The sequence below is a fragment of the Phalacrocorax carbo genome, chromosome 2 (assembly GCF_963921805.1).
Source record: "Phalacrocorax carbo chromosome 2, bPhaCar2.1, whole genome shotgun sequence".
Lineage (NCBI taxonomy): Eukaryota > Metazoa > Chordata > Aves > Suliformes > Phalacrocoracidae > Phalacrocorax > Phalacrocorax carbo.
Genome location: NC_087514.1, coordinates 26,506,494 through 26,648,495, shown reverse-complemented (window position 1 = coordinate 26,648,495; position 142,002 = coordinate 26,506,494). Strand labels below are relative to the sequence as shown.

General features: G+C 42.1%; 6 protein-coding genes and 1 long non-coding RNA gene across 17 annotated transcripts in view; 3 read left to right on the top strand and 4 right to left on the bottom strand.

The window, feature by feature from the left end:
• FSBP (fibrinogen silencer binding protein) overlaps positions 1 to 2,546 on the bottom strand; it is a 6,027-nt gene extending 3,481 nt beyond the window's left edge. The window contains exon 1 of the mRNA XM_064442407.1: positions 1,223 to 2,546. Within this exon, the coding sequence (XP_064298477.1) occupies positions 1,223 to 1,593 (371 nt within the window). The 5' untranslated portion in view covers positions 1,594 to 2,546. The remainder of the gene's footprint in view (positions 1 to 1,222) is intronic.
• The window catches only part of RAD54B (RAD54 homolog B), a 63,936-nt gene extending 45,130 nt beyond the window's left edge, over positions 1 to 18,806 (bottom strand). For both annotated transcript variants that reach the window (XM_064442401.1, XM_064442402.1), the window contains exons 1-2: positions 18,632 to 18,806; positions 17,771 to 17,945 (exon numbers count right to left, since the gene is read on the bottom strand). In XM_064442401.1, the coding sequence (XP_064298471.1) occupies positions 17,771 to 17,945; positions 18,632 to 18,769 (313 nt within the window). In that variant the 5' untranslated portion in view covers positions 18,770 to 18,806. The remainder of the gene's footprint in view (positions 1 to 17,770; positions 17,946 to 18,631) is intronic.
• Positions 18,807 to 21,918: 3,112 nt separating this feature from the next.
• LOC104040503 (RING finger protein 151) lies at positions 21,919 to 38,295 on the top strand. 9 transcript variants are annotated; one of them, XM_064442396.1, is made up of 11 exons: positions 22,039 to 22,299; positions 23,216 to 23,299; positions 24,000 to 24,101; positions 25,272 to 25,337; positions 26,532 to 26,647; positions 27,569 to 27,794; positions 29,004 to 29,143; positions 30,966 to 31,128; positions 32,462 to 32,582; positions 33,507 to 33,749; positions 34,636 to 38,295. In XM_064442396.1, the coding sequence occupies exons 6-10, from the start codon at positions 27,589 to 27,591 to the stop codon at positions 33,741 to 33,743; spliced, it is 867 nt and encodes a 288-aa protein (XP_064298466.1). In that variant the 5' UTR covers positions 22,039 to 22,299; positions 23,216 to 23,299; positions 24,000 to 24,101; positions 25,272 to 25,337; positions 26,532 to 26,647; positions 27,569 to 27,588; the 3' UTR covers positions 33,744 to 33,749; positions 34,636 to 38,295. The 9 variants fall into 9 exon arrangements, with proteins under 9 accessions (XP_064298462.1, XP_064298467.1, XP_064298470.1 ...); XM_064442392.1 differs by lacking the exons at positions 22,039 to 22,299; positions 25,272 to 25,337 and adding an exon at positions 21,919 to 22,019; XM_064442398.1 differs by lacking the exon at positions 23,216 to 23,299.
• Positions 38,296 to 39,267: 972 nt separating this feature from the next.
• On the bottom strand, positions 39,268 to 65,582 carry VIRMA (vir like m6A methyltransferase associated). The gene is made up of 24 exons (XM_064442390.1): positions 65,475 to 65,582; positions 62,779 to 62,894; positions 62,450 to 62,536; positions 62,011 to 62,059; positions 61,227 to 61,395; positions 60,366 to 60,488; positions 59,535 to 59,822; positions 57,731 to 58,883; positions 56,329 to 56,820; positions 55,384 to 55,538; positions 53,857 to 53,939; positions 53,304 to 53,397; positions 52,623 to 53,167; positions 51,801 to 52,036; positions 50,806 to 51,058; positions 49,403 to 49,620; positions 48,029 to 48,161; positions 47,281 to 47,433; positions 45,227 to 45,387; positions 44,876 to 44,972; positions 43,665 to 43,831; positions 43,169 to 43,500; positions 42,145 to 42,288; positions 39,268 to 41,681 (listed from the first exon to the last, which is right to left on the bottom strand). Exons 1-24 carry the CDS (start codon positions 65,535 to 65,537, stop codon positions 41,524 to 41,526), a joined length of 5,469 nt encoding a protein of 1,822 aa, XP_064298460.1. The 5' UTR covers positions 65,538 to 65,582; the 3' UTR covers positions 39,268 to 41,523.
• Positions 65,583 to 70,918: 5,336 nt separating this feature from the next.
• ESRP1 (epithelial splicing regulatory protein 1) lies at positions 70,919 to 103,657 on the top strand. 2 transcript variants are annotated; one of them, XM_064442389.1, is made up of 14 exons: positions 70,919 to 71,526; positions 71,721 to 71,849; positions 72,691 to 72,804; positions 75,345 to 75,459; positions 82,954 to 83,052; positions 83,156 to 83,210; positions 85,086 to 85,196; positions 85,287 to 85,419; positions 85,503 to 85,545; positions 87,026 to 87,327; positions 88,872 to 89,090; positions 91,089 to 91,275; positions 93,007 to 93,175; positions 103,357 to 103,657. In XM_064442389.1, the coding sequence occupies exons 1-14, from the start codon at positions 71,395 to 71,397 to the stop codon at positions 103,445 to 103,447; spliced, it is 1,899 nt and encodes a 632-aa protein (XP_064298459.1). In that variant the 5' UTR covers positions 70,919 to 71,394; the 3' UTR covers positions 103,448 to 103,657. The 2 variants fall into 2 exon arrangements, with proteins under 2 accessions (XP_064298459.1, XP_064298458.1); XM_064442388.1 differs by having other exon boundaries at positions 91,089 to 91,287.
• A 22,982-nt stretch (positions 103,658 to 126,639) lies between these two features.
• On the bottom strand, positions 126,640 to 128,724 carry LOC135311874 (GSK-3-binding protein-like). Its single transcript, XM_064442387.1, has one exon. The coding sequence runs from the start codon at positions 128,198 to 128,200 to the stop codon at positions 127,580 to 127,582; it is 621 nt and encodes a 206-aa protein (XP_064298457.1). The 5' UTR covers positions 128,201 to 128,724; the 3' UTR covers positions 126,640 to 127,579.
• A 55-nt stretch (positions 128,725 to 128,779) lies between these two features.
• Positions 128,780 to 132,149, top strand: LOC135311875 (uncharacterized). Its single transcript, XR_010371407.1, has 2 exons — positions 128,780 to 129,237; positions 129,972 to 132,149. It is a non-coding gene; the product is annotated as an uncharacterized LOC135311875 (long non-coding RNA).
• The last annotated feature ends 9,853 nt before the right edge of the window (positions 132,150 to 142,002 follow it).

The window sequence follows — 142,002 nt, the reverse complement described above, 5'->3', positions numbered from 1 at the left end:
CAAAGGACCCACAACAGCATATTTTTAGAGCATCTGGCATGTTGGGATTTAGACAATTGTTACCATTCAGTTCAACCAGTGGCACTGTGAATCCAATCCAGCGTGTGCGCGCATGCCAGCATTTCTTAGAGTGTTACGCTGCTGCAGTGACTATCAGTATATCTGATTAAAATACGGAAAGTTAGATTCCCATTAATCTGCTTGGGAAAATAAGAAAAATCAGAGCTTTCTCAAGGTTGCTGGGGAGTTATTTGACCTTTTTTCCCCTCCTCCCTGGCTTAGTTTTTGTATCTGGAGGAACCAAAACCTGACCCAGGCATTTTTTGATCCCTCAAGGACCAATACAGAACCAGCAGAGTGTTGCAAGTCAGATATGAGGGGCATTAGCCAGCTGTGGGAGAAAGCCTGCATGCTGCCTGCCTGTATTATGTCTGGCTCAAATCTAGACAGTGTGTCTCACTTTACTGAGCAGTTAAAAAAAAAATCCTACAAAAAAAAGAAAACTCCTAGTGCTGTACCTCTCAGTTTTCCTCTGTATTTAAACTACCGAACGTATGATATAGAACTGCTTGGAGTTTAGACTGCAGTTAGCTTTGCTGCAGTTTCAGGGAACCACCATCAATACAAGAAAAGTATAATTTAAAAAAACGTTTGCACTCACAAAGGCACTGTGGTCTGGGAAGTCAATTTTTTTTTAAAAGGATTAGGATTGGTTAAAACATAGCATGCAAACATCAGAGTAAATTACAGAAAAAAGGTGTATGGGTAAGGTTTCTTAGCTCTGTGAACTAACTTTATTTAAAATCTTTTATAAACTGGTAATAGTGCCATATGTTGCAAAATGACTGCAGTATTACCTTAAATGGAGGAGAATAGCCATCACTTTGCCAGTGCTTGAATAATCTGCCTATTAAAAGGTAGGGGAGGGGTAGAGGTTGGAGCTACTATTTCTCTTTGATTCTCTCTTAACCCTCACTTTCCAGAGTATGACAAAGACTCTGAAACAGGCTTTGAACAAGACCTGAAAAAATGAATGCAGTGCTAAGTCACCATAAAGCTTCCCATAAAACAAAAGCAGTATTATTTTGTCATTGTTCCCCAGTTGGGGCTTTTCTCTGATTAACACTTCCTTTCGGAGCCTGAACACAAGCAAAGCGTTACAGAGTAGATAGGAGGCGCCATAATTTTCATTCAGTAACAAAAATAAAAAGAATCGTCTCACCTTTGAACACCGCTCCTGTCCCTTAAACACACATTGGAAATCTGTGGAATCATCTCCACAACTTTCTTGGTTGGCTCGGAAATGCTGCTTTTACAATCTGAGTGAGTCTCCTTTTGCTGCAACAGCTCCTGTTTGGCATATTCTTTGAGCCTCTTGTACAGCGTGCGCAGGCCCTGTGCAGTACGAGGAGGGCGATCTACTCCGATGGCATTGTAGTTATCAGCTATGATATCCCAGCATTTGTTTTTTTCCACTATTACAGAATGCTTATTGGTATGTTCCTCGAGAATTTTAACGTACGGCTTCACGAGTTTTAGCAAATCAAGCTTTTCAGATAAGGTAAAATTAGAAGATCTGGCCTTCCCAACCATTGTTATCTTTGAATTAAGGAAGCCGTTTCTGAAGCCACCATGCAGTCCCTAGCTCTGCTCAGCTCTTTTTCACAAACAGAAAAAGATCAGGCTTAACTAGGCTAGTCTCATTTAGGCCCACGCCTACAAGGGAGGGTTTATTAAAATTCCTTCAGCTTAAGCTGACGCAGGTTCAGGAAATCTGCTTAAGCCAAGCCTGACCTACATAAGGCTTCAGACTGAAGAAGACGAGAAGAAACAAGCAAAATACACTTTTGTATGAAGAGACCAAACACACGCAGGATTTAAGAACACAAAGGTTTAAAGATTAGCACATTACCCAGCTAAAAATTACCTAATTTAGCTTGAGTAACAAGCTCTGACACATCTCCCTAGCTCTCTCACACGTATCTCAAACTGAAACCGCGCTCGAGATGATTCTACGTGTAACGACGTCCCCCAAAAAAGCAACAATTGCTTTGTGCAACGCGCTGAGCGTTAGAGGGAGCGGGAGGCGCGGGCGGCGGGCGCGGAGCGCTCCCCTCACGGAGCCGGAGCCGGCTCCCTCACAGAGCCCCCGGCAGCCGCCGCCGCGCTCGCCTGCGCCATTTGCATAATGCTGGTCCTGCTGTCAATCAGGGGCGGCGGAGCCTCCAGCCGGTTAGGTTACACTCAGGCGCGGGCTTCGCAGTAAAGCTGAGCTTCTCCTACACTTGGCAGCTCGCTCCCGCTACCTACACGGGGGCTTCTTAAAGAGGCCGCTTCCCGCGGCGGCCCAGCCGCCGGGAACACGCCGGCGAGCCCGGGAGGAATCGGCTTTTTATTGTTAGAACTTGGGCCCGCAGCTGTGCCCTGCGACAGCACGCCTGCCTTCGGCGCCTGGGCCGTCGCCCTTGGGCCGCCGGGAGGGGGTAACGGCAGGAGCCAGGGCCCGGGCTGCCCGCAGTGAGGGCTACGGTCAGTCGTGACAGATTTACGGAGCACATTATAGCGTGTGGATGCTGGGGGTTTTCATAATATCCACCAGGAAACAACCTACTTTTACAATAATACTTCCAGGCGTCCTTTCAGGATAAAAATCTGATTTTTATTAACAAGATGTACAGCCTATGTGCGTGCGTTTCTAATGTTTGCTCAAAAACATAGCGCCTTAAACTGAGTCTTCACATAAAAACGCACGCAAGGCTCTAAATTTCTGCGGTCTACGCTAATTCAATGAATTGGAGAAAGGAAAGCCTGCAGATGTAAGGAAAGGTACTCTCAAATACAGAAAGCAAAACCTAAGTTTGAAAAATGAGGCGCGTGACTGAAAGAGTCCGGAGGGTGGAAACAAACACCATTTGAGATAGTGGCAACAGCTTCAAGCTTAACATGTTCAGCCTTGAAAAGAAGGGAGCCTGGAAGGGGGGTGAAAGAAGTCTAATTATAGTTTGAAATATCTTAAGGCTATAAAGATCTAGGTATAAACTTGTTTGCTCTGGGGGGAAAACACCCAAAGCAGACACAACCTGTATTCAAAACAAATTCCAACTAAACAAAGGGAGACTTTTAACTGCTAAAAATCAATTAGCATCTAGAATAACAAGTACATTTGGAACCATTTCTGAGACTCGGCTCGTCCGCACCACCTAACAATCGCGGCCAGTCCACTTTGCCGGAATTGCTTTCAAGGCAAAATTAAATGAAGCATTTTATAATCTGAAGGCCATTACACTAGAAGTGCAGAAACAAAATACTTGTGCGGTTAGAAGCACTGTATGAAAACCTTCACTTTTAAACACCTAATCCTTCTCTACTTCCCCACGCCTTGCTCTTCACTAACACTGAGTAGAAAGCTGGTGGCTATCTTTTTTTTTTTTTTTTTTAATGTAATTGAAGCACTTGGTTGTTCTTTAGTAACTGTCAAAAAATAAATATAAAAAAAGAACGTGCCTCAGATAGTTTAGGCTGCTGGCAGTATCAGAGTCAAGTCACAGGCAGCCCTACGTTGTACCCTCTGATGTTGAAGCAGTTGTGCAGAGCCCAGTCTCTTGACTTTTCAGTGACAAAAAGAAAGAAGTCAGTGTTAGGTTGTGTGACTGAAGGCTTCTCCCCACCAAGAACACAGACGAACAGTGTCAGGCAGGGGAACCTCAATAACCCAAATGAAAGAAACTGAGCCCTCAGCCCGGCTGCTCCCAGGGCTGTCAGAAACACGAGCAGCCCAGTGGGACGGGGTGAGGCAGCCACGAGAGAGGCTCACTCTAGATCACCTTGCAGACTGCGGGAGGGGGGTTACTGCCCACTGGGGTATGGGACTCATAGGGTATGAGATGCCAGCAAGAGTATTTTGGGATTGCAGAAGGCATAGTACAGAATATTTAGAGGAAGAACCAAAGGCAGGAAAAGGGAGAGATTGCTCTGTCTCTGTTTGGGACAGAACAAGCATAGGAGAATACCGGGGGGAAAAGGGATAAAAGGTGCCACATGCATGTGAACAGGTGGCTGCTCAGTACAGTTGTCCAGCCATGTCCTGCACCTGATCACTGCAGCTTGTCCTATCTTGTTAGACTACACTTGTAACTACTTTCCTGGGTGAGGGGAATCTCTACTCAGCGCGGATGACTGCATGGATGCGTGCATGACTGCACAGATGCGTGCATGCTAGCACCTGGAGTTGTACCACGGGTCCCAGAGACCCAGGTGCTTGGGAGCCCACACATACTGCCTGCATACCTACGGCAGCATGTGACTGCTGGCAAACACCAAGCCAGACTAGTCAGCAAGTTGGATAAAAGGCCTGGGAGCCAAGAACTGGAGCGACCATGAGCCTGGGCCAGATGCTGGAGAGGCCAAAAGGTCTGAGATTTGGCTACTGGAGGGACCAGGGCACCTGGGGACTGGCTACTGGTAAGATCATAAACCTGGACCAGCTGCCAGAGAGACCCAGTGCAGGTTTGTGAGGTAACTGGGAGACCAGGGGATCCAGGGACCAGCTACTGGGCAGTATAAGAGTCTCAGGACACTTGCTGAAGGGATCCGTATTGTATACATATGTATTTTCCACAAACAGGCTTTCATCCCAGCCAGCGAAGGGAAAGGATGAGGCCATCGATGCTGCTTGTGTTTGTGTAAGTGCTGTGTTTTCCATATGGCTGGCCATATATCTATATACATGTATTAGTGTGTTCACATGCGTGTTTTCCTCTTGGGAATACATCCTCAGCCTCACTGCAGGCCAGGCCTGCCACAAGGAGCTGCAAGCGGTGTCCTCCATACTGGGCTACCAGATGCAGCAACTCCTAAGGTACACCTATTTAAACTTGTATTACTTCATCACCTTACTGCTGGGTGTTGCTAGAGAGACCAGGTTTCCACACTAAGGCAATTATAGCAAAATACCGCTACAAAGATTTCTTTTGAGCAAGTGCCTGAAGGAATCAGTCTGAATTACATATTGTTCTGCAGGAGTGTAAAATAACCCTTGTAAAAATGAAGCTGGCTGCCAACCAAGATTTTCCCTTTATTTAAAATTTTTTCTTCCCTTTTTAAAATAGCTCTGCTCATCAGCCTAAGGTCATATCAGTACTTGGATGAGAAATCACAGAAGGTGAGAAGCCTGGCTATTAATGCTACATATAGACTTCTTTGAGCTAAAACAACAGGTGTAGTTCCAATACAATTACAAGGAAAAACATTGCCGCAGTCCACACTTCATCCTACACCTTCCACCAACACTAGCACTTATGCAACTCAGTGCACAGCCAGTTCAGGGAGATGATCCAGCTACAGACTAATCAATATTTTTTTTTGTTGGGTTGTTTTGTTGGTTGGTAGGGTTTGTTGTTTTTTTTTTTTTGGGGGGGGGGTTGGTTTTTTTTGCCAAGCACGAAGTTTAATAATTCGTTTAAATCAACATACATATAGAACATTGCCAAAACAGGAATTTCTGCCTCCCCCCCAACCCTGTCATGTTCCTGCCCCTTCACTGAGCTGATATGAGTACTCACAAATCTTTTCAGCAAGTCAGATCAGAGAACTGATTGGCCTGCAAATTAATAATTTTTTTTCTGAGCTGAGTTAGTTTTAACCGCCCTGATGCAGTTCCCTGATGCAGTATGCCACAGGACAAATAACTCACACAAAAGAAATACTGAAAAAGATCACTTCGGGAATATGGTTTGCAATGCACCTTACAAAACCTTGTATTAGCATAATTGAGGGGACAACAAACCATAGGTAGGGGGGAGGAAATCTGGTCGCTGCTGAAGAAAATAGTCATACATGCACCCACCACATCACTGCCTTCTATACCTCCTGTTTTAATCCTATGCACAAGGTACAGCTCATTTTACCTTCATATTTTCTAGGTGGAATTCACTAATCTACTCAGAATTCTGAAAAGAAAAAGGTCTTGGATTCAGCATTTATTTTAATTTGTTCAATTCTTTGCTTTAAAAAAACACAAATGCTTCCCAATTTAAATGTTAATATTTAAAAACCCACTTTTCAGGTGCATGAAATCTTCATATTTAAAAGTTGAAAAATGGGAGCTGTGAGAGCAGATGAGAGTATTTTTCTAGGGAAAGAAAAATTAGCATGATTATTCAAAAAAACAAGCAACAGCCCCTTGCTAAGGTTGCAGAACTTCAGCAGTTGGGAAATAAGACTCAAAGCTACGGGTAAGAGGGAAGTTCAGGTTTTTGCCATTGAATAGTCTAGAATTAACACCAAAAAAATTATACAAATAGTGCATCCTGGAGAGCTATCAAGAGATGAATGAATCACAGCTATAATGCAGTCAGGGATTAAAGTAGCCAAATGACTATGAATTGCTGAAAAAGCTCAGTGGGCCCAAATTTTACAACTGACAAATTTGTATCATGGCCAATAGCTGCATCAAGTGGCCTATGTAAATTTGGGCACATTATGAGACAGAACACCCTGTAAAGGAGAGTGTCTTAAATCAGGGGAGCATCCTGGATAGAGAAAGGAAGGATCCTTTGTCATGCAGAACTTCAAAAGAATCTGTCCATGACAGACTTTAAAAAAAAATCACTATATAGTACATAATTCAGAGATAAAAAACATCTGAGATAATTAAGGATGCCTTAAGGAAGAACAAGGATGCCTTAAGAAAGAACATATCTTAAAAGATGTAGTTTAGATCAGACAGCAAACTTGAATGTTGAAGGGAATGACACTGGCTTAAGTGATTCAGACTGGCACCTTCTAGTGCAAAAAATACCAAATCAACAGAGCACCTAGGAAGGTGCTCTGCCCACAAACTGGTAGCCCCAGAATGAGTCTGAAGGACATCTGTTCTTGTTAATAATGTGCAAGCAAACTCGCTCTGCAGAGACCTGGGTTTAGCATTTGCAATCACCTAGGAGCCTGAAAATCATAAGAACAAGAGGACGATTGCAAGATTTGAATCAAAGCTGAAGTGAAACCCTGATACCCCTGTGCTTATGAGAAACTATAAAAATTCAGCAGCTAGAATGGGCTATGTTACACATCACTGAATACACTGGGGTACACTGGCAGCAGAAACATTTGGCAAGTATTGAGGCAGTTGCTCAGTTTTGCAAACGAATTTGGCAGCTGCCTAAGATGACTTGAGAGTGTCTATAGGTAGTAAGGGCTGCAAAAGTTCCATTAGATCATGATATAGTCCTCTTTACTGACACGACAGCGAGATGGTGCCAAGTCATTCGATCTGCCTGTCTTAAGAGCCTGCTGCAGCAAAGGGTGGGTGAGAAAAGTTTTCAACTCCAAAGGTCTCTCATAGGGACAGTTGTTTCATGGGTGATCTCCAAAACTAAGGGTTGCAGACATTATTCATTATGGAGAGGGCTGAAGATGACACAGTTTTCTGAGCCAAAAGTTGCAAGACTACTTCACCTGGAAGTTCCAGTGCTTAAATACATTCTCTCCAGACTTTTTAGAAATACTTTTAGCTCATTTGTGTTTCAAATAGTTTTCTCATTTCACTTGATTTTTTTCTCACCTTTGTCAACACTTTCACCATCAGTTTTGCACTTTCTTGTTCTTAGCCCTGCTGTACCTGAAGCTCTCAGACCACTCCTTTCCTCTCTCCTGTACAATTGTTTCTAAACATTTCCAAGCCTCTGTCCTGCACCGGGGGCAGGGAGAACAAGGGGAAGCTTCACCTCTTTTTTCTGCATCTATTTCTGCAATTACCATCTGGCATGTACTAACTTCTAACATCTAACAGTTCTTGCAACTGCTGCAAGAACAAGGGTCATGTATCTTACAACAAGCACAGAAAACACAGAAGTTAATGATATAATTATTACCTTTACACCACTCGTCGACACTAGCCTGAATTACACATGGTCTACTCCATAGCGCGTATAAGCTAAAATTCCAAGCATAAAAGCTAACTACACTTCTGTCCCCTCTGCTGATGTAAGGCATTCTCTCAATATTTAGCCCAACGAAATTGGAAATATTCAAATTAGACAATTAAAATGCACCCCATGCCAAATTTTAAAGAATTTATCTTCATCTCAGTCTGACATTCCAGGGCCCACGCATTCAGATCTGTAACCATCCTTCAAACTAAGTTTGGCTTAAGGCTACAAGAGTCTAAATTATAATACTAAGTGGCCATACAGCACCATGAATTAGCTCTTCACTTGGTAAGTCATGTCCTTAAAAAAGAAAAGCTAAGAGCACCATTCTTTACAAATTCAGAACCGTGTCCAGTTCGTAATACATGCTTGTATCTTCTCTGATCCTCTCTCCCAATAAGCTTTTTGATGACTTATCAGAAGCCCCTGAGAATCATAGAATCATTAAGGTTGGAAAACACCTCTAGGATCATCAAGTCCAACCGTCAACCCAACACCACCATGCCTCCTAAACCATGCCCTGAAGAGCCACATCTACACATCTTTTAAATACCTCCAGGAGTGGTGACTCTACCACCTGTTGCAATGCCTGACCACTCTTTCAGTGAAGAACTTTCTCCTAATATCCAGTCTAAACCTCCCCTGATGCAGCATGAAGCTGTTTCCTCTTGTTCTATCTCTAGTGTCCAGTAAGAAGAGACCAACACCCACCTCACTACAGCCTCCTTTCAGGTAGTTGTAGAGAGCCATAAGGTCTCCCCTCAGCCTCCTCCAGACTAAACAACCCCAGTTCCCTCAACCTCTCCTCATAAGACTTGCTCTCCAGACCCTTCACGAGATTTGTTGCCCTTCTCTGGACACGCTCCAGCAACTCCATGTCCTTCTTGTACTGAGGGGCCCAAAACTGAACACAGTATTCAAGCTGTGGCCTCACCAGTGCCCAGTACAGGGGCACGATCACTTCCCTGCTCCTGCTGGCCACACTATTCCTGATACAAGCCAGGATGCTGTTGGCCTACTTGGGCACCTGGGCACACTGCTGGCTCATGTTCAGCCAGCTGTCAAGCAACACCCCTAGGTCCTTCTCCGCCAGGCAACTTTAATACAAAGAAATACAGAGAAATACAGAAAGAGTTAAAAATATTATTTTCTCAGGACATTTTGCTTAATTCTTAAATCCCCATTAGCAAGAGAGCCTCTATAAAAAGAAACGGTATAAGAGAAGCCAAGTTTCTGCAATTCTCCCATCTTTTTGTAGAGTGGTGAAAAATTTTGAGATAACGCTTTTAAATATTAACCTCAAAATACTTCCCCATTCGCTATTCCCTGCATTTGACATAGGAGCAGCTTTCTCCATTCTTCTAACTTTGCTCAGCATATATTTTGAGGACAGTGAGATAACCATCTTACCACTATCTTGCTGAGTTTAGGAAAGTCATATTGTGACAAAGCTTCTGTTTAAGGGGAAGACTTAAGTCCAAAGCCAAAAGCTGGGACCGCACTCTAGTTACGCTGGCGTGGCAACAAAGGGGATCCAAACAATGAGCATAGCAACAGAAAGATTTGACGACTCTCCTTGAAGGGATCCAGGCCAAGCCTGTAATAATACTCATGATATCTCAAAAAACCCTAGTTCCCTTCAATAAGGCATTTCTTGGCCCACCACCTGATAAGATACATTCTCTCCATCTTCCCTTAAGTCCACCTTTGTATCTGTCGGAGAAAGGAGGGTTGGGGAAGTAAAAAACCATCCCTCACATCCAGACCTTCCATAAGGTGGGAGAATCGAAAAGACAAACAGCCAAGAAATGCAGAATAGCCATATATCTCTCTTTTGCCAGTCTTCAGTCCTTAGACACACACACCTGGATAATAAATTCTGATAATCAATAAGAAAAGAAGAAGAAACAATGTGTACAACTTCCCGCAGAACAGTTGAGGAAACTGAAAGAATTGTTACAGCTAAACCTGAATCCCTGAAAATAGTCTCTGTACAGAGCATTTCCTGAGTTTCTGATTTTTAAAGTTACAGTATTAGATAATTTCATTTTCTATATATTGCAGACTATATGCCACGTGTTTGCACATCCTGGGAGCTAAATTATAATAAATATATTGGGATAGTAAGTTCATTTCCCAATACATCCCCTGCTGCCCCCTTGGAAAGGAGAGTTTTCTTTATATCCGCAGTTTCAACATTAGGTCTCTGCCTCTGCACAAGAAAGACTACGTCTTTTTTTCTCTTGTTTACAAATTTTAATTTTCAATAACGTAACAGGTTAAAGAAGAATGCATAAAAGATTATCATCTTTCCATGCTGCACAGCTCTCTTCAATAGTGGATATACCACTACTCAGAAGTAAAGAACCTAACAATTCATATTTTTTTCATTTTAAAGAAGCAACGACAGTTCCATTCAATAGGCAAGTCACTACTGCAAAACTTTCACTTTAATCCCTCCAACTTTTTGGAAAATCTTGGACGTCTTTCATCTAACATAACTCTTTTTTATTTATTTTCTGATCATGTAATAACCTTCTGATTTCTGGTTTCCTTCCCTTCTCCTTATCTCCATTAGTTCAAATACACATATCAGAGCACACTTAACTAGGACAAATGAGAAGTATATTTCACTGTCAATTCACCGCCCTTTTCTCAAATGTGTGAATATCCTGGTTATATCATCTGTCATTACATAAAGGCTAGTTATTCACATGATAGCAAGGTATGATCATACATACAGCCTTCATTATTACGGCAGTATTATACTGCATTGCAGATGGCTATCCTGTCCAGGAAAGCACCTTTGCAGTCGCTGAACATTATACGATATGTTGCCTTTGGTGGTGAAGCTGATGTACGTTCCTTCTTCCTGTCTCACTCTTGGTTGCTAATTCTACTACCACAGCGTATCTAACTGCTCAGCTGGTGGGCAGCCCAAATTCAATATGACTAACACCGGTTAGGGATGTGAACTTCTTCATCAGGCTCATGTATCACCTACACATACACTATTCTTTTGCTAGCTTTCCGTCTATGGCAACTGACTCCAAGTTATCTGACTATTGCTACAATCCAGTAATGGTTTCTCCCCTGACAGACCTTAAAACTAAATTAGGGAAGTCATAGCTGCTGCATTTGGTGCTTCTGGGCACAGAAGTGGAAGCCCTTGAGGACAGTGTTGTGTTCAGTACATAGTTCTGGGCACTACCGCACAGAAGGTGACAAATCTATAGGACGAGGAAATGAGAAAAAAAAAAACAACCAACAGCAACAAAAAAAAAAACCCCAAAGAGTCATGAGAGCAAGCTATGGCAGACTAAAGAACCTCTCTTTTTCTTCTTTTTTAAGTCCTGAGAGTTTTGAACACTTTAAGATGACAGTACTAAAGTTATTTTGCTAAAATGCTCTTCCCTGCATTGCTGTCATAACACCTCACTGCATAACTGAAAACAATGCATGACCACAGCCAAGGGGAAACCTGAGTGTGCATAATCAGGTGGGGAGATGCTAGGGAAGGTCTTACACCAGCAGCAAAGTAGAAGACATCATCGCACATCCCAAGGAGGAGCACCAAGCAAAAGGTGTTGTGTTGAGGAGATGCCAGAGAGTCCCAGAGCTGCAGACCAGAAAACGCAAGCCATCTAGGACTAAATAATCACAGAAGTGTCAGTGAGAAGCCTACCTGCAACATGTCAACTGCTGTGCAGTGGGGTACTGGGCCAATAGGTGACAATTCGCATGTATACCTATCGTGGATGATGTATAAATGTAGAATTCTGCGACCAGCATCAGATCAGAGATACAGACAATTTCTCCTCCGATACATTTACATCAATCTAGTTTTCTTAACCAATCCCCATCTCCTGAGATTAACTGATCAAACAGGTACAGATAACATGTAAACAGTAAAGAAATTATTCTGAATTTAGAAACAGACTGTCTATTCATTTGTCTGTCCACTGTTACAGACTATTCTGTCTATAGCACTGCAGGGAGCAGGGCATCATTTTAAGTCATAAAGAGCTAGCAAAGTAATTTGATACTATTTTGATAAGAAATTATAACAAAATTTACAAACTTGAAAATCTAACTTGCAAACAAAGCTGTAATAGATTATTTGCACTTGGGCATCCAGTACCACCTTAGTACAACTAAGGTGTTGCACAACCAAGTACTTCTTATTAAGAGCTAGAGATGTTTATGCAGTATCTTTTACCCAAAAACTTAACTGCTTAACCAACTGTTTATAAAAAACATTTGAGGGGCCTACTGAACTGCAGCTCTACACACAGCTCCACCACTAAAATAGACAGATGGTAAAAATACTCCTGACTGGAATATCTTTTCCAGCTCAATCTGTGAAGTGCAATAACAGAAATAAATGCAATAACAGAAATTACAATTAATACTTCTACTTTTGCAGATATCCAAGTAATTCTAGCAATAATATGGTTCATTATGAGATGTCAGGCCTGAATGTTTTTAGTTGTATTATGTAGAAACCGAAAGTAGGCAGTAAGACTGAAATCAAGTAATATGACAAACCATGAAAATAACATTTTTAAATCCTCTGATTAAAAGTGATAGGCAATTGATTGCTACTGTTGTAACTAAATGAAAAATGAATTTTCTCTTATAATATTCAAGTTAATTGGTTAAGAGGGTTTTTATTCATACCAAGTGACAGGAGGTATCAGACTAATCTGTAACAACATTCTAGAAAGCTGCAGGAGCCAACAAACATTCCTATTATGAAAATAAAAGTGACTTAAATGAGCAAAGAGTCTAAACCTTATAGACCAATGTACTCAGTAAACATTAACATCCCAGAGATGATAGAGAAAATCTATTCAAAACTATATGCAAATAATAAACATGGTTAATATCATAGGCATGAAAAACATTGAGATACATCTGTTGAGAGACATAGGGTGAACACATTAACCCTGTTATGAAACACAGTTACAATCCGTGTGCGTTGTTAGCTCAAAGTTAGTATTTCAGTATGACTTGGACACAGTTCCTCTTGGAAGACGCGTTAATAGATGTTAGTGATGGATGAAAGACAAAGCACTCCTGAACCAAAAACCAAACAAGAAGTGAGCTGTAACAGAATGAGACTCTATGTCCTGCTTTTCTGTTCATCTACACCAGGTTCAAACAATGAAATCTCAGTCCAACTAGAATCTTGTGCCTATGTGTGTAGGTGAAAGAGCTATTCATTTCCACGGATGTTATAGTAAGCCCAAAGGAGGAAAAGAGCAACATTCTCCTAGATTAAAAATACCAACAGAAAGCAAGCTGTAAATTCAGATAACAAGCAGAAATTAAACTATGGGTTTTAATATAAATAAAAATATAGATATTTAAAAGGCTAAGGTGAAGAATGCAATGTAGGTAAAAACCTCAGCTGTGGCCAATCCCGCTTTCCAACAACACCGAGGAGATGCTAAGTATAGTTCAGAGATTTGCCTGCCCATCATTTCTTCAAATGCAATTTATTTGTATTTTTTAGTTATTGCTTATAGGTCCTCAGAACGTAATGAAAACAAGCAGAAACCAACCACTTTTAAGAGCTGCCATAATATGCTTCCAAGCACACTTATGATTTTCATTTTCAATTACTGTTAAATATTTTAGAAATGTTAAAGTAACTTCCATTTTTAAAAAGTGTGCAGCAGACTTATCTGAGAGAATTCTCTGGAGGCATGTGAGAAAAAAGCATTAATGACAATGTCAAATAAATCACCTCCCCTCCACACATCCATTGTCAGTGTCAAGAAGTACTGTATTCCGAATACAAAACAAACGTACCAAAGAGATGGCTGTGCTCTTTGCCTCTTAAAAACAAGCAAACACTGATTCATAAAGCAGTAATAAAGTTTATTTTCCAACAAAGATATGTATTTATGGAAATACCTAATTTTCCAGTATTCACAACTCATAATCATGATTAGCAAGCTGCCTGTTGAACAACATGTTCAATACCTTATGCTTCAAATCCTGGTATCACCAAATCTGTCTTAACATTAGAACACATAGGTAGGTTTCACTCAACAACAGTTACTACAATCTTATTAAAACATATTTAGAAATAACTCATCTCATAGAATTTCAGGCTCCCTTACACTTTATTAGTGAAATTTTAGGAAAAGGTTTATTTTGAAAAGAAGCCCAGAAAAGTAAGTATTTTTTTAAGCCAGATATGCTATAATGTTTAGATTGATGCTATCTAATCAAAATCTTATTTGTCAGCTCCAGGAAATGGACACCATGTGTCAGATAAGTTTTTTTGAAAGAATGCACAGCCTTTTCAGGGCTGGGTTTCAGAAAGATTAGCTCTATCAACAGCGCAGTTGTCCAATGGCCCACAGGTGTTTCAGAAGAATTTCAATGGAAACTGGGGTATTTATTTACACATTCCACTGCTGCACTGGAAACCCAAACACAGCAGCTTTAAGCATGATATAAAGCTAACAAACAGTTTATTATCTGCATTAAATGATACGGAGACAATAAACCAAAATAATGCATACACACAGACTTTTTCAATCTTTAAATTATTTTAATGCCCCTTTAACAGGGAAGTCAGGGAAGTCAGAGAAGTCATCTTTGGCTAAAGAGAATGGCAGTCAGATAATTCCATTACAATATTAATAACAACAAAAAACCCAAACTGACTCTGGCTTTCACAACTGGTTTCCATTACTTCTGAACTTCATACCAAAAACAGCTTTTACAAAACAATTTCATTTCACACTACAAAGGAGGTTATGGTTTACACAATCTACGTAATTGCTACATTAGCTGTAATGAATAGCAGACAAAAGTGACGTAAAGGGCAAAAGCTGTCTTGGAAAAATCTAAGTTATTAAGAAATTACTTAAGATTTAACGGAGCCTCAGTGCAAGATTGTTTTCACAGGACAGTGCTTGCATCACCAGTGAACCTGATGACCATAATTAACACTGACATTAGACATCCTTATTTTATACCACATTTCATCGTAGCTTTACAAAGCCTTGCACGGTTAGCCCCATTCTACAAGCTTTGGCACAAAATGACTCAGAAGGGTAGCAGCACATGAACAGAAATAGATCACCCAGTCTCACTCCACAACTTTTTGGTTATTCTTCTAAAGTCATCACAGCGAACACATACCAGCTACACCCAGAATTCATTACATTGAAAAAGCATTTAGTATCTTTTCTACTTCACAATATTTTTTGCCCTCCAGGCCACAGGCAGATTATTTTGGAAATAAATCCACTAGCTATCTTGCAAGTGCACTGCTAGACAGAACCAGCAGACACAAATTTTTGCAGATGTACCTGTAGGGTATAGGACCTATAGGTAAGCAGGACCACTTAAACAACTTGTCTCATACACACGGAAAATTTTCTGCAAGTATGAGCATCATCAGAACGGCTGGAAATTACAGCATGCAGCAGATAAAGCCATAAGACCAGAGGGACTTCAGACATACAAGGAGGCTGAATTTTTCCCCATTAGATCTGCCAAACAGAGTGCATATACTCTGGATCACATAACATGATAATGGCAGCATCCTCTCAGGGCTATCACAGGGGACTGACCAACCCCCATTTTTGGGGAGCGAAACCCAACAAGAAGAGTCAGTGGGAAGGGCTTTTCCAGAGCACCTTACAGAATGAAAGGAATTGCTCCCTTCTGGGCCCTGGAACTAATAAGCTGCTAGAGGAGCATCTGGAAATACAGCATGGCTGTATATACAGGCAAAAGGGGCAGATGAAGGTAGTTCAGGACGGAACAAGCATGGGAAAATACAGGGGAAAAAAGGGGCCAGCTTTAAACAGGTGACTGGTGAGTACGGTTGTCCAGAATGCTCTGCACCCTATTGCCACAGTCTGTCCCATCTTATTAAACTACATTTCTAAATATATTTTCCTGGGGTCGAGACTTATTCTGCCTACATAAGTGTGTATGAATTGTACCTGCCAGCAGCTGGAGCTGGACCACACACAGGTCAGGGCCCAGGTCCCTGAAGTGCCAGCAAGCAGGAGGTCAGAGCCCATGCATATTGCCCGGGTATATGTGTGTGACCACTGGCAAACACCAAGCTGCACTAGCTAGCAAACAGGATAAGAGGCTTGGAAGAGACCAGAGGGTCTGAGATTTGGCTACTGGAGCAACCAGGAAACTCACGTGAGTTACTGGAGAGACCGGGAAATCTCAGGCTTGGCTACTGCTATGTCTAGCTACCAGAGAGACACGTTCATATGAATGCTTCTCCTGTGCACAAGGCAACTGGGAGACCAATGGATCCAGGAGCCAGCTACTAAGTAGACCGAGTGTCTTAAGACCAGTTACTGGAGGGATCAATAGTGTGTTTGCCTGTGGGAGCACAGGTTTGAATACCAGCAACTGGACTGGGAGCTGTGGGCCTTTGTGGTCCACATGCCCACGTGCCAGCGGCTGGGGAGTTCAACAAATGAAGGAGCCACCTACTGAACAGACTGCGTAAGATCAGTTATTGGGGGGATCCATATTCTGTGCATATATATATATGTATATGCATTCTCCACAAACAGACTTTCACCCTCATCAGCTAGAGGGGCAACAGGAATTGTCCACTGGCATTACTTGCACTTGCATGAGTGCTGCGTTCTCTATACCACCAGCCACACGTATATGTATATATACACTGTACACACCTATTGAGAATACGTGCTCAGCCTCACTATTGGCTGGACATTGGGCCACAGAGCTATGGCAACTTTGCTTCTATCAGGCTTCCAGATTTAGCAACTCTTATCAGAAACAAAATTAAATACAACTTTGTTAAAGCCTTCTGAATTATAATTCCAGCCATTATGGAATCAAGGTGATAAGGAGTCATGAAGTGCTCTGTGTAATGAGTCTGGAGTTTTAAAAAAAAAAATATTATCAATTAAATTAACCCAAAACCAAAAAGAAAGATCATTATCAATGTAATTAATTATGAGGAAACAACAGTGAATTAACTGTAAGGCAAATGTTGAAATGCCTGAGCTGGTCTAAGAGTGATTTTCATCCAGCTATGTTAGTAACCCAGTTCAAGTTCACCGCTTTCAAGATGCACTTGGCTCCTGAGGTCACACACCTGCATTCACACCAGGCAGAACATCCCTGTGCCCTATCTGTGGTCAGGGCACATGAAGAGTGGTAAACGAAGACACTCAACCCCAGGGTCATTCAGGTCCATCACAGTGCATTTGCTACAGTTCAGACACTTCAGTATCTTTGCAGTGCTCACTACCTAGCTTTTCAGAGTAACATGAGCAAGTGCACAAATGAGTAAGTGCACATGCATGAATTAAAAAAAGACAGTTCTGCTCTGATGCTACACTAGAGTTAGCAGCACACGCTTGAACCTTGAGTGCCCACTGGAGGCACTGAAGAAAAAAACCCTCATGAAATCTGAAAAATGTGAATCCGCTCAGAGTGGTTAGCATTCTCTGCACGAGGGCAACAAGGTCTCCAAATTGCAACACTTTTCCTCTAGGGTATCTCAACCCTCATCTTGATACTACTGTGGATTAGAGCGAGTTGACTATAGCAATCTTCTGGAAGACACTCACCTGAATAGCAGCACTACCAACTGGCTTCTAAAATTACAACCTTTTTTTTTTCCTTTTCTACTTAAAAACAACCATTTAAAGTTAGTTTCTTTCACTCTCTACCCAGTAGAACACCAAATAATGCCACCATTGCATGACTCTTGTATTATTATTTCCTGAAAGTTTAGTAAGTAGCATTTCACTCATAAGCTTTAAAATTCTTCTATGACGCACAGCAGTAAATAAGAAAGAGCATCTTACCTGCTTTGGGCATATTTAGTGTTTTTATTTCCACCTTGCCACACTTACTAATGCTGAAACATGCTTTTGTAGTCTTCATTTTTCCACTTAACTCCACAGACGGTATAAAATTTGCATCTTGATTCTGGCTGTACATTTTAGAAAGCAATGAAGCACTTCCCTCTTTCTCATCTACCTGCAAAAGAAAAACAAGTTCACAACAGCATTTCCTTCATGCAGCTGAAGAGAAATTGAGAAAAGAGTAACAACAAGGGATCTTAATAGATGCTAATCTTCCTTATCAAACTATCTACATAAATATATACATCCCTACACAAATATATGCATCCCAGTGTTCACAACAAAAATCATACGCACACTATACTAAACACCACTTGCGCAAGTAGTTTATGAATTGAATTCAATAGAATTTTGTAGCTAAAAATAAAAAATTGTGACACTTTTTTTGGTTGATATTAAAGGTTTCAGAGAAAGTTCTTTACAGCAGAACCACAACTTGATGTACTGGCATTTAATTACTAAGTATCTGTGTTTTTAACTGCTTTTGCCAAAGCATTCCAAACATTTGAATCCAACAAAGCCCATGCCAAGACACAATCCATACCTCAGCTACACTGAGAATTGTATTTGGGCTCAATACTGATTACTTCTATTTATCTGAAAAACATTTTTCTGTATCCACTTCACAAGAGAGAAACCCACCTGCGAAGCAAGATCAAATGTAGTATGAGCAAAGGTATCAAAATCTATTCTTAACAGACCGATTATTTAAGCAGAGATTGTTGTGGTGAGCTCGAGTGCTATCTTTTAGTAACAATAGTATACAAACAAATACACTTTTTAGTGCACTGTTCAGTTTACCTCCTTTAATTTCATTTCTTGGTCTATCTCCTTAGTTTCATTCTTGAGACAAGCTGTGATACTTTTTCCTGGTGGTATAAACCTTGGCCTTTTGGCTACATTTCCTAGCACTTGACTTGGAGCTGCAGACCGCCTCATATTTGGTTGTACTGCTCTGGAGGGTGGAGAGGAAGGAAGGAAGCAGATAAAGACAACTGTAGTCAGAATAGTCTTTAAATATAAAAATATATCCATAGATAACAATATACGCTCTATTTTAAAACAAAAGATAGCATAAAAGATTTTCAAATAACTCTTAATTCACGAGCATAATACAACTTAGAAAAAAGTAGTATCCTTGCAATGCATTGTTTAAGTACTAAGAAGGATCCACTATAGCAAATTCTGCAGTTGAACACGTCCTTTTTCATTTGAAAAGCCAATACTTCAGTTCTCAATGGCAAGAAACACTCTGGAGATGTACAACGTAGGGCTGCTTAACAAACTTTTACCAGGTCATTAAAAGAAAGACAATTTGAAACAGGACTAACTATTCTAAACACTTAAAACAATTCTGAAAAGCCCGTTATTAGTGCACAATGAACAACAAATGCTGAATATGTTTCATATCTGGGAGGAGTATTTTGCATTAAACAGTCAAATGTATTGGTCATTCAGATTCACTATAACAAAAACAGAATTCAGCAGAAAATTATCTCAGAATTACAGTGGAGATTATCACTCCATGTTACATCCACTTGAACAGTGGAAAGAATGTTCTATAGGTTTTTCCTCAAAATATAAAAGGCCATTAATCCCCTAAACAACCTCAGGACAAAACCAAACATATAGTCCATGTTAATATGACAGAGCATACTAGAATAACAAGCTATAATCTCAGTAATTCAAAGTAGTAGAAACAAAACAAGAAAAAAGCATTCCCATAGAATAACCCAGCAGCTGGAACAATGGAGACAAGCACGGTACAGCAATTTATGGAACATACTTTGGTTTAATTCTCCATTCATACATGGACTGTTTATTCTAATTGATCCTCTCAGCTATTGGGTAAAAATAAACCATGATAGGGATTGCAGACACAAACTTCCCTAACGTCTTGAAAGCATGTTTGCATCCTGTTGCAGCCGCCAGTGCATCTCTGCACTTCTTTGATGCTACTCTGCACTCCAGTGGCTTACTAGGGGACGACAACCTTTCTTTCCAAGGTTTGCACAGAAGTAGTAATGGAGTACTATTAAAATACTTTGCAAACATGCAGACACTAACATGAGTACTGCTATCTCCTTCATATCTGAATGATTAGCATATATAGGATGCTGTTAGTAGATGTAAACCTTAACGGCAAACTGGCCAGAACTGTTGTCACTTCCATGGTGGCTGTGATTAAAAATACAGGGAAAGAGGTTTCTTAACTGTCTGTTAAGACACAGTTCACATAAGTTAGGCCTACTCAGCAACAGTGTCAGCGTATGAACTTCAGTAACCCTGTGCAATACAGGAGTAGGTTAGTTATTATAACCGGAGACCTGCAGTGTAAACAACCGATGGTCACTGTGAAAGCTGCAGAGGTGTCAAGAACCCTCCAGAGGAGCAGACTGTGAGTGCCAGCGCTGACCACAGCCAGCTTCAGGTGCCATGTGAATTTGAACAGGTTCTCTACCCAATGCTGTAATGCCTGGTAACGCTTGGGAAGACAACCCAGGACATCCAGCAACTCTACATGAGGACTATGCATTACATGGCTGAACTGCTACAACTGACTCTGCCCACTTCACTTCTAGAGCTTGTCACGTCTCACGTGGAACAGCCGAGTTGTGCAATTCATAAATTGCATGTATCTGTGATTAAAGTGTTTTGGTTTCCAAATCCATGTGGACTTCATGCTGTCATTTGATCTTAAACCACAAAAACAGACTCATTAAGAGATTTGCAGATTATTAAGAATTTTAAAGACATGACCTTTGATGACTCAGTAACTTGACTGCCGTTAAGTTTAAGAACATGTAAGAACATTACCAGTATTACTTACTTGCAAGTAAAACACATTAGAGGTTTGTGGTTTTTTAAATGTAGTATTGCTTCCAGCAATACCTCTCTCTCTGTCATCAAAATATAAGATTTTATAAAATATAATAAATATAAAATTTTTAAAAAGCTTTATATTTTGTCTCTTTACAGTACTATACAGAAAAAAGACCATTATGGATGTGCAACAACTGATTGATGCTAGAGCTTTTAAATAGGATCAGAGTAGGTGTAGCTAGGGCAAGGAATAGCTCCACATTACAACTAAACCAACTGACAAGCAAATATGCCCTTTCCTCTGAGACAACCAACAACACATTGAATCACCCTGTACTCGCGATGCCGTTAGGTATGGTTGCAGGGAAACAGCTGGAGGCAATGAGAAAAACACCGCTCCTGCCTTTTATTAGCAACCTAGCTTGGCCAAATTAAACGTACCATGAAACCACATCCTAAAACGTCTCATGAACGCATTTGTTTTTGCAAGCATTGAATTTCTCTCCTTAAAGGTATCTTAACAGCTGCATTAAACCAAAACACATATACAAAGATTAGGTAAAAATTTTACACGTGCAACTCAACACAGTATGCGTGGAGTCCTGTTAAAGATAGCTACATTAGCCATTTCAGCATATATTTAACAGGCTAGGCTGCTCTCCTGAACACTTGAAGAGATATTACCGGCATAGATGACCAGACGAGATGGTTTCTGTAGGCAATTACAAAGGTGCGAGGCAGGATTAACTTTTACTCGGTTAAACCACAGGCAGCAACTGCATCGCCTTGGATATTAGTATTAGTGAAAAACCACCTCAGATAAGTAATAAACGTAAGGATTTGGAGCAGGTCCGAAAAGCAATGCCCTTCAAATCGCTACTAGCCGGACCCCCGGCCCACCCCGCGTCAGCCGCCCGGTAACGGCCGCGGGGAGGTGGGGGGCCTCCCTACAGGCGAGTAAAGGGGCTGGAAGCACCCAACCGGTTCCTCACCCGCCGTCCCCGTAAGGGGAAGCCAGCGACCCCACCGCCCACCCGGGCCGTACCTCAGCCGCACCGCCGCACTCAATTGTCCCGCCGCCGGCTCCCGTCAGCCCGCTGGCCGCACCGCGCATGCACCCTGCGCAGCCGCCCCCTCCCGCCCGGCGGGGTAACCCCAACTGCACATGCCCGAGCCCTCCCGCCCGGGAAGCTCTGCGCGCGTGCGCAGGGCGGAGCTGTGGAGGTAATGCTCTGCGTCTTGGGGAGAGGCGCATGCGCAAGGCTTTTGTGCCACACACAGCATGGCAGCAGGGCCGCGTTCTCCGAGGCGTGCCGCGCGGCCGTCGGGCAAGAGTGGCCGTAAAAGTAACCTCTATTTTGCGACAGTGAGTGGCGGCGGCGGGCGGGGTGAGCGGGTGGCTGCGCCCGCCGTGAGGGCCGCCGGCGGCGTGGCGGGCCGGGCCGGGCATCGGCGGGCTGCGTGCGGCTGTGCTGCGGCGGGACCGAAGCGGACGGCTGCGCGGAGCCGGGCCGTGGGGCGGGAGGCGTTGCGCGGGGGCTTCGGCGTTCGCCCGGGGTCACTCGCCGCCGGCGGGCCCGGCGCTCGCGCCCTCATCCGGTGCGCCGGGCTGGCGGCGGCTTTGCCGTCCTCCTGAGGAGATAACGGTAAGCGTGTGTTCGCTGTGCGAGTCCGCCTAGGCGTGCTTAACACCGCGGTTCGGTGTTACCCTGCTTAGTTAACGCTGGCTGGTGTTACCCGGCTGTGCTCCGGGTGTTGCCAGGCCAGTTCTGTTCCTTGTGACCAAAATCCTGAAGGTCCTGCCCAGGCATGATCCGGGGTCCCTCCTTTTCCCTGTGCAAAGGCCAGAGCCTCTGAGGAGAGCTCTTGTGCCCCGGCCTTGCCTCTGTGCAGCAGAGCCCAGCCCTGCAGCCCCTCAAGGTGGTCCGTGAGAGCTGTCCCTCCGTTCCGAGGTGGTTCTGCAGCAGGACCGCAAGAGGGGCGTGTGTAAAAATGTTCTTTGTCCAAGTATTCGAGTTTCTTAGGTAGTTCCTGGTAGAAACGTAGGCCTCAAATTAATTGTATACCTTGTACTAGTTATTATAGAAGCTTTTGCTGATTTAGTCATTCTTTTACATCGGTGTAAGCTGGTATTGCTCTCCATCCATTCCTGTCCTCTTATGCTCCCTTCTCTTACACAAACGTTGATGAGACTCCACAGCGTAGCAGTCCAGGGAGCTGAGCTGGGGGTATAACTCTACAGCAGCCTTGGACACAGACACTGCTGCTGTCTTGCTTTCCTTTCTGCCCTGGCTATAGTTTCCCATCCGCTGTCTTGCCCCACTTCCACAGTCATTGGAGCTTTTGCTGAGCCACCTAACAAGGAAGTCTAGCCTAGCAAATCAGTGAGTAGTTTTCTGTATGGTTAGTTGTCTGAGCCAGTTTAGGAAAGGGCCAAAATAAACATTCTAACAGATTGAAGGGAGAAAGTAGAAGGCAGCTAGGAGGGCATTAATTAGCAGATAGGTTGGCTTGGGCTACTGCAGGACAACTGTCTAAGTTAAAACTATATTTTTTTTCCAGTTCAGTCTTAAATCAGGTCAGTTACCCAGAGTGATACATCAAGGGGCTGTAGAATCAGCTTGTGCTGTCACATTCTTACAGAGGGTGAGTCTGCCTCTTTGGGCATTGACGCTGACTTAAACTGGCTTACAGTGACTGCAGCAGAATGGCATAAAACACCCTAAAACTTTGTTTCTGTGTAGCAGTATTTAAAGCGCAGTGTATCTTTGTGAAAATAGAAGCTGAAGCAATGGCATGTTTTAAAGTCACTTCACCCCTGGGCCCTGCATAGATTGGTTGTTCTTCCAGCCATGTGGCCCTTTGGGAGATGCTTAGTGATGGACATCTCTAATTCTGTTGTGATTCACTCCAGCGCTGCCTCATTTAGTCACATGGAAAAGAAACAAGTTTTAAAAATCAGAAAGTGAAGTGCAGAAATGAAACTGCAAGTCACTAATCTGATCTCACTGTCCTGATTTTGACAATGGAATAGTTTTGATTGGTGCCAGACACTTAGCAAGATGTGCCATTATGTTGTTGAGAACTACGTCCCATATGTATCCTCTCTGCTATTAATAGCCACAAAAAATCTGTTTGAAGGCAGTGCAGGCCATAGCTCAAGGCTGGTTTTAGGTGTGCCTCTGCCTGGCAAACAGCACGGGATGACAGTTACTAAAATGGACTTCATATCTGTGAAATCTGTGGGAAAATTTTGCATGTCAAAAACCATGGGGAGAAATAAAGTATATGTGAAATGATGGAAGTAGAATAGCAGTTAATAGTTTGGGTTTTTTCTGCGTTCCAGATTTGGCACCGGCAAATTCCTGATATCTTTGTGGACAGTGTCACTGGTAATGGACAGGTGATGGGCAAAATTCTGGACCAGAGACACCGAAGACAAGGAAAGGTTTGGAAATGTTAGTGGATTGTGGGAAGGCAGTTATAAATAATGTAGTTTCTAGGTGCAAACAAAAAAGGAATGTGACAACGGTGAATTGTAATAGAAATAGAAGAAGAGTTTTTGAGGCCAAGTCAAGAAGAGAGAAGTTTCTGAGGAAGGGCATAGGTTGAAAATTATGTCATTCTGTGGTGGAAGTACTGAGTAAAGTGATCTGTACTTCTAGAGTGCATGGCATTTTTCTGATGCTCTCGCTCTGCTTATCTGTTGACTAAAGAGCATCTCTTGAAGTTGGCAGAAGATAAAACACCTCTGGTTCTTCAGATCAGGAAACCTCTACTGGAAGAGGTCTGTCCCAGTGTTCAGTGGCAACTGTTGTTGTAGGTCTCAGACTCCAAGCCACAAGAATTCTGTCACTGCATGGGATAGTGCTTCTCCAACATCAGCCTTGAAAACATACTGAAGTTCTCATCAGAAACCCCCTTGATTGTATTTTTTTTTGCCTCAAAGTTCCCAACCACTCTCCATTTGAACTCTGGTTTTGGTTGGGGCTTTGTAGAGATAGATATATATGTAAATATCTATATATGTGTAATTATATATACAAAAGTGTATATATTTGTTGTAATTCATTTTTCTGTCGAGCACCAATAAAGTTTGTTTCCCACTTTATAAAAATACTTTCCTGCATTCTGATAGACTTCAAACTTGCTAAAATATGCCAAAGAGGGTCTTGAAGCCTTAGTGCTCAGGGATCAGCAACGTGTGTGCAAAATGTAGCTTATAGCATCCACAGTTCCACTGGAGCAGAAACCGTAGGCCAGTAAAAATACAGTTCTGTCAACATATCTTATATCTCTTTGAAAGTTTTCTAAAAGCTGAATCCTCTGGGATCCACCAAGCCACATCAAAATCTTAGGCTCACAATTCAAATTATAGAATGTATATATGCTGTGTAACAGTCCTCCAGCATAAGCATACTATATGTTTCAATGCTTTCATCAGAATCAGGAACTAGTACTTGACTTCCCATTCTGCTACTGATAATTGGCATTGTTCTCCACTTTTTAAACTTTCCATAGTGGTCCTTGCTGTCCTTACAATCACAGCTTTGTGCAAACATAATGCTCGTTTGGCTCACGCTGAGCTAGCAAAGTCCTGAATTCCCTGTCTTTGCAGGAGACCTGTGAAAACATGCAAGGAAACAACAGTGTGAAAAGAACACTCTATCATCTTCATAACATGGTATCTTCTTGAGCAGGCTCTTCTAAGATATAAAATGTCTGTGCTGTGGCTGAAGGAATAGCATATCCCAGATACTTGTGTATTTAATTTCCCTGTAGCCACGGAAGCACAGAGCTAAATGTAGCCTGTGAAATCTGCCTGGGACCTTGTCAGGAGTCTCGGTGGATTGCACTCCCTGCTGCCGTGCCAATGCTGTCACTAGAGCACCTGGCTGGTAGGTGTCCCAGCTAACCTAAAGCTAGCTCAAGCATCTCCGCAAGCCATGGTGTTGGCTGCGCAATAAACCTGCCAGTGGAATGACAGCACAATGTGGAAACCGTGTAGCAGATGATGCAGTTTGTATTTGGGTAATACACACGCTTGCTTGTGTTATGTATGCTTTTATTACATGTTTTATTAACTTTAATCTTAGCAAATACCCTTTTAACACAAGCACCTTTAATAATCAGTGAAGATACACTTGATACTCAGATATGTAAGATCATCTAAATTCCAGATTTATACTGTATTCATGAAGAGGAATTGCAAAGTTCTTTTTTCCCTTTAGAGCAAAATTTTACATTAGTCCTTAGAGATCCTTATTGTTCTTAAACAGTTCTAATTCAGGTTGAGGTTCTCTTTGAATGTCATAATGCAATTGCTAGATTATCAATTTAAGGGATTTAAGTGATGACATCCTTTTTAATTTTTTGTTTTAAGTGAGCAACCTTAGTCATGCTACACATCAGAGCATCAGAGCAATGTTACTTGTCAATACAATGAACTCGACTGTAATACTTTTGTTTTAAAAATGAACGTATCATGCCCGTATAATATCAGGTTAGGTAAGAAACTTCCATCTTTTTAAGGAGTATTGTTTTACCAGATTTCAGTTGCTACTTTTCAATAATATTGAATACTGTTGTCTTCAATCTTACAAACAAATCTGTAAGACTTCAAAATTAAATGACAGCAGGGTGTTCAGTTTTGTAATAAGTATCTGCATCAGTAATAACTGAGAGACTGATTATTCCTGCCCCCCCAGACTAGTCAGATCTCTTGTGCTGAACTTTAAGTTTTACAGTGTCTTGCTTCAGAAGCTTTGTTTTAATGGACTGGTAGGACAGCATTTATTCAGCAGCTGGCTGGTTAGACACAGGACTCAGTAACTTAGGAAACACTACTGAGCCTTTTCCTTTCTCATTTTTCTCATAGGCATAATAAAGCAGTGAAGAGAAACTGAAGGAAGGAAGCATTACATGTCTTACTGATCAGAAAACTTTCTGAATTGTTTGGGAAAGCTACATGTATATGTAGTAAAATCTAAAAAGGTAGGATATCTTCCTTTTTGGTTTTATTTAGAAAAACCTTGTAACTAATGGAAAACTCTTTCATGAGTCTCAGTGGGGTTACGAAAGTAATTTTGTATGTTAGGGAGGAATGCGAAGTCTAAAACATTTTTGTTTAAGTGAGTTCTGTGGAGTCTTACCAAAGTCTACTAGGCTTTTTACAATGGGATTTTAATAAAGGCAGATTGCCTGTTAATTCGAAAAAAAATGTACAAATCCATTTAAAGGTTACTCCCGCTTTATAAAATAGACCCTGTAGGAGAAGACAGTAGCTCCTCATGATTTCAGGGTTAGCTGCCGTTTTGGCTCCTGAATATAAAGTATTTCTTTAGGCGTGTGGAGATTTCATGCTGTTCCCTCTGGAATGGAAGTCTACAACGAGTAGAGAATCTTAGCCTTTTTTTTTTCCAATATGAAAGCAACATATTAAGTGATGTGCAGTTCACAAATATAAGATCTGCTGGCTGGGAGTACCACAGCTATTGTCTGCAAGGACACTGTTTTGTAAGTTTGTTAGGCATTATAGAAAAGGCATTAAAATGGAAAGCAAACATTTGCATGTTTCTGCTTCAGCTAGAATTCAAGTAAATAGAAACTATATGTTTCACAGTGGCTGCTAGAACAATAGCAGAGTTCAGAACAAAAGTGGCTCACATACTCCTAAAGTCTTTGCTTTCAGAATTCAGAGAATCTTGATATAAAATTGGGCGTCTGGCATCCAGCAGTACAATCCTCAAATTCTGAAAGACCCCAAAGTATGTAAGAATTTGAATTCTCACCTGTAAAGCTCTGTATTCGTGTTAAGTTCTCCATATTTCTAGGATTGCTTCCAGGCCCTTTTGTGGATCTAGCCATACAGATTCAGCACAGAGACTGCTTCATTTCTCTGTGTTGTTTTAATAGGTTGAAACTGTGTGGAGAGCATGGGTTATGATATTGAGCGTTTTGTTGGCTACGTGAATGAAGGGCTATTATGCTCCATCTGCCGCGATGTGTTAGAAGATCCATTACAGGCTCCTTGTGAACACGCTTTCTGTACTGCTTGTATTCATGGGTGGCTCATTCATCACAGTAACTGCCCTGAAGACAGACAAACCATTGATGTATCTTTGCTGCGACCTCTCTACAGGTATACAATAGTCTTTCTCTTTGTTGAAATACATGAATTTAGGATTTCTCATCTTTGCTTGCACAGCTTCCTCTCTTGTCATTTTGTCACTCAAATTGTCTTTACTTATTATGCCTATGGCAGAAACTGACCACTTGCATGAAAGCATTAGCATTTTCTATTTATTATAGCTAACTTTCAAGGTATTAACATTTCAAAATGGAACTAACACTCTAGTTTGTTCTCCATGTGATGATTCTAGATATCTGTCTGTATATTATTTTGAATGTCTCCTGCAGCACCAAAACTTTCCCATGCTTTTTTAGAGAAAGCAGGCAAAGCAACTCTTGACAGCAACAGTCAGTAAACACTGTATATTTTGGTTTTCTTTTCACTCTTGCCTAGATACTGTAGTCAGGTTTGTAATGAATAATTCCTGTAGACATGAACCAAACTTTTCACCTTCAAATCTTTTTTTAAAAAGGTTTTTAGCCATGAGAGTATCTGTATCTGTCTTGAGCCACCTTGTCATGTAAAGCAGGCTGTTTTCACAAGTGTCTTCCATAATCGGTCAGGCAGTTGGACTAGCTGATCATTGTAGGTCCTTTCCAACTGTACTGTTCTGTTCTATTAATTCCTGCTATTGGCAGCACACAGAGTTTCATCAGTAGACACTCCTTGCTATTTAACCCCTATGTTGTCTAATCTTGTTCAGATTAACAGTTATGTTGTGTTTAAAACCTTCAGCCACAGTATATTAAATTAACTCCATTAGTACTGCTGGTATTTTTGTTACTAAGGAGGTTTTACTGTATGGAAAATTGAAGTATAGTGTACAGAGCTCCAGAGTTTAATTTATAGATTGTTTTGTCTGTACTCACTGTAGTCAGTTTGATTTGGCATGGTTAGAAACATAAAGCTTAAATGGTGAATGAGTGGCCTAACTGTTTGTTATGGGTAGTATCTGCTGAGCTACTGAAAGAACACTGTTAAAAAATCATTCAAAAATAAAGATTGCATTTGCATGTTTAACTTTGGAGACTGAGTTTTCCTTCAACGTTTTTATTTTGAAGCCTGTTCTTTTCCAGTATGGTCACTTGAATTCTAAGAAAAGAAGATTAAACTGATTATTCATAAGTCTTCCGAATGGAAATTAGAATCTTACTTTTTTTCTCCAAAAGTTGAAAATACCATTTTTTCAATAATGTTTTTAATTTTTTTTTCACTTAGATATATGAAAAATGATTTAAACCGTCTTCAGCTACATTGCAAAAACAGAGAGTATGGCTGTGAAATGGTTTGTTCTCTGGAGTCTATAGACAGGCATGAAAGGGAATGTGAATACAGTCAGATACCTTGCTCCAATGCCGGTGAGTAGAAGTTGAAGTTGTTCAAATTCAAAGAAGTTGAATCCTTTATCTTCAGAAAACATGTGTTTTGTCATCTTCTGTCAACAGAATGACAATAATGGCTGTTATTTCCAAACAGAAATTCAAAGCTGTCGCATGATCGCTCTTTACAGCCGTCTTTTTGAACAAAATTTGTTGCCAATTTATGGCAGTCATGATCATTAGCAATGATTTATTACCCAAGAACTAACCAAAATGAATGAGAATGATGGACTTCAAATCTGTGAAGATAGAGTGGTGCGTTTGCTTTGCTTTCTGTCCAGTTATGAATTTGTGTTTCAAGTTTGACTGTTCGTTTTGATATCTCTAATAGCACCTACAGAATGCTTATGGGTCACAATTTATTTATAAAGCAGCTGGTTACCTGGTGCATGTGTAGCTGCTCGCTCTGTCTCATAGTTTTAACAAAAGCATATCTTGGAAATGAGAATTGTTTTAACTTAAATTCTGGTTAGAATTGTTGTGTTCATGTTAAGAACTTTATTTATTCCTAAGGAAGCTACACCTCCTTAGGAAGAAACATAACTGCTAAATAGAAGCATACTGTTAAAACTTCCCAGTCGATTTTATTCAAAATGTCATATGTTCCTAGACAAATTTAATTTCTAATTAATGATGCTAAGGGCATAGTCAAGTCTGCCATTGTAATCAATAATAAGATTAAGGTGCTAGAATTGTTCCACTGGAAGTTATAATTCCTCTCAGCACTAAGTGACTCCTGCAGATCCTTCAGATTCACCTGTTTTACTTTCTACAGAAACAGTAGCATTTATGGTTACCACACCTTATCTCTGATGTCTGGCATTCAGGGCGTGAGGGCTTTTACATCTCTTGAAGTCTTTCTCAAGAATACATTGGAGTGTATTTTGAGTGCCTCAACTAAATATAATTATTAGTAAAGCTCTTCTAGAGGGCTGTCTGTTTTAATTTTCTGGTATGGTTTGTTGACAAGTTTTGTTGCTCCATTGTTTCACTTTTCTTACATCGATTTTATCTTCAAATGAAACGCAAGGAGCTATGGTATGTATTACAGCAAACAGCGCCTCAAAGATTAAACATTAAGACTACAAACGTCAAGTTTAGAGTGTTAAATATAGCAATAATTGATATAGCGTTCATTTTTCTATTCTCTACATTTTACTTTTAATCACTACAGATTTGTAAATCTTGTATCCTAGAATTTATGTGGACTTGCTTCTATTTTTGCATCAGTTACTGAATGTTGATAAATAAACGTTCTTGTTTATTTATGCAGTCTAGTATGTTGCACAAGACCAACCAAGGGTCAGGAAAACAAGGTTACGTTCCGTCTCACCCACATCTTTCTCATCTGTCTTTGGACCTTTTTTCCTAAATTTGATAACCTAATTTTTTTACAGATGTGCATTCTTCTTCAGTTCCAGTCACTGCAGTCAGTGGTGGAAGTGCAGGCAAGCTGCTAGAGTCTTAGCTTGGCATCAGTATTGTCATTACTGAGGTTGCTTTAATGCCGGACCAGTGGTAGAAGACTACAGAAAATACCTACTTTCAGTTTTTCAGTGTTTTCTGTTGATTGAAAAATATTTTAATAAAACTTTTTAAAAGTGTTTTATTACCAGTTAAGCATGTTACGACTATCGCATTTCACATTCTAAAGAAATAACTTTTTTCATTACTTTAACAGACTGACAGTTGCGTAGCTCCCGATATCGCAGCTTGCTTGCTTGAGTGATTTCATTTGGAATTAATTAAAATGCTTTTGTGAGTTGTAAATGACTGGCTTACCTTACTATTCCCTGTTCAGGTTGTACAGTTCAGATTGAACGACGTAACTTAGACGGTCACCTGGCAGTGTGTGAGTACCGGAGCCGTGAGTGCCCCAATGGTTGTGGTTACACCATCCTCAGTGCAGAAGACACACAGCATAATTGTGTAGCAGAGCTAAGAACCGAGCTGGAGTTACTTCGGTACAAATCTTCTGTTTCTTTGATGTTTGTGTTAGTCTGGGCCTAAAATCACTGCATAAAGCACTTCAAATACTAGCACTGGATTCGGTCTGTGTTTAATAGTCTGTTAATTACTTGATCCTAACAGGCCAGAGTATTAGTACGTGTCAGCATAGACTTTAAATTCTGACTGTTTTGATTTTGTTTGCTGTTATTTTTTGTCCAAGTTACCATCGTTCGAGAAGCACTTGGACAACGCCCTCAGACACATGGTGTGAATTTTGGGGTTGTCCTATGCAGGGACAGGAGTTGGACTCAATAATTCTTGTGGGTCCCTTTGAACTCAGGGCATTCTCTGAATCTCTGATAAATCCTAAAATACCTTTGCTTGCAGTTGAACTGCAAACTGACTATATAAAATGACAAACTACCTAACAAAAACTGGAATTAAGCTGTTAATTTCAGTTTTCCATTGGCCTGACATAGACCCAAAGTCACATTATTTAATAATTATGTTTAGTTTATTTTTCTACAGATCCTGAAGATAAAAATCTCTAATTATTTTGGCAGGTACAAACTGGTAGATTTAACCTCTGAGGATCTAATTTTCAAGTTTGATTAAAATCCTGGCACATTAATAACAGTTGGTGAATATAACTCTTCTTACCGGCATCCTTTTCCCTTTTATATATGTTTCTGTAGCTTTCCCTTTCCATGATGTTCCAGTTTGATGGGGTTTTTTCATGCTCCTTCCCATTTCTGTCTTTCAACTCACTGTCTAAGACTTGTGGTGTTGAAAATTGCTGTGAAGTCAGGCTCAAATCTGCTTCACGTGCATTGAGACAGAAGGGATCCTGCTGCCTAGTTTCTGAACTCAAAAGGCTAGTGCAGTAACAGCTGGGTTTTGGCTGTGAGTCTGTGTGAGGGATTAGGTTATAATAATTTACTGCAGACTGTCATGTAATGTCTTCCATGAAAGTCCATGTTTAGCAATACTACAGTATTCACACTCTTTATCTTGACTACCTGTGCTTAGTAATACTAAGGAAGCACATAGTATAAGTAAAAGGCAGTAAATCATTTAAAGTCATAAATACATGCTCTTGAGCTCCCAGGATTATTTCAGGAATGTGATACAGTTGTTCCCTATATGGGCTGTCCATGGTCACAAGGCACTTTTTTATGCTAGTTTTATTTAAATTAATAAATAGTACTGCCATGCCTTTAGAGAAGCGTCCTGTAGGGTATAATGGGAATTGGAGCAGGCTGTTTGGCTGCGAGAAGGCTTTCTGGAATTTGAAAATCTTTTTTTTCCGTGCTTACAAGACCTAACAAGGGAAAATAAACTTTTTAGGTCAGAAATGATCTGCAGAGTAGAGGAGGCAAAACATGAGATGGAATCAAGGTTAGATTCACAGAGAAGGCATATGGTCCAAAAAGAGAGTATTCTGCAAAATGAAATTGAAGAACTAAAGGTAAATATTATAATTTTCTTTTTCCCCCCTCTCCTAACCATCTAGCTTTTTGCTTTTCCCTGTAGTAGTCTCTTATTTTGTAAATGTAGTCTCATACAGGTGAGAACTGCATTAAGTATGGGAAGCAAAACAGATGTTAGCACAATGCTTTGCCTAGGCTTATCAGCTCTGTTGAGAATGGGCTGAGTGCTGTATTCATGTGGTTTTTCTACTTCAAATTCATTTGGAGCTAACCTGTTCCAGGGCTGCGTTGTTCTGTGTGTACATAACATGTTGGCAAATCAGTCTGAAACTCGTTTTCAGTGTCTAAACATAGGGCGTACATCACAAATCGGATGTAGTTAAATATCCAGCTCCTTTTCTAGTGCTGTCCAAAGTGGCTTAATCCAGTGCTGACACAGAGCCTTACTGCAGACACTGTGGTTCAGCTGTGGTCAGAAGGTTGGGAAGTTGCATTGTAAACTTAAGTAACGAGCAAGGCCATCTTATCTTTTAATTTATCCAGTTCCTATTGTATCACAGAAATGGATGTCCCTTATAATTTACATATTTATTTTTACTGGATTTGATGTTAAATCCCTGAAGAATGTATCTGAACATAACCAAAACCTTATTTTGGTTGGGGTCTCGAAATACAAAATTTAAGCAGCAGCTGGATAAATCCACTGTTTCTTATTATACTTTATAAGAAACTTCTTGCACTTTTAGGAAAACTGTATTGGAATCTTTGAAACAAGACCATCCCAGAGGGTGAACGCTGGATTGTGTCTCAAATTGTCTACATTTGTTCCGCTATCAAAAAATTACATCATTGGTGCTTCTTATTTATAATCACTCACCCTACACGCATGGCCAATTCAGCTTCATACCACCATCATTAGAAAAGGGTTTGTTTCTTGCAGTAAATTTGTATTTGCGTTTCAGAGTCAGATGTCACGAATGATGTCAGATATACGCTCTCTGATGGCTGCAGAAAGACAGCACCGTCAAGAGCTGGAGCAGGCAGAGCTGGAAAAACGGGAATTAATGGAGCTGCTGAGGGGGCTGCAGAAGGACTGTCGATTAACTACTACGGAAGGAAGCAGGAAGGCAACAAATTTCCGTCCTCTAGCTCGACTAGAGAGTGTAAAACGAAAACCTAGGGAAGTTACAGTTATCTAAGCAGAAGTAAGCTCAAAAAGCATTTTCTTCTAGTTTCTGTGACCATCTGGCAAACATTTCTACTTTCTGTGAATGTTTGGTAAACTGTATATCACTTCTGACTTACTTGCTTTCTTTTCAAATCTAGATTGCTACTTTATTTCCTCTTGGGGCATAAAAACAAATGGGGGAATTTTCTTTTAGGGAACATTGGGCATTAAAACCAGTAGTTGGCAAATAACTTTTTAGCTAACGTTTTTATAAAAAAGGGGGAAGGAACTTGATTTGTTACCTCTTCACTGCATCATTTACAAGAGTCTTTCAAGCCTGAAATCTAGAACCTTTTAAAGTCAAAGACACTTGAAGTTTGTTTCCTTCCTGGTCCATTAAAGTCTGTTTAAGTCTAGTTTATGCTTATACTTGAAACAGGAAGAAAACATCATCATCAGTAATGACATTTGGGATGCACTTGATTTTGGGAAAAGTCCGTAACAGAATTAGTAAGCCAGTGATAGAAACTAATAGGTTTTGTTTGTAGTCTGTAGAAGGTCTATTTTAAAGGTGAAAAGAAAGCACTTTAAATTGTAATTCTACTGCTATGTAACAGCTTCAGGTGAGGTTGGCTTTTACTTTAGAGCTTCTCTAATTTCCCAGGCTGATACACACTTACAAGGGTAATAGTAAAGCCCAAGGTAATAGAATAGGGTGATCTAAAACCCTTTAAATAGATGTGCAAGTAACCTGAAGTTTGAGGGAGGGTATCTGCATTTTATTAAAAAAACTTGAAGCTTTTATATGTGAAAGCATCAACTATTTCTACAGGGTCCTTTAAGCTTAAGACCAGCCCATTCAGTACTCAGTATCTTTAAAGCATATATAAAAACCTTGAGCATCCTTAATTTTCTTTTGGCAGGTTTAACGCTGCTTGAACATTAATATCCACAACAGATGAATATTTGCACAGTCACTTGGACTTCGGACGTCTTTATTAGTACTCAATTTTGCAACGGTGTCAGAGCTAGGATGTTTTAACAGACCGACAAATACTGAATCAAAGGGGCATTTATCTGGAAGGACTGCATGAGAAATCTGTACGTTTCAAAGACTTTTCTCTAAACTTCTCACACAGCCTGTCCATGTTGGTTTCAGTGCTAGGATTAAGCCATATTCTGTCCTCTGTTGCAGCTTGTCAGTGGAGTAACTAGGGGAGTACTGGCCTCCTGTTCACTGAATGTGCTAAATCAGTTCTGAACTTTCAGGAAAATGTGTGCAGGTGCAGCAATTTGAATAAGCTAATTTTATAGGTTAGAAAGCAAATACATTACTGTGCATGCCTTGCTGTCACTCAGAGCAGTGCTTTTATGATTAACAGCATAACCAAAGAGAGAGGCAGCATCCTTCTTTAGCACATACACTACATTACAAAGACTTGTGGTCAGAGCTGTCTTAATTCCCGGCATTAATAAATCCTTTTAACTTGCTGTTTCTTTAGTACCACTGAAGCAGATATGCACAGGTTCAGGTCTCGTGCATTTAAAAACTGACAGAAATAACTCTTCTGTAAGAGGTTGGGGTTTTTTTCTGAAAGAAAACTCATAGGGAGGGTTATGTCCAAATACTTACCTGTTCTCAGTCCTTATAGTCCAGATTAAATTACAATCATTGACAGTATTTAGGTCGCTAGAGTGCTCTCACCAACTCGTGACATAGCATATCTCTTAAGCAGCCGCATTTAACAATCTGAAACAGTAAAACAGTAGCTGTAATTTGGGAAGAACTTTATTTACACTAAACGTTCAGTGGTCAATTCACATATGTCAGTGTGCGTATTAAAGCTGTAGGTAGACAGTAAGAATGCTTTTATTGTGTTCTCAGTAAGCAAGCTGTTAGTGTCTGTGGTCCGTGCCTACTTCAGCATTCACACTAATTTTTGAAGCTTCTTGGCAACACCAGATTTCATGCTATTAGAATCAGTATATTTTCAGGAAGTGCTTTTCTGTGTACTGTAACTGTGGTTCTGTGATGTGGTTTTATCTACTTCGCTTAATGTGAAAGAAGAAAATTCCTTCAAAATCCTATAGAACTCAGATGAGCTGGATCATCTTTCCCACGTTGGAGGGCAGTAGTGATCACTCCATCTTTTCTGTTTTGACCAGAGAAAAAGGCAAGTTCTTAGCTCTGCGCTTTCTCCGTAATAGGATCTCTACACTTGTTTGTTCTAGGAATTTCACCCACTTATGACTAAATTCATTCTAGCATAGGAAAGAGGGTTTATTTAATATTTACTTAGCATTTGGTCTGCTGTCTGTCTCCTAAGCGATGGACATGAAACCACATGAGAAAACGCATCCTACGTGGTAAGGAAGGAGTTTCTGCTGCACAGTCTGTGTAGCTTCTAGTTGCCAGCTCTGGAGAGTCCGAACTTCCCGTGTTGAAATGCGGCAACACTTTGGGCCCACCTGCTGCTGGAATGGCCTGCTGGCTCGGGTTTCCTTTGGCAGAAGAGAAGCACTTGCAGAGGTATTTTAGATGGGCACATACTAGCTAAGAGCATCGGATCTCTCCAGTTACTTTAAGCTCAGACCCGTTCCTCAACGTTGATACCTGTTCTGCACTGAAGATTTCCTCTGCTAATGAACCACTCACAGGGTGGCGTACGCTTAAGTATGGTCATCATTTTACCTGTCTTAAAATTAACTAGGCTGAAATTAAATAGTCCATGATGTTAATATTTATCTAGTTTTAGCTTTTCCAGGCTCATGCATTACACAGCTCTTAGTAACAGCTGGCAGAAGCGAGGAATTTTTTTCTTTCTTTCAAATAGTCTGTTAAACCTTTTTATAAAAACTAAGGGTCCAAATATTGTAGTAGACTTGGTGTAAGAGAAGACATTCATTTGGAAATGCTACTTCCTTAGTCATGATCATATCTTAGGATTATATGAGAGATACTGCTAAAAGTGCATTACGGGAGGGTTCCAGCACTGAATTACTGGTATTAGTATTCTCATACTAAATCACACTTCGATCAGTTCCGTTTCCTCACAGGTGGAACTGTGCTGAGTCTGCTCAGGTGGACCAGTAACCGCGCAAGCAGTTGTATTTCTAGTTGCTTCTAATAGCACTTTGCAGCTACAAAAGGGAGAGCAAAGACTGTGGAGCAGGGAGACTGGAGAGAAAGACTAAGTGTGGTCCGACTGTCTTCCCTCAGCACGAGAGCAGCGGTGCAGCTGCACCAGCCCGTGCACCAGCAAGCTTACCAGTGTAAGGGGCTGCGATTAACACAGCATTAGAATTGAAAAGAGATTAAATCTTCAGCAACATGTAAGCAGATACTAAATGTAATAGTACCAAAACTGGGAGAGTCGCAAGCAAAACTCAGAGAGGGCAGGGTGTTAAGTTATGTATGTAAGATTACAAGGTGTTACAGGAGTTGAGCAAATCCTTATCCTGCATTGACTTGAGTGAAAAAGAGTAACACGAAGGATGGAGAGAAATTAGTATTTTAAAGTGAGTGGAAAGTTTGTCTTTGAAAGAAAACAAACATTTACATATTTATTCTGATGACCTGAGAGGCCAATTACAAATACATTAAAACTAGTTCCCTTAACTGACTTCTCCACTTAAGTCAAATTCAAGACAAAATATTGTTTCCTCTGTTTCCTTCAGCATTAAAGCTGTGTTCTCCTGTTCTCCTGCACTCCTTCCAAAGCAAAAAATTGTCAGTGGTCTTGGCCAGCACGGAGCACTGCTGCTCATGTTACTTTATTCGGAACGGGAACAGTGATTCTGGGGAGAACTCCCAGTAGATTTAATGAGATTCAACAAAAGGGATGGAACTGAGAACCGTGCGTCTGAGTCAGGTGCAGGGGTGGCAAAGAAGAATTTTGCTGGACTTCCTAATTAAGGTGGCAGTTTTTAATTAGGATAATTCTAATACTTGATTAACAGTGTCATACAAGATAAATTAATTTATCTGAATGTACAAGAGTTTCTTGCCAGCACAGAAGGGAACGGAGTTACATGATCAAGCAAAATACCTAATATGGTGAAGAATTTTGGCCAAAAGTGGTTTTCTCTCAAACGTTCTTGGGAAGTTTAACACATTCCTAGATCCCAGGTGGCAAACAGTTCCTGAGAGATGTAGAAGGGGTAGCCTTGCAAATTAAATTTTCCATGTGCTGTCCCCTCGGATGTTTCTGGCATGGTGCTTTCCTACAGCCCGCGTACCTGGGAGTGCTGGGTGGTATTTAAGAGGAGCAGTACCAGCCTTGCCTTTCTCCCGCGCTGCTTATCGGATGAAGTATGGTAGGTCAGGGAGATTTTACCACATGCCTTTATAAAGACCTACAATTCTATGCAACTTTCTATTAACAAATAAACATTGAACTGTCTTCCAGCATAATGGTTCACTGCCAATCTATTTACATTTTCTATCTTTATATACAGAAGAAGGATAAACCAGTGCTTGACAGACCTTAATCTCTAGTCTGTAAGAGAAACAGTAACATTATTTGTATCACTTTGAAGTACACTTTGTATAAAAGTTGAACTAATAAAGGGTCTGTACCTTAGCTGTGATGCAGTTTGTTTCGCTTCTTGGTCCTGTGAAGTTTGAGTATCCCCTTTATGGGATGAAATAGCGTACCATATATATGCTGGCTGCACAGCCATGAATGAACTGCACTGGAGGGGGTGGGTGCACTGGAACAGGTAAGGCTGCGCGCTTGTTGGCCAAGTTTGCCAAACGGGGGTTATGTAGCAATGAGCAGGGTGGGCATTTGATCAAACAGTATCCCTTCTCAAAGACTTTTTTTCTCCTGCCTCAGAGCTGGGAGTTTGAGAATGGGATGGGATGAGCAGCCATTTTGAGCCATTTTGTCTGTCCAGTTGGGCACAGACAGCAGATTAATAGACTGGCAAGAGGGGGAAAAAATAATTCCCTGGCCATTGACTAAAGGGACAGCATTGGCAACGCAGGTTTTTCGTACACACTACAAGAGCCCACGGGGCATATGAACAAGTAAGAACAGGAAAACAAGTGTTTTTAGCATTTTGTACTTCAGGAGTTGTAATCAAGGGCTGCATTTGCCTGAACGTGAGCAATGTAGACACAGGGCACACTAGGGCACGAATTTGCTGCATGTGGTGCTCTGCATTAACACTCTCAAGCATATTCTCTTACCTGAGGGGAACTCAGTGGGAGAAGAAAGGCTGAAAGCTCGCCTGTCACCAGTACAGAGAGCAGCACAGAGCTTGTAGATAACCTGTTCATCCTCTTAGAACTATCCATCTGCACCTGGCCTTCAGCCAGCACGCAATACTAAAGACTGCGTAGCTGCTGCAGATTTTGGAAGTAAACAAAAAGGGCACACAACTTGTCTCATCCTTATCCCATACACAAACACTTCCAGTGTTCTGCTGCTCCAGTCAGGAAACCAACCTTGAAAGTTTCTTTTTGGGCAGCGTATAAGCAGCAAAATTTAATACTTAATGTGTCATTTACTTATGGTAGGAATCCAGTTTAAAAGCGCAGACCAAATAACTCCAAGTTTTAAACAGCATTATTTCAAGTTGAATTTATCCAAGAAATGAACCACTTTGCATTGAAGGGTCACAGAACTAAAGTAATTTAAAAAAAAAAAACAAAAACCAAAAAACAACAAAACATATACTTTTTCAAGCTTAACTAAATTTACAGAGCTTGCATACATCAATTTAACCAACCCTTTATTTCCTCCTAGTTTGAAAACAACTAGTGTGACATGCCGTATATTTTAAACTTTCAAGAACCAGTACTGAATATTTATATATTATTCCATGCTCGACACTTTACTTTTCATTTCAAATTCCCTGACAGAAAACAAATCGTTCATATCCCTGCTAGTTTCCAACACAGTAAAGTTTTTAAAAAAATAAACCAACCTTAAACACATGGTCTAAAGGAGCTATTCAGCTTTAAAAATATTTATGCAGTGCTCCTTAAAAAAATAGCATTAATACCTGTAATGGCTGTGAGAGCTCCATCCATTTTACTCATTACAACTGCATTATTAGTAAAATTCCATCTCCCTGTTATTTTACCATTCAGAAAGTTGTTTGGCTTCCAATGCAAATTTTTGTTCATGTTATTTTTCACATTAAAACGTATACCTTTATGAACCGATACCATTCCCTTTAACTGCACCCAGTCAATTAAAAGAAGTTCACCACTTTCACAGGTTATGTCAATTGACTTTGTGCAAACTCATCACCTCTCAGACCAGTGGGACGCTGCCCCAGGGTCATAAGTACACATAAAGTACATAAAGTACACATAAAGTACACATAAGTACACATAAAGGGGCCTTCTGTTGTTCCTTGATTTAGCCAGGCAACATAAAGCTTAGAAAAAAAAAAAAAATCAATTTAAAGCATTATCATACTTCAGAAACACTTAAAATAAGGTCTTAAAGTTTACGATTCTAGGCAGACGAGCTGACCAAAGTAAGTTAAGAATACATAAAACAAGAATGTTACGACTGGGCCTTCTTTAAGTAGGTGAAGACCCCTTTATAGCACTTTCGTAATGTCAAGAGACCAAAGCATAAGTGAAAAATGAACTCAGCTGAGTCTGATAGCGGAGCTCATTTGTAAAAGTTGTATGCGGCCTTTAGAAAAAGCTACCACTCCTCACCCCATCCAAAAATGCAATAAAAGGTTATTGAGAATTGGTTAATTCCACGAAGTCCCTTGGAGCCCAAAGGAATGCAAACATGTAAAAAGCTTTCTTCGATCACTGAATTTAATATGAAAATAAATTTAGAGGTGACTCTAGTGGTAACATTTCCTTATGAATGCTTTCTTTTTGCACTGTATCTCAGTCTAATTACAGAAACAAAAATCCAAACCATTTATGCAAAGGGAAGGTTTAGTATTACTGCTTCACTGTGTAGGTGTTCCATTTCTACATCTGTCTCTACACCCTCTCCTCACCCACGTGAGCCAGCAGAGAGGCAGGCAACTCATTAACTCCAGGCTCTCCCAGGGTACAGGTACCTCGCCTTTTAACTTCAAAGCATACTCGTGTTTTCCAATGACTCCTGCGCTCCCAACGCATGAGCTGGAGTTACAAAGTAAATGCTAGAATGTGATCTTATTCTCCCTGAAGGCAATGACAGATTTTCTAGTCATTTTAACAGGTGTGGGACCTTATTTAAGTGTCTAATCACATTATCAAAGATGTACAACAAAAACCTACATAAATTACATTTATATTTGTATTCTTTCACAGGTTAATTCATTTCAGTCAATCTTCTATCACCTGCTACTTCAACTGCTCTCAGACAGACCTCATTCATTAATAACTCAGACTGGCTAAAAAAAAGGGCTAATAGCTCTAAAACCTGAGAGAAAAAACTAAAATTGCCTTACATAATTTTTTTTTTTTTTTTTTCATTTTCTTGCAGTAAATAAATCACACACAAAACACCTGTACCTCTCTTTTGGCACAATGAACATTTTACAAGTCCTTCAAGTCTTAACTCAAAGAGGTTCTTTACTGAGTATTGTCTACTGAAGTCCACAAAAAAAATTGAAACATTCTTTCAAAAGGAACAAAAAAATTTACAATTGTACACAAAAAGTCTTGAATTTTATTGAAATTTCAAGTCTTGTATCAAACAAAAACTTTTCTTCAGACAAAAATATTCTCTTGGTGTCCTCCAGATACCAGTAACTCTGAATTGGTCCTTTAGTGCCGCCACTTTCTTTGTCATCTTCACAGAAGTCCACATGGTTGGGCTGTCCCATGAGGCCTCATTTTATCGTGTGAAGGAACGTACATGTCGACCTCTTCCACTGCCTCCACTAACAAACTTTCCTCTTGAGCCACCACTGCTACTACTATTAGCACTTGTCCAAGACGGTCCAATTCCTCCCCGGCCTCTGGAAGCACGATCGCGAGGACTCGGTCGGTAGCCTTAAAGCAAAGAAAAGTATACTCAGTTGGAAAAAAAAAAAAAAAAAAAAAAAAGCCCTAGGCGGAGTAGCTGCTGTGAAAGCATAAGAAACAAAAACAAGATGAGACACAAACGGGGTCTGTTTTCTCCTCTTAATTCTCACTTTTCTCTTAGGCAAGCATTTTTTGCTTTCATTTGCTCTATAATTACCGTGTAGGTACGAAGACAACTGAATTGCAAAAATCTGAATGCAAACTTAAGATTCTGCGATCGAGTGTTCAATTCAGCAAGTTTTATGGATTACAGGGCAGTTCGTACGAAAGCATGTATTTGACACAGTCTCAGTGACAACTGTTCATATATGCTTAAAACATTTGCTGAATTTCAAGGTGTCTGCAGCATCCTTGCATGGTTTCATTTGTAAAGCGAAAATGAAATTCAAGGAATTTTCTACGGTTCGATGCCCATATGAATACCATGTACCTGCGGAACTTAATGGTCTCAATGGTGGCAGTGGACCCCTGTTAAAATTGCTTTGACCACCTCTACTGTCATTGTAGGTTCCCCTGGGTGTACTCTGTGCACTCCAGCTTGAGCCTCGAGCACCTTCACGACGACTGTAATTTCCTGGACAGGGAGAGAAAAACCCACACGCTGTTGAGCAAACATCACTTTTTTTCACCCCCCCCCCCACCTTTCAATTTTCACAATACTCAGGGTGGTAAACATAGTATTTGCATAATTCAAATAGATAAAGCTACTCTGCATCAACATACCCTCAGTACTCTAACTCAAAGGCTACAAGTTACTGTATTATACATAGAATCAGGGGAAAATATCTGTTTTTCAGACATGAACTCAAGTTTTTTTTAAAAAAAATTACATTACCTAGTGCATTAAGGTAGACTCCTATACTTTAAGTTTTCGTTGTAAAATAAATCCTAGTATTTACAACTTTATTAAATGGAAGTATTTTCTGTTTCTACTTTGCAAGGACAATTTGCCCTAATTACAGAGTCGAAGGGAAGGGAGTGCAACCTCGTCTATATATGAGAGAAACTTGACACTCTGTAGAGCTAGACTCTCTAGATTCACTGAAAATTGCATCTTTTTCCTGTCAAGCTCTTCCATCCTTTTATTCAAAAGCCTCATGTAAACCCAGAGATATATTGTGATGTTTGATTTCAGGAACTACCACATCACAAATGGTAGACAGGGCTTTTTATTTTTCTGACTGCATCTCTGAAGCACTCCAACAGTTGCTAAAAGAAAAAAGCTAACTCATTTTGTAACAGAGAGGGGGAGAGAGGCAACACAGGAACTCGGCAGCCTTGGTTCAAATTCTGCTCGAGAGAGAACCCTTTCTAGGGCCAAGCAACTTATTTCAACAACACTGCTTCAGGGGCATCTCACACCAGGGATGATTAATTGCTAGTAAATTGCATTAGTATTACTGAAGCATTTTTATCATTCATTTACTTCAATTCTAACACAGGAGACCGCATACCTTTTGAAGCAGGTGGTGTAAAGAACCTGTTCTGACTGTGAAAAGCTCCTCGTCCTCCACGATTCCCTGAGAACCCACCACGTGAAGAAATCTTCTGTGACACTTTTGGTGGCCTTTTGGCTGGCGGTATCCCATCTGGAGCAACCACTTCTTTGCTCTCTGCAGCGACAAAATCATCCACGTGCATGGAGGGTGGCCTGCTCGTATTCTGTTTCCTCTGACGGAAGATATCATGCGGTCGAATTCCTTGTCCAAATCCTCCCCTGCCTCTTCCTCTTGGTGGTGGCACAACATGAGCTCTCTTCGCAGGCTCTATGTATTCAGATTTTCCACTGTCATGACAAAACATGATTTATTTAGTTAATGTAAGAACGTGTTCATACCGAAGGTCAGGCATTCTCCATATCGGAGATGCAATTTGAAAGTGTCTGACTTTCCGAGAATACACAAAACAGTGCTGAACACACTAACTGCTCACTCATTAAACTCATCTTACCTGGAAGTTATGAAGGTCTCATGCTTGTGCTTGCCCAGTTTGAACCCTTTTGTGGTTTTTGTACGGCCAGGAGATGATGGTTCTGACAAAAATGACCTCTCCAGTTCAGCTTGCAAGTCAAAGTCACTGCAGCCCTTCTCTGACAGTTCAATTAAGTCAACTTTTACCTGCAATGATAGTTTAGCTTTATCACAACAATCTTTACTAGCTCCTCTGAAGAAAAAAGACAGGCTTCACCAGGATGGATGAGATTCAGCTAGGGTCATTCTGCTAGAGCAAGAGAGCTCCATCCTCTACCTTTTAATGCAGCAGTGTGGCTCAAAACAAAAAGCAGCAGTAACAAAACAAAAAAGCAGCAGAGCTGTAGCTTCTGAATCTCAACAAAGTCGAGTATTTAAAGTATGAACACCTGTCCTGCCACTAACTAACCTACAGTGAGGCACTCTTTTGCTTAAGCTACAGTCCTATAAATTTATTAATGCTGCTTCCATATAGGAATCAACGGGTTTGGTTTTGCTTAAAAAATTAAAACACAAGTACCTTTGCATGTAAATTTTAAAAGAGTAAAACTATAAAAGAATGAAGGCAATTAAGTCAACAGAAAGTGATTATTTCTCATGTAAGATGTTAAGACACTGCCAACTGCTTAGTTAAAAAAAAAAGTTATTGTATATTTTTCAAAATCACTTTTAAAGCTTGGATTATAAAAATCAAGTATCAAATACTGTGAAAAGCTTTTGTGCAAGTAGTTTAATTTACTACTGCCATCTTTTCCACTTCCGTCACATCAGAGCGAAGGTTTTTTATAAAAAAAAAAGGCAGCTATCAGGCTCTTCGGATATTACTGCTATGACAGAAGAGAAGCAAGGAAAAGAAAATAAACCACATTGTCTACGTTTAACACAAACTGCTGAAAAGCCGCAGCAGTGATGCAAAAGCAGGTTAGGACTGACACAACAACTGTTCCTCTAAAGGAGATTACTTCTGCATTAGAGCACTGCAGAAGGTGCCAATTTTGTGGCTGCTTCTGAGTGAACCTGAAGGTATTTGGTAACAGACTTTAACAAATACCAACCCCTGTATCTGGGTCAATTTACAAGGGTGAGCTCAGGAAAACAAACCGTTTTGACTACATGAATTTCTGATGCTACTAGCTCAGCTTCACCCCCATTTTTAAATCCACTTCGGTCATTGTTAATGAAGCTCTTTACCATATCCAGATCAGTGTCTATTTCTTCAGCCTGAAAGGGTGAGAACCACATGGACTTCAGCTGGTCATCCATCACATCTGCCAACACGTAGGTAGTCCTGCAATAAAACAATGTCAAATGACTACTTGATTATGAACTACAACCAACTGCAAGTGTACGCAGCATTACAGAACCTGAGGTGAATGCTATTGCCTTACCCTTGATACTTGCTTGAAATTGAATACACTGGACCTAGTAGGTAGTAGTGACAACAGTGCTGCTTAGCTCCTCTTCGTAATATACTCATGCATAAATCATTGCATTTTCTTAAGTAAATCACAGGTAGTATGATCACACACTTAACCATTTTACCTGTTGTTAAACAAATTCTGAAGAGAGTCTGGTGCAGAAAGAATAGGCTCTACATCTTGGTCACTCAGCGGACAAGAATCACCTGCCGATTCCAACATCTGCCTCACTCCGATGATGTTGTCCAGCAAGGATTCAAGGCCATCATCTTCCTTAGAACGATCCTAAGTCAACACAGCACAAGTCAGAACTTTTTCCCCTCCGCAGAGAAGGAAACATGCTTCTGTTAGTTAAATTTAAAAAAAAGAAGGGGTGGGGGCACTACACAGAACAGTCTATTCATCCACTAGTAGTGAAACCAAGACACCCAAGGACACAAACAACAGCAGAGAGCTTCTCAGTATGCTATAAAACAAACCACGCATATTCTAGTCTCCATTTCCAGTTGCTGCAATAACCTCCATAACATAGTCCCATAGTCCCAAAGAAGGCATCATCCCAGGTTTCAGCTAACAAGCTCTCTGCTAGAGCAGTCCAACATTTTAAATATCTGCTATTTCTCCTTCAGCGCAGTTGTGGCTTTTAATCTTTTACCACAGATGCAGGCAGCTAGGGAAGGGACAGGAGGGAGCATAGCACTGGAAAGCCATTTGCAACCAACAGGCTGTGGAGCAGCTGTTTTAGGGACTCCTCTAAATTAACCATCTACTGCACGGCTGCCATCAATTATGTAGGGTTAGATTTAAATATTAGAGTTAAGTTTGCAATTAGAATCACAGAAGCATTGGGTGCACTGAATTCTCCAAGTTCTCTAGTCCAATCACCCCCTGCTTGAAGCAGGACTATCATCAAAGCCAAGTCAGGTCAGCCATAACTTTATCTAGCCACCTCTGAAAAAGCCCCAGTGACAGAGAGCCCACAGCCACTCCGAGCAACCTGCTCCAGTGCTGCACTTCTCTCACAGTAATTTCCCCACCCCCACCGCGCTAATGTCAACCTGAACCTCTGAACCCACAATCTGGGACCAATGCCCCTTGTTTTATCATCTGGAATTATCAAAGGGAGTTTGATTCCACCGCCTTCGTAACTATCCCTGAAACAGCTCTAAGCTGCTCTGAGATAGCTTCTTAGCGCTCTTCACCAGGCTAAACAAGCCCAGCTTCCTCCTGCTGTTTCTACAGCACATGTCCTCTAGGTCCCTGACCACCTTGGTAGAACCCTCTTCAGTTTCCCTAGATGTCTCTAGAACGGGTGAGAGGGCAAAGCTGGCCAAAGGTGAAGGCAGCACTCCGCATGAGAGCTCACCAACATCCAATGGAGGGAGGCAGTAAGGCTGCTTGATTTGCTGACCGTCCTCCTTCCAGGATAGCTCAGAACACAGTCTGCCTTGTTTGTAGTGACCATGCGCTGTTGGCCCATGTTCAAACTAACATCCACCAGAACCACACAGCCCTTTTCAGCCCAGCCACATCAAGGTACAGGGTTATCCTGCTCTCACTGCAGAACTTTGTGTCCTTCCTAACAATCCACACAAGCTTTCTGCTAAATCAATCCTGGAAAGTCTATTGAGGTCCCTCCGGATTGAGGCTTTGCTCTTTGCCACATTAGTCACTCCCCCAGCTTACTGTCAGCCATAAATTATTGATCATTCAGGTCTCTGATGAAAACGTCCAACAGTATCAGCCCCACTATTGACTCCTGGGTATTCCACTGGTTACTGGTCACCAGTAACACCAAGCCACTGCTAAGCAGCGGTTCCTGTTGCTTATTACATTAACAATCTGCTCACCACTATCCACTGCGCTCTGTTGTATGCACTCACTGCTTTTCATCACACAATTAACTGCCTATGCTCTTCTGTTGTGCAAATACTCTCAGCACAAGGGGATCCCAACCCTACCCGAAACTTCTTACTATTACCACAATACAAACAATAAAGTCAGAATAGGTGATTTTGGACATCAGTATTAAAATAATGGCAACAGCTATTACCAATTCCGCAAGGTACGCCACAGAATTGCGCACCCTTCTCACCAAGGAGGGACAGTCTATACTTTTTTAAAAGCACATTCAGGTACAAGACCGCAACATCAACTTGCTTATTTAAATTCTTTTACCATAACATGTTTCTCCAGATCAAGCAGCAGGCTCTCTGGCGTTTCTTCTTTGTTCTGCAGTAGATGTTTTAACTCTGCAGTAGTTAGACCTAGTGTTCTGCCTGGATGAGATCCATCTGCTTCCATAAGGCTTCCATCATCTCCACAACATCCCTGAAATATTTGACAAGTGGGAAGTAAGTATACTTAAATACTCAATATACTTCTGGACTGCAAAGCCCTTAGAATTCAAATGCACGTTAGAGCAAATCTAGCAAAACAATAGTAGTCTCTTGATTTAAAAACGTTATGCTAAATACTTTATTGAAGTACACTTCAATAGGCAAGTTTAGATGCTGCATCAAGATGAATGCAATCCTTTCCTATATAAGCTGAGGTTTGCATCACAGAATTAACAAGTATTTTCAATTTCTTTCGATACTACATATCAACACAGCAACTCTCTTAACAGAATGCCATGAATCTAAAACCCGGAAGCAACAGCATGCTATTCACTTAAGAAATCAATAGGAATTAATATGCCATTCCTCCTACTAAAACCCCTCGTTTATTAAACATGTATTCTGCCCAGCTTTCACAAATGTCATTAAAAACTAAAGATGGCACTAACACTACTGATGGAAAAGCCTCATGCGGCAATCTGCATAGTCAGCTGCTTTCTGAAATAATTGTTCCTGAAGATGTCTCACGCTGCAGGTCTTAAGGAAACTAAGTTGAGTTTGTCTAAGTATTCAAAACATTCACTTACCAGCGTATCAGAGTTTAGAATCTGTCGCATAAAATCCAAAAAAGAAGAGGCCAGTTCACCTGTGTCTTTGCTAAAACTAGTTATTACTCGTTTTAATACCGTGTACAGAGCGCTGCTGTGTTTTCTTAGAGAGCTGTTTTTATAATGAAAAAGAGAAAATACTTTATTAGTGCCTACATTGTGACCATTCCACTGTAACTTGTTGCAAGAAAACAACATATATGCAAAATAAATTTGGTAAATTTTATAATTATCAGGTTGAGTTTTGGTTACAAAGCTGGAGCTTCACTATTTTCTCTGTACTAAACTGTTGCTCTCACCAGTGCTGTCTGCAGGTATTTCAGACTGCACATATACAGCTACACGTACTGCAGCAATACCTCTACGACCTCCAGGAAATTACATTTTCATCTTTGGGAGAAACGGGATAGGACAGAAGAAATTTTGCTTGCACAAGGGCTGTACATATGAAGCTTGCTGTTACAATTTCACTGCATCCCACGGTGCCTAACTGCAGGAACTAACCAGGAAGGTAATCGACACAGAAATAGCAAGGCTGTACCTTGAAGCTAACAGCTAGACATATGGGATCATAGAAACAACAGCATCTTTAACCTACTTATTTTTCATCTGCGGGTTGTATAGCTTCCTGCAGTCTGAGCAGCACAGTTCTGTAGCACTGCTTAGAAGAGTGTTTTGAACAACCTTTTATTGACAAGGCTCCAAGTACTACCTTTTTGTCTTTGGGAACCTTACAACTTTCCTGCCTCTCTGCACCTCACCTTCAGCGGACAGAAACAGGTCCAAAGACAGGACAAGGAATTAAGTGTCAAAACAACACAATACTGTCCAATTCATGTCTCTATTCTGTTCAAAAGGGAGAGGAGTCAATAAAAGTAGTTAAAAATATATCTATCTCCTCATTTCAAAATGCCCTGATTGCTTGGAGGTCAGAACACCCTGGCGAAGTTCAAACTGAATCCCCTCAAAACAGAGGGAATGACAGACAGATCTCCAATGTCCCAGATGTCCCCAGTCTCTAACTACCGAGTGACTCAGAAGGGAAGGATATGAGCACTAGATCTCATTCTAATCCTCCAGAGCGGGGAAATGGAGGGTACAAACCTTTTTTCAATCCTCTGTTTATTTCTTGAAAGAAAGTGCTCCTTTGTGCATACTGCAGGACTGATTCAGAGGTAAAATCTCAAGTGAAGGAAGAGCAAAATACTGAGTAAAACACAGAAGCCCCAAAGAGAAAAGAAAGTTCAGGTAGCATACCCTCCACATTTCCTACTAGATGAGTAGGAAATTATTTCACATTGCAGAAGTTTTTCATTCATTTTAAGCTGTCAGAGATACCTTAAAATACCATACCTCTTTAAGTGATAGAAGCCATAGTCATGCTCTGTAAGGAACATCATTGTTCGGATGCATGTCAGCAGACAACTGTAACTGCTCTCAGAATTAGTTAACGTTTCCATCAGAGAGTCACAAATTAAGGGCATCAGCTCTTTGCTTGGTAAGGAGTTCGAAAGCTGCTCCAATTCAGACACTGAGCCTTCTGCTGAACTTGGTAAAATGAGTGCAATATCCTACAAAAAGTTATTATTATACACAGAGTAAAAAAATGCATTCTGTATACCATCAATAAGATAAATCATACATTAAGTCAGAAACACTAGGTTCTTTCACTACCCTTTTATCATTTTCCAGTATTTCACAGTTGTTACTGACCAGTAAACCATTAATCCAGTGTACCTTTTTAAAATTGGTTCTGTTAAGGGTTACATGCCATGATTGATTTTTTAAAAACATAAAAGCTTCAAAGGGTGAAATGCAATAGCAGAGCCACAACCAAAAGCCAAACAGTCAGTGGATAATATCTTCTACCTGCACACAGTTTCTTGCTGAGGTAGTCACACTGCCCCTTAATCTCAAAACATTCATCAAAATTAAGAGGCTGCAGATACCTGTTAGACCTTAAGAAGTTTAAGATCTAACACCCTCTCCAAGTTTTGCATAAAATAAAACAAGACTGACTTTCACAATGAATTTGCGTGGGCAAAGAGCTCTTGTTTACATGCAAATTCCTGACTGATCTCTACTGACCAACAACGCCCAAATGTCTTTTGCATAAATGGGTAAGCACTAAAGCAAATCAATACATGCAACTAGTAACACAAATAATGACACACAAATCTATGCACACTACTAAAACTACAGGGGCTAGTCTATGAATCAGTTTTCAGATAACATTTCTTACTTTGCTCTAGTAACATGCTTTTTTTTAATGGTGTAGGTCTATGGTAGCAGCATATCATATATATCTTTGTATTTGGAATACATTTTTAAGAGTTTCAGCTAGACAACAGAGATACATATTTACTCAGCTAGGTGAAAACTGCATAGTGAGAACTCAAATTCTGCCAGTGGCCCATGTTCCGAAAAATCTTCCCACAGGGAGAAATTACATCCCTCTTTCAGCTGAGGCGATAGTCAATCTTACTGCCATTCAGTTTTTGGTCTCTAATGAGCTACCAGAATAGTGCACATAATGTAAAAAAGGTATCATAAAATGAAAGAATCTACACTCAAGAGCAACAAGACAGCAAGTCTGTCAAAGCAGCCAACCATACACATTTTTTTTCTTTTTGTGTTTTAACAATGTTGATTTTTTTTCTATTATTTTGGAAAAAAATAGACACCTAAGAAATAGTCTCATTTAATTTGTCTCCCACAATTATCAACACGCATTATGCATTAAATATAGAAAATACCTGATCGCAGAGGGACTGCAAAAGGGAAGTTACATATTCAGCGCTCTGTTGATGAGTGACATTGTCCCCAGCTGATCGCATTAAAGCCAATAGCTCCTGGAAAACCTCTGCATACTTTTCATCACCTTTAGTAGTTCCATTGATAAGATGCAAAATAGCCAATTTACAAGCTTTGTGTGAAGCCAGGGCATCCAATAAGGCAAGCAGTCGAGTGGTCTGTCCAGTGTACTGTTTCTCTTTATCTTCTGTGTTGCTGAAAGGATATCAATCCGCTTTGAAAAAGCTGTTTTGAAGTGATCTTAAAAACTATGAAAACAACCACTACAGGAGTCATATAACTCTGCATTTTTGAAAAAGCACCTGTACTTAAACTTACAGTTTAACTTACTTTTCGAAAACTCCTTGACTTCACCAAATGACTTCTGGTTCCATAATAAATTAATTAGTCTACTATGCATTTAACATACTATAGGGCACCTAATTGTATATTGATAGATATGCGTTTACACAAACAGTATCTACTGCTACGTGAATAATCATGCTTTTAAATAAACAGTACTCATTGTTTCAAAACCCTCTGAAATGGTAGCATTCAACTTCCTCCAGCTTACAAACATCTACACAGTTTCCTGTTAGCACGCAAATATCAGTATAGCAACCTTTACTGGCCTACTTTTGTTATTTGTATCAGATAGGCCCTTTAGAAGAAATTCACAGACAACATAAGGGACAACCTGAAGAAAACATTCCTAAAATGCTTCCCATAAACAGAGTGTGAAACTGTCTACATCAAAACTTAAAAGTATGACACGGTTCCTTGGCAATGCTAAGCATTATCAGGACAGAGTATATAGTACTTGTCTGAGAATTGGTTCAGTTCATAATGAATAAGTAATATTTCTGAAGGTATTTTCCTCCTGCTAAATCTACTGTACAGAACCAAGGTGAGTTTAACAGTCCATTAAAGAAATCTTTGCAATAGAAAACAAAGATACCTCTGTAGGTCTTCTACAATCAGATCCAATACAGTCCTCATGATAAGAAGAGCAGTAGGTGAAGCCAAGTCACACAACTGAACACAAATACGTCTCAACATATGCTGAATAGGCTGGCACGATGAACCGGAGAAAGATCGAACTATCTCTTGTATCAGTTTGGCTTGAACATGAAGATGCATACTCCACAGCTTCCTGGTGTTGAGTGCCACTGAAATATCATGTGGTTCAATTACCTGCAGGAACAGAAGAACAGGAGGTTTTTTCCTTTCAACTTGTATCATAAAACCTGAATTCTACCACAAGGTATAAACAAAGACTAAGTACTAATACTATCCTCATCAAAAACATGCAATGCCATTTTCATTATTATCACTGAATGACAGGGCACAATTGCAGCAAACTAGGTGTGCCCTCAGGAGCATGGGTTGCCACACACCTTTTATGCTTACTTATGAAAGATCACAAATTCAAGATCCATGCCAAAAGAAAGGAGAGCCTTAATACACTGAGAGTTTGGCATTCAGGGTTAAATCCAAAGGCTTCATAGCTAATCATTTAAGTAATAGAATGGGACTCTAGATAATTTCACAAGGGACTAAAGAACAACATAAGATTGCTAATTTAACAAGATGTACCAAATAAGAACAGTTTTGTTTCTGGTGAAAAAGATGTAGATTCTTTGAAGATACATGAACACGTGCTTCACAGAAACTTTCAATTCATCCTTTCACATATCTGTTTTTTTCCGCAGCTATGAAAACAGTCTAAGAGTTATACATAATTACAATTCTTTAAAAACTAAGTAAATCTGAATTATACCTGAGTCGTCTGCATGGGCAGGGGAAGAGGCAACAGTTCTGAAAGCAGTATAAGTCCAGAGAAAAAGCCTTCAGGAATTCTCAAAATTGAAGAGAGAACTTCCTTCAGCATTAAAGACCAAGTATTGTTTGCCAAAGTTTCTTCCGAAATGGTAAGTTTTTCATTAACACCTTGTGTAAAAGTCAGTAAGATATCAACAATGTCATTCTGAATTTTTTGTTCATCGCTATCTAAGCGGCCTGAGAGAGGAATAGAACACAGGAGCATGTGTAAAGAAACAAGTGCTGATGGAACGCGCATGTCTTTGAATTCAAAAGATCCACCCCTCAGCAGTTCTGTCAGCATTGTTTTAAGTAGAGTAAGTGTACAGCGGGCCATAGAAATAGTAGTAACTCTGTGAAGTGTGGTGCCCATGTTGACATGGAGTCGCCAAGGCTGAATAAGTACACTGTTCAGCTTCTGTAATACCCGAATGAAGGTGTCCATTCCCTCAGAAGAAAAGAGCTGAATAACTGCAAGATTCCATTTAAGGTCTTTCTGTTGACCTGTACGGAAAAGAAATAACATTTCTGTATGTCTAATTTCTCCTAGGCAATCACAATTACACTTGAGACATGTTTAAGTAGAAGACTCAGAAACCTAAGATTTCTATTTTAAGCCATACAAATATATCAACCATACCTTGTACCAGAGGCGGTGGACATGCAACATGACAAAGAACACGAAGTGCAGTGGGAAGACCAACTCCATCTGGGGTCATCAAACTGTCAATGTTCTTAAAAAAACAAAACAAAAAAAAAAACCTGTATTGCAAGGAAGAACTTTACAACAAGTATATCACTAGCTTAGCATTCAGATTCTGTATTTAGTTACTCTAAGCATTCTGCAAAATTTAAGTTCAATTATTACACCTTTTGGAAAGCAGTCACAAATAATGTGGAAGCAAAAAAAAGGAGGGTCAACGTTTGTGTTGTGGTTTTATGGTATGCTATAAGATTTAAAAGGTTGGATCTCTGCATCACATAGTTACCTTAGACTTTGTTTCAATAAATATAACTGAGAGTAAGAATTGGCCTAGATCATAAGCTTTAACAAAAACTTCTATTTTTTATAATAGTGTATATTTTTAAATATCATATGTTAGTACACACCTAAGATAAGATACCAAACTACAAAAAGGTCTAAGCTCATAGAGCACAACTAAAAAGATAGCATCTATCTGTATTTTACTAACCTGTTTGATATATTCAATGAGATTTGGAATACAATTTATTTCAAATCTAAGATTTTTCAAAGGTTCAAGCCACTTGCTCAGCTCTGGAGGGGAGAAAAAAAAGAAGAGTTAAACAAGCAATATTTATGTGCATTTACGAACATAAGATTCTTGCAATAAAAACATACTTAATTTACATAACAGGTACTAAGTCCAAGTGTGAAATTTGCAAGGCACACATTGCAGCTGTAGCCAGCTGAAAAGCATCAACAAAAATAAGACTTCAGAACAGTCAACACACCTCACTTACATGGACAAAATTCAGCTCAAGTCAACCTGAGCACTCAAATAATTTTCATCTTATTACTTGTATTATTTGCAATTAAATGTATTTTATAAAAGACACTAAGGGTCCCACTGTCAGCTAAAGAAAAAGCCATGAAGAGCAAGGACCAAAGCACGTTCCCCGTAATGTACATAACTGGTTATTACAAAGTGAATATAAAACTCCTATTAAATGCCCAAATGGAGCCAATCTCTGCACGAGTAACACATATTCCCTCTGGAAGTCCTTATAGATTAACAGGGTTTCTCTTAGTCCAGAATAACCTGGAAGTCATAATTTTCTGGGACAAGAGATTTAAAGTTTTAAAACCCATTGTTCCTGAAAATATTTGAAAGAATGTGAAGGTTCAAAGGTCAACTGGATATGAATTGACAACTCTTCCCAGACTGATTTCATTATTTCGTTCAATAAACTAGCCCCATTTCTCATGAAACTGGCTGATGATCAGCTGAGGAGAAAAGAAATATAAGCATGGCAGAGCAGGGAATTAAACTAAAATTTTGAAGAATTCTGATTTCTTCAAGTGCATTTAAGTTTTGGAAGAAATTATTGGTATGTCTACACGAGTCAGTTAAGCAGTGCAGAGCACAACTCTGGACACCAGTGCTTCAACATTCAGTTGTCAGAATAGTCCTCAGCAGGCTTGTTCCCCATCAGCTCCATTCCAAATGACCTGGGCCTCATCTGTCAGTCAAAACAAGCCAGGGAACACCCTGAGATGCAGTTTGGAGTTCAAAAGATTTAGTAATAGGGTAACATGGACTATTCCATGCCAGCTGGCCTAAGTGCCAGAAAAGAGTCCCAGGATTATTTATTAGGATACACAGACCCTAAAAGGCTACATCACTAAAGGAAACAACAAAAGTAACAATCAGCTCACCAACTAGTTTAGTCCATTTTTACTAAAATTTGCTCTATTTTCAACACAGAAATAATTTCAAACTTCCTGTAATTATCCAAAAGTTATGGTAGTCAATATTACTTGAAAAATAATTTAACTATAACGAATTTCCTATTTAACTCTCATTAACAAAAAAAAATTACACATTATCTCAGTGACTCAACTAATCAGATAGAGCTGGAAAAGGAATTTCATTATATACATTATCCAAACCAGATGATTCTGAAGCACCAATTACTCACATGTAAAAGGTTTCTTCTACACATTCAAAATATTCAGCCGATAATGGCACATACTGTACCTTGCAATTTTGTGTTATTTTCATCTGCCTTACAGAGCTTCAGCAAAGGCACTGAGTGCTGTTCCAGCATTTGGACATCACTGGAAGACTGAACCACCAGCAAAACAAGGATGCAGGCATAATTATAAGCAACTGACTTCTTAGACTTTGAGTCTCTGGAACAAGAAGGATTTTCTTTAGATCTCAACTAATGCAACTGGGTTTTGTTAGATTTTCATTCTCTGATCCCTAAAAACCTACCTTCAGAACTTTTACCATCACCAATACTTGCCCCATATAGTTAACAAAAAAAAAGCAAACAAAACCGAAAACCCAAACGCCAAAAAATGTTCTCCTATGCTTTTTGAAAACTTAAAGGTTTTTTTCACATTTACTTCACATTTATTTCAGCATCCACAAAAGATGAGAGCTGAAACCACTGACTGGAGTCAAGTAGCAAACAGATTTTTCCATTACTTTGTCTGTTTTTACAAATCTTGCTTTAAAAGCACTGCTAGCTGAAGTAGTAAAACTGCCTGTCCAGAGGAAATGATGACTGTTTCTAACAGTTATAAGAACTTGCAGAACTGAGAGAGTCCTACACCAGAAAAGTGTCCAGTGCCATTTCCCCACTCAAATATTTTGCTCATTTCACAGTCAAATTTTATGCTTGAATGAGAACTGCCTACTTACTGATTTTTTTTCACATAGCCAAAAGTCTGACCTATGTCACAACACCTTTGACAATGACCTACACAGATTCTGGGCATTAAGTACTTGATCACAGATGACAGGCCTGATTCTTCTATTACTTTCTTCTACTTAAAAAGTTATTTTATTTTGTTTTTAAACAAAAATATCATGATTTAAAAGAAAAAAATATTTTAGATTTACTGAATTATTTATAAAACATACAATACTTGTAAAATGTAAAAATCTCAAGAATATAAATAATGCTTAAATTACCCTAAAGCTTCTTTGGAATAGTACTCCATTAAAGTAATAAGACTTTGGAGATTTTTCTCCAGACTGAATACATGAGCCACAGCAGATCTTCCCACCGGGTTAAAGGTAATCAAGTAAAGGTTGTGAAGTGTTCCCAGCAGATCTGAGTGGTCAGTCTCCTCACTGGCTGTGCACCGCTGGAAGTGGCAGAACAATTCTGAAATGCACTGTAACGTCTGTGTTGAATGCAGGAGCCACAGGGCAAAAGTATCCTCATTGGCACCATCTGACTGGAGACCTTCCTCTTGATCCGGATCAGAAAACTGGCAAAGTGCTCTGATCAACAAGTTTGTTGCTTCATACTCGGAAATAAAGAAAAGAAGACCCTTCTGTGACTGTGCCAGGAAGCGCAATATATCTCGTATAGCTTGAAGCACACCTGGATGTGCACCTGTCACTGGAATAGACAGTAGCAAAGTAATGCATTCCAAGAAATGGTGACTATGAAGATATCTGGGGGTTGGAAAAAATGAAACAAACACAAAACAGGAAAATAATCAGTAATGTTACAATCATTTGCCAACACTGCATAATACCACTCTATAAAATTACATGCCTCCTAGCTTCAGGACTTATTGCTCTGTGGACTATGAGAAATAATAACTAATTATGAAGTAGTACAAAATTTTAATCTTACAAAACATAATTGCTGTAATATTTACAGGAAATAAATCCCTAAATACAAAGTTCTGACCTCAAAAGAAAAAAACAAAACCAAAAAACCCCTCACCTTACCTACAAATAAAATAACGCTTTATATTTTATTAAATTTGCTGTATCTGAATCATCAATCATGCATGAAATGTTTCAAATATGCTACAATGATTGATTTCTTAGCACATGTAGGAGGTGATTTGAAGACTCTTTGCATGTAGATACTTATATTCAGCCATGACCTACACCACTACTATCAAAGAAACCTGTTAGCATTTAGAGAAATACTTTCTAGACAGAAAATTGCTAACAGAGAAATAACCCATGGGATCCTTTAAATGGCTGAAGGCAGGCAGGCCTCGACTCCTCTGCCTGTGCTGTAAAACAGTGAGCTACTCTGACACCACTGCACGACTCCTAACCATGGCTGGCTTATATCCCCACCAGCTCAGCATAGACAGAGGTATTCCAGACTTGTTTTATCTATATGCACAGACATGTTCCAAGACAACAAAGGGAAAACACTCTAGATCTATAACAGTTTTCAAATATGGACCTGTAAAGAATCCTCCAATAAAGTGCAAAGAGAAACATCTAGAAAAGCATTAAGACAGCAAGGTCATCCTTAAAAAAAAACCAAACAACAAAACCAACCCTATATCAACCTGACAGAAATACACTCTAGTAAGTGAGCTTGCAGCTGCCGTACCTAAACAGGACAGGGTAAGGATCATCCCTTTCTGGTGGGCCTGTAATGCGTGCCATGGTTGGGAAAGATTTCACAGGCGGTTGAATCATTGTATGAGGAGCAGTTTCCATCAAATGGAAGATTTCTTCAAGAAGACTAACAAGTTTTTCCATCTCTCCTTCGCTTATGTTAGAAGACTCCAAAAGATGGTCCATGTCCATAGGAGCCTCCACATCATTCTCATATTCTTGGTTCGTTCTTTCAAGTCCTGCCAAGTCCTGGTCCTGTTCTGGCTCCGTGTGATTAGGAAGAGAAGGAGTGTTCTCTGCTAACTGATCAACCACCTTTTTAATATCTGACAGAATCTCATAGAAGTGACATTTCTGGAGAATTGCAGAACCAGCAGTAACTACTCTCACAGTCTGATCTAACAGTATGAGTTCCAGGAGTTTCTGATAACCACTTTTTTCATGTACATCTACACCACCCCTTAGAAACATTTCCATTCCCTCAGTCATACTAATAACACTATCCAGAGCTTTAAAAGCATTAAGTTTAAGGGAGGATGACACATGATCTGCAAACAACAGTTCAAATAACACATTAATAACTCCTGCCTGCAAGAGTGCTGTTATTCCTTGAGTCCCACATTCTCCTAACGACGACACCAATTTTGTCCCAGCCTTCAGTTGTCGGACATTCAAAGCAATGGGCTGTTTGAGAGCTACCTGAAGGTTTAAAGCTTGCAGGGTCCAGTCTACCAGCTGGGTAATATAGTCTTGCTTTGTGTCTTTCACCTGCAGGTAGCTCAATCCTTTTACTATTAAACTTGGAACTTCTTCTAATGCAGTGACCCACTTTGCACCCCTTTCCTCTTGGTATAATTCCAACAGTTCAGTTAATTTAACTGAGGCTTCCACTGCCCCTGAATTTTCTTTTTCAGGGTCTTGGTCCTTTATTTTACTAACTTCGTTTTCAAATACAGTCTTGTAAGGGCAACTGAAGTACAAAAGAGGTCCAAGCTCCCTTTCAAAAGGTTCATATGTCACAGGAGGCACAGATGCCAGATCCTCGGGAGTATATTCAATATCAAAGCTTGGATACTTAAATGTTTCACGTTCCAGATCAGCAATTCCATCTTCATCACTTGAAATCTGCTCATATCCATCATCTCCTAAAAAGAAGATTCAGTTATGAAATAAAATCAGCAATGAATAACCCGTTCATAACTGCTGAGAATCTGCTCAAAATAAAAAAGTAATAATTTATTTATACAAATATTAATGGTTAGAGAACAATCATATGCTAGCATAGAGAAAGCTTTCTCTCTCCAGGTACAAGTGAAAGCCCCAGTTGACAGATTATTTTATGCAATAATGGAGACATTTTAAAGAATGTATAAAGCAAAAAGTTTCACTAGAGTGCACAGGCATGGGTGGGAACTTCAATATAAGAAAATGACTACTGACATTACTACATAAACAACTTTTCCTGATTTTTAATTAAGACGTAATTTCTTTCACCACTTTCCTACATTTTTAAACGAAACAGATAACAAGATCAAATGCTCATTCTCACCTGTAAAAGCCGTACCTATTTTCCTCTATTTATAGAAAGTAACAGGAAGATTTACTATAAAGGCATAAACGCTCCACAGCAAAACACTGTTCTTGAGAGATGGCAGAACCATAAGTCAGTCAGGCAACGGTGCACTGATCAAAGGAAAAAGATCCAGTTCCTTTCACACCTACTCATCAGAATGGTAGTGCTATCAAAATTTCATAAACCTGATTTCTCTTCCTTAACTTTTTACAACTTCACTTACCTTCACCCTCCTCCTCCTCTTCACCCTCTTCTTCATCTTCATCTTCCTCCTCTTCTTCCTCTTCCTCGTCAGCAATACTCTCTACTGTATGCCCATCGTCATCATCATCATCATCATCCTCCTCCTCAACATCCACATCATCATCATCATCTCCTTCTTCTGGTTGATCTTCCTCCACTTCTCCATCATCAGAATACTGGCTCTCTTGATGAATGGATGTTCGATCAGGAGAGATGGGCTCAAAGTAATCCTCCCTATGGTCCACATCATCTTCTTTTTCCCCAACAACTAAAAATATATACAAAGTTTAAGAAACAAGAGTACTTCTCTGAAATTCAATGCTCAAAAACATTTTAGAATTTTGCATTATGCATAGTGGAGATACAAAAAAAGCATCTTGAAGAAAATCTTCAGGTGATTTGACTGAACACAAGCAACAATCACTTATTTCAGTAAGACTATAAAGAAATATGTAGAGTTCTTGGCGCTTTTAACCCAGAAGGAGACCAGAGAACTCGGCAGATGCTGCAGAGGGATGGAAGAGAAGGCCAATGAATACCTGAGTCAAGAGAACATTTACATAAAATATGAGCAGCATGTTCAAGCAGTGTATTGGTCAACAGCTGATATTCTCAAATCTACTGACTTTTAAATTGATAGATTTAACATATCAAACAGATTTTCTTTCAAATCCCTTTCCTAAAACTGAATCTGTCCAGCAGGAGCCACAGCAGACAGGAAACTTCACACTGGGCAGGAACACAAAATTCTGCCTCCTCCAAGCTAAGCAGCGATGTGTAGCAGATAAAACAGAGTATGTTCTCATTCTACCTGACACTGGCATAGGTTCATCCTCATCATCATCAGGAGGAGGAGGGCCTGGAGGTGTCCTTGGTCCCCTAGGTTGTGGTCTTGGAGGGCTGCCATTGAACTGGTCTTCTTTCTCTCCATCAACTATATTTATTGTGAAAATAAAAACTTGCATTTAATGGAATCACAGGAATAGAAGCAGGACGTTTTAGTTTTTCAGTGCTGCTTTTGACTAGGGAACACCTTCATTTCCCAGCTGTTATTTGATCCATATTCTGCATCTACAGTATACGAGGCAGTTTTCTAAAGTAACTTTTGATGTAAACAAGAACTACATCAGTAAGCAAGCTTATTAACACTACTGATGTTTTTTAATATAATACTGGGTTAAAATTAACATGGGTAATTGTTATTTTTGGCTTTGACACGATACTGTAACTCTACCAATATCTGAGTTACTTTAAAAAAACAAGTTTACACTTTAATCAACTGTTTTTTACAGTTTACAACTGTTTTTTACCACACAGAGTATTTAAAATTCTGCAGCCCAGCAGCTGTACCTTGGACACGACAGTTCTAATTTTAAATCTAAAACCAAAACTGAAGCAGAAACTTGCTCATGGGTTCCATTCAAGGCCACTCTAATACCAGTATAAGGAACCCATTCTCAAAAAAGCACTAGACAAGAGTCTGCTTAGAACCATTCAATATAAATCTAAAAGAAAATACAAAACTAAAGGACAAAGGCAGAATGCTAGAAAAATGAAGTCACTGATATCTAAAATGTAAAATAACTAGTGGGTTTTTTTCAAGATGGGATACTATAATGTTGATTTAAAAAAAAAAAAACCAACAAGATCTATGTCTTCTCACAAGGCTTACCGTGTTTCGGGTTTCTCTTCAAGCCAGGCTGTTGCTGGGGAGGTGGTGGTGGAGGTGGGGGTGGAGGAGGTGACTCTCTCTCATGACTTATTACCCTGTCAACTGAGCCATATATTGCCAAAGTCAGACAGTTGTACCACCCTCTTAGAACCAATCCATCCGTGTTGACCTGTTTTTGTTAAAAAGAAAAAGCACTTAAAAACAACACGAGACCTTCAGAAAAGTTATTTTATTTTAATATCACTGTATCAGCAACGGCATAAAAGCAAGAAAGAACTACTGAACATTAGAGTATCTCTTTACCCTACATTTTGAAAACTGAGAAGACTTTAAATATATCAGTCATTACAACAAGTAATCTTTCTCTAAAAGCATTAAATTCCTTCCAATATATTGCCTAATCTACTACAGCCTACTAATAATAAAAAAAACTATTACCATGAGTCACATAAACACTAATCTGAATGAAATAAACCCAAACAGAACTGAAAATTACATGCTTAGCTGTGGCCTGCAGCCACAACATTCTGATTCATCTTTGCTCATAAGTAGTGGATAGTTCTGCTGTTAGTCTCCACAGGAATTGTCAAGCAACCAAATCTTCTACAACTCAGACCATTACAGATGCAGACTCTAAAGTAATGAATCTCTTTAGTACAGGCAGGTTTTAGAATAAGATCTTACACAATAAATGCTTTACACAGTGCTAACACACCACACAAAACCACCTTTATATTTAAATGACAGACATGTAGAAAAGGAGGTTTAAATCACATTGCATTACCTTTGCATTGGGTCTAAAAATGATTGAAGTGTTTTCATCATATTCAAGGCTGTTAAATAAAATTACAAAGTTATTTTTCCATTAGTATAAAGCATGTTTACAGAAATGAAACACAGCAGTGCTTAACACAAGCCAATAATAAAACACTGAATAAATACATGCTTTTAAAAGCAAAAGTGCAAAATCACTTATTTCTACACAATATTATTAATTAATATCTATGAGCTCTGCAAGTTTAAAAATAACAGAAACTTTTTTTCTTTTAAGCATGAACCTCTGTCCTCCCACAGACTGGAAGAAAAGCACAAGAATGCAAACTAGCAAAAACCAGACCAAACATGAAAGTCGCGGGAGACACAGATATTCTGTTGTGCATTTTCTGCACTAAAATATTCTCAGGAAGAAAATGAAGTCCCACACTAATCTTGCAAGTACTTACCTCCCCAGCCTATCAAAAACAGGGGCACTTGGCTTGCTGACATTGTTGAAAAACAAGTCTAGTTGAAACGTATGTGGGGATGTCTCTCTGGAAACAGAATAAAAATAAAAATTAAATCTCTCAAGCTCCTTATCAGAGTAAGTAGGACTAACAAGGGAAAAACACCTTTAAATTATACTGCGTAAATAATTCCCCAAAATAATTACAAGTTCAGCAGACACACAAATGCATTTTACCTTTTTATAGAGGTGGTTCTATTGAGATACACAAGTTCAAGAAAAAACAACAGGAAGGGGCTCCTAATCAGATATGGAGAATCTTTCACTTACCCATAAGCCCTATTGTCAGGCAAACTGGTGTGAGCTCTCACTCCTGGAGGAATGACACGTACTTCATTTATGTAGACCACGCATGGAAAACGAACCACATCTATATTGGTACTTTGCTACAAAACAAAGAATGAAGGAAGTCTAAGAAATGTAAAATGCAAACAACATAACGTAATCATATTCTTTATTCACCAAATTAAGGTTGCAATCCTAATAATTACAAAATTCAATTCTGTAAAATGCTAAACACTGTGAAACACAGACAGGAAGAAAAGGGGGTTTTATTTCATCTTCTGGCACCTTTCATATACTTAACACTTTTTAATAGAAAGCATTACTGGTTTATTTACAAAATTTATTCCCTTTATTTGTGAGAATTTTATTAAACAGTAACAGGTTTTTTTTCTAACAGAAGGTATGTTGTTAAAGGTAAAAACTGGAACTTAAATTATTGAAGACTGCGTATACGGTCCCTTTTAATAAAACATTAATTTTATAATTAAAGAAAAAAGAAAAAGTGTTTTAATTTTAAACATTAGCAAACCTTCTATTTCAAACATAATATTAGAAATTATGATACTGTAAATCTGTTTTACTAGACCAGTACAAAAATGCTGTATGATGCTTATTCCTCCAATTCTGCAACAACACCTAAAAACCTTTTGCAGAGAGCATTTCTGTTTACCACACAGAAATAGCAAGTATAAAGAAATGTTATGCTTCAGCACTCCTAAAAGATGTTTGAGCAAACTAGGAATTAATCATAGCCACAGTGACTTCCCACATAGCAGCCACCAAATTAATGCTGAAAGTCTCCTGTCGCTAGATTCATTATACTGTCTTATTAAATTTATACATCATCTCTATCATATATACACTTACAAAATAGTAAACATGGATCAACTACATGTCCAACTGTAAGCATATAAATACTTTCTTGAACAGAAGCTCAGAGTCACATTTCTTGCTGAATGTTTCCATTTACTAAATTGGATTCGCAGAGACTGCACTAGAAAAAAAAAAAACAACCAAAAAAAACCACCACAACACAAAAAAACAACTGATCTAAGTGTCTACCAACATAGCTAAAAAATTAAGATTAAAAACCAAATTGATCTGCAGTCAAAAGTCATATAACTTTCAACATAATCAGAAAGCAAAATAAACCCCTAAATTACCACCACAAGACAACAAAATACTAAGATTTTTAGAAAACTAATAAACAAAGCAAGTAAAGTTTTAAAAAGAATATTTAAGTGTGGGCTTTTGGGCACATACTACTGTCATTTAATAAGAAATCTATGCGTACATCCTTTAGCACGCAAACACAACATGTCACCCTAAGGGCTGACATATTACAAGCAGGATGGTAGAATGAAAGGAACCCCACCACAACAGGAGCATAGCTTTATTTGCAGAATTGAGGTGACTGTAGCCTGTGAGGAATGATGGTGGTGGGAGCTATTTGCTTCGCCTTTAAAAGAGGTACATGTGTCATGTACTCAGACTTCTGGAGGAAGGGCTGCTGCTGAGGAGGCTGCATCCCCAGCAGCACTGCACAAAGAAAGGCAAATTCCTGCTTAAATGGTAAGAGATTATGCCCTGACAGCCATACCTCAACATCATCAGGATGGCAAGTGGATCCATTCCACCTTCCCTCCAAAACATTAAAAAAAAAAACCTACATCAGAGCTGCTGTACATGTTAAACTGCATAGCTAAGCCAAATAATTTTATTAGAAAACTCAACAGTACTTTTCAAGAACTACAAGCTCCAAGGCAAGACTCACATTACATTTAGCTGAAGAATTTCTATAACATAAAGAAGGCTTTCCTGCAACATGTAAAATACATTTGTTTGATGAAACGTTAATATAGTTCAGATTTGGAAAATGTCACTGGCAACAATGAAAGCACCAGAAAACATTATACACAATTAAAAACCTTTAGTAAGAGAACATACTGTCCAGGAGGAGAAGAGGAGTGGCTAGTGCTTCCTATCCAAGGGAACAGCAGTGGCTAGCATTTCCTGCCCAATACGGTCTTAAACACTAAAATTAAAAATACATGTGGGTCCCCCTGATCCTGGCAGCTAGAAAGGGCTCCAGAATAGCTTCGCGTTTGTTTTTAATTGCAGCATCAGCTCAAAATGCTTCATTTTCTTTCCCTGTCACCTGTCTAGGAGCACACCATCTTTCTCAGGTTACATTACATTTTATGTTTTCCCGCTCGTGGTCCCCTTCTTCCGCCCTGAAGAACACAGAGCCCTGAGCAAACCTGCTGCAACACAAGCAGCTTCGAGGATACTCAGGATCCCAACAGCCTCAAGGTGGAATATTTATACGAACTCCCACCGTCAAAGGAAGCCTGAAATAGTCCTTTTGCTCACGATGCGTGCAGGCTGCATAGATCTAAGGCAGCGCCTCGCATGCACACAAACACCCCTCCTCACTGGCTGCAGAGAAGCATTAGGCACCCCTCAAGCGGACAGGTACGGGCCTCTACCTTACGAGCAAGGCTCCGGAGGGCAGCCGGCCGGGGCGGGCTCGCACCCCGCCCTGAGGCGATGGCCACAGCCGCCGGGGCCTGCCCCCGTCCCGCAGCTGCCGCCACCGCCGCCCAGGGAGGCCCCGGCGGTAACTGGGAAGAAGGGATGCGAGGCAAGTGGCAGCCCCGCCACCCCCCGCCTTGCCTCACCTCCGCGCTCTGGTGCTTGAACGTGTCTAAAAACAGGAGCTCGGTCGCGGTGTCCACCGCCATCTTGGCTCGGCCGAGGGGGAAGAGCTTCCGGGCGGCGCGGCGAGCGCTTCCGGGCGCCGCCGGGCCCGGGGCGGAGCAGGGCGGTGGCGCGAGGCGGACGCTGGCCGTTACCGCGCCCGCGCGGGACCCGTTGTCCTCCGCGCCATAAGGGGAGCAGGGCCGGGGCAGGCGGCGCTGCGGAGCGCACCGGGACGGGGGAGAGCGGGGAGGCCCAGCCGGCTTTCCGTGAGCCACGGCTGCCGTCTGCGGGCGGGAGCGGGTTGGAGTTTGTGGGCAGGGGGTGCCGCCCCCCGGGCCGTGCCCCTGCCCTCCGGAGCCCGGGGTGCATCGCCGTGAAGTCGGCTGTGCGCCACCGCGGTCCGCTCCAAGGCTGGCTTCTGCTCGGTTTCCCAACTCCAGCTCAACGCTGACTAACTGCGGTCCTGCTTGAGAGGTTTCCTCCGCAGCCTTTCCGTATTTAAAACTAACCCTTTTCAGATGTAAGCAAGTCTCTCAAGTACGGGTAGAGCAATATCTTGCAACCCTTCGGCAGCTCCTGATGTTCTCGTTGATCATCCAGTGCCCTTCTGCAACAGCAGCCAAATTGTACGTGCCTTAGGGGTGCCATGAAGCCAAAGACAGCCACGGCCAGGAGAACGATGTGGAACTGATCTTAGCCAAGCGGTGTGTGGTTACACAAGCTTTGTGTACAAGCTCTACGTTTATAACACCAATAATAGCAAAGCTGCACCATGTGTCTTTAGAGGAAGCCTAGAAAAGGTTGTATAACCTCTCTGAACGGCCAACTGGAGCATCAGCCGCATCCCTGTGCTTTCCTTAATGGTGATAATTATACCTTATCCATGACTTGTTTCTGGAACAGCAGCTTAATAAAATAAGCTGTTTTGTGTGCGCACTGGGAATTGGCGAGCCCCTTTTTGCTTTCGGTAGCTAACCTTGTTGCTCTCGCAACACTCCAGAGTTTCCCTTCCACCAGGAGCGGCAGTCCTCTAGGTTGGACTTTGCATGGAAACATTGCATCAGTTTAAACAAGGGTGTGGTTCGATAGATCCATTTTCAGTGGTGAAACAAGTTCAGGAAGTTCCCATCCCCGCACGGCGCGCTGGGGAGCTGGGCCGCAGCGTGCCGTTCCACAGCCAGTTTTATTGGCGCACCTGAAGAGGCGTTTTGTGGCAGTGCAGAGAGCCTCGTCGGCTGGAATTGCTTCTGAATCCACTGAAAATGCAGTATTGCCTCCTCATACCCTTCCAACAGAGCTGGTTAAAATACTGCAAATCCCTTCACAGAAACATTTCGGAATTTGACAGTCAAGGGGCCTCCTTGGCCATGCTGGCAGGTTTGCCCACTCTCATTCTTGCCCTGAGCTGGGACCCTCTTGCCCTGGTAGATAAACAGATCTAAACTCCTGGAATTAAATATAAATCTTATATGTAGAAAAACAAAACTTGAATGTGCATGCATTTTGCTAAAGCAGCATAAATTTATCCTTACAGCTGCTAGTGACACTTGACGTGGCTTATTTTGGTTATGTTTATGGGCTCTTTGGAGACTTCTATGCAAGAGTAGCTTTGCAGATCTACTCCAAACATGGGCATCATCGCATGTACCATTGTGCCAGAGGAACGCAGTCCTGGGCAGATGCTCCTCTCCTGGGACAGCCTGGAACAGTACTGCAACCAGGTCAGCTAATGCAAGTAGTTTCAGTAACTAGCGGGGGAATTCCAGCCCTGCGTTTTTATCTGCAGTGACTCCCTCACTGCTGGTAACAGCTACGGCTCTGAACGTGAGAAGAATCAGCTTTGCAGGATTAAATTCAGATGGCTCTGAATGTGACATCATTGATTTCAGCACATGGCTGGGCTTGGAAGGCAGTGGTGTTTCTTTGCTGCAAGGTAAAGCAGCCGTATTTGAATGTCACACCCAGTTGCACGATTTCAGGGGACCGTTCGGGTATTGGTAGAGAGATATATAGTGGCTGATGAAAGTGGAGAAAATGGAATTCAGTTAGCAGTTGGTGCATTAACACGTTGCAACAAAATGTTACAGCTCTGCTGATTTTCCCATTCCAGTTGTAAAAAGTTGATATTCTGAAAGAAAACATGAGCAGTGACAGGGAAGAGTGATACAGGTGGGAGACCTGGCACAGACCAAGGGTCTGTGAAAGGAAGGGTAACAGAGTTACAGGTGGCATTGGGGTGAATCGAAGACCCTCCTGTAGAGGAATAAAGCAGGGTGGGAGGTGCAGAACTTGCAGGAAAAATCTGGAGATAGCGAGAATTGCAAAGTCACAGGTTTGTTCAAAAGAAATGGGGAGGAAGGGGGTCGATGGGTGGGAGGAGGAAGTTTCAGGAACATGGGGGAAATAAACAAGAGGGCACGTAGGGCTGCTGCTGTGGTCGGGGGTGGCATTAAAACCAGCTCCCTGGCGTAATGGCGGGTGTGAGTAGTTTCAGAAATGTCCTGAAACAGAAAGTGACACAAAAGGACATGTGGTGGGAAACCAGAACTAATACAAAGAGGAGAGAGAAACAGTTACTCTGAGATTAACAAAGGGACTGGAAACTAGACAGACAGACAGCAGGCGGGAAACAGAAGGGATATCAGCAGAGAGAAATACAGCAACAAGGTGCTGGGAGGAGCCTTGGGAGGTCATTGTGCCCCAAAGCACCCTAGTACATTCCTGTAGGAAACAACACTGATGTCATGTGGAAGATGACACTTCATGCAAAGACTGTGCTTAACCAGGCCGGGGATAACAAGAGGCTGGGGAGAAGCAACTGGAATGGGAGTGCACAAATGCCGGGAGCCTGGGCAACCCAGCACAGGAACCTGAATGACTGGTGCATGTTGTCAGACCAGATACTGAGGGCATGAAAGAAAGGGTGGAATGGCAACTGTGTCTGGAAAACAGGCATTTTGGGGAATGCATAACCCAAGAAAGAGAAAAATAAAAGGTAATGGCACTACAGTAGCAGTTAGCGATGAGCAGCTTCCAAAAGAAAGAAACCAGGTGGGGGCTGATCAAGAACCCAAAAGACATAACGGGAATTAAAAATACTTTCAGGGTACTGTCGCAGTTTAACCCCAGCTGGCTACTATGCCCCACCTAGCCACTCGCTCACTCCCTCCCAGTGGGATGGGGGAGAGAATCAGAAGGGTAAAAGTGAGAAAACTTGTGGGTTGAGATAAAGACAGTTGAATAGGCAAAGCAAAAGCCACATGCACAAGCAAAGCAAAACAAGGAATTCATTCACTCCTTCCCATGGGCAGGCAGGAGTTCAGCCAACTCCAGGAAAGCAGGGCTCCATCACAGGTAACAGTTACTTGGGAAGACAAATGCCATCACTCTGAACATTCCCCCCTTCCTTCTTCTTCCCCCAGCTTTACATACTGAGCATGATGTCATATGGTATGGACCCCTTTGGTCAGTTGGGGTCAGCTGTCCCAGCTGTGTCCCCTCCCAGCTTCTTGTGCACCCGGCAGAGCATGAGGAGCTGAAAAAGTCTTTGACTAGTGTAAGCACTATTTATTTAGCAACAACTAAAACATCCATGTGCTATCAACATTATTCTCACACTAAATCCAAAACACAGCACTATCCCAGCTACTGGGAAGAAAATTAACTCTATCCCAGCCAAAACCAGGACAGGTACAACTTAACCTATGAAAGGGGTTAATATATGTAAAGGCAGCCTGCCGTAGCAATAAGCTGGGGAGTCTGATGCTGCTAGATGGAAAGAGACAAGATAAGGTGAGGCAATAAGGCATAAGAGGGAAGAGAAAAAGAAATGTATAAGCCAGAACACAACAAATCACAAGTAAAGGAACACCTACCCATCCAGAAACAGTTCTCACGAAGACAAGGGCTGCATCTCGAAAGCTGAGCACGCACTGGGAAGGAAACCATCTAGAACGGATGATTAAGTGTCACTGATGGAAGACCAGCCAGCCAAGCAAGGGCTGCCTATCTGGCATGCTCCACTGTGAAGTCATTTCAGAAATGCACCTCTGGAATCTTTTACTAAAGTTTTATTAAGAAGTTGTACTAAACTAAGATCTGAAAGGGAAACTGTGCAAAGAGATTCTCTATACCATCAAATCCCTCTGCTCCTGGCTGGGCAAAGGCCGTCGAGGAACTCCCTGTGCAAAGAGCAGCCCTGCTCCTTGGCTGCTGAGTACAGATCAGCTGTGACCACCACGGAGGGGGGACACCCAAGGGCTCTGCTTCACCTGTGTGTTCTGCTCAACGCATCGGAAAGTCAGAAGACAAGTGCACAAGGAAAATGAGACAGTCTAACCCTCTGACAAAAGGGGCACGATTAGCTTGTGTGTTTCCTGATGCCAGATTCACATGGCCAATTTCAGCTACCACTTTTAATAACTGGAGGAATTAATTCGCCATATTTAGCCCTCAAATTGCAGTAACTGCTATCAGTGAATACTGTTTGCAAAATCTTATACCGAAAAGGAAGAGAATTACTCCAGTCATCTTCTGTCACACAAAAGCTGTCCATTAAAGCACTTAAACTGTCTAAGCGGGGATTTGGTGGCAGTCCCTGCAGGAGAACCACACTGCACCAGACCGCAGCAGGGCAGGACGAGGGTGCCAGGTACTGTTTGGACAGGTCCGCAGCTGACAGGACCCCCGGTGCTTGTGAGATACATCCTCTCCCTTCCTACTGAACCGACGAATGCATTTACATTAATAAAAGACGGTGCAAGCTGTGAACCTGCAGCAGGACAAGGAACAGTGATGAAGAGAAGCGTGATGTGCACCTTCCATCTCAGTAAAAATTAGAGAAACAGCATCACAATGAAATTGGAAGTACACAACTGGGGGCTTCAAGAAGTTCCTTGGGGAAAGTCAGTGTTAGTGGTACTTGTTTACCCGACGTTCAGTGACCTTATTTGCCATGAAGAAGTCAGATTTTGAGCAATACATATTTAAAACATAAATTTGATGGTGAAACAAGGGATCCCCAGAAGAGAGGTTGGTACCACAAAGACCGAAACCACCGTCGTCCACGGAGGGAAGGCTCCGGGAGCTGCACTCGCTGCTCCAGGGCGATGCAGGAGCTGGGATACCTCCGCCTCGGGCACGGCGGAGGGGAGGCTCCCTCGGCGGTAGCCGTTCCCGGCGGCAGCCGCCCCGCTGCTCCCCGGATCGGCCCCCGACGGCCCCGCTCACCCCACGCCGAGGGCGAAGAACCTGGTACCGGGGCGGCCGCCTCGCCTCCCCTCCCCTCCCCTCCCCTCCCGCCACCTTCGGGCTCCCCGGGGGCCTCGAGCGGCTCCGGACAGTCCGTCCGTACGCCCGCAATCAATCAGCGCGCCCCGCCTGCAATCACGGGCCCCCACTCCGCCCGCAATCAATCAGCGCGCCCCGCCCGCAAATCACGGGCCCCCACTCCGCCAACCGCTCCCCCCCGCGCTTGCCACGTCCCTGCTTGGCGGGGCCAATGGGCGGGCGGCGCCAGGTGTGTACTACCTGCACCACGTGGGGCGGGGGGGGCAGGTAGGGCCGCGGCCCACGCGCGGAAAAGCCCGCAGCCATTGCGCCCTTTCCCAGGGGTGCAGCCGGCGTAGGAGCGGCCGCCTGTCCGTCCGCCCGTCCGCCCGCCCCGGGAAAAGAAAGGGGGTGGGTGGGAAAGGGGCTATCTGTGAGCCTCCCCCGCGCCGGGTCCGCGGGGAGCGAGGCCGCGGGTGGGGGCAGTCCTGCTCGGGTCTCGCTTGGAGGTGCCTTGGGCAGAGAAAGTTTCTGGCCTCTTCTCTCCCCTCCTTGCCCCTTCGTTTCCCCCTATTTTTTTCCTATTCCCTCCCTGCTCTTTTTATCCTTCCCACTGGTCCCGGTGGCACCATGACGGCGTCTCCCGACTACCTGGTGATCCTCTTCGTGACCACGGCGGGCACCAACGGAGCAAAGCTGGGCTCGGATGAGCGAGAGCTGCTCCAGCTCCTGTGGAAAGTGGTCGACCTGAGGAGTAAGGAGGTATTTTTCCCCCCCCGAAGGGAGAGCACCCCGACCTGCTGCTCCCCTTGGCCCCTGCCGTGCTGGATACAGGCGGGGTGGCCCTGTGGGTGCCCCAGGCCGGAGCAGGCTCCGGTGGAGGGCAAGGGCCGGTGCTGCAGGTGGGGACCTCCAGCCCGGGGAGCTGACTCGCCCCTCCTCTGCTTTCTCTGGAGCTGGGGCACCTGCACGACGTGCTGGTCCGGCCCGACCACCCGGAGCTGACGGCTGAGTGCCAGGAGATCACCCAGGTGGATGTGGAGAGCCTGACGCTGGCTCCACCGCTGGAGCAGGCGTTGAGACAGGTGATACCCCATAACCGGCTGCTGGGCGCTGGTCTCCCATGGGGGCTCCCCGGTGGGGTAGAGGCAGTGTTAGCATCCTTTTATTCCCTCCACTGCCACTGCAGGGGCAGTGGAGCCTGGCACAGGGGCACCACGGACATGCATGGGCCAGGCAGCCTACCTAGTTGTGGTGGCTTTTGTGGGGATTTCTTCCTTGCTCATTTACTCTGTGAGGGACTGAATCCCAAGAGAGGAAGGTCAGGGCATCCCCCTACCCTGGTCTCCTACATGCTGGACCCTGAGTCTCAGCTGAAGGTGAGCCCCAATCTGAGTTGGAAGAGGCCAAGTTCAGATGCCCCCTCAAAAAGCTGGGTGATGGCTCATCAGTCCTGGGAAGGAGACAGTCCTTAAGCCTCTAGATAAACAGGGAGGTGTGCCTGATTCTTACTGAGGGTAGGGCTGAAAGCCCGTCTCCTTTCCAACGTCCTTGAGTGCTTTGTCCAAAAGGCTCTTCTGCCTCAGTAGCCCCTCAGCTCTTTGCAACTAGCTTTGCGTCTCCTTGAAGCTGAGGGTTTGGGGCTTTTTTTTTCCCCTTGTGATGTGGACTGTCCGTGTGGCCACTTCTCAATAGAAGGGGGGGAAAGAGGCAATTCCCTTGTGAAGATATTTGTTGTGAAAGTTGTCATGTGCTTAGCTAGTAAGCAACAAATCTGCAGAAGTGAAGGACTAGGCTCATAGAAAAAGAAATCCCAGCTCCAAGTTCCTGCTGCCCAGGTATGACATGTTACCAGCTGATGACACTGCTTAGTGCAGCCACTCTGATCTCTTTTATGTGTATGTCGTTTGTTGTTCCTGCTTTCAGTTTAATCAGTCCGTGAGCAATGAGCTGAACATTGGTGTAGGCACTTCCTTCTGTTTCTGTACTGATGGACAATTGCACATTAGGCAGGTTCTGCACCCTGAAGCTTCCAAAAAGGTATGTAGTTGTGGCTTAAGTTTGACTCTTCATATGCCTTATATACCTTCTTGCAAAACTGATTAACCTCTTTTTAGTGTGAGGGTGCCTCCACACAACTGTAGTACAAACATCACTCCTATTTTAATACACTTACCAGGCTAAAGACCCTGTCTATGTGGAAGGTGTCGGCAATGCCCAGTTCTTTTGTAGCCCTGAGATGGCTTTTTATGTTAAATCAGAAGAAAGACTCTCTTGAATTAGGTGTTTGAGAAAGGAGCAATGCATTGACAGAGTACTTGTAGCTCCCACAGCTGTAGGAGCTACAATGGGTTAACAAGTGGGAATTTGGAAGTGTTGCCAAATAGTTAACCACCTTAATCATAAACTGCCTTTTGAAATTTTACATTCACCTTTAGCTTCAGCAATTTTCAATCTTTGTGCATTCAGCTGACGCTCTGAGGGCGGTGCTCGTATTTGCAACGAGTTGAACAGTAGTTTGAGGCAGGCTATGAGTGATGACTAGTCCCATAGCCTAGAGTTTTCTATAACTTCAGAGTTGCCAAATCGCTAACAGTGTTACAAGGTCCTACCTACTTTTCATTAGCAACAGAGTTGCAGCAATATGCCGAGTCTCTGGTCCTGAAATAACTGCATCAATATTAATAACATCTAGTTTTGTGGCTTGCTATGAGCGTGGATTGATCTGTAACTGAGCTATTCTGCTCCTCTCCGTGCCCATCAGTTTGCTGCTTCATCTTTGAAGGGGCACTGCTGCAAGTCTGTGCCATGACAAAACTGACAGTGGATGAGTTTGTTTATAATACTTGTTGGTGCTCTAAGTATTGATACCTTTGAAGGTTTGGAAGAGAAACAGTGAGCATAATTCATAGTGAAGGGACAATCCTTATGTGTATATATATAACTTGTCTTAGGGTGGAATGTGAGAAAATGGGGAAACAGGTTTTTAACAGACTTTCTTGTCACTTGTAATGGGTGTGTGTTTTATATGGTTAATCTTTCCATGCAGTTAAATTATGTGGATAAAAGAAGGGGCAACTCCTATGATTATTTAAGCTTGCTTGGTGTCGGCGATAGGCATCATTTTTTCTATATCATCACAGGGTCACTGATAGGAATAAAATATTCAGCAAAATATTCTGTTGCTGTTTTGTTAAGAATTATTCATTTGAAATATGATCTGTGCTGTCTATCGATTAAGTAAACCAGATGCTTATGAGACCTCTAATAGCCCTTTGGTGAACACCCTAATCCTGAGGTTGGGGTGGGGGGTGACTGAAAATCCAGGTAGGCAGAAATCACTAGGCTCTTGAGAATATATTTAGTTCTTTTAAGATGCCCAGACTGTACCAATCTAGCAGCTCATGGTATTCAGATAATAAATCGGCATCAACTGTTCTAACTGAATGCTGGTGGAGTATGGAAATTGATCTCTCACGGAGGAAGAAAAATAGCCACGCTAAAACTAGAGCAGGAAATCTTGGCAAGCATGCCTGCATTTTCATAAGTTGTCTTTAAAGAGTATCATTTGCCTAATGCACCTGTCCATATGCTAAGATAAGCTCTAATGTTCTCAAAGCAGAACTTGTTTTAGAGCCTAAACTTCTTTCTTTGGGCTCCCTAAATGTGCTTTCACATATCCTGTCATTTTGTTGTAATGCCAAGATGCTAGCTAGTCGTTAGTCGCTGAAAGCCCTTACATTTTGTCTAGGGAGGCATTGCAGGCAACAAATAGCCAAGTGGAATACAAAGTGTTGTGTCTGTAGGGAGGCTCTGGGTTGAGGAGCTAACTGAAGGAGTAGGGGTTTGTGTTGGTTTAAACAGCTTCCTTCAAGTTTTCTCCATGTCTTCTCCTTCCCACCCCCCAAAAAATTAAAAGCATGTGGTAGGTGTAGTGGTGAGGCAAAAAGGGTTTTATTGACTTCCAGTGGGCTGCGTAACTTGCTCCTGGCTTCATATGCTGCAGTTAAAGCAGTTACCACGCATCGACTGACAGCCTCTGTACCATATCAAACCCTCATCTGTGTACTGTTGGGGGTGTTTTTCTGTAGTCTTCATTTTTATTTTTTTTAAGGGAATAAATATTTGAAGTGTGACTATTCTCTGAAAACTCAGCCTTGTATATAAACCAAAACGTCTTCTGCTAGTCTTGCAAAACTTGCTTGGCTCTATAAACCGAATGGAGTGCCCTCTGGCTTTTTACAGTTAAAACTGGAATCGAGAATTGATGATAAATGTTGCAATAGCAGGCATTTGCTCTCCTACATATATATTGGATTTGAGGCACTAGTAATAATAGCAACTGTTTCTCTGGCAGTGAAAAAGCACATTTTTCTTTTTAAACCACCTAGAGGAAGCCGCTCAAGCAAAAAAACTTATATACACACTTATGTGGCTAAGAAGAGCTATGTGAGTTTCTCTGTAGCAAAGGCTGTTTGTGTTTCCTGCCTGTTATAAGGAAATTGTTAAAAGGTTTGGATCTAAAGACAAAGTAGATTAAACCCACCCCAGCTGACAGTAGTTACTTTGTCCTTTTACAGAATATTTTACTGCCTGAATGCTTCTACTCCTTTTTTGACTTGCGGAAAGAGTTCAAGAAGTGTTGCCCTGGCTCACCCGACGTTAGCAAACTTGATGTTGCAGCCATGAGAGAATGTATCCTTTTAACAGTGATGGTGTCTACTGCTCTTGGAGCTGTGGCTGAATTTTAGGACAGAGGTGCGTGAGTAATGCTTGCAACACATGTTTAGGGGTGGTATAACTTTAATGAGTAACTTGGAGCTGTACTGAACTGTCTCACAAAGATAAAGACATACGAGGATGCATACTCCCATGGGGAAACTCTATTTCTTCTTGACTTCTGTATACTTTCTATACTACCTTTATAGTTTTGTCTCTGTAAACCTCATTTTAGTGTAGCTGGCATATTTGTTCAACTTGTTGATATCAATCCTAATATTAAAGTTGTGACGTTGCTTGTTGCATCAGTTACATTTTTGTTTTATTTTTAGTTAAGAGTGAATACTGAGAGACCATCTTGATTTTTGGGAGGGGGAATGGTTATTCTTGATGTGAATTTGTATCAAATCTTTAATTCGGTAGTGAACCTGAGGCAGGGATGCTGTTGGCATGTGTGGTATTCACTCTCATGGAAGTTGTACATGTTTCACCTGGCAAGGTGAAACTGGGCTGGCAATAAGATGCAGTCAGTAACGTGTTTCCATATTCAGTGATAGGGATATCTAAAATTACTTTCTGAATAGTCTTAAGTGGTGTGTAAACTAGCCTTGTCTGGCTCTTTACTAGTCCTAGCTCGGTTTTGTCTGCATGCCATGTACAATTACTAGAGCTGAAACTGGGGCTGTGCTTTCTTCCTCGCTTCCCTGGCAGTCTCCCTTGCTGCAGGCTCCGGTCCTCATCTCAGATGTACTCTTGGACATGGAAAACACTTGACTTCCCTACTGACCTATTGAAGCAGTAAGCACAAAAGCTAGCTAGCAAGGAGGGATAAAAGAATTTGAGAGTATTTTTATTGGGGTTTTTTGTTAATAATTTTTTTCCTCTGACTAGCTTATTGTGTCCATAGAGTGGTTGCTATTAAGAGCTGGTATTTTTCAGACTCAAAAGTCTGTGACTTCTGAATTATTTTGGCCTTTCACTGCAGGACTGGGATTGCCTGGGCTTTGTGCCTGTCTCAGGGGGCATAAAATATCTACGTATGTGCAGGGTGTTTTGTGTTTAACCATAAGGTTGTATACTGTCTGCTCTGCTTTGCCTTCTGCAAATTAAGATTAATCCCCTGTAGTGAAGGGGCAGAAATCACTTCTCCCCCTCCTTTGAAGCAAAGCAGTACATTTTGTGTAGGAGTGTGAATTTTTAAGTAGAAAAGTGAAATAAATGCTTGCGTTACATAGTCTAGAAACTGCGTGATGGACACTTCTTAAAGTTATGGTCAAAAACTTAAGACATTGTTTAGGGATGTTTTGACATGATCTGGAGAAGTTGAAGATAGCAAGCTACTTTGGCTGTATTGGAGAGATGCCTTTGCTTTCTCCTCGTGTGAGCGTCTGGTTTATGTTTGCCACTGTGGAAGCAGTCATATGACTCTAGCCATCTGGAGTGTCACTGGTCAGCTAAGGCACAGTGACAGGCTCTGTACCCCCTGCCTGCTGGGAGAGGGGAGCAGACCACCCTGCATTACCCAACTGTCAGGGAGCCCCTAAAGAGTCGGTACCATATGAGGGTGGTTTTGGCAGTTGCTGGTAGTATTTCCTCCAAGTTTCTAGAGGCCCAGTCAGTCTATCCAAATGCTCTCGAGACTGAATTCTGGATCTGACATGCTGCTTAAGGTATATAAACCTAAACAACTTCATTTTTGGTTTATATTAATCTTTGTGGTTTGTCTTATTTTGTAACTGACAATGCTCTTATTTGTAAACTTGCTATGTTTATGCAATGTGGCTGAAATTAACTGTCTCTGCCCTACATTGCTTGAGAGTGGGGGCTGAAGATGCAGGTACCAAAAAGGTAAAATAACTTTTGTTTCACTTTTATCGACAAATATGATTATTTTCTTTCTCCTCACCTTGCTGAAATGTACCAACTTAACCTCCTCAGTGTCAGAAGCTGTACAAGACAATTGCATTTGGAGAGACTGATGTGTATGTAGTGCTTCTGATTAAAAAAAGTTGAAGCAAGTGCTAAGCAGGTACTAATATTAATTCAAACAGTTATGTGCAGAGATTTTAGGTTTTTTCCCCTTCTTCATGTAAGCGGGACAGCTACTTTCCTCCTGAGACAGTTATGTAGCAAAGAAAATGTCTAAATGAAAATTAACTTGAAGTGGATATGCTGGGGTGGGGGGCACAGAAACAAATGGAATAGGTTGAAATGAAGGTGCAGATTAGTGCACAGAATCGGACCAAGCTTTTTTTATTCTTGTAAAAAATGCAAATCTTCCCTCCCCTCCCCCCCATAGCTAAAGCGGCTGCATGAGTGGAATCTTCCCTGATTTGTGCCATACAAACTATACTGGGCCAGGTTCGTTAGCATTTGGTGGGGAAAGAAGCTTTTGCTTCAGGGGTAGGGTACCGACTAGAGGCGCAGGAGACCTGCGTTAACTGGTAGGAGCAGGAGTAGAATGATTTTTGCGCACATCCCTTCATGTACTTATATCTCTGTTCACCTGCATGTATAATGGCTGTGATCAGTGAGAGGAAGCTTCTGTGATATGAAAGAGTTAAGGGAAAGCTGGGTATTACTGTACAGTCATTTAAAGTGCTAGAAGTCTTCCAAATGCTTTTATTTTGATGGGTAGCATTTGATTAAATAACAAATTACAGGCAAATGGAGAAGGTACTCTATTGTTCCCAGCAGTCAGGGGAAATAATTTCCTACTGCACAGTCATGCAAGATATATATTCCAGTGTATATAACACACAGGATAGTTTGTGCTTGGCTATGTATTTCTTGCAGATAAGGCAAGCACAACCTTGAAAATGAACATAGAGATATTAAGCTGAATAATTGGCTGGGTTATTCTTTCTTTAGAAAGTACTTTTAGGTCTTACTGTTTCAGCAAACGACTTGAAGTTGTGTACAGCAATTAAATCATTCCAAATCCAAGAGCTCAGGTAAAAGCTCTGCGTTACCCCACCAAGTTATAAACTTCATGTACAAACAGCCACTGATTTCTTTTAATGCAAGATAAGGAAATGTTTAAAATGCCGTGGGATTTGAGGGACGGAGGAAGAACTGAGAGTAGTTGTAACTGTTATCTCCGAGTGCTACTGCTGCCTAACTTAGTCTCAAAACAGTTTTTGGTGTAGGATAGAGTCTTCAGGCAGACTTTCTTTAGTCAGTATTGTGTAAGAGTAGCGACAGCAGGACAATTATGAGAAATTTCGAGTAACAAAAAGAACTTGAGAGAAGTGATCATGTTCTGGCAGAGAAAGGAACTCGGGTCTGTCGAAATCTTCTTTTTTAAACATGTGTAAGTATACAAAAGGAGCAGGGTTGTTCTTGCACCCTCTGTACCTCCCATACTTGCTGCACTTCTTGATTTGCAAAGCTTGCTGAGCCAGTTTTTACCACTGTGAGTGCCTTCAGGGTGGAGTGAACAAAGCTTGCATGACTATTCATATTCAGTCTGCAGAAGACTCATCCTTTGCCTCAAGATTGGGTGTGCAGAAGCCATTAAACGGCAAATAGCTCTTGCTTCCTCCAGTGCATGGTTTGCTCCACTCACACCTTACTAGGGGTTATCCTTACAAACCCAGTTCAGAAGTATCTGCTGGGTGTTGTCAGTAGAAACACAGGCGTACTTCAGAACAACCTGCTTAATATGCTGGACATGATCTGGATACTGCAATACTGAAATTTGTTTGTTTTGTTTTTTTTTTTTTTGACCTGGGTATCTTGAAAACAGCGATGTGGAACACAGTTATAAAAGGACTAACTCTGGCAATAAAAAGCCCACTATTGGGTATTACCTGAGAATCTTGCATATTGCTTTTTGTATTTCTTGTGATAGTACACAGGACCTGGGTAATATCAGATAAACTTTATGCAAAGTAGTATTTTAAAAGATGTAATCTTGTGCCTGAAGAGACTTAAAAACAGAACAGAAGGTGAAGAGGATCAGTGCAGAACACAAGTGCAATTGCTAGTTTGTCATCTTATCTCAGAGCTAAGTTGGTTGTTCGGTGTTCCTTTTGCCATAGTTGAGAAAGGATTTCAGGCTCTGAGAAATGGAAGAGACAGTGGGAGAGTAGGAGTCTTGGAGGGCACTGGCAGTGGGTAAAGCCATGGTGACAAATCTGAGGAAATGGTTACATGATTTAGAAATGTCTCCCATATTATGTAAGCAACTCTGATATAGAATATGCTCACACACACCCCTTAACTTGTGGAGTGTTGCGGGAGGTGCTACTGCAGCTGCACAGCAATATTAAGAAGTTCCTTGTTTCCCATACTGCCTTGTTATTTGGGTGCGTCTTTTGCCTGTTGCTTCATTTAGAATATACGTGTGCATGCTATTGCATATAGTAGCTTTAGACAGCCAGGTGTGTCTTCTAATACTTCTTTAAATGTGGACTTGGATTTATCCACTGCAATCAACTCTTTCCAATTGCCCAGGAGAGTCAATCTTTAAATATTACTGTACACAAACACAAGTGTGGTTGGATTCCTATTCCTTCAGAGGGCAAGGGGTGGGTTTTTATAAAAACTATTCCATTAACAGTTTTTCCTAAATGTCCAGAGTCCATTTGTGTGTAGTTAGTCTTGTTCATTAGAACTCAGGTCTTCACTTAATTAATGTGATTATTAACATGCTCCTTTACTTATGCAGAAAACTATCAATTTTCTTCTCCAGTCTTGCCTAAAAGCCTTGCTTCTAGCTAATCAGAGGCAAAAGTGTGAGCAATTTCTCATTCCTACTAATGTTGATGACTTTCTTCCTCCCTTCCGACTGTGTTTATATTAATCTAGAGTTCCTTGGCACAACTGACTCGCTGTGTCTGAACACCGGGTACCAACTTCTGTCGGCATTAGGACATTTTTAGGAATTATATCTCCTGTTGATCAATATTTTCAATGAAAAGGTTTTCTGAAGAAAATGAACATGGGGTGGTGGAGTTGTTTTTTTTCCTCATGTGATAGACTTGCTTCAAATTCCCAGCTCCTTCACACTGCTGCATTCCCCTCTCCAGCAGCTGATCGCTTGTAGGGATCTTTGGCTCTGCAAAGAGGAAATACTGAAACACCTCTTCAGTTTTGACAGCGCACAGTCTAACAGCTAAGTGCACGTGTGCGCACATGTGTAGGCATGTCCCCTGCTGTAATAGCTATTGAAACTCCTACCCAGTTTCTCTTGACTTTGACAGAGGAAAAATAAAAGTTCCAAAATCTTAATAAAAATGGTCAGGCAAGACCAGGGTTCCAATACCTACTTCTTCAGCAGTTTCTGGTTCCCTGGATGGGCAGCAGAGTCTCTGTGTAAGTGCTTAAATTCTTAGATGCTGCAGGGGGAAGGGTGTCAGGAAAAGGAGAAGTACTCCTCTGCTTTGTTACAGGAGGTGCCCAGAGACATCTGTGTGGTGCTGATAAAGCCCACTCTGTGCAAGGGAGTCTTTGTGGACTATTTTGTTTTCTTTTCAACCCCCTTTCCCCAGGGGGCAGGGATGGAGATGAGCTTGAGTGTACATTTTACAAAGAGATACTGCAATGTTTTCTTGTCATAAATACTGATAGTCTCTTAAACTGTACTTTGGGGTTGTTGCATGTGTTTGTTCAGGATTTTTAGCTTGGTTTTTAAGAAAACCATTCAATGTTCTCACTATACTCCAAAGAAGGTACCAGGAGGGAGGGTAGTGGCAATGGCTCCCAAACTGTGTTTAGTCAAGCAGTTGGAGGGGAGGGATCACTGGTTTAAGTTTTCTAATTTTAAACTATGTTAATTCACTTAAACTTCAAATGTTCTTGCAAGACTAAGCACCATACTCTCACCTTCCATACTCCAATGCACATTTTAAACCAACAAAGCCTCTAAATCAAATTATCCTCGAAGTGTATTGTGTTGGCAAGGCAGCTTTCCTTTCCTTGCTGTGGAAGAGGAGTTCATTAATTCAGTTGAAATTATTTTTCATCTCACAACAAGAGAACAGTTAAACTTCAAAAACAATTAGAAAAAATGTGTTTTGTAGGAGTGACTTGCAGTCATCCCACAAATAATAAAGATGACTTTATTTCACAATGAAATTTGCGCTGTGTCCCCTGTTGATGAGATGATAGGACAAAGCTGGTGTGTGGTGTCTGTTCCCAACAAGCTGCTGTTCTGTTCCCTGCCTTTCATGTAGGCACCTGATAGCTCAAAAATGTGCTCAGCTCTAGGTGGAGAAAACTTTTTTTCTTTTAGGAGGAACCTTGCTATCTTGGACTGAGAAGCAACTTCTGAGCACAAAATGCAGGCTCTTTTGACCACTTGAAATGTGTCTCTTGTAGTTTTGTGGGAATGTGGGCAAATAATTGGTGCACTTGACTGTTTCAACTGTCTTGTATTACTGTACTGCCATGCCAGGAGAGGTCTTGTTTAAGAAACTCCTTTGCTTTTGCTCTAATGTCTTGATGCAAAGTAATTAAAAAAAGAAGTCCTATTCCTCGACTGCTTTATATTTCATTTCTTGTTCTGTACTTGTTTTTTTACCCTACACTCATCAAAGAAGGAGATGTGGGTAGAAAGGACCTTTTTAAAAAATGGTTTTATAAACAATGGAGTAGAGTTGTAAGTAATCTTAGAGTCTTGTAGCTTTGGTGTTAGAGGGGCAAATACGAAAGGAAGGGGGGAGAGATACCATAGTAAACTGTTTAAAACTGTATGGGGAAAAAAGGTGGTATGTGCAACTTAAATCAGGCTCCCTTTATAAACATGGGGATTTTCATCTGGTCATTTTACAGCTTGTCTTTCTAGGACAGAACATTTCCTCCTCTCTATTGGCAGGAGAGCTTATCCTTGCTATCATCTTCTGAAATCCTTCAGACTGAAGAAGTTATGAGTTGTGGGACTCTATTTTGTCTCTTGGTTGTCCACAATGGTGCATTCTTACCAGATTCTGAAAATGGTTCTGCATAACAGCAAAAAACTCAGGTTGTAGCTTGTAATAGGCAAGGTTTAGACATGGTGTCATTTCTGAATTTTGTCAGAGTGGTGAGATATTTATCCTACTTTGGGATTTACTTGTTCAGAAAGCATGTGGTATATCCTCTTATTTCTGGAGCTTCTTCTCTTCCTTCCCCAAATCTTACCCTAGAGAGTAAAGATGATAATTAAAGAGGACAGGATTCCAGTTTCTTATGCATGCAAAAGTGTATCTGTCTGTCAAACATACATAATGCATGAGTATATTAAATATATATGTCTTTATTATGGGGTCTTATGTCCCCAGACACTTTCTGGAGTGACCTCACACTCCCAAAGGTGGCAGTAGTTAGAGGCTAAGGCAGAACAACTAATGTGTCCCAGCAGGAAAATGGATTAAATCTTCCCCTGAGAAGTGACTTACCATCAAGGATAACATGAAAGCTTGTTGCTCTAGCAGGAAGCCAATTAGAAATCTGTTTGATGATGATTGACTTAACTCCAGCATAAAGATTTAAATCTTGACAAGAACAGTCCAGCATTTCCCTATGGAGCCTCTCAAGTTGAAGATATGGGGAATATCATTTTAACACTAATATCTGAACCATACAGTAAGTGATTGTGATGAACGGGTTTTCATTATTGCTTGCTTAGTTTTTCCTGCCTCTCCTGTATGCTGAGGAAAAAGAAAATAACTTGTGCTGTGTTTCATAGATCACAGATTTTCAGATCCAGAAAGAGTGAACTACAAATTTGAAAGTGGGCCTTGGTAAGTACCTTTTCCCTCTTCTTGCTGGACTCCCCCACCTTTCTTTTTTACCCGAGATACTGCTTAGATAAGCTCTACTTCTCTGTATTCCTAATTTGCAAATAGATATTAGCATTATGTTTATTTATATAGCCACTGCTGTGGGAATAAATTATATGCTTTAAGTGGGAAAGGGAACAGATATTCTATGAGTCTATGATCAGATGCCAGCCAGTTTTCTTGCTAGGCTCAGTGTTGCCTGGTAGCTGCTGGTAGTTCTGTGTTCTGCTAATGCCGCTTATAATGGGCGTTGAGTGTGTTGGCTATTAACAAAGAATGTAAGCCCTTTTGCAGAAGTAACCCTATTGGTACTAACGCTTATACTTTTCCTGCAATTTGCTTCACAGTTACTGAATACATATAATGATTATTTTTTTTTTAGAGAGAAGAAACATTTCCATAAAGATATTACGACAAAGATACCAGTAAATTGCTTAAGCGATGATGATTGTCTTCTCAAATATGTTTTAAACATAAAACTTTATCTGCTTTTTATGACTGTTCTGTTGTGGTTTGGGGTTTTTTTGTTTGTTTATTTTGTTTTAATGGAATCATGCTTTTTTTGTGCAAATACTGATTATTTTTTTCAATGGTTTGGTGGATACTCCCTCTGCAGTATCAGAAGAGACTGGTGTTAAACTGACCTTATTTAGATTCCTATCTTGCATGAATACTTCCCTCTTTCAGATTAAGGAACTGTCATAATGGTAGATGATGCTTGCATTTCTGAGCCAAAAGAAGCAAGAGAAGAATGCAACAATATTGGCAGAAAGTATCGAGGGAGATTAGTTCAGGGGTTATGTTTTAGCATTGTTCTAAGCTTTTTCCCTTTCATTCACAAAATGCTGGGATGAGGTGGAGGATTCCCATCTTGTTTGCGGTAGTGAGAAGTACAGAATTAGGAGGCGGGGGGGGGGGGGGGGGGCAGTTTGGGACAGACAAATACAGAAAGGCCACCTGTGAAATTAAAATGTAAGTGAAAAGCAGACCCTCCTACAACAGGGCATACCACAGCTCTTTTGTACGAGGGAGTCCTCTGCTGCTGAACACCACTTCAACCGCTTAATCAATTACATAGTCTCTGCTGTGCAAAAACCTGTCCTTGCAATAGCCAGAAAGGCAGCCTTGGGTAGCTGTGTTTTGTTCTACATGGCACTTTTAACACGTAAGAGAACAAAAGAGGCTGTGGTAATGACCAATTAAACCTGGCTTTCTGTGGCTGAGCTATTCCCATGCTAAGCAGCCAATGTAGCCTGTAGCTATATTCGTCTCTAGTAGAACAGTGATGGCCTGAACAAGCAATGTTAAGGCTAAACTCTTTGGGCAGATTTGGTCAGATCTCTGACAGATTTGGTCTTGGCTTGTGACTGGCTCTTACATGCTGTCGCAGTACAAATAATAAGCACTAACCTCAGTTACATCTAACTTCTCTGCTTCAACTTCCATTTAGCTAAGATTAGAATAGCAAATTTAATTTTATACCAGTAACTCGGTTCAGACAATGGAGAAGCACAAACCATTTGTATGTCAGGAGCAGGGAGTAAATTGGAAACATGCTCAAAGAGATGACAGCTCAGGAACAAATATGGTGAAGCAGGAAAGGGGAGCATGGAAAGGGGCAGCTTAAGAGAGCAGATGTTCCCTGAGGACAGACGTGTGAAGTGGCTTTGGATGGTGGTGGCATTTAGCCCTCACTGCACTGGCAGTACCGTCTAGCAGACACAGAGCGGGGACAAAAGCCTGTCCCTGGAGCGCAGGTGATGAGCAGGGAGGGTGGTGTGTGGCAGATACTACAGGAAGATGTCTTTGCATTACTCTCTCTTTCTGTGCTTGCAGCAGCAAGATGGAACTTGTGGATGACAATGCTGTTATCCGAGCAAGAGGATTACCATGGCAGTCATCTGACCAGGACATAGCAAGATTCTTCAAAGGCCTAAATATCGCTAAGTTAGTGGCTAAGAATTTACTTCTACATTTGTAGTACTCTTTCTGCATCAGTCATGGATTTTTATCTCTCTTTTGATTTAAATCCTGCAGGGGAGGTGCTGCACTCTGTCTCAATGCCCAAGGGAGGAGGAATGGGGAGGCTCTCGTGAGGTTTGTAAGTGAAGAGCATAGAGATCTAGCGCTACAAAGGCACAAGCATCACATGGGGAATCGATACATCGAGGTGCGTGGCACTGGCTTTGAAATCCTCTTCTCGACAGGAGTCCAAATAGCATGCCAATCACATGTTCTCTTTTCTTTCCTTAGGTATACAAGGCAACAGGTGAAGACTTCCTTAAAATTGCAGGAGGTAATTTTTAGGGAATGAGAAGGGAGGGTTTGTTCCATTAGCATCTGTAACTTTTAGCTGTGAACTACTCCTGTTGGATGTGGCCTTTCATTTTCTTTCTTTGAACGAGTAGTTGGCTGGTGTGTTGATTGCTATGTACTCTGCTAGCAGCAGTCCAGAATGTTCCATGATTTATCTGTCCATCTTTCTCTTCCACATTCTTGTCCTTTTCAAGCAGCCTATCAAATAAGGGTTTGATCAGGCAAGGTGATCTTGCATATGAACTTAATTTACTAGGTCATCTTCTTAACTGAAGGGACCTAAATGTTATTGATTGCTGAAAAACAAAACCAGAATAGTTTTTCAAAACAATATGACTTCTGTTGCTGTGGAAACTTGCACATAAAAGCAAACAGATATCGCAGTGTAAATAACAAGGGATTTATGGAACTGATTTTCTTCAAATCAAATCTTTGCCTCAATCTAAAGGGGGAATTTAGGGGGAATGCTTGTTAAATGGAATATTGAAATATTTGTAGCCTTTAATCAAGAGGCTGCAAAATTTGCCCTACAAACCCTCCTGCAGTCTCTTTTCCTTCCCTTCATGACTGCAAGCATACAGAATTTGACTTAAGATCCAATATGCTGTTATGAATCTATAATACTACCTTAAGGTCCTTGTTGGTTCCTGACAGAGGTTTGGTCTGGGGGTTGTAAATGACTAACTGGATGTCTGAGGTTGAGGTTTCAGAGTGGGAGAGGCTATTAAGCTGTCAAATAAATAGCTAATTGATAGGCTTGGTAATAGTTACACCATTCAAAGTAAAGACATTGCACACTGACTTTAGGGAAAAATGGTACATGTCTGATACCACTGAACTTTTTTGCAGAGTGAGCTAGCTGTAAGTGAAAGGACCATATTAAGATGTGAAGTTGGTTAGCAGCTAGCTTTGGTTAGGGTAGTCTTATAAGTAAGAGCATCAGTGGTCTTCTCCTGGAGATACTGGAAGTAGAATTGGCAGACTGACAGTTATCAGGATAGGATGAAATTCCTGGGCTGTTTTCAACATGCCCTTCCAACTTTCTTTCCAGCACGATGGTCTGGGTACTTGGTTAGTGTATATTATGGCTTCAGAACATGACGAAGGTATTAATAAGTTAGGAAGGTGAGGTGCGTGGTAGCTCAGTTACTGCTAAGGCAAGAGATTCACAGAGCATGCTTTCCTTGGGCTCTGAATGTTATAAGTACTTTCTAATTTCCCTTTGAATAAGAATGTATCTCTTCCAAATGATGGAGTAACGTTGTTAGACTTTAATGGGAAGTGTCCTATACAGTATTTCTAGTTTGTTGAAGTAGGACATCTTTTCCTGACTTTGGAAGCAAATGTTGTTCTACCTGCTCAAAAAATGTCTGGGAGGAGGAGGTAGCTATGCCAGGCTTGCTTGTGGTTTTATGTGGCTGCCTGGACTTCAGTGCTTCTGTTCTTCTTTTTTGTTAAAGGCACTTCCAACGAGGTTGCACAGTTCTTGTCGAAAGAAAACCAAGTGATTGTCAGGATGCGAGGTCTTCCTTTCAATGTGACAACAGAAGAAGTGCTGACATTCTTTGGCCAGCACTGCCCTGTAACAGGAGGAAAGGAGGGAGTCCTGTTTGTCACGTACCCTGACAGCAGGCCAACAGGGGATGCCTTTGTGTTGTTTGCTTGTGAGGAATATGCACAAAATGCACTGAAAAAGCATAAGGACTTGCTGGGGAAAAGGTACATTGAACTCTTCAGGAGCACTGCAGCAGAAGTTCAGCAGGTAGGTGTAAAGCTTACAAACATTGGCTTCTTGTAATCCAAACTCCTACACTGGCATACACCAGTGGAAGCAAATGCTGCTTGGCCATGACTTGAAAGCAGCTTTTCTCTTTCACTCTTGGCTGTTGCTGGAAAGAGTACTCTCTGAATTTCCATGAGGTTTTGTTCTCTCTGAATGTAAGATCTTTTGGTATATGGATGTTCTCAATCATACATACAAACCTTTGGGGGTTTGGCTTCCAATAGCCTTGCAAACAGCAGTTATAGCAAAAAGTTTATGTGGGTCTAGTGCTTTTTTTTTCCCCCATGACAGATACTGAACTTTTCTAAGTCCAATGATGGTCTATTCAGAAGGAGTGTTAGCAACAAATCTTGATCTAAAAGACTTACCTTCTGTCACCTGCACAGAAAAACAGGGTCTTTTGATGTATTTGTCATCTTCAGAGCAATGTATCTGTAGAGTCTTACAAACTGGCCATCTGCCAGCACTGGCTACCTAGCAGAGGGTGGTAGGACTTTGTGAAACTGGGCCTGAAGAGTGCCACCTCCTGCATTAACATGGCTTGATGGACCATTAATTGCGGTTATGCTGTTAGGGAAAGGAGGCAGGGCTGAGAGGATTGCGTATGTATGTCTCCAAAGATTTGTAGCATTTCAGTTGAGGTCTCAACGTGATTCTATAAAAGGTCTCGACGTGATTCTAAAAGGTCTCGTCTATGATACAAATTATGGCCAACCAATAACCATATCATTGTAACTAAGCAATGGCACAGCTGATTCCCCAAATATGTAGATATTTCAGTGCCTCATTTGAAGGGTGACACTAACGATGAGAGGGCATAGCTGCAACACTCACGCTTGTCATTGTATTTTTCTCAAAGGCTCTCATAAGTTTCTTTGTTTGGCAAAACCTTCTGATACCAGTATAAATGTAAATTTTAATCTTGCTCAGAGAAAGTTAAAGGGTAGTGATTGAACATTCAGTGAACTCCTGACCAAAGCAGGGTTTTTACTGTTAAAATTAGTAATAAGAAATCTCAAAGTACGACTCCATTACAGGTACTGTGACTCAGTAACGCCTCTTAGGTTACTTGATGGACTACTGCATCTCAAGTTAGGGCTGTTTGGTAGTGAAATATGCTTCTAGTTCCCAGTCTCTCCTGAAGTTTTGCAGAGGAGATATTTTTGGGTAGAAGTGTAACCATGCCTCTGTAGAATGCTTTGGGATATCTTCCCAATAAAGATACTATAGAAATACAGGCTTCATGTTCTAAGAGGTCGAGGTCTTCTGACAGTTGCATGACAGTTCAAGTAAATTCTCCAAAACAAAATCATTTTTCAAGCAAGAATGATCCAAAGATTTACTTTAAAACATCTGAATTCTAAGCATTCCTGCTGTGATTTAAGCCCAGAATCTAGCTCACTTATTTCTTGAAATACTGCCAAGAGTGAAAACAGACTGCATTGGTGTTACGTTCAGTTCCTCTGAGCTGAAGAATGAATAAGGAGGCTTTCTGTAACATCTGTGTTTTCTGTTTTGTACAGGTGCTGAACAGGTACTCTTCCACACCTCTCATTCCTCTCCCAACACCACCTATTCTTCCAGTATTACCTCAACAATTTGTGCCTCCCACTAACATCAGAGACTGCATACGTTTGCGTGGTCTTCCCTATGCTGCTACTATAGAGGACATCCTGGAGTTCTTGGGGGAGTTTTCTACAGATATTCGGACGCATGGAGTTCACATGGTACTAAATCACCAGGTTGGTAGGCACCACTTTTCTAGACAGTCTGTGCCAGTGGCCTGTATATGTGAACATGGCCCTCCTGATGATTTCAGTAGGGAAGCACCTTCAGGATTAACACCAATAGCATTTAATTAGACTCCAGTTCCCTTCTAAAAGAGTACTGGCAATAGAGGTGTGCGCTTATTTGAACCCTGCTGCTGCATTTGCTGTAGAGTGATTTCTGTTACTGAGATGCATGTGCCTAAAGCAGTTTTGGAGGTGTTGGTGCTCCCAGAGCAGCAGCTGTGGTCCTGCACCATAGGAGGCTCGGCACAACAGCATGCATAATTCCTCTTGTACCAGGCAAGGAGTATCTTCAAAACAAAAACGTGGGCAACATTAGCTCTCAAAGGAGTGGTTTGCCCCAGCCTTGCTGAACATGTCTCAGGTATATCTGAGGACAAATGTGACTGCAGCCTTTTAGAGACAGGATTTCCTATGGCATAAGTCAGCAGCTGAAGTTTCAGGTTTCCTGAACTGTGTCATTGCTTTCTTTAAACAGTCAGCTAAGCACCAAGATTAACAGCTTATTAACATGTATAAACAGTCACATCTTTGCCATTGTTTTCTGGAAGCAGTTTCTACCAAAACTTTTTAGACAAAGGATTGTGCATTGTTGTAATCACTTTTATCTGCAGAGTCTTGTGACTTCAGGGGGAGGAGAGGGCAGGTCCTCTAATTCTATGGAGATGCCCTGAGCGGTTGCACTGGTTACACTGATTATTGTGGTATAGAAACGGTTGTTCTAAAATTGTTTTGTTTGACACTTAACCTAAGCTGAAACTACAAAATTCTTCCTTGTCCTGGAGTAGGGCTTCTGTGTTTCAAGGACATGGGGAGGGAGAAGGAACTATAGAGAGGTACTAGACTAACTATCTAAAGAGATTCCTGTGTCTGTGAGGACTTGACCTAGCCAAGGCTGAAAAACTATGTGGAACGTGCAAGGCTGGGAGATGCTAAGAAAAGATGCTGATGTTAAAGCACAAGTAATGGTTTACAGTACTATCTGCCTTTGAGAGCAGTAATGAAAGAACCTGGAGGAAGAAATAGGTGTGTGTGTATAGTCCTGAGGGCTGTCTGCCACCCCTGCCCAAAGCTGTCAGATTTCTTCCCCCCCATTGCTTTTGCCTGACTACTACATTGTTATCTTTCTGCGTGCTCTCCCTACTCCTACCGTTCCTGGTTTCAACCCTGTAATCATAAACACTGTGTAAAGGATGGTGATAAAGTTGTTCTTCCCTCCGAAACTAGAAGAACTGGCCCAGAACTTAAGTTAGAGCTGGCTTTAGATCTCTACCTCTAGTTTTGGCTACTTCAAGTCAGCAGCTGCATGTGGCTAAAATGATTCCACCCAGCCACATATCCCACTCATTTATAACTGTATACAAAGATGTCTTTTTTTCCCTCCCTGCCTCCACAGCCCATACTAAACTAGTATCCTTCTAAAATGTCCCACACATATTGGCCTTAAAATAAATTTTTTAGAAAGTATTTAATATTTGGCACTTGCCTGTAGTTATCCTTGAATTCTAAAAAAACACAGATAATAAATATGGGTTAGACCTTCCAATTCTGCATCCTTACTAATAGGTGCTGTGAGGCCTGCGCTTACCAAAGTACCCCTGAGTTGTAGTTTCTGCCTTAGGTGTCTTTTTTTTAATTTAATGTAGAAGTAACATGGCTCAAGTTACAATGTAGCTTAATTGAAACAGGTAAATAAAACAACCAAGTTAGCTCAAGTTGGAAGAATGCCCATATGCTGCAGTGGGCAAACAAGGGTTCCCCAACAATAGCGTGGAAACTTTAGGGAGCTTAAACACGCTGATGGGGACTAGGGATGGATGACTGATTGTACTTGACTTTGGAGATGAACATATTTATGGCTGAAGACTGCTTTTAACAACACAAATTATTGCTGTGCTGCTACTTCATGGGAGCTCCAGGAACATTTCTCTCTGCCTGCCTTGTTTGTAGGGACGTCCATCGGGAGATGCTTTTATTCAGATGAAATCTGCAGACCGAGCTTTTCTGGCTGCACAGAAGTGTCATAAGAAGACTATGAAGGACAGATATGTTGAAGTCTTTCAATGTTCTGCTGAGGAGATGAACTTTGTATTAATGGGGGGCACTTTAAATCGAAATGGCTTGTCCCCGCCACCATGTAAGTTACCATGTAAGTTTTGCACTGGTCTTGCCAATACTCTACGCTGTGTGCGGGTAGGTGTTGGAGCTGCTTCCTTGACTCTGATTCTTGGAATGAAGTGCCAGATGGGGGTGTTAAAATAAGGTCTTCTCATCTTAAATCACGAGCGGCTTACAACCATTATTTTTCCCTTTGGTTGTGAATTACTGTGACTGAAGAACTACTTCAAAATTACTGTTTCTTTTCCAGTGGCAAACTTGCCCTCTCCTCCCTAAAACTTAACTTGGCCAGGGTGAGCCATGACTCTAAAAAGTAATTTGTAAGCCCTGCCTAGAGATTAAAGAAGTTTCCCATTATACTGATTTGTATTTACATTCTTCATCAATGTGAACGTGTCAAGTAAAAGCCCTTCCCCTTTCACTTCAAAAACTAAATTTATTAAACAACTGGTAATTCTCCCCTTTGGGACTTAACCACAGGTGTTCTGCCAGTTGAACCCCTACTGACTGAACCCTTCCTTTGCTTTTTGTTGTTTGTACAGAATTGAGATTGCCTGTGTGGGAGTAAAATACGTATAGCTTTGGCCTCAGAGAACTGCAGAAACTGTATTTGGTGTAAAATTATGCTCCTCAGAGCTACTATGAAGAACGTGGACTTCTAGACAAGCATTTGGGGGAAATGCTTTAAGAGCTTAAGGGCTAACTTATTAAGCATACATGCCATATAAATCTGAGCCTATGGGAAAAATAATACTTTGCTTCCAAGATCATAAATGGCAAGGTAGTCAAGTAGGAGCTTTCTCTGTCTCTCTGTGCAAATGTGTTATTGTTGGTGGTGGCTTTTTAAAGAAGTTTCCTGTAAATCCTAGTCAGAGCTGCCAATATGGCAGCAAACTTCTTGGGTGTGGTTCCTTTTGAGTGTGAGTAGACCTTCAGCTAATCCTTAGGAGGTAAGTTTTCCAGGTGACTAGTGCTTTTTTCTTTTCAGTACAAGTATACTCCTGAGCAGGTATCTGCAGTATGTAGTCCTAGGGGACAGCTGTTCCAGACAGGGCTTGGAAGCTTTTCCTGAGAGCTCCAAGGACAGGCTCTTCAGCAGAGTCCCAAACTTTGGGAACTCTTAGGTGGCAGTGTTCCCATTTCCAGCTACAAATGCCAGTGGTGTATTCCTCAGATAAGCCCTTTCTGCTCTGTCACTGCCCTATCCCACAGTGCAGTGAGACGCTTTCAAGTAAGCTTCTAGGTTTTTTTATTTTTTAAACAGTGTTAACTCTTGCAGCTGCAAAGCCATGGCTTTTGCCACTCTGCCGTTGATTAACTGAAGATGGAGCTGTTTTGGGGATAGAGAATGTCAGGAAGAAAAAGGTGTCAGGATGAAGAGGGGCATGTTAAGCAGATCTTAGGCACTGAAGTTTCCTTCTTACAGTGGAGAAGTATCACACTTGATTGGAGACTTCATTAAAACCTAAGGCTAGACAAGAAAAACTGGCCTCCTTTTCAGAAAGAGACCCTGTTCCCAGAGTGAGAGGTGGCTTTTTGTGTATTACTGATTTTGCTTTTGACAGGGGAGGTGGGCACAACACTTGTAGTCAAGCCCATGTTGGTGACTCAGATTTATTTTCTGTGATGAGCAAAAGAATGAGAAGCTTGTGAAGGTTCTTTACCTACTGCAAAGTTGTTCAGCTAATGAAGACCATATATATGCTGGAATTTAAAAGGTCCTAATCTATTTTCCATTTGTTCCCTTTAGGCCTTTCACCCCCTTCCTACTCCTTTCCGGCTCCTGCTGCAGTTATGCCAACAGAAGCTGCTCTGTATCAGCCCTCCATGCTCCTGAACCCACGAACACTCCAGCCCTCCACAGCATACTACCCTGCTGGGGCTCAGCTCTTCATGAACTACACAGCATACTACCCCAGGTAAAGCAGAGGAGAAACCAAGCAGCAACAAAGAAGTCTTTTTGTGGCAAATGCACAAAGCTCACAAAAGAATATTGTCTGCAGCACTAAAGGCTCGTACTACTAAGAACAACCTGTTCAGTATCTTATTCAGGGAAACGGTTTCAGGATAACTAGGGAATTCCCAGGTTTCAGAGTATTTCAGGTGGTGATGATGACGATTTTTTAAAAACATGTCACACAGTGGGATTCTTTTTTTTCACCTAACATGCCTCTTAAACTTGTTAGTTTGTATTGTTGTGCCCTCAGTGGGAATTGGCGTGTGCAGTATTCCTTCCCATGTCCATAAAGAAGCCCTTGGCCCCTTTTTAGAAGGGGTGGATCAGGGTCTGTCCTAACAAAATCTTCTGAAATTCTGCCTCTTTGTTTTTGTAATAAAGTAACTTTTTGACCTTTATGGTGAAAACTCTGTTTACTTATTTATAAAGTACTGCATTGAAGCATACATGTATTGAATGCATCTCTAGAGCATATAGAGGCATATATTCTGCCTGACCTCATTAAACACCTCTCACAAAGGGCTTTTGGTTCTCCTGGATATATTAGCTATCTTCTACAAAACTAAAACTCTTGATACCATTTGTGCTCTGCGGTCATGAGGCCTTTGAAACAGCCATGTTCCCTGTAAGCCATAACCCATTCCTTGTCTGTCCAGAAACCTGCTAAAGAACTCAAGTATTCTATTAGATTCTGACCAGTGCTTTTTATCTCTGGAGAAGGGTCCAAATAGCTACTTATGAAGTCATTGAGCAATATGGACTCTCTAGTACCTGTAAGATAAGAAAGGTTTTCTTATTAATTTACACTAAACCACTATGACTGTGAGCTGCCTGGTTTTGGTTTTGTTTGTTTTTTTTTGTTTTTTATTAAATGTTTCTTTACTTATTTCTATAGTGCCTTCATGTCTGTCTTATGGTTATGATAATATGTTACCAAACTCAGCTTCTTTAATGTAAGATCAAGAAAAATAAAATTCCAAACTTGCACTGGCAATATAAAACAAGTTTCTTAATAATAGTTCTATGTGTCATGAGAACACAACAGTAGTAAGTTTGTAGTGACTTTGATATGTTGTACTACTTAAAGTAATAACAGACTGGCTGCTGCAGGCTGTGTCAGGCCCTACAGAGATCTCTGACTGAATGGGATCCCATGTGAGTCCCACCACTGGCTGCCTGGGCTGTGGGGCATATATGTTGGTTACAGATTGATCGATCCCAAGTCCCAAGATATCCTTTTTATGTTCTTGTCTAACTGACAGTTGCATACTATTCTTAGGAAACCATACCTCTGTAGCTTCTGTGCCATTGCAAGTACCTCCCTCTTAAGAAAAATAAGAGGTAAAATTTTTGGAGTCGGCTTTGCTTCTTTCCATTTTGTGAGATCTCATGTTCAGATATTACTCTTCCATCCAGAGTAAATGTTTGATCCACATACAAACAATATATACTCTGATAGAAGTAGTGATCCTTTGTAACTGTTATTTTGGGGTTATTTTTCTAAAAAAGTTAACTTTATTGCTTTTCAGACAAGTTCCTGTGCTTTGTAAAGGACGCAGTAAGTAACTGGGTCCCTTTCACATACAATCAGAACTCTCTTAAATGGAGTTTTCTGATTCTGAAACTTAATTCAAAAAATGTTAAGTACGTGCAGCAGGAAAGAATGGGGTATCCTCTGTACTAAGTGGTGCATTTAAATGCATGTACATGGAAAAGCAATACAGAGCTGGTGGCTAATGATCAGACAATGGTTCATAAATCTAACTAGTGAATACTTATGGAAATAAGGAAAGTTTCTTTGACCTGCTGCCAAAAGGTTCTACTGCTTGTGTTTTGCAAGGTCAAGTTGCTTTGTAATAGCCAATTCCGTTCTCTGCACAGTAATCAACCTACATGGGGGTGGGGAGGGAGGCATTGCTTTGGTCTTCAGTATCTATCAGGAATCCTTGAAACTCTGGGACTCTTCTTAACACTCTTCTAGCTTTGGTGATGGAACCTGATCATGTAAAGAAGCAGATGTCTTCTATACTATTAAAATAGCTTTAGTGAACCCCTAATGAAAAGGAGGGAGAGCAAGTTATTCAGGATCTGTTTGTCTTTGATATCTCTGTTCAGCTTGTAATTACATCTGGCAACATGTTCTGATAGCAAATAAGTGGTCTCGGTCTCTGCCTAGTCCCAGGCTTTTGAGAAAAATAAAATAGGATTCATGGGAGGGAGGGGTTTCTTTCCTTATCTAATCCTGGAAAAATAGCTATGCTAGTTGCTGTATGTATATACATTGAAAGTAATAAATAACTGCACTACTTGGCAACTGCTAACATATTCAATAGAAACTTTTACTGTACACAAACTTGAAAGTTACTGCTATGGGACTTGTAGTTTTAAAACAAAGTTAAATCTTGTTGTATTTATTCCATTCTAATGCTGTTTTGATCACTTTTAAGCAGTGCCTTTAAAACCTAAAAAGTTTCTGTCAAAATCCATAACTGTAGGGATACACAAATTTTCTTCTTTCAACAATATTTTGAACAGTGAAGTGGAAAGAGGAGCTTCTTACTCAGTGGGTAGTGTGCTGGTGGGACTTGTAGCCAAAAACTATGTAGAAGCTGAAAACTGATGTGGGTTCAAACAAACTGGATAAATTCAAGGGCAGGAAATTCATTGTGAGTTAGTGAATACACAGAAACCACATCTGGCTCAGGAAGTCCTTGAACTCAGAATAACTGGAAGAGTGTTCTTATGTTCTGTGTCCTATTATAAACTCTTGTGCTATTCAACCAAGGTAGGTAGGTGAACTTGTTTTGTTTGCATCTTTGAAGTAGCAATTGTCTTGAGAGAGGTTGGTACCACTTTGTGAGCATGGATCTTTTCTACTGTGTTAATAGTTGTATTCAGCTGTGCTAGTCTAGCAGTGGCTAAGTTTGGGTTATCTCCCTGTTGTGTCAATGTATTTACAGCTCTCTTCATTGGAGTGATTTGAATTAAAAGGTCTCTTTTTGCGGCAGTTAAAGGCATGATTCTGACACTTACTGCACAAGGAAATACAGGGTAATATTTTAGTGTCCTTATCTATCTTCTTCTGCCTTTTCCTGCTATGGATTAGGTATGTGTTTTGTCATTATACTCCAATCAAATTGTAAAAGTATTTACTATTAATATTATATACATATGCAACATACATACAGCATTAATACATGTGTATACATACATAAAAAGTGTGTGTATAAAAATAAATCGACCAAGGTTAGGAAAAAACCTCACGTACTCTCTGTGATGGATCAGATCCTCCATAATGACTATCACAGAGAAAAAGTGAGGCCTTTTTCTAACCTTGGTCATTGCTCAGATATGTATTGAAGCATAATTACGTTACAACCAGTTTAAACTAGCAGAACTAGGAACAAGTGGGCTGGATTAGGAGTGATATCATTCAGAGCTGCTGCCAGAGCTTTATTTGCATATCTGTGTGTCTGGCTAACCAGCATCACTTGACAGAACTGGGTTAGGAAACAAACATATGTGTATTTAGCCTGGGAGACTGTCACAGATGGAGCCCAGCAGCAGCCGGAAACGAAACCTCTTCATCAGCTTAGTTGTACTCATAGCATCACAGCAACGCTCTAGACCACAGCTCCTAGACTGCAGTACTTTTTCTTTTTTTTTTTCTAGTTTTGTAATAAGTGTGTCAGTTTGGATTGCATGAGATCACATCTGCAGTGAATGGGATCACTGAGCGTAAAAGCCTACTAGTGGCTTTTAGTTGCTGTCCAGCAAATGGAGCTCACATGTTTACAGCAAGTGGCAGAATTTGGGACTCTTCATCACCTATCCTTGCTCGCGGTGAGCTGGTCTCCATCATGGATCTGTCAAAATAACCTCAACTCTTTAGTTAATGGCATAAACTTGTCACCAGAATGATGTTTTCTGGGGGGAAGCCTTAATGATTCATTTTTCTGAGTGAATGTAGCTTACCAAGGATTAGAACGGCAGGGATGCCTTTTAACTACCTCTGTATTTCATTGGAGAAGGAGTGCATTAGCAGGGAAGACTAATTATTGCATGCCTTCATATAAGCTGTCATTATCTCTTCACTGGTAGCTTTTTTAATTACTAAAACTACCGTGATGTATGAAAAGCAGCAGAACGGTAATGCTCTGATCAGTAGGTTACTGGGTGTTGGGATAGTAAAATTATTTAAATTAAAAAACAAACCAAAACCAACAAATATCTATCTTCAAAGTTGATAAGCCTATAAAAATGTTGCTGCTGGTAGCAGTGTCCAAGATTTACTCAACCCACCACACAAAATGCCACCATGGGTGCTGGTGGAGGTGGTTCTACTTAGAGACCCCAGTTCCTTTTGTTCGCTTAGTATACTGAATGGTGTTCAGTTAGCAGCTCTTACTGTTACATTTGGATTAGTATGAGGGATTAATTGATGTTACAACATTGTGCAAGCTAGTTGCAGAGATCAGTTTGGGTATAGTTTTTCCTTTTGCTTATTTACAGCACAGCTCAGTGGTGGGAGAAGGTCCTCCTGTTGCCCCTCAAGGCATGTGTGTCATCCATACAGGTGGCTCTTTTTAAACATTCTCAGTGATGGCCAGGTGATCTCAGGTTATTCAGGGCACAAAGGTATGTTGCTGGACACTTCTCTTTACTCAGCAGCAGCCCTCTACAGGGATATGTTGAAAGTCTCAAAACTATTCAGGGCAGACCATTGCAGTCTTCTGTGGCAGCAATCGCTTCTGGCTCCGTTCCCATTGCTGCTTGTTGTCGTGCTGCCATTAACTTATACAGATAGGAAGCTGCTGGCAGTAGGCAGAATGGTTAGATACGCATTGAGTGGGCAGCACGTGTCTGGCTGAAAGTGGGATGGCATCTGTACCAAAGGAGCTCTTGGTGTTTCCAGGGGTAGAGTTGGATTGATCATGGAATAAGGCTCCTTAGAGCTGAAAACTTGTTTTATTAATAAAAAATAAAAGCCTTCCTTGTTGAGAACAGTCTGTGATATTTGTCCATGATTAAACAGCAGTCACGGGGATCTAAATGTTTCTATTTGATTAACAGATGACCTGATGATTTAGCGCTTATACTTCTGCTATTTGTCAAGTTATATGGCCTTTTTTCTTTAAATATGAATAAGCATTCCAGTCTTGGAAAATGAAAATTATTCTGGTTATGTAAATACTTTTGCTAATAACGTGTCTTGTTAGTTTTTGTGAACAAAGTACCATGTTAAAACTTTCAAGTTCAGTAATTATACCACAAAACTTACTAGCTTTGCCTCTCTCAAACTTTGTATGAACCACTTCTGAAAAATCTTTATACTGAAGCTGTATTTCCTCCTGCTTTTGGGCCACTTTCTAGCAATGAACATTATAGGCATCATGCTACAAGCTTGTGTCTACGTGCACATTATAACCCTGACCTGTGCCAGCCCAAGTAATAGTTGGAAATCCCTATTGGTCTCTGAAAAATTTTGCTGTTTGTCGGACGCTGGGGTGATATGTCACATTTCCTTGAGGTTTTCTGCAGGCTGGTTGGTGATGTGTACCTGCTTTTTTTTTTTTCTTTTTTGCTGTTCCTCCTGCTGGCTTCAGTGAGAGGATCTGGCTTTGGGGTGCTGCAGAGCTCCTTCAGGGTCTGCTGGGCTTCCTAGAGCTAGCAAAGGAGGAGGCTAATTTAACCTCAAAATACTAATGGATGAGTCTAACAAGTTGTTCTTCCCTGCCCCCTCTCTTTTCTTTTCTCTCCCATGACTTTCCCTACTAGTGTTCCTCTATGTAGCATGGTGAAGGATATGTACTAAGACTAACCTGCAATACAGGACCTGGCTTACAGTCCTGAAACTAATAGAAACTGTCTATCAGTAGCCTAATAAAAGACTATCCTCAGTACCTGTTGTCACAGAGCAGAAAATAGTTAACACTTAACAAAGAAAAAACTTTTTCAGGACTACAGAGAAGAAAGTCATAGGAAAGATAGGGATAGAAAGTCTGTAGGGAGGGAACTGAGACTTGTAGCTGGTGTCTATGCACGTATCTGTTCCTATGTGCAAATAGTGCTGGGTATGTCTGTGGTTCTCTTGATGGACCTGCAGGATACTTGGCAGAGATCTGAAAACCTGCTTGGTTATGTATGCTGACTGCACCCAACTCACACCCACTTTTACAAAACCACAGCTTCCTTCTGGATATTGGTATCTGTTAAGCAAATGTATAATGGAAAAAATATTAGGAAATCAAACAGGAGAGACAGTGATCCTCAATGTTTCTACATAATATTTTAATGATGAATGTTTGGGATCCCTTGAGGTGTATAAATGCTATTTGAATGCCAACGTCAACCTTTAGAACATGTGCAGACTTGTTCTTGCATCCAAAACTGATTTCTAAAATGTAATTGTGTTTTATTTGAAGAGTCTTTGGAGAATACCACAATCACAGAAATATTGATTAGAAAAAAAAATCCAGTCTGGTGGTTGTTTACATCAAGAAAAAGGATCAATTCATAAGGAAAAAAGGTTTGCACTTGGAAACACTTCATATCATGTTTGATTTAAAGAACTAGATTGAAATAAAAAGTTATGGTCTTGCACTGCATCGTTATATAGTGATATGCAACTACTAAGAACGGCTGTAGAAATCCTCTCTGACCCCATGTAAAACATACAAGTATTTGTTCCTGGGGTTTGTTTAACTAGCAAAAATAGGCTGGGATAGCTATTTGTCTTGTATCCCTCGCTGGACACTCTTCGTTACTGATGTCCTCTATCTGCTGCTTTTCCATCTGGAGACATTACCGCTCTAAGTTGCTTGTTGCTATTCTGCTGGGAGATTGTCACCCCTCAGTTTGGGAGAATGCAGAAATGTCTGGGGGAAATCCATATATTATCTTCTATCAGGAATTAGAGCAGGAGGTGTCTTTAGCCTAACCGGGTGCTGAAGCTGTCTGTTACCTTTATCTCCAAGGTGGTGTTATAAATTAGTGAGTGCTTGTGGCATGTCAGTGCAAAGCTGGCAGGGTTAGCCTGAAGAGCTGGAGTTTTAAACCGTGATGTCTGACTTCTGCTAAAGCAGATAAGGGCCCTACGAAAATAATAATAAAGTGAGGTGCAGGGGGGAGAGGACTGTTGGGAAAGTAGTAGGACAGCGTTCAGTGGGGGAAAAGTAGAGCTGAGGAGAAAGCACACAGAGGCTCAGCAGCAGGGCCAAGTGGCTGGGTCAGTGGGAACGCTGTTCCCTGGGATACCTAGCTAAGGCTGTTGTGGCCCACCACTGCAAGATCTTGTGGCCTGGTCTCTCAGCCAAGGTCTAGAGAAGCAGAGGAACTTTACTTTTACAGCAATACCTTCCAAAGGCAAGGGCCGTAGCCTTGCTTCAAAAGGAAGGCTACATTGCCCAAGGTGTCTGTCTCATGGGTCTGTTTTCTGGTCATTTCTTATTCGGTTTTGTGCGTGGTTATTTTTAACAGCAATGCAAGCTAAGTCTATCTTGTTTTACTAAACTAGTTTACCTCAGAAAGCTGTATTGTCTGATTTTGGGGGTTGGGCTTTTTTCCACCCCTAAAAAGAATCAGCTCTGCAAAGAAAACTGGAAAAAAGTATTTTTCCATGCTCTTCTTAGAAGTTTTGGAAGTAATGGACTTGTTTTCATAAGGATTCTAGAAAAATTTTAACTATTCTATAGCTGAAGTTCTCTTACGGTGTTCTGTTTTCTTATCTCAGATGCAAAAATTACCCTTTTTTAGTTGCTTCAGCTGTCTGGCCAAAAGGATTAATGTTAATGACACTTTCCACAAGCTATGCACTTGCAAATAGTCTGGGGGGTGCATCTTATTCAATGAAAGTGTAAAATTTTTTTAATTAAACGTTATACATATATACGTGTGTCTAGCAGTAGCTGAAAACTCAACCTGACTTATTAGCAAAAAGAGGATATTTGATGGAACTACCCAATCAAAACAAAACAAGGATCTGTAAACTAGTTACAGGTTTTCTGTGGCAATTTAGATAAGGCTATGGAAGACCTGACAAATAATATCAAAGCTTCTAACATCTACAAACTAAGAGTATTTTGGGTGTTAAGGTATTTTTTAATCACTGCTGAATAAGTTATATTAACTATTATGCCATTAATATTGCTTTAAAGCAAAACAAGAATGTCCCTTTGTGGTACTAGCCTTTAACCTGTGGCAGTTGCCACTGACCACCAAAGATGCTGTGTCTAAAAAGTCCATGAAATATAAGTAAATAAAAGCAAACATTGCCTTGTAGCATTGCTGGCAGCTGTGGAGAGCCCCTTCCTCAGGGGTATTTGGCAGATAGCTCATGGAAAGCACTGATCTGGAGCTTGCAGCCAAACCGTGGATGCGCATACCTGCCATGGATTCATCTTCTCATACTTCAGATATGTTAAACTTTGTGGTTGTAGACAGCCTATAGCAATAAGCACCAAAGCTGAACGGTGCACTGGGGAACAAGGCTTATCTTCAGCCTCCTTGGCATCATAAGTTGACATCTGGACCTTGTGCTTGAGAAGTTTAGTACATAGGTATAGTGACTGTGGTAGTATTTTTGTTAGAGATTAGTAAGATTATTAATACTATGGAAAAGGCATGCAGGGAACTATTAGTGGGAAAGTGTTGTGATAAATTTATATGAAGATGCTACGCTACAGCATAAAATCTTAACTTCCCATAGCTGTTTTTCTGACAGTAGGCTCAAAACTGATATAAGTGATTGCAGGTGTCACCTCTGACATTAGACCATCCCTGCTACCTAGTGGAGCCACCAGTGAAGAATTATTCACAAAGGTACCCAGGAACACAGTCTTGTGGGGATAAACAAGCATTGTAAGCAGTTCCTATAGAAAAACGTCTTCTAGACATGGATAGCTGTTCACTGTAGAAGTAGTAGTGTTAGACCTCAATTGGTTGCATTTGCTTAGCGAAACTCCTTGAAGACCTTTGTCTGAAGGGAAACCATAAGCATCTGCATGTTTGCAGAATGCAGGAATGGGTCTTGTCTGCTGGATTTGCTTGTTGCCTACTGGGATAGAGCTATCCCCTTCTGTACTGTGCGGTGTGAAGATGACCTAGGGTCTTGCAAATACTGGGAACTGGGGAAGGGAAAGACTGAAAACAGTGGTGAGAACACACGTCTGGAGGTGAATGCACCTACTAGTATTAAAAGGTACAGAGGAACTCAAGATGATGAGCTTTGATTTAGAGACTGAATATAGGCTAACACTGTTGGACACATGGGGAGGGGCGATTCCTCCACAAGACATCTTGGGACAAAAGCCTTCAGGCTACAGTTAGTCTTCATGAATAATATTTTAGCTACCAATTTAAGCACAGATGTAGGCAAGCAAAGTAAAGACTGACAGTCCCCAGCAGAAACTTTCCCATGGTACTTTTATAGTCATGAATTAGGAGAACAGAAGTGGAGGTGGTCTGGGAACTAGCTTTCTAGTGTGGTTTGGGGAGGCTACCCTAGGTCTAAGGAATAGTATGAAAATGCTGATGGAAATGGCAGGTGCTTGAAGCCATGCACCAGGAGATCAAGCAAAATGATCAAAGTGGCTTAGAGCAAGAAGTATGGGCTTGGGGGGGGCAGTATTTGCCTTTCTTAATTTTTTTTTTACTTTCATCTTAAAGTTGTATAATATGCAGGAGAAGCCAGTGGCATCCCTCAGTATTAAGACAACTTCAGGGATAAATGGCCCAGGCAGATCTACCTAGTAGTGACCTTGTTAACTTTTCCTTTAGAGACTTTGAGAGTATGCATGGCTCCAGCTGTACAGGAGCTGTGTTTTGTCTCTGATCTCCAGGGACACTCTCTTGAGACCAGTCAGTTGTGACCGCCAAAGTCTGGAGACAGTTGTCTCCACCAAGACACTGTGTGTACCCATGTGTTGCGCTGTTGGGGAGGCTGATTACCCTAGTGTAGTTTCTGTTGTTGAATTGGTCTTGATGCCATGGCAATGGGAGCATTACAAATGTCTAATTATGTGGCCTGTACTTTGATATCTGCCCAGGGCTTTAAGAAAGGTTAAGGCAGCATAGCCAGCTGCTGGCTCTCTCTTCTGCACTAGTTTGGCTTCTGATTGCTTCTATCTTAACTTGTGTTTGTAGTATGCAGCAGAGGATGGACTTGTACACACAAACGATCCGGCTAGGACAGTGTCCAAAGAATGGATTTGCATTTAAAGGCCCCAGCAGTTAGACTTCCTTAGAGAAGGTAAGGATAACAAGCCCCAAGGGATGGATTTGAGGATATCATAGTGTTTGCTTCAAATAAGAACCATACTCAACATAATTTTTCATTTGCTGCCCTGGGAACATGGCTGCTCTTTGCTATGTCCAGAATGTCATACCTCAATATATTAAGATCTTGACTATTAAAGCCATCATTTAAAGGATTTTGACTACTCCAGTCTTGTTATGGGCTGCTGCTTTACATGCTCCCCAGGGCTACAAATGCATGCTACCTCAAGCTTTAATACTGGCATTGAGAGCCTTCAGAAAGCTCCTCAGAATCAGTTTTCTCTGAGGAGCAAAGTGCAGAGGTGATGTTAGTCTCCTAGCAATGCACTAGGATATAGTGTTGGTTAGGCAGAATGAGCCTACTTTAAGTAACTACAGAATCTGACTCCTAAACCTCATGCTGATGTAAAATTGCAGCAACAAAATAGGCTGTGTTTGTGTAACTGGCAGCTACTCTCTTGCTTTTGTGAGCTTCTGATCAAGCCATTTCAGCCTTTCAAGCTTGGTTTACTTGATCTTCTGTATAGGAACAGTCAAAGGGTGAAGTCACCCAGAAAGCATTTGTGCAGAAAAATGCAAGTTGAACTGAAAAGCAGTGTATTGATGGCTGCACCATGTGCTTTATCATGTGCAGTAGTCTTAGAGGAAGATATGGAAATATACTTACAAAAATGCTTCTGTAATCTCTAGTCTTTTAAAAATACATGGTCAAAGAAGTGATAAGATTTCATTTTATTCCCTTTTCTTTTCTTTATTCTCTTCTTCACCTTCCCCTATGAAAAATAACAAAAAAAAAACCTAAACCTCTTTCACTCTTCCTTTTTTTCTGCCACAAAGGCAACTTAGTCCTGGGTGTAATCCACTTCTGGGCAAAATCTTCACTTGCAGCATCACCTCACTGTCATCTGCTCTGAGAGTCCTGCTAAGTGAAGTACAGCGTGTGTAAAAACAAAAGTGACTATCTCAGCTAGTTGGCCAGTGAGCTGGTTTTTGGCTAAACTCCGTTGATACAACTAATAATCTGAGGCTGTAGATGCTTAATAGCATCCTGCCTACACCAACGTTGCTTCCCAGCCACCCATAGCTGGTTGTGAGCTGCCTTGCAGTGACTCAGGTCAAGAAAGCTGATCCAACTGGAAAAACCTATGGGGTAAAGGGTTCATCTTTCAGGCAGTAGTCACCCAATCCTGTTTACTGCTTAGCTGTGCAAGTACCTGTGTCAGCTCAGAAAAGGGAAGGTAGAAGTGAGCAAAGCAGGCACTGAGGGGTGGTAATGGCACGGCCACATTTGAGTTGGTGGTAAAACTTCATCAAGAAAACTAAAGGGTCATGTAATTGAATAAAGTCTGTCATGCTTTTAGTGAAACACTGTTTGCTCTAACAGAAAATGTAATTTTCTCATTGGCCTCTTCTCCCAGGTGACAAGTGATAGGACGAGAGGAAATGGCCTCAAGGTGCATCAGGGAAGGTTTAGATTGGGTATTAGGAAAAGATTCTTTACTGAAAGAGTGGTCAGGCATTGGCACAGGCTGCCCAGAGAGGTGGTGGAGTCGCTGTCCCTGGAGGCGTTCAAAAAATGTGTAGATGTGGCACTTCAGGGCATGGTTTAGGAGGCCTGGTGGTGTGGGTTAATGGTTGGACTTGATGACCCTAGAGGTCTTTTCCATCCTTAATGATTCTATGATTGAAATACTGTGTGTGTAAGGTGAAAACTAAAGCTTTTGACCTTCAGTAAAGATTTGATCTGTTGGAAAGCAAGAAATAAAAATTTTCTTTTATCATGGGGTTCAGTGACCCGCACAACTCTTTCATGCAGATCCCTCCACCCTTTCTGATGTTTTGAACAAACACCGCCAGCCTAGATGGAGATTTTTATTAAGTTCCCAGTTTTACCACTGCACAAGTCAACTGTGCTCAAGAAAAATCATCAGAACTCTGGAAATCAGCAGATGGACCTCTAACATTCTTGAAGTTAATGCACAATTTTCACAGGTGTGCTCACACAGACCACTAACCCCTTCACTGAGAGCACAGTTGCTGAAATCACACAAGTCCTCAAGGGTTTCTTCTTGGTGAAGTATTAAACTGCTCTTAACACAAATAATTTAGCCTGAACCTACAAAGTCTGATCTACTACATTCTTGGAAATAGCAAAAAAAAAAAAAAAATTCACCTAATTTTGCACAGTTTAAAGTTGGGTTTTTTAAAAGTACTTTAAGACCTCTAATTGTGCATTTGATGTTTTTATTAAAAAAATGTTTTCTTGTCTTGTACATATTTGTCTGTTCTGTGCTCTGCATAATTTAACATATTCTAATGGGCATATTTTACACAGCTTGGAAATAATTAGGAATGTAAATAGATTATCTGAGGGGGAAAAAATGCTGTAACTTTGTAAAAATATAAGTGTGGGATGTTAAACGCCTTGTCACTGATTCTTATCTTACACACTCTCTGTATGTACTTTGTATTCAAATTTTAAATGGCTTATAGGAGTAGACACTTTCAAACTTTGAGCATGCTACCTAGTCAGAAAGTGAGGAATGCAGATAACCTCTCACGTCATACCATTTTTGGGTTTTTTTTTTTCCATTTCCTGCTCTACTCGCCCTACTTGGGTGAGAGGGAATTGTGATCTGTTGTAAGACCCACCACTTAGCCTACTATAAGGGAGGGTCAGGCAGAGGCAGTCGCTGGAGCTTGGTCTCTCTGAACTACAGTGACTATTCTTTGACTGTAACCCAGCACCACAACTGTCACTCTTGGCAAAGTCGTCAGATGATGTACATGCTCTTACTTAAATAATTGATGTCTTTTAGCATCTCTCTCCCTGCCTGCCCTCGGACTGGACTTCAGTTGGGGCTTAGAGCACACTGTCTCTCCATGGCAATTATACTTAAAGGGGAGTGGGGGAAAAGAAACCCTGAAATAGAGAGGCAAAAAGTTGCAAATGGGCTAGGTTCCCTGGCATGTTCAAAATAAATATTACAAAACTGAGGACTGCAAGCTGATCTGTTCTTGAAATTGGCCACAGGCAGTTCTTTTTTCTGCTGCACATTAGAAACTATCTTCCAAGTGAGAAAGTTACTGCCAAGCAAGATAAGGTATTTGGCAAACTGACCTGCCTCATTATTTAAAAACACACAAATCCACAAAAATGCACTTAGTTATACTTCTGGAGGTTGATATGGGGAAAGCATTTATGTTATGGATGATTCCTTGCTGGTCCAGCTTCTCTTGGAAGGTACAGCTGGGCTGCTCTCACCCCAAAGGTAATTCCCCCCACCCAGGGAGAGGCACTCAGAGCTGTGTATGTGCTTTATTCCAAGAGTCTCTGAAACACATGGATGGTCCAGGGTGGAGAGCCTAGGGCGCCAGGACCCGTGTCTGCTGGAGGGGCTGAGCTCAGCATCAGGTTCTGCCTCTCTTCCTCTCCCAGATACATCTTTTTAACAGTGGCCAAAGGGCTGCACCTTTGTGCTCCATCAGGGTCGTATTCTCTTGAGAAGAAGAAATTAACAGGCTTTTGCAATGTTGCAGCTTGAGAAGGGACTAAATCCACTTTATAACCAATGGTTGTGTGAGGTAAATATGTCACTTCTGTGGTTACTGGACTTGGGACCATGGGTGAGTCCCCAGCAGCTTTGGAGCCACTCTGTCTTGTTCCCTGACTTTTCCCTAAACTCAGCAGAAAGAATAGCAAAATTTCAGGACCTAACTCATGCTTTGGTTCCTGGGGGGCCCTTGGGAAAACTCAGCAGTTAAAAAAGAGTTCCTGTAAAGTGCTTTTGGCTATGGGATGCTTATGTTCCTCCTATGGCAGTGTGTAGTTAGTGAGACCAAATCCATGGCAGTGCCTTGGAATCTGTGAAAGTAAGTACAAGGGAAGGAAAAAAAAAAAGAGGTGGGGTGGGGCAGAGTAGAAAAACTCTTCCAGACAAGGCAAGTGATAGCATCATTTCCATTATCTAATTTAAAAATATCTATCCATCCCCCCATTTCTTTGCTCTTCTCTTTCCTGTGTGCCACCCTTCTGCAATCACTACAGCAGTAATAATCTAGATTTACACTTACTTCTGGCAAACTTTGCACTGTTACAGTCTGAGGCATTTGACAGGATGTTCTTTTAAATCACTCTTCTGTAAATATGAGTATATTGAACAGGATTAATTGATGCAAAATATTTTTTAAATGGTATTTCCAACTTCTCTTTCTGAGAAGATTGTTCTGCCTTTACCTTTGGAGCACAATTATGAATTAATAGTTATGCAGAGAGAAAATTAGCCTACATGAGCCACCCAGGGAGTGATGGTGGAATAGAGTCTTTGCATATCAACTGCATAGGAACGTCCTAACTGCAAATACAGTTAGGGAATGAGTGGATGGGAAGCAGTAGGGCAGAAAAGGTTTGAAAAAATAGATCACAAACTGAATGCAACAGTAATAAAATGCTTTTGGGTAAAAAAAAAAAAAACAACAACAAAACAAAAAAAGGGCAAACCTCATGTTGGGTTGCACAAATCAGGATTTTTTTGGGGATGCCTGTGAAGTTTTCTAAGTCATCTGTGCAGTGTTGGTAAAACTTTAGTGACAAGTTACGGCCAACGGTGCAAAAATTGCGGGAAGGTGTGGACTAACTGCAGAGTAAAAACATGGGACATGAAAAAGGCTCCCAAGGGTCTGCTGAAGGCACTGGGATTGCTTAGTTTGGAGAAAAGGAGGCTGAGGAGAGGTGTGAAAACAGTATATTAAAAAATATGGCTATGAAGAGAGAAGGAATAAAGTCTTCACATTGTGGATGGGACCAGGAGAGAGAGATGGAGTTACAGCCATAAGGGGGACATCAGAACAAATCTTCCCATACTAACAATAGTTAGGTACCGATCTGGACTGCCCGGGAGGCTGCTCGGTCTCCACCCTGGCAATCTTTTGGGATCGGTTGCCCAAGCACCCATCAGAGATGGTACCGGTATATCTGATCCCAGTGTCGGGCATGGACAAGGACAAGATGTTCTCTTCAGATCCCCACCAGCCTTGCTTTCTACGATGATACTGCTTTCTTCTTAGGACTCTGGCCTCAGATTTTGTAAAGATAGATGCACATCCTAATGTATATGATCTGAGTTGCACCTTGTGCTACTTTTCACAAGCTCTCTCATGTTTGGGATTCTTTGAATTCTGTTTATTAATCCTTTGTATTCTTTTTCAATAAGTCAGTCTGTTTTAATTTGTTACAACATTAGATTTCATTTAACCTAAAGCTGAGTGGTTTACCATGCCTGCATTGTAATGGTTGTATGTTTTAGAAATCAAACAAACTAGAAATGAGGCGATTCCTACAAAAGGGGAAAACATGTGTGTATATTCGGTTTTCTTTCTGCAAGATTAATTGGGAAATCTCATGGCTTTGATATCTTTAAATATCTCAGATACCTCAGCTGGAGGCAATTTTATTTATTTAAGCAGGAAAGCTTGAGACTCCGTCAGTAAAGATCAAAGTCCAATTCCATGACGTAACTTTCTCTAAGGTTAAGATTATTGATTGAATTTGAGAGTGAATATATTACTCAGGTATTCAGATGTGTAATTAATACATAATATGAAGGTTAAATGTGGAATTAATCTGAAAAAAAAACCATTGTAAAAATATACTTTCATAAAGACTATATTTAAAATTATTTTAATAACAGGGAGGAAATTTACCTTCTGAACTACAGCCTTAGTAAAAAATATTTTAAAATCTAATGGTTTTATATGTTTTAAAAAAAAATCTAAACTGCAGAAGATTATTACACCTTCCACTAGCCTGCATAACCTAAGAAATGACAACTCTGTTCACCCTGATGTTAAGGATTTTTTTTTTTAAAAAGCTTTTGTCTATCACTTACGTGCTCTCTGTGGTCAGTATGCCAGCCTGCACAGCATGAAGTTGCACTGTTTAACTAGGACCATTACAATCTTTTTCTCATTTTAAAACAATTCAAAAAAAATAAGAGAATTCTGTCACATTTGCTTTCTATGAAAATAACACCCCACATTTAGGGTAAGATTTTTTTAAAGCCTAAAGGAGTTCCTAAAAATTGTCCCCGCAAATTTTTATTCTTCTATTTGCACTTTTGCAAGACGAGGGATAATGTCACTATAACATCTCACGATGGCAAGAGCTTTAAGCAGGTGTTGGGAAAAGCCAGTTTCCACACTGCCTGCGGGCAGCTACAGAGAGCTTGGTGTTCTCTGTTTTGCCAGGTCTGACACCAGTGAAATTTCTTGTCCCAAACTTCCTATCGTGCATCCTGAGCCATCAAAACCAAACAATTTTAAAACTATCCTATACTTGATGTCTTTAATTATATTTTGGTCTGTGGGTTTTGGTTGTTTTCTTTTCAAAGAATGCAAGCTGAAAATAAATGTACATTGATTAAAGTAACTTGCAAAGGAATACCCCAAGTCTGTGAACATAAAGTGGTTTTAACCCATAATTAGTAACTTGCCAACCAAAGCTGTGCGTGTCCTGGTGTCTGAATTACAGCAGTGCCGTTGTCAAAGGAGATGGCGTATTTCAGGGTGCTTTTATCACTGCCAACATCCTTGTATACTAGGACTGCTGTACTTTGGGATCTTACAAGTGGCGAGATCCTAAAAGCAATGTTGCCAGAAAGCACCAAATTGCAATGAAAATGCAATGTCTGCACCGCCTTTTATTTTTTTCTCTCTCTTTTATAGTTTAACACTTTCAGCAAGGGACCTTGTTAAAATGCAGAGCGGGTGGAAACTGGCCAAAATGATGAGAAGAGAGAGAAGACTCTTACCCCTCCCTATAACGAGGTGCTCCAGTGGGGTTGAGGGTGAAGATGCCCTCTCCCGCTCTACCACCCACTTCTCTCAGTATGGACTTTCTGCCGTTTTTCGTGCTCCCACCCGGCTCTATCCCACCCTGCTCTTTCTCCAAGGTCACCTGCTTAGCCTCCCTGGAGCTGGGGAAGGGGTAGAGCCGGGCTGTGCCCCTCACAGTGGGAGAAGGGCTGTCAGGAGGGCAGTGCTGGAGGGGAGGGAAGGGGGCAAAAGCTGCAGTAGAGGGACCTGAAGCAAGAGTCCAGCAGCGCTGCCCCAGGAGAGAAGGCCATGAGGGGCAGGCACAGCCCGCTCCCCAGCATCCCCTGTCCAGCCCCTGCCCCTTCCCCTCTCTGGTCCCACACCACTGGGAAGGAGCCGGTGCATTGCTGGGCTCAGTGCCACCTCGAAGCAACCAGTTATTTCAGCGTGTGCCCAGCCAGGCACGTTCGGCTCACAGATCCACGCGGACTCCTTTTTTGTTGTTGTTTAATCATTAATCACTTGAATGGAGATGTAAGCCGCCCCTCTCGCCTGCATCCTCACCCGCAAAGAGAGCCAAGCGATCCTTTTGAACACTGGGCTACTTGGCAAACAAGCCTGGGCAGTCAGAGCGAGCATAAGCAAGATGAGTTTGCTTTCATCTACCTTTGCCGCCTCTGCCCTGCTTGGTTTGAGAAGCCGATGGAAGGTCATGCTGTGCTAAATTGGAGACAAAGAAAAAAAACTTGTTTTCATGGCGTAAATGGAGCGTGGTGATAAAAAATGTTCTCCTGTGGCTCTTGCATGTCGCGTGGCAGTTACTTGGCTTAGTACCTGCATCTCTCCGGAGGATGCGTAATCCTCATCTGATGTGGGAGCTCCTGTGATGAGACACTTTAGTAACAGAGTCGGAGCAAACCTTTCTGAAAAGACATGTGGCCAAAGCATGGGCTACAGAACTGAGCTGGAAAACAGCTGAAAAAGCACCGTGGCCACACTGAGAAGTTATTAAATGTCAACCCCACCGCTTCAGTTACTGCTGTGAGAGATGTGGCTGCACACATCAGCCTGGCTGGGCTTGAGGGAGAGGACCAATTTAGCAGCTATAACCGTGCAAGAAGCCCATATGACCTCCAGTAAACCATACCCTGGCTGGCTCTGACTGCCTATGAGATATCTGAAACACAGAAATATCATACCCAAGGAAGGGCCTGGAGACCCAAACTTTGGGGTTTTTTCAACATTATCCCTCCAGTTAATGAAAGATATCACCTCTGCCTACAAAGTATGCAAGCCCCCATTCATACCCAGGGGCCATGATTTCATAGTATGAGAACAACCCCAACCGAAAATCGGTTCCTCCTCCCCAGCCATGCTTGCACCTGGCCCTGTGCCACCACACACTGCCCTGGGGCCTAGGCATGGCTCTGAGGGGCCAAGGGCACTCTTGGGTATGCAGAAGCAACAGAGATCTTTAACCACTGTAATAGTTCCCTATTACTGACCACGGTTTGGAGCTGGGTCAACAGTGGTGGCTGCACAGACAAGGCAAGCCAGGAACAAGCAGGGAGTAGAAGTAGCACAACCACCAACACTGGGCTGTCACTAGAGGATCACAGGATCCCAGGCAATGAAACATCCTGAAAAGACACAGGCAAAATGTAGGGAAGGCCAGCTGGAGGCACAGCTCTAGCTCTCACTCTGATGGTAGCACTAGCACATCAAATCACACCACACTCAACCAAGCCTTCCCACGACTGGCAAACAGGGGGCAGAAGCTTATCCCACCCTATCTCATTGCTCCACAGCAGAGAAGCCAAGTGCAGGAGTGATTTGCACCACAAAAGCTGTGAACCTTGTCTACCCCAGCAATCAACAATTAATATGGTCCTGACTTTTGAGCCTGACTGGTGATAAAAGAGTGGTCCTGGGTTAACCATACTCATGGAGCCTGGGGTGGGAGTGCTGAGGCCCCGCTATGAATTACTGCTGGAGTTTGGGGTGGGGGTTTGGGCAGGGACTAAGGCTGTGCCAGCCCTACTGCAGTCAGATCCCCGATGGCAAGGGAGGGGGAGTCCTCTTTCACGTGGCTGCAGTCACATTTAGGTGCACTTAGCAGTGAGAGCCTTCTGTCAGAGCACGGGAATGAAATAAGTATGCACAGAAATGAGCACAGAGAAAATTAAAGATGGCCTAGATTAATCAGCAAGCCTGGTTTGCTTTTTAGAGAGCTGTTACACATTGCTGCCTGTAGAGAGAATCCATCACTGTATAATGAAGCATCAGCAGCAAAAAAGGGATTTTGCGAGTGTTCACTCTGAGATCTCTAACACCAAACCCCATGTGCTGTGTCCATCCATGCAGTGGGGAGTAGCATGGACTGCTGTGATCTAGGGACTTCTGGCTCTGTCTGTGCTGTCTGTGTGTCCCTCCGCCTGCTCCTCTGGCTGCCAGAAACTGGGAGAGGACCCCTGACCCTTCTTTGCTTCTAGTCGCAGCCCCTATATCAAAGCTAGCGTGAGGTTATAGAGGAAGGCGTCTCGCTGTGAGGTCCCCAGCCGACAGCTGAGCCAGCTTTCGGCAGGCAGCGGCAGCGTCTGGCACGTGTGTGCCGCCTGAAATGGCACAGCAGCGCTTCACCCGCGTGTCTTAGGAGACTGGTGTGTAACTTCACGTGCAAGATACATGCCAAATGAAGAACAAAGAAGGCCATTTATTAAAAAGCTTCAGCCCATGGAAATCTGCATGCAGGGTGGAGAGGGAAGGGATGTTACATGGAATAAATGTTTCTTACAAATTATTGTAAGTAAGCACAAAGTTATGGAGTGACGACATTTCTAGAGCACCCTGCTGCTCGGGTGCCCTTCCTGGTTAAAGGACCCTTGTCACTACTCTGATACAAATTGTACGTGCACTATTTTTGCTAACCAACATATCATACGGTTACAACCAGATGGAAAAAGCTAGTAAGATAGAGCTGATAGATGGGCTTTAGCACTTGATTCTTTTTCAAACAGTGACAGCAAAAATAGCAGAATGGAATCATACATTCATTGTTTCTCTCTGACTTCAGGTAAAAAAGCATCCATCCTGTATTGGAGGAGACAAACTACAGCTAAAGTTTCAAACCCTGGGGTACAGCTGTGCAACCCCAGGAGCTCATGCGCTGTAGGGGCCCGTGGTCAGCAACGCTGCCGGGGCATCACATGATGTTGCGGTGTCCCCCATCCACAAGCAGGATCAAAAAAGTATAACAAGGTAAAAATTAATAAATGTTGACAACGTAAACCTGGGTGCTGTGGTTAGCTGTACACCACAGGGCAGTAACAGTGTACTTGAGGTCATTATTCTGATCCTCATTCTTCGTGACAAGGGGAAAAGAGTGTTTGGGAAGAGCTGGGGGCTCTGGCACAGCCACCCCATCTTCATGGGCAGCAGCCTGCAGGGCAGAGCTGAGCCACCCGCCCAGCACTGCGGGGCAAATAAAAAAAAAAACTACTTGGAAACAAGCTCTTGGCCATAACGAGTTTGGAAATAAACACTGCTTCTGCTCTATTGTGCAGGTGATTTTTCTCCCCCTCCCAACTTGTTATAAAATCCATGAGCTGTGACCAGCTTTCTGGATGCTACAGGCGAGTAATTCTCCCATTGAAACGTTCTGGCTGCGGCGCAGCAAGACCGGTGTTGCCTCCACCAGCTGAGGCTGAAGCCACAAAGCACATTTTCCAGCCTGGGAAGACGGAGGCTTGTAGGTGGAAATAAAAAAAGGCAGCATCTTCCAAACCTGTCTCTGTATGTGCTCTGGGATAAATATATAGCGGCTGAACCAACTGGAGGGAAGGAAATTTCTGGTTTAATTAAATGAACAGACTGAGCAACCAGATGCTTGAATAAAGAATAAAGAAGAGCTGCCGTTCGTCCAGGAGAGAACTTTGGTGCTGGGGGCTGGTTTGTGGACAGGCCACTTTCTCCTGCTCCCGCCCTTTGGGAAAGCACTGTATTGTTCCTTTGCATGTAGGTGACTTGGACTGACATCAGCGGTGATCATACACTTGCATGGGAGGGGAAACCGAGCTCCTCTTGATGGCAGACGCTGGCTCTCCCCGCAGTGCATGCCAGGATCACCTGACAAATCCCGTACGGGTGGTGCACAACATGCTTTGGCTACTGACAGATTTACAGAAAGCTGCTTAAGGTGGAAGGCAGCTGCACAGCGGCTGTACGAGGCACTTGCCCATCCTTATTTTGCTGTGTTCAACTCAACTGAACTAATAAGACAAAAGGCAATTTATAAGCGCCTTGCAGATTACCTTGTCCAAGAGCTTCTTAAAATCTCATACAATGAAAGTGCATTTCAGCTAAAAATATGGCATCAGTCATGACAGTATGTAATAGCTATGATGTTTAACCTAGGAGGAATCAGCTCTGTTAAGCTGTATCACTTCACAACTGCTGACACCTGGGAACAGCGTCTGTGTTTCTGGGTCAGTCTTTTGGATCCCACTTTGTCAGACTAAAAGGGACTGAACCTCTCCTACCTAAAGCGTAACAGCCCTCTGTATCGCGCCCTCTAGTAAATCTAATGGTCAGCAATGGTGCAACAAAAATCATGTGGGCAGCTGCTGAGGGAGTTGTTGCCTGTGATTTAATCCATCCTGAAATCAGTCTCAGGCACCTCATTTCAATGCAAGAAGTGATTCTGCTGCTGAGTTATTTCTGTTGTTTCAAGCCTGACGGTGGTCACGGCCCCCCTACCCCATCCTGCAGAGCTTCCCCCAGTCCCGCTTTCTGGAGGCTACGTGAGAGCGGAGTCTGAGCGACCCCTCAGTCTGACTTCTCTTAGGTTTAGCACAAGATGGCTAGTGAGCATTATCTGTAAGGGAAAGTACAAACAGCTTTTATCTCCACGAATCCAGGCAGTGTGTGTCCCCCACCAGCTTGGAGTCAACCGCACCTATCTACACAGTTAGAAGCTACCAGCCCCTTATCCGTGAAACTTCTTGCAACAGAGAGACCTGAGTTATCTTGTTTTCTGGCTCTCAACATAAAGACCGAGGCTTAGGTCTGCACTTTAAAGTTTCGTTTTGCCAATCGGGAGTTTGCAGGGCTTGGTGCGTACCATCCCCAGCCAAACAGCCATGCCAGTGGGATTGCTGTTATCACAAAAGTGAAACCTATTTAAACTGCTGTCCTGCTATCGAGTATCCCAGTCCCGATATGGCCGAGGAGAAGCAGGTAGTCAGTTGAAGGCTAGTGCTGTTTGCTTGATAAATATTGATGGTGTGAAGCAAGGAGTACTGCAAAAGGTCCTTAAAAATGTTCAGAGGATGAAAATTGCCAGCACTGTTGTGATTTTGAAGCTCAAATAATAAATGATTCAACAACTGTACAGTTACCATGGGGATGAATTCTCATTGAGCCTAAAATTACCAAGCTGCTGACAAGGACCTATTTTTAGCATCAGCAGATGTGTATCTTTAAAAACATCAGCACAAACCTACTACTGTGTTTGTGTATGCATGCCTGCTCGCCTGTAATTGAGTTTTCTGATGCTAATAACAAAAGCAAAATTAGTAGATGTCTGATCGCTGCAACGGACGATGCAGCAATTTAGGCTGGGGGTGGTTAAGTGGAAGTTGCAATTAATACCTGATAAATAAAGCATGCAAAGTGGCCAGATTGCCAGTATGTAACTGAACTAGTAAGCAGAGCCCTATCATTACCGTCAGCTAATGTGCTACAGTAATGGAGTGTCTATTTTCGGTGTCTGTGAGTATCTAATGGGAAGCGCCCGTCTGCACTGTCACAGCCCCACGACATGGGAAAACAGAGGCGCAAAGCTGACACGAGCTGCTGGCACAGATCCTGAATCTCTGCGCTCAAAGATTGAGTTTGTCTGCGCTCTCCCTCTATTTCACACTTGAGGGAGGTGTGAGGATAATCCCCCCAAGAAAGCACACAGATTAGGCAAGGTGTTAATACATCTCCAGCAATGACATAACGGCAGCTGGTATCTGTGCCAAGTCGTGGAGTGCTTGCTAACCACCGACCAACTCATCCCATCCACGCTGACTCACCACACCATCAGCAATGCAAATTGCGCCACCAATTTAGGAAAGGTTAAGGCCCCTGCACCGCTGACTTTGACTAGGTTTTTCTCGTTGACTCTAGTAGGACAGGCAGGAGACCTGCCTTTTTTTTATAGCCTATTTTTGCTGAGGGCGAGGCCAGAGGGTGGCTATAATGGCATCTCATTTGGTGATAAAAGGATTGGTTTGTTTTTGCCAAACACGTAGCCGGACAGACATATCTCTGCTCGTCTCTTGGCATGCCAGTGCAGTACATATATATGCAAACGGAGTTTGCTAGCAAACCAGCTGAGCAAAAATCAAAAGCGGTACATTACAGCCGGGTAGAATAATAGGGTATTAGAGGAAACAGTTCAGCAGTTTTGTTCGAAAACCAAACAAGCTCTTCAAGTTTCTTAAAGGCAGAGACGGAGACAACGGAGAGGACTGCAGTGGTTCATAGCAGGGAGTAGTGCTCCCTGCCTGCACTGCTGCGTTAGGAGGTGGTCATGCCTCCCACACAGCATTTCAGATAAGAGAGAGAAGAAGAATTAAGAAAAGCCCTTGTTCCGAGACACATCTGAGAAATGTTGTGAATGATCTTCTATCCTAGAGTAAGTTATGTAAAGGGGCCTGATTAAACCATCCATCATTTCCCGTTTTTGATATTCAATTAGGAAAGAATGGTTAGCTCCATAGAGTTGCCTCTTTGAGATGTGTTGGACATATATGCTCTGCTCTTGGAGCATACGTGCCTCTGTTACAAATGTCTGACTCTGCTAAGAAATACCATAGTGTTCTGCCACCATAGAAAACTTTCCCTGTTTTTTTCTATAATTGAGCTTGTATAACTTGGAGCTTGGGGGAGTTTTGTTTGTCCTCGAAGAAGCTGTCCCTGTGGAAGCCAGCCAGCCTGTATTCCAGGTGAGGCTTAGAGATGCTCTGGTTCAGAAAGTCTGACCGAACAACTTGGCCATGCTACTGCAGATTAAACTGTGAGCTTCAGGAGATCTGGATAGCTGAACTGCCTGGGCTGGCCCTGTCCTGTTAAGAACATAATGTGGGCTCTCATTAATTTCCTAATGCTAAAAGAATAATCGGGTGGTATGCACTGGAGACCAGAGGCATACGGAGCACACAGACATGTCTGAGAGATGGTCTCAGGCTTGTGGCTTATCTGAATCAAAGTCTGAGAATTTAAGTGTGTAGCAAACAGAAACTTGACCTCACATTCAATTTGCAGTTTGAACAATTGAAAATGGAGGGGGTTTTGTTGTCTAGTCGCAGCGATCTGAAACCTTCAACTTGGGCACTGGACTAGAACATTTTCTGAGAAGTCACTGGTTCACAACAAACTGCTTCCTGATACAGAGGGTGTTGTCAGCTCTTGTCAAGTCCAAGGCACTGGCTTTACTGATAGAAGAACTGCCACTATGGACACAGTCCTAAGAGCACAAAGGATGGAGTCCTTGCTAAAGGGCTATGTTCAGGCCTGGGTTCCTTATTCCTAGATGAGATTTAAGGAAATACTGGGTAAATTCCATGCACTGCTTTAGAACCGAATATTTTGGTTTAGGTGGATGTGCCAACTTTGTAGGATCATAGGATAATTCAGGTCAGAAGGATCTCAAGAGGTCTCTAATCCAATTGCCTGTCCAAAGCAGGGACAGATCTGAGGTCAGACCAAATTACTCAGCATTTTATCCAATCTGATCTTAAAAACCACCAAGGATGGAGGCTGCAACCTCTGGGCAACCTATTCCAATGTCTGACTGTCCTCACGGGGAAGAGGTTTCTCCTTATATCCAGAACATAAGGACGTGGTAAATTATTTAATCAGCTTCTCTGTGCCTCAGAAACATCATCATACACAGTGAGAGTTCTAACCACTGAATAACAGCAGTTATTCAAGGGAAGCCATTGATGCCAGGATCACCCAGGGCCACGAATCTCAGCTGTGAGACTCTCAGTACCACACACAGAACAGCAAGGGTAGCCCATGCTGACAACATAAGTGCTGACAACTAAGTACTGAGGTCTTTGGTATTGACAACAGTTTTGTCATCATTGCTGATTGTACAGTCAGAAGAAGAGCAAGACAATAATAGATACTCTCTGTACTTAATTTTGCTCATTGTGATATGAGTTAAAGTGCAGCAGCAACTAACTTAAAAAAAAAGGTAAATTGAAGAGGAAGGTGTAACTGCCACTTCGCTGCTTTCAAAAGCACCAGCTTTGCAATAGCCAAGGAGTCAATAATCAGTCAGGTTCTATTTTATAGCCACAGCTATGGAAATAAGACCTGGGCAGTGCTGGTTTTCCCCTTCCCATTAGGGAAGATGGAAGAGTCTGAGGCTTCTATGTGCAGCACTAGACAAAAGATTCAGACCTCAGGTGCTGGGGTGTCGAGGAGTACTGATGAAGAAATAAATATGGTCAAGCCCCCAAATGATGTCTGTCCTGCCAGTGCAGACCCACAGTCCTAGAGACAATCAGCAACAGGAAAAGGGCAAAAGCCCAGTGAGACGCAGGCAGGTGCCAAAGTCAAGAGAGCACCAGAACAGAAGGAAGAGCTGGATGAGTGCTGCCCATGTCAGTGTCCACATGCCAGCACCCTTTCATAGACAGTCAGGGGAAGCTGCCTGAGTTTGACTTAGTTTTCTATGGCTACTGTTTTTCCTCATCAGGAAGCGTGTTTCTATGTACAGGTCTCCAGATGGTTCTTTACAGTCTTCTGTCTCACAATGGGGCTCCATAATTTGCTCTCAAAGCTTTAGTAATGGCCATCTCTAGGAGTTGGTAAGGGGAATTGCGGCTTACCTCTGGGTTTCAGTGTTGGTCCTTTGGTCTAGAGTATCTGAAACCATTTTCTCTTCATAGTCCTTCATGCCCTTGTGTTGGTTCAGATGTCACCTCTTTGGGGAGCATTTTCTCTTGCTCATCGTCCGTTTCTCTGCCTGGCCAACTCCAACATTTTCTGAGGAGTCTTTTCTCATGCAGCCTGACTTCCAGTCCCACATCCCTTTGGGCAACATCCATTCCTGCTGTTTCATTGTCAGTCCTCAGCATTACACCCAGAGGCCAAGGCAGCCACCAGGCATGTCTGATGGGCTGGCTGGGCTCTCTGTGTCTCCCAGAGGGAACCTTGCTCCCCTGCCCACCCTCCCACCACCCTCCATAGAAGCCAGCTTCACATCCAAGCATACACAGGCCAAATGACCACAGCAGGTCAGGTCTCCTGGCTCCAAAAGCAATCGACCACCCACACCACCTTGCACAGCTAGTAAGAAAATCAACTGTAACCATGGCTAAAGATCTAAAACCCCAGAGTATAGAAGGGATAGTAAACTATGTAACCAAGAGGGAGCCAAATGGCCAGACATCAGAATGAAAACTGCTAGGGATCTTCCATCATAGAGCAGCTGGTATGAAGCAGCTCACCAGCATCTGAGATACTGAGTTGCCTAAAGCTCTGGTCTTACCCAGCATGACAACCCCTTGAGTTTTAAAGGTTTTATTATGTGAACTGTCACTTATGGAAGATCACCTCCAGTGTAAATCCATTCATCTCCTCCACTGAGTCCCAGGAGTTCAAATAAGTTGGAGTGGACTACTTGCAAAGTTAAAATTGCCCACTGAAAATCTTTGCTCTTTCTGTTTAGTTTAACATTCAAGTTAACTTCCCCTCTCCAATTTAAAACTTTCTAAAATTTATGGACTTACAATTAGTGCCTCCTGGATAACACAATTTCAATTTCTAGGTGTTTGTGTTAGTTGTACTTAAAGGTGACAATAAGTTTGTAATGTAATTTCCCCAATCAGATGCACCCGGAAACCATTACATGTTATTCACAATTAGATTTTGAGCTGAATTTTCCCTTTTTTTTTTTTTTTCCTCCTCACCTTGAAGGAAAACTTTTCTGATTCTAGAAAATATGAGAAAAATGTCTTTTTTTTCCTCATTCAAGCATTCTCAGTCTTATGAATGAGAAAAAACATTGCAACCATATTCAAAAATATTGAAGCCAAAAGAATTGAGACTTTTAATAATAAATAAGTTAAAGCAATTATTATCACGAGGCAGATCGGTGTTATGCTGGCTGCAAACTTCAAGTCACTCCTGCATGAAGACATCCTTGACAGAGTCATTCAGCAAGGATATATACCTGACAAAAAGAACTTTCGTTTTGTTTAGGAAGAAGCAGGTGGATTTTTGCTTTGTTTACAAAAAAGCAGGTGAAACAAAACCCATTTCAAATTCTATTTCTTACAATAATTTGGTAGTTCTGATAGGGTCTGATCTGCTTTTACTAAGATAGGACCTGTTCAGGAGCAGCTATCAGGGTGGTGCACGCACAGGACATATGCAGTGTTGCACTACAAATACTTTTGCCTCAACTTTGACAGAGACAAAAAGCACAATGATATTCTCCCATAATTTTTGCAGCATACTAATTTTTTTCCTTAAAATCTAAATGTAAAGCTATTTAATAGCAAATGTCCCTTGTGCAGGACTATCTTTTATTCTTAGTGTCAATAAAACATCTGCACATTTGACCCTGTGTGCAAGTACTGCTTCAGCAACTCCCATTTGATCCCATGCTTGCGTGTGCACATACACACCACCCATGCTATGTGTGCTTGCTCTTTAGCCCTGGAGCATCTTACCACAGGCTGAAGAACAGGATCAGCACAAACCAAATGTGCTGTGAAAGGGTCTCCAGCAAAATAATGGGAAAAGTGAAAAATGGGGCAGTGGATCACTTCCAGATCCTTACTGAGGTAGGCAATCTGACTTTCAAGGGTGCTTGACTTCTGTAGCTCCTCTTAAAGGAAAAGAAAGGGGGGAAACCAGATCTATACAGATGCAGAGGTGGGAATTTCCATCTCTTAGTTCCATTCTGATACCAGTCTGACAAAATCCAGGCTGACATATTCCTTTTTTATGGGAATAAGATTTCCATGCCCTGTGACCCAGGATCCAGCCACTGTTCAGGACAGAGCTGAAAGCGGCCGAGGAAGTTTACACCAGAGGCCTTGGAGGAAAGCAGCTGTCTAAGGAGCCTGATGGAAGCTAGCAGAAGAGCAGCAAGATGAAAAATACAAATATCTTATTTTTTACTTTCCAAAATGACGTACAGATGAGATAGCACATTGGTGGGGCACGCCTGTACACTGACAGCTAGGTATTGCCAGAATACCAACTGCTAATGCTGCCTGCTAACAACAGGCGAGGATTAAACATCCCCCTCGTTTCCCATCCTTCAGGAGAAGCCGGGGATGTACATACACATGGTCAGCCACCTGCTTCAGCACTGCTTGGTTTCCTGTGGAAAACTAGTCTTGTAAAAATGAAAAGGCATTGCAACGTCAATTAAAGAACACTAATAATCCGAATTTTCACCTTAACTTAGAGCCCATGCTTAATAAATAATAAAGTAGATTCAAGCCTTAATAAAGTAGATTCAAGCCTTGAAACTAGGACAATTGTTGTGATACAGATAGAATAAGCCTCGACCTCTTGTGGTAAAATGCTTAGAGCAGCAAATATTTAGTATTAAGCCAGCCAGGATCCATTTCCTCTAATTAAAATATTTTCATCCTGGTGCTCTTTCATCGTGTACCACCAAATGAAAAATGTATTTCTTTAATTCAGTGCTGCTCCTAGAAGTGATCCCATTGAGCTGGAAGACTACAACCTCTCTGGACTGTAAAATCAATCAGACGCCACATTCTGAGGGGCAGCCGATGGCACAAGCCCCGTAGCGTGCCAGCGAGCAGTAAAGTTCCTTGGATGAGGACTGACTACATGGGAGGAAAATGAAAGCAGGTCTATTTATTCTCTAACTTACCACTTGGCTTCCAACTGTAAAAGCTGCAGCAGTTGTTTTTTCTCCTCCCTAGCTTTACAGTTGTTGCTGCTATAAAACCTCTACTTGGGGTTGGAACTGAACATACTAAACTTCTTCATACAGTTCAGGAGCTTACAGCCTTTCCTTAGCGCCTCTTCACGAAAGTCCTGCCAAGTCAGTGATTACATGGGGGACACAGAGACGAGGTGTTTTTACAATTTCTTTTGATTGCTGATCTCCTAGTGCCTACAGTGATGAAGGGTACCCTTAGCTGACTGTATTACTCTACCAGACACCACCAGGTTAGGTCATGGGAAGCAAAAATAACACAATTTAGATACAGGATATTGCATAAGGAACAGCTAATGCTGCACGCCTCTGAATTTATGGTGCCTGATGTCCTGGAGCTTCCTCTGTTGTGGAGACTACAGTGTCTACTAGTGCGTTTTGGGCACACTACAGCCTTCCTCTCACCAAGGGCACAATTCCTTCTTCTCTAGCAGCTGCCTTTTGCCATAGAAATTGCAGAATGGCAGTTCTGTAGCTTTGACAAAGGTGGTCGAGATTAGTCACACAGCTAAAGGATCATTTTTGGAAGAGAAAAAGTGAACCAACCTTATTGACTCAGGAAATGAGTTTGCCGATGTAATTTTTGTGTTGCTGCAAAGGCATTTATGTAGTTACCGTAGCACTTCTAAAAAAAACACAGGAGGAAATACCCATAGAAGTTGAATTTTTCTGTTAACTTCATCTGTTCATTTCATTGCAGCTAGGATTTCACTTCTGATTTCTGCTCCATGGTGTACAAACTGAAGATGAAAGACACTTGTGCAACTTGCCCTCCAACTCATACGCTGCAAGGTTTATAAGAAGTAAAACAGATCTTGGCTACCAAGAAGTCACAGAGCTACAATATCTGAAGCCAAATGAACAAGCAAGTAAAAAATACCTACTTAAAAACAACTGAGGAGACTAAAGCTACTTAATATTTGGCAAAGGCAATACAACATGGACAAAAATCGTGCAAAAGTGAAAGATTACAACCACAAGCTGAAAATAATGGCCTGGGTAAGGGGGGAATGCAGGGTGAGGAGAGGAAAACCATGGGGCCAGGGACTAGGACAGAATGAGGGACACTCTTTAGATGGAGATGGACGTGCCCGTGGCACTGGGACTGGCCAGAACTTAGGTTGTGCATTATCCAGCCTACATGCCTCTTCTCCCTTATGCCTTCCATGAGATGCACTTGCTATTTTCTTTAAAACATGATTTTAAGAACTTCGGGCAGAGTCTCTACTTTCCTACCAAGTTTATTATGCCGAGTACTATACCAACATAATTTTTACTGGAATCTCTAAGTGCCGGTGCAATATGCAATAGTAAGCTAAAAGGGAGACAGGAGACACTGGGGGAATAGCGGACAGAAATCGTTTTACCTGCCAGACTGCTGGCTAAACTGCACTACTTTCAAGGGCTCAGGGAACGTGAGAGTAGAAAGAGCAAGATATAACAAAGGTGCAAAGCTGAGTTTTGGGGAGGGGGTCAGGAAAACACTTGTTCGGTCATATAGAGAAAACTCAGGAGCAATTAAGTGGCAATGTAGACTACTGATGGAAAAGCTGTGGCACCCTTGTGCCATGCTAATGCAACACCAGAGAGGCTCATTGAAAGATGAGATTGTGAGTCTTCTGGCCATTTGTTTACAAAATTGTTTAAAATCAAGTTTACCCCCAAAATATAGCCCCCCCTAAAGATAAAGAAACTTCTTCCCCAATGCATTGCAGTATCACTTGTTACAAATAGCTAAATGGTTTATTTTTGACCCTACAGCCCATATGCGATCCACTGCACAATCTGGTGTGTTGAACAATTTTTTCCTCACAAGGGGGGGGGGAAAAAAAAAGGAGAGAAAACCTAGCTAAATTCCTATTATGAAAATACAATTTTATTCCAAATTTAAAGCTGAGACAAATTACCTTTTCACTTACTAATGAAGATAGTCTAAGGATTGTGTGAAGGCCAAACGTAGCATGTATCCAGATTTGCTTTTTGCTTCTCCAGAAACTAAGTAATTGGTATCTGAGGACCAGAACAGGCTAAATGTATTAAATAAACCCTACCTCTAAAACAACAACAAAAAAGCAGCTTACAAAAATTTTTACTTCACTGTTCAACCTTTTTTTGCCTATTTAGGAAACAAAGTAGTCGGTGACTTTTACATCAAAGTTCCTCTTTGTTCGTATGCCCACATAGTGTAGCAGAAGGTAATATTTGAAAAAGAGAATTTGCAATGAATCAATGGAATCCTTCTGGCAGTATTTCAATTGATCCAACATCTCGTAAAATTTGGCTTCCAAAACCAAAATAAACCACGTTCGATGCGTTCCCTTATGAAGACGTGACATGACCTCTATTTTGAAGAAGATAATTCTAAAGACTTATAAGGACGATGTGACGATAAAGGCTGCTGGCACAAGCTTAGAACGTTCACATTACGAGTGATGAAGATGTTTCAGATAACTTGCATAACTCACCGACACAAGTGCCAAAAACCCTTTTACCAAATCATCGCACACTCTACATAACATTTAGCTCACTATAACCCTTTTCATATATACATCTCCCAGCCTTGCACAAAGGAGTAAGTAAAAGCTATTTTAGAAGTAATTTAGAAAGCTTAAAAAACAGCCAGTCACTGTGAAATTTATTAGCATCTTTTCTAAGCCTCACTTCAACTGCCAGTTTATTGAAAAGTGTTATTCTAGTAAAATCCTTAAAAGGAATGTCTCGAGGCTTTCAATGACTACAAAGGACACTTGTAAAGTTAGCTGTTCTCATTAGTATACAGAGGCTAGGATTTGGGGAGGGGGAAGGAGGGGGAGAAGGGGGATGCAGAATCGATGCATAATTATCAGTGGCAAAAAAATCAAGTCAACCAGGCCAGCTTTCAGAATCTCGGCTGACAGCCACACATATACTTTTAACCGTAGTTGTGTAACAACTCGGGCTCCGTCGGCTATGCTCAGTTTTTAAGCTTGTTTCCTCCAGCTCTTTTAGTAAAGGTAATTAAGCTACTCATCCTAGGGTTCAAATTCAGCATCAACACAGCAAATGCCTATCTGCCTGAGTATCTAAAGGACAAATATAAGAACAACTATTTTTTCAGTTGTTAGCTGGTGGTTATATTTGAAGCTAAGATTTATTTTTACATTCTGTTGAACTTTTTTTTACTGAATTAAGAAAGAAACACAAAAATTTCAAATAATTCATGTGAAGTGAGGACAACCTACACATCACATTATTGTATTAGAGGATAAGAACTAATGGTTGATCTGAATCCTTTCCAAGTTGTGCAAAATGCCACAAAAGCAGCATAAGTTATGAGAAAGAGGACTTCAGATGTTAGTAATTAAGGATGTTCTAAAATGCACTGAACTTCTTCCATTGCATTTTACGTGCTTTGATATGGAAAAACTGCATTCTACTTATAAATTAATCAAGATAAAGCTAATAATAACATCACATACTTTCCTAGCACATGAGGAATTCAGCAAGACATTTTAAAAACCTTCACCATCAGTTTCTGTCAGTAGCTGGTAGCAGAGAAAGAAATCTGAAATATTTGGTGGATTTAACGTATTCTTGAAAGAACTAATCGCACAAGTAAACGTAGCTGCTCAAATTGCTCTCTTGGACAAAGGCAAACATCTTCCATTTTCTTTCATGTGGGATTGCTACCTTCTTCAAAGGAGAAGCTTTTACCTCAAATTGAGTGGGGGTTGGGAGATTGTTATGCTCCAGTCTGTCTGATGTGTTCAGTTCTGATCTTGAAGCTAATTTCTTTGACTCCTAAAAACCTAACGTAGGATTTTACCAAGGAAGCTATTCAGAATAGGCATTGGAACTTAATCAACAACAGCATCAAATTCCATGTTTTACAGATTTTTAAGAAGAAATTACTGCCTAGACCCCTCTCCCCTCCTTTCTAGTCTTCTCCCCCCACCCCGCCTCCCTGGGGAAAGAAAAAAAAACACAAACCCAAACAAGTAACCAACACAAGCTCTGTTCCTTCCCCTATAAAAGATACCTAATTTTGGTTTCAGTATGATTTGACTTACAAATTCCAACAGCCACATTCTCGGCTGCTCGAAGGGGCGTCTCAGGGCTTACGAATGAGCGCTGCTGGCAAACAAAGGGGCTCAGTTGCATCTCCGTGCATTAATAACCGGTGTCCCACTGCATCAGGCGATGCGGAGTGTGGTGGGGATTTGGGCTTTTTTTTTTTTTTTGTCTGCAAAATGGAGATCTCACAACTGAAAGAACATCAAGGGGAACATGCCTATCAGAGCATCACCCATAGTTTTGTTCTCAGGAACCAAAATTCACTTCCCCTTAACAATGAGACACAGACCCAAAAATAAAAACAAGACCACGTTTATTCAATACAGACAGGTTAATTAAGACAGCAAGTCCTGTAAATCAGGAACACATTTCAAACACTCCGGTACGAAGTGCATATATTTAAAATCAACAGCTGCACCTTGTATTCGAGCCATTGAGTTTGTCGGGGAAGGGTGGTTTAGGTTGTTTTTTTTTTTTCCTTTTTTCTTCTTTTTTTGGTAGAAAAACAAAACCAAACTTGTTTCGGCTACCTTATGTGAACAATGCGTCTCAGGCTCCATTCACTCATCAGCCTTTACTATTTTAAGTCCAGCTGCCTTCCAGCTTTGATATTCACATTTTTTTAAAAAAACTGCTTCGTACAGTCACAACGGGGAAAAATAACAATAAACGTTAAAATAATAATTAAAAAAAAAAAGGCAAACAAAAAATCCAAACCAGCCCGGGAGGGAAAAGTAAACACCTCCCGCCGGGGTCAGGGGGAATTATTGCAAATGGCTCCTGGGAGGGGGAGCCCGGCGGCGGAGCGGCCCCGCGGCGGCCGGGGGGGACCGGCTGTGGGGGGGTCCGCGGCCCCGGCCGGGCAACCCCGGCGGGGGCGGGGGGGGGGACAGACGGTGGGTGAGGAGGAGGAGCTCCTGGAGAAGGCAGAGAAGGGGAGCGGGGGGGGGACCACAACAACAGCTGGGGACGGCCTCCGCCGTTGGAGAGCGGCGGGGCTCGGGGGTGACCTTGGGGCGTGCCCCCCCCAACGACCCCGCCCGGTAACGGTGGGCGGGGGGGGGGTCCCCCGCCGCCGCCGCCGCCCCGCCGCGGGGGGAGACTTACATCGCGGCGGAGCCAGCACCGCGCTCCCGCAGTCCGCCCCGCGGGGGGCCCCGCCGCCGCCAGCCGCCGCCGCCGCCCCAGCCGCGCTCCTCCGACCCGGCCGCCGCCACCGCCGTTCCTCCCCGCCGGCTACTGCAAGGGCTGCACCGCCGCCGCCGCCGCCTCGCCGTCCGCGCCGCTGCTCCCCGCCGAGGCGCTGCCGCTGGAGGCCGTGGAAGCCGCCGCTGCCGCCGCCGCCGCCGCCGCCGCTAGCTGCAGCCGCCGGACGGCTTCTTTGATGAGGTTGCCGGAGAGGATGAGCTGCTGCAGGAGCCGGTGGGGGTCCTCCTCCTCCGCCGGCCCGTCTCCCGGCCCCGGCGGCGGTTGCTTCCTCCGGCGGGCGGCGCTCCGCAGCCAGCCCCGGCCGCACAGCTGCTTGGTCACCCGCTGGTGGCCGCTCCTGTCCGGCCGCGGGGGCTCGGCGTGCTGCGGGTGGGCTTGCGGCGGGGCCGGCCCCCGCGGCGCCAGCAGACCCCCGCCGCCGCCGCTACCGCTGCAGCGAGGCGAGTAGGGGGCGGCGCGGTCGCGGGCGCTGCCCGGCCCCAGGTGCTTGGGGGCGCGGGGGGGCGGCGGCGGCGGGCCCCGCTGCGCGCTCAGCTGCAGCACCTCGCCCAGCTTGGCCACCAGCGCGTCCACCTCCTTGGAACCCGCTTGCCCGACGGCGACCGAGCGCTCCAGCAGCAGGAAGCGCTCGCCCGGGCGGCAGGGCATGTCGGCCGGCCCCCCGCCGTGCCGTGCCGTGCCGGTGCCGCAGCGGGACCGGGGCCGCCGCCGCCGCCCCGCGCGCACGCGAGCACACGCGGCTCCGGCGGCTGCGGTTGAAGCTGGAGCTCGGCCCGCTGGGGTTGGTTTGTAAACAATGGGTGACGCGGGATCCCGGGCGCCTCCCACTGCGCCGGGCGGGGGGGGGGGGGGGGGGGGAGGAGAGGGGGGAAAGCCCCCGCCGCCAACCGCCCGCCCACCGCTCCCGGCGCCGACACCCCGCGCGGCGGGAGGAGAAGGCTCACCCGCCGGTGCGGCGGCGGCTTCCGCGGGCAGGGACCACCGGCCGGGCGAGGCCGCCCCGCCGCCACCGGTCACGCCGTTCCTTTTCCTCCGCCCTCCTTCCCCCCCCCCGTCTGAGCGCCGCGTGGACCGGCCCGCTTTCAAACCCCGCACCTCGGGTCTCGGGGGCGGGGCCAGGGTGATTGGCAGGAGGGGCGTGGGGGGCGGGGCGAGCTGAGGAGGGGCGCAGGGGGGCCGGGGGCGAGTGCCCGGAGGGGAGGCGGGGCGGGGGGACACCGGGGTGGGGGGGGGCGGGGGGCAAAGGAGAGGGAAGGAAGGAAGGTCGGTACCGCGCCTGCCCCGGCCCCGCCGGCCTGGCAGGAACCGGGAAACCGTGAACGGCCCGAAGGGCCCCGTGCGGGAGCGTGCGGCGGCGCCTCTGTGCCCGCTCGGGGCGGGGCGCGGGGCGCGGGGTGCCGCGCTGCACCGGCTGTGCACGCTCCCGCCTGCCCCGTACCGCGGCACGTGGAAGCGCTGCTTGCGTGTCCCTAAGAGAGCGCTGACGCGATGCGCTAGTGCCTGCGAGAGCGGGTGCTTGCGTTGCAACGCCCGTTACAGCAAGCCTCCCGCAAGGTGTGGGTTCTAGATGGCAACGCGCTGGTGCTGCAGCGCCCGGCGCTGAGGTCGCGCCGCTGTGCTGGCCCCGGTTCGCACTCGGCCATCACGGCTCTGCATAGCGTGCCTGCCGTGTCCTCGCCTCCGAGGTGATTTTGGGTTTAATTCCCTGGCATAGAAATGCCTTTGCGGGTCTTACTTTCCATCGCTAGAATTAACGTGCGTGAAGCAAGTCTATGCGGGTGCTCTTTCAGGTTTTCTACCCGCCTGCGGTTTGCTTTGCTTTGTCGCCTGGACCAAGGCTCTGTCCTGCCTCTGCCCGTCCCAGTCCCATTCCTTTTCTCGAATCCATCACGTCCTTTAAGCAAGCGCTGAAGTTTCTACAATGAGCCTTAAATGACATTTTTCTGGATGTCAAAACACTGGGGGCATAGTCCAGAACACGCTCATTCATGTAGCTGGGCGTGCGGTCGCCACTGTCGGGGAACGGCTAGTAAAGCGGCAGTTGCTCACACACATAACTGCTATCAGCACCGTGCCCTTGGTTAATCAGTAAGCGGCTGGCAAAGGAGAGGGCATGTGCTTAGGTCTGTTTGTCCATGTTTTCCTGAGCAACTTTCACTTGCTGTGCAAAACAAAAGAGACGCTGTGCGTGTGTGCATGTGTTTGTGAACGTGCCTGTCACCTGAACGTGTTACTAGGCGCTCCAGCCTAAGAGTCCGAGTCCAAGTCCAGTACATTTCCAGGCTGGATTTATATGAGCTGGGGGTAAAACATGCTACCTAACTGCATACTTTTTATTCACAGATATATGTAATGTACTGATACTTTCAGCACCTTCTTAGTTACTGGCCATTAAAACTCAGATTGTTTTGTTCTACAGGTAATGAAAAATTGGGATCTTGTTTCCCCGCACCAATATATTTTTAAGAAAACATTTCTACCCTTGTTCCCTAATTATGCAGTATCTTTTCAAGTGAAATAAAGAAAGGCCTACACAGATGCGGTGGATGGACCTGCTTCAGCTCCGAGGGAGATCTATATTCAGAGCACTTCTGAGTAGGTAATCTGGTATTCTGTACAAGCAAAACTGCAATAAACCGGTACAGCTTATTCCAGCCTTTTCTTCTCCTCCCACAAAAGCAAAATAAGCTATACCAGCAAAAGCTCAGTGCTGTTTGTGATTACATCTACACCTGGGGCTTTCATGAGCCCAGCAATGATAATCATAAATCGTGCTTCATTGCATCCCTAACCAACAGCAGCGCTGGGAAAAGTTTGCAGGATAGAGCAGATCCGTGCCACAGATAGGCAGCTCCGAGCACCGCCATTAGCAGAATCCTCATGCCCTCAGATCTTTTTTTGATGTACAGCTTCAGTGATGACTGATTGACAATCGACTAAGTACCTGCTGAGGGTTTGAGGACTAAACCCACTGAGAATATTTACATTGAATGCTACTAATCAGGGTTAATAGTTTTGAGAATAGTCAGCAAAGTAAGTGTTGCAGATCTGCCTGCCTCAAGGAGTTATCAGGAGAAAGGCCTTTCAGATTATGTTCTCCTAGAGGAATCGGGAACCTCAGCCATTACGTTGCTATTCTACCTGCTCTCTCTACAGTAAAAGACAAGAGCAAAGCTGAAATGTTGGAGAAGACAGTATATCCTACATCAGATCTGAAGTTCTCCCTCAAAGGTTTGTTTATGGAGGGGAAAACTATGCCAAAGGGGGCTCAGTATGAATTTGCATTGTGCTCACATCTGCGGAGCCGATCTCAGCATGTCAGCACCCTTCTGGAGTCAAACCCCAATCCATGACGGAAGCAGGTCTAAACTGTCTGCAGCCACCATCAGATGTGCCCAGCAGAAATCACTACAGCAGTTTAGGAGCTGCCAGGTTTTTTTGCCAGTGCCTCTCTGCAGAAACGAGAACAACTTCAACAGTGGGTATTGCAATGAAGTGGCTGTTGTACACTCAGCTGCCCTGACACACAGTTTGTGACCCTCAGTGGCAGGGCTGGCCGCCAGGAAGAGGCTTGTTCAGCTGTAGCCACCAGGTCACTTGGACTCGGCCAGTTTAGATTGAGAGAATCGCAGCCTGCTTATCATACTTTGTCTTCTACTGCTGGTGATGAGTTCTGCAGCGCTGCTTTTACTTTAGCAGCTTACCACAATAATTTCAATTAAAAAAACCCCAAACCCAAAACATCAAGGATAGGGGCAGGTGCTTTTAAAAATAAAAGGATGAAAAGAGCGGCAAAGCTGTTGACAAGATTTTTCTGACCACTGACAACATTTTTCTGAGCAATAGTTTGACAACGAACGCTGCTGCGATCTTTTTTTTTTTTTTGTTTGGTTTTGTTTTCCCCTGATACATTTCTCTGTATTGTCTGTTTCTGTTCTGGGATTGCCAAAATTCCCACTGCAAATTGTTGCCTAAGTCATTCTATTAGCAAGATGTTACAGCTGCAAACAATAATTGGTTCCTTTATGTTATTAGTGTTCATCTGCACTCTCACTTTATCTGTTCACAGTTTTAAAAAACAGTCTTTAAGATATTTTTAGTAATACTTGACTTTCAGATATCCCTAGCAGAGGACAAAGTCCGAGTTTCATAAACAAGTACTAATCATATTAATTATGTGGCCATCTATAAAATTTTGGCACAATATTAAAGCACTTCCTGAGGATACGTTTCATATTCAGAATATAAAGGTCAATCTATGTATCTTACCTTTTGTACCGGTCCTGACAAGGTGGACAACTGTAAGTGACTTCTGAGCTTTAAACCTATTAAGGACAAAGAAAGAAAACATTTAAATAGTTCGAAGTCCGTAATCCAGTGTAATCTCAGCCTTTCCACTACATGTATGTGTTCAGGATTGCGCACATGTTATGTTACCTGTTATGGAAAACCCAGTAACCCAATCAAAGTGAAATGAGAAATAATACTTAATTTGCGCAGGTGTTTACATTTCGAACCCTTATGCTGGAGCTGCGTGATCCATGATCTCAGACTTCGGCGTTGTGTATGGAAATAAATGAGGTTGATAAGTTCGTGACAGAGACTATGCAGTGTTGCATTGCAATGATAAAGTATTTATAGTGTTGTTTACAACACAGTAAGAGGGCTTTGAACTGGGTGAACCCAGTGACTAGGAGGCCCTTTCTACTCCTTTCTTTCTCCAGGCATTTCTCATGTCTCTTATTTTCAACAGAAACTTCTGTCATATCTATTAAATATGCAGAGCTTCTCTTCATAAGAATAGTGTCAATGAAGGATAGTTGTGCAAAGTAAATTAATTTCCTGTGTACACTTTAAATGCAGAATGGGGAGAGGCCAGAACACCATCCAAATAAGATGAGTTTAGATTCCCCAATAATCGTTTTGTAACCTACGTTTGTAATAGATTTCCAAGAACAAAAGACATTCCTTTAGAAACAGCTGAGGTTGCTAAGTGACACAAGTGTATTTACTGTGTCATAATTTGCAAAAGCCAAACACATTAAAACAGGGGAATTAATAAGCAGAAATGTTGTGTCTTACCCCGACTCCCAGGGTAAATATAGACCTGTTGGCCAACAGTTTTATGTGGTTCTGGATGCCCAGTCTGGGACCTTAATGGAAACAGGAAACATTAGTTGCTTGTGAAAACACAAGCTTTCATCCTTAAGAAATTCAAATATGCATATTTTGTCCCAACAGAAGAAACTGAATTCAGATGTATGAGATTTATTCCTTTCCTGTATTGTTTCTGTTTATCCCAGTCAATCACCTAAGACTTTGCATGTGGGGATACTGCCTCCTAGCAAGGCTGGGAACTACATCGTCATTTGTGAGGCTGTTACTTCTTTTTGCTGAAGTTGTCACCCTTTCTTACATCTTTTGGACACAAGAGAATGGTCTTTAGGGGAAAAGCTAAAACTGGCACCTTCTTCTACCTTCTCATCTTCTTCTAGTGTCTGACACACCAAACGGCTGTATCCCAGCTCATCCATGGGCTCAGGATGCACGTCCCCTTTGGAGGGACCACAGGAACCTTCCTTTGGCCTGATAAGCTGATCCTTCCCTTTCCCTAAGCTGCAAAACCTTTTCTCCCTCATTTGATATACACAAGATGCTGCAGGTTCCCTGGGCCTGCCCCAAATGCACAAAGGTGCCCGGTGTGCAGGGATTGCCTCAGAAGAGTGCATTAAGCTACCTGCTCGTTAGGAGTTGTCAGGTTGCCTTGCACAACAGCCTCTGCTAGTTTAGGAATGAGACAGCAGGCGTGGGAAAGGAGCCTGCAGACATCTCAGGGATGCACTAAACTACGGGGCAACCAGGTCTTTGTTTGTTTATTCAAATTATTGACTCACTTCCAGCTTTCCTAATAACCAGAATACGTTTTAATGGTAACATTATATTATAAGCAATGGGCCTGTGTAATCCGTCATATGGGCTCTTATGGATTTTCCATATATGCAATTCCGGTGAATAATTTCCATTTGTCTGATCTTTTCAAATATTAAAATAGAGGAAGCAGAGATGAAAATGAAATATCGAACCACCCCCAAAATCCCATGAAAATAGACTTTTGCAACATCTTTTGAAAAATACCACAGATTCAAATGAAAATCCCGTTCACCTTTTGTTAGAATTCCTTGCACATTTCTGCACATCCTGACAGAATCCCTGTGCTTGCTGTTATACCTTCAATCGGTAATTGTTTGTTAACCAGACACGTCTCTTGACACTTCTGTTAAAACAAGCCTATCTACGCTGAATACTGAAAAGCCACAATCAATAAACTAGTATATAATGATTACAAGTAATGTGTCTCACTCAGCATGTAGGCCAAAAAAGAAAAAAAAAAGCCTCTTGTCTAATTGTGTTTGAAGTAGACTTGCCTAAAATTAAGGGAGCACTTGTCCCACAGGGACCAGCGCCAATTCCACTGAATCAATGGAACCTGGGCATGACTACCAGTGTTCTTCATTGAAATCCCTCCTTCAACCATACTTTTGACATTAAGCCATTAGAAAAAGATGACTGTTACTTAAGAAGATAAAAGAAAACCAGGCACCACCTGAGATCTGATAACCCCGTCTTGTTTTGAATCTGAACTGTGGTGTTTGCGTAATTTAGGGCCCAAACTTGCTCCTCACAGAAGCATGATCAACCCTCAGACGAGAAACATCTTGGGGCAGCTGCTGTGGTTATAGATACGGTTACATTTCCTTCTTCCTGCTCCCTGACCACAGCTCATCTATTTTTTCCTTTTCTTTGTGGTATTACTCATCTCATCATAGATTCCTCAGTTTTCCTGCTTATTCTAGTCCTGCACAGCACTATGGTGTCAATTAGTAGTACTTAGTAAGTCTGAAGTTTGATCCCTACCATTTTTTTCTCTGCGTGAATCTGTGATTAGCAAAAGATTTTAAAACCAGCAAACTTCATATTCATTTTTCTAAAGTCTTATTAGCCCCTCAGAACAAGACAAGTAGGTCTAGCTACTTGAAACACCTCCCCTTCTTCTCTCTAAAAAAATTATGCGTGTGACAGCCTGATTCCGCTGCATCGCCCGCCTTTTTACCTAATAGAGTCCTTTTGATCTGCTTGCAATCCTTTTTTAATTTTTTTTTTCATTAACTTTTAAAAATCCACATGTATTTGTGAAGAAGTGGCTTATTTCAAGCTTTTTTTTTTTTTGACCCTGTCTGCTTATTTTATCTTCCAGCCACCTATTAGGTCAGTCTGATTTTCCCTTATTAAATCAAGCCAATACATTTAGACAGTGAATTTCCCAATAGCAAAGTCAACGAAAAAGATCCATAAATTATTACACAGTAATCATTTCCATCACATTAGCAACTGTGTTTTCCTGTATATTTTGTTTAGAGCTGAATTCACCCTCAGTGGATAATGAAAAACAGCCCTTTAGGTTACAAACCTTTCAGAGTACTACGTCCAACATAATAGATTTCATGAGATCCTTGGGTGCTATTATGCATGCATAATTTAGAGTCAGTATCGCAGGTCATGTCACTTACCTCCTTCTGATGTAGGGCTCTCAAGACTTCTGGATATAAAAAAAGCTTTGGCTTACAGTAAAAGACATGGAGCAGTTCCTGCCTCATTCACTTTTCCTCTCTCAGGGTCCTGCTGAACCGCCACAGTTCACAGCCAAGGGCACCCACATAAACCAACTGTGATTTTAATTTTCCTCTATAGCAAGACCTGGATTTGTGGCAGTTCCGTAGCTGCAGGGGAGCAGGCTGCGTTGTCCTTGAAGCGGGAAGAGCAGGCAGTGGGGAAGTGAGCGGAAGAAGCCCTTGCACCCATCCCAGTGTGAGCACTGCCTTCCCACTGGATCAAAGCGTTGTGCTTGGGTTGAATGGAGGGAGACCTGGGGGATGAAGCTTTACAGGTAAAGCCCTATGGGAGCCACTGCTTTTTACATGATCGGAATTGTTCTTATGGACCCTCACTGTTGCTATCAATAAATGTGCTTCTCTCTTTCAAGACATTCAGCATTTTAGGATAATTCCCCCCTCTTCCCTCTCGATGAAATTCTTTAAATCAAAAGCAGCAAAACAAAATACCTGCCCGTTATGAAGAAACTTCTTCAATACTTTAAAGCCAAATAGCAATAACTTTCCTGCCACACTCTGTGTTTCCTATTCCCATCAGTGACTGCTACAATACAACCATCATTGCTACTGGACATTCTGATTCCCGCATTACATCCTTTTTACTAAAAGATATGACTGTATTTCCAAGCAGTGAGTCATGGGGGTTCAAGTGCTTTTTTGACAGGAGAATTACAGCTAGCCCTCCCCAATACTTCCTGAGCACTGACTGCATTTTGTTGGGATTTACAAGTGATCTATGTGCTCTTGTGGCAGCTGTTTCAAGCCCCTTGTTAGTATATAAAGGGCCAATTGCAGCCTCTGCCCCCAGCAGCATGTTGGTATACCTTCACTTGTGCCTGCTGCAGTAGCCACAGCTTCACAATGCAAAATGTTTATTAAAAATAGTGCTTTAAGGTTTCTGACCCCGCATACCTGCAGCCATGCCCATGCTGGAGCCTGCATCGTTGTTCTAGCAGACCTGTGTTAAGCCATGCTGGGAGCCAGTGAGCTGTTCTTTAAAAACATATTTTTCAGGACTCTCTAAAAATGCTGGATCAGCAAAAACGAGCAATGCTGCAGCACTGAGGGCAGCGCTGAGGAAGGATGATGGGACTAGAACACTGAAAGTGGGTTTTACCCATAAAAACTTCAGACCATAAAACCATGGACTGAGATTTCTGCCAACCTTAATGGCTCTTAGCAGCGCCGCAAGCTGGTTTTGCTATGAATTCTGGCCCAGGCGTGAGCAGAATCTCTCTGGGAATAAGGAAGGAGGAATGGGAAGGCATTGGAAGACCAACAGCATTCAAATGGTGCAAAACTATGCTCACAGTGCAGAGCAGCTGAGCTGACAAGACAGTCACTTTAATATCAGCCTGTATCTTCCTGTTAAACTCACTGCCTCAAATCTAAAGCAACCACAGGCCCAGACTTCATATTTTTTATGAAGAAAGGATTCCAGTTATAACTGGAATAAGTTATGTCAGGTTAGCTTTGCAGTGAAATTAAGTCCAAAGAGATTATAAACAGAAACCTTGATTGCAAAATTGATTTAAGACTGTGTAAAGAAGATCTGCTGGCACAATTCTATTTTAGCAATGAAGACGGGACCCTGAAGGCCAACATTTCTAAGACAATTTGTCCAAGGAAGAAACACACCTTTTCAGTTAATGAACCTTTCTATAAAGTACATAATATTATTAACTTTCATTATAACTTTCCTATAAAATACACATTAGGTCACCATCTATGGCTAGGAAGTCATTACTTGAGTTATGTACCATTGGCATTATGAGTTCATATACTTCAGAAGTTCCTTCCTTTGTTCTTTTCACAAATTTACCTTCATGATCCATTTTAAAATGGTCCCTACTTTAGGTTTGTGTTACTTACTGAATGTCAAGCTGCAAGAGGAAAACTTCCCCACCGCATTTAGCAAAATTCGTTGTTGTTGCAGCCTGGTGGGTTTTACTGCTTTCATTTAACGTTCAATTGGATAAGATAGTAAATTGGGCAAAACAGTGCTAAAACCAGAAGTTGCAACATGGTTTGTGAAGATGCAAAATTACAAATGAGCAACAAAGCTAGGAACCAGGGAAGCTGGGCATGATCTGCCTATATACCTGAGCCTACCTTCCTTCTACCTCAGAATCATACCTGACCTGAAACAGGCCCACACAGCAGAACAAAAATAATTTTAAAATATCAAAAGGAAAAACTCCCATGGCAGTTCCAGTTTTGTGATGACTTTCTTCCTCACGGCTTTCCTACTCTTCATATTTATGCAGATTCCCATCAGCAGTGGGCATTGCATAGTCTGCTACAGCAAATCGTGGTACATTGGAGCAGGGATTGCATGGCAGAAAATAAAATGTTAATTATGATGATTAAGATTGTCCTGGGATTCCCACATGCACTCTTATTATCACTGCTGCCACCATTCAGCTGCTGAAAATTCCATGCTGTGCTCATGGATGCCTCTGCAACTGAAGTAGGTAGGATATTAGACTGAAGAAATTTCTTTAAAATAATGTGAATCTAAATTGCTCTTCCTTCATAAAATCATTCTGAAAGAACTGTGCAGTCCCAAAATCCCAAAAGAAAAACTCTTCTAAGATACCAAAAGAGGAAGACAATTGCATTGCTCAATAAGAAACCCCTTGACAATGATGAGCAGAAGGGAGTGACCACATGAATATTTCCTGTGTTGAGGTACCCCAGCTTTCACAGGGGTGTTGTAAGGTGACTTGTGTAACTTGTGGGTAGTCTGGCTGGCACCTCATCGTGGAGATGCCGTTTGATAATGGCCTAACCTGGCTAAACCAACCTAATGGCGAGTTGCCTTTGAAAGCCCTTCCCCACCTGCACCCCTCTGTGTTTCTAACACTTCCCTCGTGCTGACCCTGGTGCTCTTTGGAGACACAGCCAGTCGGGTCAGAGGGCTCAGCCACCAGAAAACTAAGCCTTCAAAAAAGCAGTAAGTTTTATATCAGTTCAGCTTTCTGCACTGGGTTATTTACGGTTTGATGTACATCCCTGGGAATGAGCTTGCAGAAATCATGGCTGGCAGGCAGGAGGGGGAGGGGGATTTCTCCTTTCAGCTCTATGTTTGGTTTAACTGAATCATTAACCTGTGGGTGGAGTTTCCCCAAGACACTGACTTTGGCAGTGAAGCTCTTTTAAGAAGTGCCTGCCTTGCTCCATGCCCAGCTGATTGCCCCCACCCTTGTGCTGCAGTTTACAGCCTCCTCAGGTGGGCCGGTGCAATCATATCATCGTCTATAGGACTAGACTATAACTTGGGCTGTGGCTCAAGGTACATAACTTCTCATGCAACAGCAGTGGTGATGAGCTGTGGTGTCAGACCAGGAGTGAGTAGCTGGAGGTCATAGGGCCAGAACTTCTTTAACCAGTGTGGTTGCTGGAGCCAGTCTCTCATGAAACTACGGTTGGAGGGATCTCAGTGGATCACGTTGCTTGAACTCAGCAGTGCCTGCAATTCCTTTATGCTATTAATTAAAGAAAATGTTCTGTGTGGCAGCTACAGTAGTGGATTCTGTTTTCTCCACAGAAAATGTTCTGCTGGGGGAACAAATCAACACATAGCTATTACAGCATACCATTGTGGACTTGTATGTGACACCGTGGTTGTACATTATTCAGTCTTACAGCAGAGACAGGCATCGCAGAGAGGACCCTAATACAATTGCAGTAAAGTTTCTAAGGCTTACTACTGCCACAGATCTCCTTTGCAGAACGAAACCATGCAGACATGCTCAATACAAACTCATTAGCCTATGTTACAGCCCTTCAAAATCCATTGCTTTAATCATGATTTAAGAATTAAAAAAATCCAATCTCTTCCATGCTGACAATAAACTATAGTTTATCCTGGGGAAAAAAAAAGAACACTTAAGAGTGCCTATATTTAGACTTGGGCCAAAATGCCTGAAGGTGTGGTCTTCACAGGCAATCTGTGTTTGACTGGGAGTTTGTGTGCAAGATAAGCCTCCAAAAGAGGTGTGATCCTGATGCAACCATAGGACTTGCAGAACCGGTGTCTGAGGCAAGGACCAGTCACTGTAAAGAGCTATCGCTGTTGAGGCTGGTTTAAGAGACGAGTAAGCTTTTTGGACCTCTACTGCTGAGAAAACGTCATAAAATATTTTACTTATAAAACAGTTTCTGCTTGGAGAGTGGCAACGTTCAAACTAATTATTCACTATTTTGAATGAACTCTTTCTCCCATCCTTAGATGTTTGAATTGCCCAGCTCACATGAACTTTTACTACAGCTGAGACAAAATGTGTAATGGATTTTGATCCCCTCCCGCTCCTGCCAATACCTAAAGGAGTCTAATACTGCTGGTAAGAAGTTATGAAGAACTTCATGCACATAGTTTCTCATTCTGATAATAAGGCAAACACAGGTATGATGGAAAGTGTTTTCTTTCTGAACCGATTCGTTTTTTATATATTGCTGTTTGGAGCAACAAAGAAGCCATTGTAATGTAAAAATGTCAGTCCTCAAGTTGAATTTGTGGTTGCAGTTATGTGATTATATAAAAAGAGCTGCTGAAGAACTGTAAACCTCTCAAATATTTATTCAGCAAAAAGGCTGAATCCCGTACACAGTTTCCTAGCCATGCACATGTGCATGTTTCTTGTATGTCATTTAGTGTGTGCTGCATTTTCTAGCAGTTTGTGTAATTCATAACTTTGATTTACTATATGATTTCCTGAATATGTTACAATCCTGAAATAAGTGCCATTTTGTGGGTAGCAAAGTATTTGAGCGCATATTACCACCTCCACTGTGTCAGCTAGATCTATTGCGCCACTATTAATGGCATATTCAGAAGAACGCTTACCCTACTATTGAAATTCTTCTAAGACTGTGTTTAGCTTTGGCAAATGTTTCCCACGTGTCTTTGAGTGGCAGTCCATCTTTTGATGTTTATATTTGCCATCTGGAGACGTCAGCTTTGTTCTACAGAAGAACTATGAAATGGTGTAAGTAAATCTCAAGAAGTGGAAGAGAACATTTTTAAAAGGTTTACAAACAAATGTACCCATAAATAGTATAGAAAAAATGAAGGTTTTATTCGTGTGTAATGGTATGGACCTACTTTTTTAGCAATTCACTCTACTGCCTGATTTTTTTTGTCCTATTGCTACAGATAACCTAACCCAAACATAGCTCTAAGTAAAGTATATCAGAGAAAGAATATATACTGTAGTTTTTAGCTTGTTCATTTTATGCCTGTGATCATATGTGTAGTATGGTCAGACTCACAGTTCTTCCTGTACTCCTTGCACCTTCCCCATTTTCATTGATTTCCCACACACCAACTTTTGTGGAAAATATTTGAACAAAAGATGCTCTAAAATATAAAAGTACAATATGAAAGCTGTAAAACATAAAAGATTTTGGGTTCCTTGGACAGGCAGATGCAAGATTTATGCTTTATTCTTATGGCTGTTGCTATTACTATTCACACTTGCAACAATTTGAATGCAGAATCTGTATTTCCTTGTACTCAGCTACAACTCAGATAAGCATCAGAAGAGATTAAATATAACCGTGTAAAGGATGTAACCTCCTGTTACGCTGCAGTAGGTTTGTTCTGCCACCAGCTACTGCAGGATAACGGCTAACATGAAATTCAGATCTTGGCAGGTAAAACGCTCCCAGTTGAACTTCATAATTTCCATAATGTGGAGTATTTGAAGCTATAGCAACATTAAATAAAATGAGACACAGCCGATGGTTATAAACCACAGAACAATTAAAACTCAATCCCTAGAAATATGTTAATGTTCTTTCCAGTTATTTATACTGTTGAGATAAGCAGGGCCATATACAGTACTCAGAAGCGATACGCATTCATCTATGTTTATATCACCAGGAAAGGAACTGCCATCTGCCCTTAGCAATTCTCTCTCTACTCTTTGCTCTTTGTAAGATGAGCCCAGATTCAATGTCATGTTAAGATTTATTGCTAGTGATCTGCTTCGAGTTGCTTTCTGGTCACCAGTAGTTTGTTTGGATTCCCTTTTCTCTTCACTGTTGGCTAGTGCCACTGTGGGACTTGGGCTTGTCGGAGTTATTTTATACATCATTAGCTCAGCAGTGCAGGGGACAATTACTTTCCCATAGAAAACTAATTCTTTCTCAGAAGATGCATCTAAATCTTGGCTGTTGAGACAGTGCTGTTTGCAAATTTCCTTGAAAGCTGAATGCTCAGGATTTTATTCTTTGCTGCCTCACACCTCTTGCCGTCATTCATACTCCTGCCAAAGAACGTTACTGAATCAGCGGCACCACACGCTGCATCTTCCAACCTTTGAGACTGCCAGCTTTGTAATCATAATGCTTCTGTACACAAGCCTTATTTACTTATTTTAATGTCATTTCAAGTTCATTTCCTTTAATGACCAAAAGTCCGTGGTGTGGTTTAGCCCTGAAAAGGAATGATACTACAGCCCTTGCTGCATTACGGAGAGTAACTAGGGCAGAGGCCAGCTGGGCAGCAGCCAGAGCCTGACTCCAGCATTTATAGGCTGGGAAGCTCCAAGGTGAAACATAATCAGACACACTCAAAAACTAGAGGCCGTAAATAGAATAAAACAAATGAACGCATTCAGAAAAATGAGGGCTGCAAGAGCTGCCCTTATTCCAAAGACTCTTCCTATTTTCCTGACAAACTCATTATTTCATTTGTATGGTAATGCAAGTTCTAGCTTGCAGCACTGTCCTCTCCACAGCCCCATGTGTGCTCGATTTTCTGTCCTATTCCTT

Bases quoted from the DNA above. Each gene is read 5' to 3' on its own strand.
- LOC104040503 (XM_064442392.1), top strand. From the start codon at position 27,589: ATGGGTTATGATATTGAGCGTTTTGTTGGCTACGTGAATGAAGGGCTA. The intron at 29,144-30,965 runs GTGAGTAGAAGT...TTCCCTGTTCAG, and splicing joins GATACCTTGCTCCAATGCCG to GTTGTACAGTTCAGATTGAA. The intron at 32,583-33,506 runs GTAAATATTATA...TTTGCGTTTCAG, and splicing joins ATGAAATTGAAGAACTAAAG to AGTCAGATGTCACGAATGAT.
- LOC135311874 (XM_064442387.1), bottom strand. From the start codon at position 128,200: ATGCCCTGCCGCCCGGGCGAGCGCTTCCTGCTGCTGGAGCGCTCGGTC.
- VIRMA (XM_064442390.1), bottom strand. From the start codon at position 65,537: ATGGCGGTGGACACCGCGACCGAGCTCCTGTTTTTAGACACGTTCAAG. The intron at 62,895-65,474 runs GTGAGGCAAGGC...TTTGTTTTGTAG, and splicing joins TCAAGCACCAGAGCGCGGAG to CAAAGTACCAATATAGATGT. The intron at 52,037-52,622 runs GTATAATTCAGA...CTGTTCCTGCAG, and splicing joins TGCCCATGCAGACGACTCAG to GTAATTGAACCACATGATAT.
- ESRP1 (XM_064442388.1), top strand. From the start codon at position 71,395: ATGACGGCGTCTCCCGACTACCTGGTGATCCTCTTCGTGACCACGGCG. The intron at 71,527-71,720 runs GTATTTTTCCCC...CTTTCTCTGGAG, and splicing joins TCGACCTGAGGAGTAAGGAG to CTGGGGCACCTGCACGACGT. The intron at 85,197-85,286 runs GTTAGTGGCTAA...TAAATCCTGCAG, and splicing joins AAAGGCCTAAATATCGCTAA to GGGAGGTGCTGCACTCTGTC.